Here is a 116,492-nt window from a genome sequence, read left to right on the forward strand (position 1 = left end):
TAAATAACATTAGGGGTTTTCTGATATTTATATATTTACTGATAGTAAATGCTAAAAAAATTCAAGTTCTGTTATTACAGTAATTAGGTTTCCACAGAAGACAATAAACAAGATGAGGGAAAACAGTAAATGATAACGCTCCTGAATGATTGACGTGACTTCCCCAGATACAATCCCTTCCAAATAAGTTGGGACAGGGTTTTTTTGTTTCTCTTGAGTTAGTATCGATTCTCATCTTCGCTGCTCCACATTATATCCCAACTCTGTTAGCTGCAGAGCCAAAAGGGTGAGGGGGTGAAGCTGCACTGCTTCATCCCATGTCACACAAGCCGAGGCTGTGCCAGCTGATGCTGTCTGGGCAGCTGATACCCCTTCATCTGCAATGGTAAATCTGTGCTTTCTCTCTTTGCATTAAAGCTGTGGAGAGGCAGAAATAACTGGGGCAAAGTTCTTAAGGGCAGGATCGCATAGCTTTTATTCCCTTGTTGCATAACATGTTATGTGAGATCCTCAAACACCAAGTTAAGACTTATCTTGAAATTAATGATGCAATTGCCCCATTCCATAGCAAACTGCAGGAATCACTAATTACATCTCTTAGAGGCCAAGCTATTCAGCTCACATCAAAAGAGAGGCTGGAAAAAATAATTACTGTTAACAAGTGAACTGAAACTATTATGCAGACTTCCCCAGTGTGCAGAGCTGCAAGCCATAATCTGAACGAGATGGAGGATAATAAACAGCAAATGTTGTTAGAGCACGTGGAATTTCCTGTGCCCTCTCTTAAAAATAAAAATTATTAAAAAAAATAAAAATCTGAGAGGTCAATGCAAAAATGCGCGCACAGATTTCTGCCCTAGGGTCATGACGACAAATCAGGATGCTGATAAGACACCGCTCTCTGCAGAGCCTCTTAAATTAAATTATTGCCATAAACCAGGCCAGTGAAGACCAGTTAAAGTCCCCCTTCCCTTTTCCACTCTGTCTCCTTCCAGCTGGTCCTGTCAGCTCAGATGTTGTGAAGAAAATTCTCCTCCTTCTCTGGTGAGGAGTGAATGTGTGCTGTAAAGACTGGCTTGAAATAAAACTAGGCCACCCGCCAAACTTGGATTCAGGGCTCGAAGCTGTTCTAAAATAAGCACATTTACCTTCCCCCGCATGGTGAGAGCCCATCCCATGGCTGTCTTCATCCTTTCCACCTCTCCCACGTTCTCTCTGCTCACCTCCAGTGATGCACCCCGTCCTGTACGCTGCTTCCCAAGCCTCACTGGTGCTTTCACAGAGCAGCACAGGTCCTAACACTGGCTCAGTCTTTGCACAGGGTGCTGCAAACCCACCACCTCCCACAAGAGCACATCTGTTGCTCCAGCATCACAATCTTCTGCGCCAGTGCACATGAAGCTGTCTTTCCTTCAAAGGGAAAGAGGCCTTCAATTATCCTGAATTAAAGCCTGCACATCAGCAGTTGCTTGACAGGATGCAGGACTGGGCAAGGTGGCACATGGCAAGGTCCTTATAAGCACACAGTCACAGCAGTCATTGGAGTATTTATTCCTGAAGCTGGTTCTAACTGTAAGCCTAAGTCTTGGTCTTTTGTTTCATCAATGGGGACACTGCAATCACTGTTTGGAATAAGAAGAGATTTTTTTGACATTTCAGGTTGTTAATTTGCTTTGAGGCATCTGAGCCCTTTTGAGATTCAGGGAGAGATTTCAGTAGAGTATCTTTCAGGGATTCAATAAATATCCTTGTTGTTTTTAGACACCACCAAAGACAGAATGTGGGGCCAGCTGAGCTGTCAATCAGACTTTCTGTAGCAACTGCTATCATCTTAAAAGAAAAAAAAAAAAAGAACCCAAAAGCTGAGTTGGAAACACTTTTAATTTACAGAGGGGAATAGAGAAAACATTTTAGGTGAGGGATGTTGCAGAATGGGAGAGAGCTGGAACAGTAAAGCAGAACTGAAACCTCACCTGCCATACTTTATGAGACAGTGAGAGAAAATAGCAGTGAGTTATATTGGTAGCAAGGTGACCCAAAGTGCTTTCATGGTTGAACTCACAACTTGTACAAAATAGTCATGGTTTAGGGCCTGTGAGCCAGAAATAAATTTAAACCTTGTATTTTTTACACTGCCAGCAGTACTCCTTTCCCTCTTCTGTATTTTCCTGTCCTTGCCGAGTGTGACACTTAGAGCCTGTGATCTCCGGGACTGTTAGAGAAGCAGGTGTGATGATAGCTTTAGTCTATTTATATCTACTCAAAATGTACCTCAACCTTGAAAATTCTCTCAGGTTCTTTTCTCTCTTTTTCAAACAATGTCGTTGTTGTGGATGGCAACATACCCAGTTGGGAATCACTTACATGATGAAATACAGCTTATGGAACTTCACATGGATACAAAACCAATCAGGCAATGGAGACAGATCTAGAGGTACCTGGTCAAGTGGAATCAAGCTGTGAACAGCAAGGGCAATAGCCATCATAGAGCACCACATGAGTCAGCACTGCCAAGAGTTTCTAAGGCAACAACTTAGAGGTGGGCTTCAGAAAGGCTTGAGTATTACAGCCTCATTACTTTCCTCGTGAGCCTCTCCCATGATTCAGTCGGGAGCTATCCCTTCCCTTGAATTCAGTCCACTTTCTTCAGCATTCCCAGACATCCCGTAACTCTTCCAGGTTCATTTCCTTTGGTTTCTTTACTTCAAATACTTCACACAGCACCTCTGGGCATCTTAGCAGCACCTGTATATAGGTTTACTGACTAAGTTCAGACCACTCTGGCTCCTTCGTCTTTCTTCCTCTGTTTTTGCTACCTTGCCCTCCTTAGCGGAGATGCAAACATGCTAAAATACAAAGTACTGCTCACTATGCTCTGGGGATTCCTCAGCACCACAACCTGAGAGCAACCCAGAGAGCACCCTCAAACACCCCCATCAGCCCAACTCTGGGCTGCACCCCATATCTGGGAGGTGTGAAGCTCTGATCTCAGGCTGAGAAGTGCTCGTAACTTCTCTAATTGTCTGTGAAATGTCTATGCCTTGCCCCCTGTAGATGCCCCCAAGCATTCATCCAACTACCGAAAAACAGCAGTTGTCCATTCTGCCATTTGGCTGCAGCGAAGAAAAGTGAAATAGGAACTCAAGGAAACAAGTGATGCATTGTAAGACTTACAATAAAAATTAGCAGCAAGCAGCACATGTGGGAGCCCTGCAAGCAGCTGATATAAATGCCTCCCTCCCACTGGCAGCTCCCCCACAGTGGGGGGACTCAAGGGTAGCCGGCTGTTAGTTTAGCAGACAGGGCCACCAGTAATGTAGGTGCAGACTGGCACCGGGCCCTCCACCTTTACATTTAACGTGGGTATGGGGAACCCCAGCAGAGTACACCATACATCCAATGCCACTCATGCAAGATTTACAGAATAGGATAACACATACTTGTTCAGAAAGCAGAGAATGGCCAATAACGCTGATCAGTAAGGGAGGAATGAGAGAAGTTCTTCACGGTAAATGATATCTAGCACTCCTGTTTCTAATCAGTCTCCATAGCACATCTTTCCCATATCTCACAGGAACCATACATCAAAGACAGCAGAAAAGATGAAACCACAGTTTTTGCTTTTCAGAAACTGGGTCAGGCTGAACATTGTCTTCTTGGCACAATGATTTTTTTTTTAATAATAAACACTGACCACTTAATCAAGGCAAGTCCTTTTAATCTGTACAAAGAAGTCATACCTTACCTTCAGTCTTCTGCATAAGAAACTTAAGCTTATTTGAGCTATTTGTGTTCTTTATTGCACAGCAATTATCCTGCTGTGAAGGGATGGACTTAATGCCCAAACAGGTAATTTCTATTGTTAATTTCTTTGCCTATATCTCAGGAGGGTGCATGCTAAAAATTCTTTTTAATAAAAAGAGCTTTCTTAACCTAGTGCACATAATTACACCACCGGTATAGCACAGATACGTTCTACTTTTTTAGTAAATGACTCATGATTTTGCCTGCCTTGCTTTTCAGATGCTGAATGTGATCCATCTTGTAGGGATCTGATTCTTACTAAGTTTCAAGCACGGCTTTTGAATATGTGGTCCCTTCAACGTGTTATAAACTATCTAAACTAAAAGCACCATAAAACTAGTTGATTGAAAATTTCATCTGCAATTACAGTATCTTTCTATACTGTAGCTGAGGTCGCGGGGAACTTTCTTCAACAAAGGCACTTGGCTGCACAAGTGTCCTGACAAGAGCCATTCATTAAGTTTAGATGGCAGAGGACAAGCAGAAAATGGTGGAATCAACAGAAAATATGGGCTCATGTCTGATCGTTTATTGCCATGTGTAAATTAATTTGTAGCCTAAGCGAGAATCTGACAAAGCTGACCTAAGGACAGAATGAGGATTGCAAATCATAACCTTGGGGTTTTTTTCCCCAGCTCTAACTGTACAGCATTAGACAAGACAGTGACTCACAGCCTTATGTGTAGTTCAGGCGACCATATGTCTCAGATAGAGACTTTCCACTCCGAAATTTTGCCTGGGCAGAATGAGAGGATCTTTCATATTTGCCTATGATTTCTGGGCAGCTGGCATTATTTCTCACTAGCTCCGACCAGACCAGGCTATTGTACATCTGGAAAGCTGGGATATTTCTTCAGAGCACCGGTAGATCAGACATACAGTGCTTGACCTACAGAACGAACAGATGAACATGTGGACGGTTTAGTGCATGTGCTCATAAACCCTACCCTTCTCAAGAGCATCATCTGATTAGCACATGTGTACACACTCAGTAGAGTGCAACATATCCTAGAAGCATTAAATACTCTATACGGCTCATTGCAACCAGCTGAGTCTCACAATTTACAGAGCGTCGCATGAGTTAATTTAACAAATCCAATACACAGCCAGTAAAATTTTCTGAGCAGATTAAAAAGTTGGTTCCCAGTGACTAATCATGCCAATGCTCACCTACCAGCGCATTAACTGGAAACTGTAGCATGACAAATACGAAAAAGGAATGACACATACAGTATTTCCACGAGGAGTTCTTGAAACTGTCAAGATGTGCAAATTTTTTCACAAATATTTGAATAAAGAGTAGAGAGATCTTTTCCCTGTCAGTAAGTCAAATTCAAGTCCTTTATCTACAAGTGTATTTTTGGTGATTTCAGGGCAAAGATAACATTTCCTTATATAGCTGCACCAGAATGATGCTTTCAATGACTTCTGAAGACTGCGAATTTCTGTCTCCTGAGAGTGCATATGAATCTGTGATCTGCACAGCACTTGAATTAAGGTCTTCCTGAACCTGGCTGAGACATTGTGGACATTACCAACAGAGAGTGCTGATCAGACACCATATAAAAAGATGGAAAATCCAGACCATCCTCTTTTAAAATCACCTTGTCGCAGCGCAGGAGAGAGAGCTTTGCATGGAGAGATGCCATGCCAAGTTAATGACAAGCGTCTGCTCAGACACCTGCTGTCCTAAACAACTTGACATGCTGTGAGCATCGAGCAGTCCTGGGGCGAAGCCGGGCAGGAGAAGGCTGATGGCTGGCTGGGGAGGCAAACGGCAGCCACGGGGCAGCCACGGGGCAGTGGATGGGTCCTACCAGGGGAGGCCGGGTAGCAATTGAGTGCCTCACTGGCCCTCTTCCCTGTGAGCTCTGCCAGCATCAGGCAGCTTTAAATCTCCTCTCAACCAGTACGTAGCCCTCCCCTGCTGATCCCATTTACTTTTTGGGCTGGCTCCCAGCACCTAGCAGCCGTGAGAGGTTGCCAGAGTTTTGTGATGCTGCTCCCACTCCCCCGGGAGGCGCTGGGAGCCGGAGGAAGGTGGGGTGAGGAGCAGAGCTCGGCCTCTTTGGCATACAGCAATAAAACTGCGGGGTTGGCAGGGACGGGAAGCATGTCACCATAAGAGGAGTAAAGAAAGATTTTTCATTTCTCATTTCCACTTTGTTTCTGATCACTTGCTCTGTTGCAGGCTCAAGTGCCAGTGCGTACTTCAGCACAGAAAATGGGAGGCTGAGACGGAGCCTGATCTCACTCGTTGCTAAGAGAGTAACCTAATTTGCAGCAGATGGTGTTTATTGTTACTTCCCATCTGCATGAGGATTAAGAATTCTTCTCAGAAAAAAAACAATTCAGCCTGACAGCGTCCTGGTAGGAAGGGGCAAAATTAATTTCAATCAAATACAGCTTTTCTCATGAAAGACAGTTTTTTTCTGAACCTTTGGGTAAGCTTAACTTAAATAGAGTTTAGGATTTTTTTAAAAAAATAATATCACTCTAAGTTTCCAGCCGTGCAGTCATTTTTTAAAATGTGGAGGAATGGAGTCAAGCAAAGGTTAAGCACATTGCCTCTGATCAAAAAGGTACTTAATGTCAGAGCCAAGATTAAAGTTTCAGCTCTCCAAGGTCTTAGACCAGGATGCAGTCCCCCAAAGGAACTGACAGCACATCTTGTAAGCATCTGTCCTTGGCCCAAGCACTGATAAGAGGGAGCTATGGGTATGCTGTCTATGAATGATCAGTCCCTTCAAAATGCAGATGTCTTACATTTGGCTGCCATTGACCGATGTTGCATGTCTTTTTGTTCATATTAAGAAAGTACATTTTTGTTTTATTGGTATAATCCATCTGAAGTCATAAGAGTTATACCAATGTGACCAGTACATTGTGCCTCATGATAGTCTGCCTGGGTTTTTTTTGTGTCCCATACCATAAAATTCACACCTTGCATATACCACTGCCACTATCACTTGCAGTTGTGCCTGGGCTTTAATGGGCACACAAACACTAACATGACTACAACTTAGAAACAGGGATGAAAATGGAAACGGAAGGAATTGACAGTGGACAAAGCAAAAAAAAAAATAGTATTCAAAACAGAGATAGCAAAAGAACAAAGAATGAAATGATAATTTGATCAAATAAGTGTTCATTTATAAGGGCAACTTGCTTTAACATGTGGGCCTGTCCTCAGACAGCAGTGATTATACCGTATTTATAGGGTACCTTTACTTCTGCTCTCTGTATGCTTGGTTATAGACTCATTTTTTTGACCGGCATGCCCTCTTTTCCTTCCTGCAGTTTATGTTCTAGAAGAACAAGCAGAATCTGTCTATTTTTCTGGCATTTCTAGAAATCAGGGAGCCCCTGGCAGACGGCTGGTGGTGCACAAGCAGATTGACCGAGTATATCAGGAAATTCATGGCATTCCCAGCAATGGGAATGCATTTGTGGCTAGTGGACCTGACCAAAACACCTGCAGTAGACAGCCATCCCTTGCATGGTGGCTGCACAGTTGATCTGTACATTCACAGCAAATCTGAAGCAGCTGGAGTATGTCTGATATCTGGCATATGTGCTACATAAATAGAAATTTCTCTCTAGGATTTCTCGAACAGGCATCTGGAAGCCCTACATACATCTGTAGCAGGTGTGCTAGTGGTTGCTAATTTAATGCAAAAATCACGGCAGCATTAAGTCACTTGGCATGTTGTCTTGAGGCTTGCAGTGCAAAAGGCACAGCAGCAGTGGCACTTACACAGTGACGTTGGTCTGAAGGTGCTTTGCCATCTTAAAGTACATTTATTAAAATCCTCAGATGTGTATTTTTCCTCTTAACGCTTTTATACAATAATGGTACATCTGAGCCTTGTTCATTTTTTCCTCTCTTGAGGTGTTATTAGGTGGAATCTGTGTGTGTGAGTGTACACTTAGGTGCAATATCCATTATACATACACCACAACTCACACTTACATTTTCCTATGTGGAGTTTCTATTCCAGCTTGGTTATGTTCATGTGTCTTAACAGAGCTCTACAAGAAACCTTTGTGGGCTTTGTTCCCCAGAGTCTTATAGCAGAAGATCAGTATGCTACCTAAGAAGTCACCAAGTTCAATACAACTTGGTGATCCCAACCAGATCCGTGCTTACTGCACACTGATACAATTTGCTCCCATTTCACATAGAAATGCTTCTTCTCCAAACCTCGTGCTCTTTAAGTTGTTTTTTTTACCACCTGGAAAAAGTGCACAGATTTCTGTGTTTCTGTAAACCATTACTGACATCCAGTGGCTACCAGGACAAATGCTAAAAATGCATAACCCCTATTGTCAAGGGACACCTAAACTTCTTCCACCTCTTTCTCTAACAGATAGCTATTAGAAAAGGGGAAAGGTGAAAAATTTGTGTTTCCTGGCTTTTCCACAGCATGTTCTTATCGTGGATATGGAACAGCTCGTTCTGGGCATCATCTCAAAGCATGTGGAGGAAAAGAACGCTATTGGAAGAAGTCAACATCGATTCACCAAGGGGAAATCATGTCTGACTAATCTGATAGCCTTCTATGATGGCATGACTGGATGGATAGATGAGGGGAGGGGGGTGGATGTGGTCTACCTTGACTTCAGCAAGGCTTTTGATGCTGTCTCCCACAGCATCCTCATAGGGAAGCTTAGGAAGTGTGGGTTGGATGAATGGACAGTGGGGTGGATTGAAAACTGGCTGAAAGACAGAGCTCAGAGGGTTGTGATTAGGGGCACAGAGTCTACCTGGAGGTCAGTGACAAGTGGTGTTCCCCAGGGGTCAGTACTGGGCCCAGTCCTGTTCAATAAATTCATCAATGACCTGGAGGAGGGGATAGAGTGCACACTCAGCAAGTTTGCTGATGGTACAAAACTGGCAGGGGTGGCTGACGCACCAGAAGGCTGTGCCACCATACAGAGAGACCTGGACAGGCTGGAGAGTTGAGCAGAGAGAAACCTTATGAAATTCAACAAGGGCAAGTGTAGGGTGCTGCACCTGGGGAGGAATAACCCCACACACCGATACAGGTTGGGGGCTGACCTGCTGGAGAGCAGCTCTGTGGAAAGACACCTGGTAGTCCTGCTGCACAACAGGATGACCACGAGCCAGCAATGTGCCCTCGTGGCCAAAAAGGCCAATGGCATCCTGGGATGCATCAAGAAGAGTGCGGCAAGCAGGTTGAGGGAGGTCATCCTCCCTCTCTACTCTGCCTCGGTGAGGCCTCATCTGGAGTACTGTGTCCAGGTCTGGGCTCCCCGGTTCATGAAGGACAGGGAACTGCTGGAGAGGGTAAAAGAAAGGCCAACCAAGATGATTAGGGGACTGGAACACCTCTCTTATGAAGAAAGGCTGAGGGATTTGGGTCTTTTTAGTCTGGAGAAGAGAAGACTGGGGGGGATCTTATCAACACTTATAAATACTTAAAGGGTGGGTGTCAGGGGGATGGGGCCAGGCTCTTTTCAGTGGTGCCCAGCAACATGACAAGAGGTAACGGGCACAACTCGAACATAAGAAGTTCCATCTAAACATGAGGAGGAACTTCTTTACTTTGAGGGTGGCAGAGCACTGGCACAGGCTGCCCAGAGAGGTGGTGGAGTCTCTGTCTCTGGAGACATTCAAAACCTGCCTGGACGCGTTCCTGTGCAACCTGCTCTAGGTGACCCTGCTCTGGCAGGGGGGTTGGACTAGATGATCTCCAGAGGTACCTTCAACCCCTATCATTCTGTGTGATTCTGTGATTCTGTGATTTGATCAAACCTCACTGAATTTGCAACATACAGTTGATATTTTTCCTCTGTGGTCACTGTAAGAAACTATAGAGCTCCCTTAGGAAACCAAGTGGCTGAAACCATGCCATCTCCAAACAAAACACAGATACAGATCACAATGCAAAACAAACAACCAAACAAACATGTGAAACCACTGAGAAATATAAAACAGATACACACGAGGGTTTCACTAGGTAGTCTTTCAGGGAAGAATGTGCCTGACAGAGTGAGACAAGCTGAAAAACAATACATAATGAAAGAAAACCAACAGAAAATCAACAGCAGTGATCTTCTGGATAGCCATAGCATCACAGAACCACAGAACTAAAGAATGGTTTGGGTCAGAAGGGACCTTTAAAGATCATCTAGTCCAACTCCCCTTCCATGAGCAGGGACATCTTCCACTAGATCAGGTTGCTCAGAGTCCCATCTAACCTGGTCTTGAACATTTCCAGGGATGGGGCATCCACAACTTCACTGAGTAAGCTGTTCCAGTGTCTCACCACCCTCACTGTAAAAATTTTCTTATATCCAATCTAAATCAACCCTCTTTCAGTTTAAAACCATTGCCCCTTGTCCTGTCACTATAGGAGTCTCTCTCCATCTTTCTTATAAGCCCCCTTTACATACTGAAAGGCTGCAATAAGGTCTCCCTGGAGGCCTCTCTTCTCCAGGCTAAAAAACCCCAACTTGCAGCCTTTCTTCATCAGAGAGGTGTTCCAGCCTTCTGACCATTGCCATGGCCCTCCTCAGGGATACTGTAATCCTGATGAAAAGCTTAACATGCACATTTGGATCTCCAAACAAATACACTGTGCTGTTGTTCTAATTCTCTTGTCTTAAAGAAGGTAAGCTTTTGTACTTGGTTGTAATAAAAACGTTATCAAAGAAATAAACAACTCTACCATCTGCTTCCTTTCCTGATGGAAATATGTTGACAGACCCTGAATTCTGGGTAAGGGTATGCTGAATCAACCATAGGCAGTCATCTCCATTTCAGTTTTGCTACTTTTGTGCTGCCTGCGATATCACTGAACTCCAACTAGTCAGCTGAGAAGTCAACAACCCAGAAGAAATTTTCAGATGAACTCAAACAATTAAGTCTCACTTTGAGAGCTTTCCTCACTCACTGCCATTGTGAGCATGTCATGATGGTGGAGGAGAAGGTGGAAGTCCATAGCCTTTTTTTTGGTTATGATTTGGGGCACTGGGGTAGGATGTCGTAAGTTAAGCAGCACCTTTATGCTATGATTTGTTTGGGCATGGCAACTCAAGCATGAGAGAGCTGAAGCTTCCTCCTTCCCTGCCTCCCCTCCTGCCTCCCTCCCTTTTCATCCTTCTGTACTCAACATATTTGATGTAAAGTATCAGTCTCTACTTAACACATCAGGGAAAGGGGATGATTCTGCAATGTTTTAACATGATATAGGTTCAAAACATGTTTTAAGCTGGTCCATTTTCATACTGCAGTTCTACATTTTACATACATTCACTACAGATCTTATAGCACGTATCACAGAATCATGGAATCATAGAGCAGCCCAGCTTGGAAAGAACCTCCAAAGATCCTCTGGTCCAGCCTTTCATAGGAAAGGGAGCCTAGATGAGATTATCTAGCACCCTTTTCAATTACATCTTGAAAATCTCCAATGATGAGGACTCCACCACGTCCCTGACGAGGTTGTTCCAGTGAATGATTGTTCCTACTGTAAAAAAATTCTTTCTTATGTCAAGATGTATGTTTATTTATATCATGCATATAAATAATATTTTAATATAATCAAAAAGCAATGGCATTACTGCATTTTATAGTTAGCTTTCAAGACCCACCAATCGAGGAATTTGCAAACAACTTCTTTACCTTGTTCATTGAGGACCAAGGCTTTTTAGGATTATTTACACCTTTGGAGTTAGGCTCATATTGCGGTGACTGTTATCACAGAAATCAGCAGCATTCACTCATTGACTTGGTGTTCAGGACTGCAATTCTTTTACCTTTATTCATGTAAGCAATTCCATTCCCAAAAGAAAACAAAATAAAGGCACTCAGTCAGATGCCAATATTAGGAAAAAAACCTTTTCTGCCGTGAACTTCTATTTATTAATTGGTGTTCATTGTTTTTAACATCTACTGAAAGCAGCTAACACAGAACTTTTCTTCCACAATTTTGCCAGACGACCAAGTGATACATTGATGGGGATATCATTTCAGGAAGGCAAGATACTAAAAATAATTAATCATCACTGGCACGTTAGTTTGTCTAATACTATCTACATTTCCTGAAGGTTCTTGGTACCCGGAGTGTCTACGAAAAACTAATTCTAGTATCTCTGTCCCTGCATGCTGCACACTGTTACGCTTTTCTCCTTTATCATAAATTGTACATGATGCCCTGAGCTTTTTAAAATAATAAAACCAGAGAGAAATCTTCAGAATGTGGTGGGAGGTAAACCTAGCTGCTTTCCTTCACAATTTAACTGATATATACTGGAATGGAAGTATTTCCAAGATAGTGGATTAGTCATTGGCAGCCTTCAGGAAAATGATGATACAATTATACTAAACATCATTTGTCATATCATTACGCATCCCTTGAAATGTTCTTTATTTGAGAATCAGAAGAGGTGCTGGAATCTTTAAAATTCAGCACCCACATGACAGCTAAATGTAGCTCTTCTACTCTCTGGCACTTACATCATCCTTATTCAAATAATAGCAATACTGAGACAGACTTTTCGATGCTCTCTCTTCGTTCACCTAATGGGTCCATTAATGATATGTTATCCAAAACCCGCAGATTAAATAGTGATTACAGTTTTCACAAGAAATTATTAAGTGTCATGTCTTCATGGCTGGGAAAGGATGATGGGAAAAAGAGTTTAAAACTGCATTTTCTAAGCCTGGAAATCTTGGAATGACAGTGACGAGAGTCAGGAAAGGAAAGGGATGAAGGGGCTTGCAATAGAAATGAACTAAGTAATCCTAGCACAAAAATAATGGAAGTAAAGAGAGCTTTGTATGACTCTGCAATGGCTAATTCCCTCTCTGCTTTGCTAGTCTCTTCTGTCTTGGAGAAACTTTACTTTGTGCACCACTGCCCCAGGTGAAGATGGCTGTTCAGGGACAGAGAATGGAAACAACCCATGAGCCCTAACTCTGCTTTTACTATTAACTTACTGAAATTGTTACATTGCAGTTTCCATTGGCAAATTACTAAACTCTACAAACTTCATATTTAATTTACAATACCGATAAATACGAAGAGTGTAAAGAGCTCATCAATAAACAAATTCAAGTGGAAGCATACTTCTTATTTCCTCAAGGAACTTCAAAATAAGAGCTGTGTAAACAAAAACATAAATGGCAACAGCAGGTCTTTTTAGAGCAAGATTTCTCTTAGCTAACAGTAGGTGTAACTCCTTTGTTAAGGAGTTAACATTAAAAACTGGTTAGAATTTTAATTTCAAGCATCCAGCTCATTAAATTAAAGACACCGAAGCAGTAACGCGGCTTTGTTCCCGTACCAGAATGTAGACATTGAAATATCACAACGTAAGAAAACCTTTTTGATCTGATACATATAGCTATCGCAAAAAAATGTCAGTGTGGATTTATGTGGTGGGTGTATCTTTTCTGCTCTCTAGCTGACAACACATGACAGCTATAAACCATGCCTGCCAACATCTGAGATCTCTGAGATGGTTGGACACCATGAAATACGTCAGTCTTCAAAAGCCTTCCAAAGGGACAGCGTGAAAGCAAGTAGGAGTAATTAGCACGCAAGCCAGCAGCTGCACGTGCCCACCATGGTCATCACTGAACTGTTCGGCTCTTCATAATTCCAATAACTCAGGGAATTCCTAACGAACTCACGTGCCAGCCGTGAATCAATGGCACAAATCACTGCTGGTTAAAGGCCATCCAGGCTCTGCGGAGGTGCTGCCGGAGTTAGGCAGGATGTGCACATTGGCCTTGCCAAAACCCTGGCTGCCCAGGAGGTCTGAGGGTCGCCAGCCCAGCGTATCACCCCACGTCCATCGGGCCCGGGGAGTCTTTTCCACCCTTGTCAGCGGAGCTACAGTGGATGCGCCCTGATAACTGCTTGGTAAGGCGCTGGGCTTGCTCCTCGTTTGAGCTCACTGAGACACAATTAAATCCATAAAACGTACGTGTGAGGAATGAGATTGTTCACTGTCTTCCATCCTGAGGCAGTAAACAGAAATGCAAGTGACAGCAGGGAGGCTTTTTAGATCTAAATTTGTCTTCACTAAGCCATAAGTGACCTTGAACAAAAGATTTTGAAGGAAGCAAGACCCTAACAGAAGACTCTGCTGGAAAGCAGAAGGATGGAGGAGGTAAATCATGCTCTGACTCGGCTCCTGTTACTCAGGACCACGTGGGCACAAACTGCAATACATGTAAACATAAGGAAAAGCTTGTTCTGCTGTTAAGAGTGGTCAGCCCCTGGCACAGCTTGCCTAGAGAGGCTGCAGGGCCTCCACCCCCAGCGATACCCAGCCCCTGAGGGTATGTGGCTCTGGGCCACCAGCTCTGGGTGACCCCACTCATGGCTGGGAGGGGGCTGCACTGTACCATCCCCTGGAGCCCACTCCCACCTCCACAGCCATGGGTCTCCATGGTTTCTGCCACGGCCCTGATGGCTGGTCCCCACGGCTTCACATGATCAGGTCAGTTTTATGCACTGGGGGCCTGCCATGGGGCACCAGGCACCCACTTCAGCAGCACAGCCCGGCTCCCCTGACTTCACAGGGCGGCAGGAACCAGGGAACTTCCTCGGAAGAGACTGGGTTGCCCGGCTTTAAAGCCCCACACGTCAGCACGCACACACCCCTGCTACCACCCCGCCATTTTGATATCCCTGCCGGGTCCCCCCCCGCCGCCCGTTGAGGCCTGCAGGGCCTCTCGGAGCCCTCCAGGGGGCGCTGCGGCAGCGGCGGCGGCGGCGGGCGGCGGCGGGGTCTCTCTTGCCGCAGGCCCCGCCCCGTCCCGCCGGTGCCGTGCTGGCGGAGGGGGCGTTGCTGTGGCAGCGGCGGGGCCTGTCGCCGCCTTGGGCCTGCCGGGCCGGGGCCGGTCATGGAGGGGAAGAAGATGAACCTGCCGCGGGGCCCCGAGAACCTCTGCTTTGACAAGGACGAGTTCATGAAGGTGGGTGGGGGCAGGCGGGCTGCGGAAGCGCGCCGTGGGCCCGGGGGTGCCCCGGCGGGCCTCCTGAGGCGGGGGGTGGCGGGTTCCCGGGGGGCAGTGAGAGGGGCCTGGAGCCTTGGCCGGGATCTTTTAGCTCCGCCACGGCTCTTTCCCCGGCCTGAAGGCCCCGGAAGAGCGGTGAGTGTGTCAGCGAACGGGGGATCCGGGCCGTTTGCAAAGCCCGGTGGCTCTCACCTCCGCGGCTGCTTCGAGGCAGGGGTTATGTCTGAGTCTAGCGAGACTGAAACGGAGCCTGAGCGGCCGAGCACGGGAGGCTGCCCCAGGTTTGGAACCGGGTGATTCGAGCGCCTCTGTCCCGGGCCCTGGCCGGGCGCCGCGGCTCCTCCCCGCCTGGGGCAGACGCCGGTCGTGCCTCCTCCAAATCGCCCTCTGCCTGTCTTGAAGCCAAGTTGCGGATAGACTGGCAACCAGCATTCAGGCCTCATTGCTTTGGGAGCTTAAAGTAGTTCTTAATAATGTATTTCGACTTCTGATTGGGGTTTTTTGTTTGTTTGGTTGGTTTTTTTAAGTGTATGCAGGGAATATACAATCTTGTATTTTGGAGAGCTAGTCTTCTGCTATTCTGACCCATAGCATTGTGTGCTTTTGCGATTAAAGACCAAGACCATAGCCCTTTTTGCCCCTGAGTACTTCAGTTTAGTCAGTTTACTGGCATATGGAATACATTTTGGGGGTGAGGTGTGTTCCTGGTTTGAAGTTTTATACTTACGTCCTGCTCTCTTTCCTGTTTCATTTTCAGCCGGATTTTGATGTTGATCACTTTGTATCAGACTGCAGGAAGCGTGTGCAGTTGGAGGAGCTCAGAGAGGACCTGGAGCTCTATTACAAACTCCTTAAAACTGCCATGGTAGAACTTATAAATAAGGACTATGCAGATTTTGTTAATCTCTCAACAAATCTAGTAAGTCTTATTAAGTTGTACGATATAGTTCAAACTTAACATGTTTTAATGTGATTTTTATTTTTCATGTGGAAAGTATGTGGCTTGTGATTTGATGTTATTAGATTTAAGACACTTTAAACTGACTCCTTGCACTGAGAGAAACTGAAAGACCATTACTGTAGAATATAGCTACTGTACAAAATTGCTAATAAATGTTTTAGATATATGCTTTTTGTCGTAAAAAAATCAATTCATTAGGAAGTTAGATTCGAGGCAAACTTTTTTTAAAAACTTCTAGTAGTTGTAAAATTGAAGGAAATAAATCATTAACATTGAATAGCAAAGATACAAATAAGGCCATTCTGAGGGGTTCTTTTAGGAATCTTTAAATCTACTGTACAGTCAATATATCTTAAAAAACCAAGCCACTTGATTGAAAATTTTAATCACTTTCTTATTAAAATGTCTTGTTCACTGTGTATTCTGCTCTTTTACTCAAGTTCATCTAGGTTCCAATTATATAGGTTCAAATAGTGAGATTTAACATTTTATTGGAAGAAAAACTTCCATAGGTCAAAGTTTTCTTTCATTTTTGGCTTTGTGTGACAAGCAATCTGATATCTGTATCCCTGTATTTGAGGTAACGTATTTTTGCATTGCACTTAAAACTGGAGACTATTAAAGGGAGGTGTCATTTCTCATTTCTCTTTTAGTATCTTTAAAATGGTAGGCTTTGTCAGTAATTCACATATAAACTTATCAAAAAAGTCATAAATGTTTTTATGGTAATTTCTTTAGGTTGGCATGGACAAAGCCCTCAATCAGCTTTCAGTACCCTTGGGACAGTTAAGGGAAGAAGTTATGGTATGCTCAAAACAATCATTATACACAGCTTGGTAAAATTCAGCTCAGTTTCATATGATATAGGATATCTTTTATTCATGTTAATAATTATTATGATAAATTATTACTGTGATAAATTTCTCTTTGAAAGCTGACTTCTTACAGCAGTAGTAGGAGAGTTTTCAAGCAGTTGTAGCAATAAATTTACATTTTCTGTCATGCTTTTTAACGAAGAGATAAAGGATTTCTTCACTGTGATAAATGAACGGACTCTTGCAAGACAAGTATAAGGTGAAATATTGAAGTGGTTTAATATTTGAATAACTTAAATAAGGTAGTAAATAAATCAGATGCAATGCAGTCCTGCTAAGGACTTTTTTGCTCAGTCCTGTGGTTTAACCATAAAAGATCACCCTTTTGAAGGTTGGTCTTACTCTGACTCTTCCACAATGAGTTGGTATTTAGTGGAGGGCAGTTTTTGTTCATCTTGGCAGCTAATTCAGAGGGTTGTTTGCTGCATAAATGTGCCTTCAGAATATCTTAGCCTTTGCCTAAGGTGCCTTGATGCCTATGCTTAGAAAATATGTTCCCAGTTAGCATAGAGAAATATTTATTATGTGAAAAATGCTACTTAAATCTGATTTATAACTTCAGTAACAAGACAAAATCACATTGATTATATTGTTTATTTCTGGGTGAAAGGTGGTTTGTTCGCTGTAAGGTACTAAAAGAACACTTCCGGTTGCAAAAATGATACTTGTGGTGACAGTACTTTAGGAACAGGTTATACTTTAGGTGATTTAGTCTTATTTCTGTTTTTTTCACTTAGAGGGTAGTTGAGGTACTACAGCTTTTATTTGTCCTGTATTCTTATTAATCTGCCTCCGTTTTAAGATTAGATTTTTGAATTAAGGTTTTTTCAAACCTTAAGTGGAAAGCCAGCTTTTCATACTGACTTTTTTTCTCTCAGAGTCTTAAGTCATGTGTCAGTGAAGGAATTCAAGCAGTAGACGACCGAATGACTAAACAGGAAGATATAAGAAGAAAAAAGGTATAACAGACAAACTATTACCTTGAAAAGATCCTCATTAGGACAACTTTTGGCTTTGCCATTAACCCGCAGAAAATGAAATTTTGAAAGTTTTAGGCTGTGTAGATTCACACGGTGCAGGATTTTGTGCTTGTAAAAATAATGATTGAAGTATTGGTTGACGGACTTCATTTTTACAGTGTCTAGTTGATCATAAATCTTTATTTTACTTTATTTGCCAAAAACATCTTGGTTTGGTTTGGAAGGCTTTTTTAATTACAGTTACTCATGTTTCTGCTTGTAGTAGTATATAAACTTGCTTATTATGAATGTAATTGAAATGCAGCAGTTTAATTTCCTCTATGAGGGGGAGGATCTATAACATTTGTCTTTGTGCTTAACTTGGTAAAAATAGGATAAGAACAGCTGTTCTACATCTGTGACAAACATCGTTTGTGGGGTTTTATGGACTTATGTGAGCAGTGCTTCAACTTCAACTGAGACATGACTCAAGTATTAAGGTGGAGAGACAGAATTTAACACCAGCAAAAAAAAAAAAAAAAAAAGAAGAAAACATCCAAAATATCTTCAGGGTTGTTAGGTAATGTAAATAGGGATTGGGGTCAGTCATGAAAAATCTTTCTTTAATTACAGATGTGTGTCCTGAGACTTATTCATGTTATTCAGTCTGTTGAGAAAATTGAGAAGATCCTACATTCCCAAGGCTCTAAAGAATTGTCCTCGTTAGAGGGAAACAGGTAAAAAATATGTAAATGTTTGGGATTTTTTTGTAGTTGATGGGACTAACTTAATTTTGAGGTATTGATGTACATGAATTTACAAATATTAGGCTATATCTTTAGAAACATAACTCTGATGGAATAAGTGACTGTTATTTTAGTATTTTCCCGGATTTAGTCTTCTGCAAACTGGTCGTTCACTGGTAACTCAGTTCTGAATTACTCCAAAGTTCTGAATTACTTGTAGCGTTTTCAGTAAGTGTGTGTGTTTTGAAGTTTACATGCAATATTTTAATTTTTTTTTCTTGGAAGTCACAATCCTGTTGTGTCTGAAGTACTCTCTACAGTACAGTTTGTTTCAATGTCATTTGGAAGTAAAACGGGAAATAGCTTTTCCTTTTTTCCCTGCATATGGATAACTGAAAGGGCTGCTGCAAGAATAGTCTGAGGCAGGCAAGCCACACATGTAATACTGCTTGTAGAAGGAAAGTTTGTGACAAATTCCAGTCAGACTCACAAGTTTTGTTTTTTAACAACTTCATGGAAAGTGTCTTCTCCCTCTGTCTTTGCTGAGGGATGGAAGATGTCTTTCAGCCAGTTTTGGAACTGAGGTACCAGCTATGTGCTTGAAACAATTGACTGGGGTGCAAGGGCAAATTACGCTGGAGGAAAAAGACAATTTCATGAACCTGTTTGAACGTGAGACTCTCTATTCAGTGCACTGGATCACATTGTAACGAGTTGGAGGTGGTAGACAGAAGAATAAGTTGATACCCAGAGGGAGAAAGCATATGCAAATGTTTTCAGTCAGGGTGAGGCACTTTACTCTCTTGTTTCTAAACGTGATTCTGCACTTGAGTGGCTGAAAACTTGGCTAATTATGTAGACCTGAGAAGTGTAGGACTGTCTCTGTAGAGATAGCTGTCATTAGTTTTACCACATGACAGAAACGGGAAATAAGAAACAGATCTGGATGGTGAAGGGCACTTACTGCAGTATGAACCGTAAGGCTGCCTGTTCATGTGACAATATGCAGCACTACCATATAGAAAACGGTGCCTCAGCTTCTACTTTACCCACTTCACGCCTTAGTAGCTCCAAAACAACTCTAATCAGGTATTCTGTTCCAGATTAATACTACAGATTGCAGTAATTGTAGTAATAATTCCAAATATTAGGTTAAACCACAAAAATTGGGTGAGAGCATTGTCTGTCTGCTGCAGATGAAACTGAGTTGGTTTGAAAGGATCTAACTGTGTTCTCATTTTGTATGATCTTTCTTCTAGTCCACTTTTAACTGGACAGGTTTTAGAGAGAATTGCCACAGAATTTAATCAACTACAATTTCATGCAGTACAAAGCAAAGGAATGCCCCTTTTGGACAAAGTGAGACCAGTAAGTATTGGATGATAGCCAGCTTAACGCTTGTAGGATCAAGCAAAACCGATATAATTGGAAGACAAATGCCCGTTTCCACAGAGTTTTATTGAATTAATTTATGGGGGGAAAATGAGTTTCAAGAGGTCATTTTTATCAGTTGATTAGAAGTATTGCTTCATCTGAAGGTGTATGCTTTGTTTGCTAACTTCTTTAGGATAAATTATTTAGAATAAGAGTAGGAAAATACGACAGACATTTTTGTCAGCCTGATATATCTTGCAGTTTGTCTGCTTGCTGATTTGAGGCCTAGTTTCAGAGATCTACGTTGGTTTTGTTAGCTGCAGTGTAGAGACCAGAATATAAATGGAATGTGCCTGCAAAGTGGCTGGCTTGAATATATTTGACTTCGGGTTTTGGTGACGTTTGCTGCCTAACTGTGGCTGTTCAGGCTGATAGGCTAATCTCCTTAATATCCTGTTTGTAGTAACTGCCTAGTGTAAAAGATGAACTTTTTTTTTCTTCTTTGGAGAGAGGGAACAAATGAACACTGGTGCTTAAAGGTAGATAGTATGAATAATGTGAGTATGGAGATGGGGTAATGCTTTAAGCTGACTGTTGTGGAGCTGACACTCTTGATGGTTTTTGAGCTAGCGAGGTAGTTCATAGTTCCATTTTTTCACTATGTATGTCTATTGGCAATAAAAACATGTTTGAGCTCAAGACTTCCATGGTACCGTGTTGATTCATGGGCAGTTAACTCAGTGGCCAGAACAGTCTTGTAATCAAACATGGATAACAACTGGGTAGTATTTATGATGGGAGGACCTTTGTTACTTTGTCATGTGGTTCCTTAAAGATACTTGCCAGGGCTTCTGTCCTGTATCTGTTGTTGCAAAGGGCCATCACATCATAGTTTTCATGACTAGTCAGCAATTGGGTTACGGGCTTTGCATGTTCAGAACAAATTATCTATTTAAAGAATAATTTCAGGATGAATGGACACAATATAGCATGCTAAAGGCTAGTGAAAAAGTTTGACTCATTAAATTGGTAGTTCAGCTGTGATTAATGCGTGTTGCTGAACTTGCTTCAAATATAGGGTTGTAAGGGACCATCTTGGACCATCTGCAGGTAGTGTAGCAATGAGCTGGATCTAGTGGAAGAGATGTTGCAGATGAGGAAAAATGGTTAGCAAATGGGGGAAATATGTTACTGAAGCAATAGCATGTTTTGTTTTTGTTTTTTTTTTCTCCCCAATGTCACTCAATGTCTTTGGTTTGCAGTAATTTGACAAGTAGTGCTGGGAGCACAATGTCGTTTTGGTTTTTGACAGTGGAGGGGTGAATGCCACAGTTGTCATCGGGCGTGACTTATTGTGAAGCTTTTGTGTATTATCACACATAGTGGTTCAGTTGAACAAGGAACAATTATTGAGCTATTTATTGAGCATAAAGGGGACCTTAGATAAGTTACCACATAACCTACAACATATACAGGAAAGTAATTGCCTTTCAACCTTATTATAGTAAATACTGTGTTAAATAGGATCAGTAACCTATTAAGCTTGTGTTAATGTTCATTTAATGCTGACAGTTAACCAAAACTTGAGCACCTTTCAAATGAAAATGAAAAACTGAATTAGGTATATCTGGAAAAGTTTCATTCAGCAGCAATGGCAAGGCTTTGCTTTTGTTTTTTTTATTACTGTATTTTGTTTCTCTTCATAGCGTATAGCTGGGATAACAGCTATGTTGCAGCAGTCTCTAGAAGGGCTACTCTTGGAAGGCCTTCAAACTTCAAATGTTGACATAATACGTCATTGTCTTCGCACTTACGCAACAATTGACAAAACACGAGATGCAGAGGCATTAGTTGGTCAAGTGCTTGTAAAACCTTATATAGATGAGGTAAGATAAAAATCAAGAATCCTAAGAAAATGAGTTGATATGCAGATGTGCTTATTTTTTCCTGTTAACCTCCAGCTTTCTTTAGCAGCTTCAAAATGCCTTTGTGGAGAGAGTGGGAGAACTGAGCCCCGACAATTGTTGCTTTTATTTAAGAAAAAAGGGTGGAGGAATTCTCTTATCCGTCTGTCACCAATTTCAGGTTACATCTAGTGGGAATTCTTTTTCTCACCTACATTTTTCTTGGGGTGAGGAATCCAAAAAACAAACCTTAAGCCTAGCATATTACTGGAGTAAAATCCAAAATTTTCTGGACCAGGGTGCATCTCTAGGAATTGGATCAGATCTGGGGTTTGCATTTCTTCATGGCTGGCTCAGTAGCAGGCCAATGCAGCAAATACAGTTCTTGGTGCAATGTCCTTTTGTTCCCATTGTATGAAGAAGCAGTTTCTGTAGTTCCCATCTGTATCAGGACATTAGAAGGAGCGGGAAGGAACGTTTGTTGGGGAAGCACTTGCTGTTGTCTGGTAAGAAAAATGTGCCAGATGGCCAGTTTCTCAATTCATGAGGAACTGATTTTAGTAGGCCATCAGCTTACAGTAACAAGTTGGACCAATCACAAAGTACTGATTGGATTTTCTGAAATTAGGGGCCTTTCTGCTAATTCTCTTGACTGTGCAACTTTTGCTACTACCTGTAAAATAATTTCTCACCTTTTTGTAGCACTGTTTGTTCTTACCACTTCTTCTGGCCTGAACAGTTGGCGACTAGTCTACGTTACTTTTTTTTTTTTTCTTTTTGTTGTGGTTGATGATAATGTAATTCTTCCAAAAAACCCCTCAGACAGTAAGCTGTCACGGTAGTGTAGCAGTCAGAAAGTCAGTCAGTTGTGCTCAATTTTTTTTGTGTGTCAGCACACCTGCAGTTGCCACTAAAAACATTTTTAAATGCCTAGAATTATATTATGGTAACTCTAGTTGCAAGCTTCAAGTAAAATTCTAAAAATTCATTTTAAGATATTTGCTAGACTGCTGTGTTTTAAATGGTTGATAAAACAGGTTTGTTACCTTTTTAATGACTGTGCTGAAATGATGTTGCTGTAATACCAAGACTTCTTTTGACCCTTTTCATCAATATGTTGGGAATTATGTCCTGGTTAGATAATAATTCCGTATCATTTCAGAAGATACTTGTTCCCTACTGAGATCTGAATAAGTGCCCTTTTAGAATATAATTACTAGTGCTGACTGACTGCCCTGTTGCAGGAAGTTTCCCTGGCTTTCACTGGGTTGTCAGAGTGTTTCATAAATGCGTTAAATTCACTGTCGTTGAAGAAGTTGTTAAATTGGGCCAGCGCCAGGGCTATAAAGTTGTTGTTCCAAAACTAGTAGTATGAGTCTTTCAGCAGTATTAGTTTTCCTGCTCGTGTGGGGAGGGAAAAATGTGAAGTGTAAGAGCTGCCTTGGTGATTGCAAATATGGACTTGCTTGAATTTATGTATGTCAATAGAAAGCGGTGTAGAGCTTCCCCTCATTGTTGCCTCTGTAATGCATAGCGCTTTTCAGTGGCTTTGAGTTCCAAGTTATGCTATTGCTGTTATCTTTCCCTTTTCTGTCAAGATGTTCTTTTACTGCCATTACTCTTTAAATTGAGATATTTAATAACATTCTCTTTGCTCAGTAAACCATGAGAGGCATGTTATAATGTGAGGTACTCTTTTCTGCTTTCAGGATATTTAAAACAGTTTGTTCTCCACTGGTATTTTACAAAAAAAAAATGAGACCACTTATAGTATACAGCTAACGCTTAATATTATTAAGATCTATAAAAGCAATGTGAAGATTGTTTCTAAAAGTATTGAATATGTTTCTGTAGGTAATAATACACTTGCTTTTTCTTACACTGATGTGCCTTGCTGAACATAAATGTAAAAGTGACCTTAATGTATTTGCTTCCTTTTTCCATTTAGTGGCTGTTTGCCACAGTGTTCCCAACGAAGGCAAGTTAATCTGTATAACTTTTGCTGAAGGAGTTGTCCTTCTAAATCAATATAGGGAAATCACCTTTTTTTTTTTCTTTTTTTTTCACTCAGTAATGTCTTCAGCAACCAAGAGACGGAATTTTTACCTTTTCCTTCCCTGTGAAAGAATAGTATGTCTAATAACACCTGAGCTGTACGTCATTGTCAGTAGGATGTTTTCTGCTGTTGGAAACGAAACATTTAAAATTATTCTGGTTTTACTTTGCGTGCATACAGATTTACAAAGCAAAACCAGCTCCTAGCTTTTTGGATGGGAGGGGGAGTTGAACAGTGGTGGCCTCTGCCCTTAAGGACAGACTTCCTTTGGATGCTTGCTCATGCTCTCCATTTTCTCTCTTTCCCTACTTCTGTACCATTCTGCTTCTTTATGTAGTAAGAGGTAAAAGTGTTCAGACAGGTGGAAGGATACCAAGAACTATAAGCTATTTTTCTTTTCCTAGTGGAAGGATACCAAGAAATATAAGCTGTTTTTCTTTTCCTGTATTGTCCAACTACTGTCTGCCCTCTCTGGAGCAGAGATTATTCCGTTTTACTGGATACGAGGTACAGCCCTGACAGACTGCTTTGCCAGCTGTGTTAAAAGCTTAGCATTGTCAGAGAAGATTCTTGGCTATTGGCTTACCTGCATTTGGGATTGGACCAACAAGCTTTAAATTTAGAAGAAATTTTTGACTTTATTCTGAGGTTTGATTAGCTTTTGCCAGTCACCTGTTTAACTTCACAGACTGCTTCAAGGGGCAGTGATGTGTGTAGTGGGTGGAAAGCAAGACATGGTGGCTAACATTTAAAAGGAAGGAGCTCATTCCCATTCTTTTAGCCAATCTTGCCAGTTAGAGTGCTGCATTAAAGTAAGTAATAATTCAAGCTGGCGAGTGGAAACTAGAATATAAAAAAGTAATATAGTGACTATCCCAATATTTGGGGTTATAGTGTTAGGAGTTTTGAATGAGTAGACTGTGAGTCTTGTATTACAGTATTTCATATTCACTTTTCTGACATTTAACATTGAATTTTTCCTGGCAGGTGATTGTGGAACAGTACGTTCAATCTCATCCTAATGGCCTTCAAGCTATGTACAATAGACTATTGGAGTTTGTTCCTCATCACTGCCGTCTCTTGCGTGAAGTCACAGGAGGAGCTATTTCAAGGTAGATCTCTTGGGGGTTTCTTTTGTTTTCACTAAAGTTACAACAAGTATCATATGCTTTCGAAATGCTTTGCATAAATAGCTTCTATGCGCAAACGACTTACTGGCCTTTCCTCACGATTCACAGTCAAGTGTGATTTCTCTTCTGTCTCTATGTTTTTTCAAAACAAAACCGTGAACAAACTTTCTTGCTGCTGCAGCCCAGACCTTCAGAGAAGGGAAGGAGAATACTTTAATCCATGAAACGTGATCGTACACCTCATCCAAGGAGAAGGGCATAATAAAGCTATTTAAAAATATTAAGTTCAAAAAGTCGGGTTGTTTAGTGTACATCAGAAAAGCGGGGATGATCCCCAGAGGTTTGACTGATTTATTGCACGTACTGGAACTACAGATTTAATTGATTTGTGTAGTGCTTCCACTGTCGTCTCCAAAAGTGCTTAATTCCTTATGCAATTAAATTGCCTGTTTTGAAGTTTAAATAATTCAGCTCTACTGAATTGTATCCATTTATTCATCTGTTTGCAGGCTGGTTAATATAGTAGGCTGCTGTAATTAGCAAAACTATGGATGTAGCCCCTAGGGACTGCAGAATTACTTTTCTAATTAGTCATCCATTGCTGAGCTTTTTATGGATCCTAAGTTTTACTAACATTTCAATTCTTTTAATCCCTCAGCAAGTTTTAATCTTTCTTCTTAATAATGGAATGTTTCTACTTTGTACTGTGGTGTACTGAACTGGAATTAAATGCTTGTATCTCTTCTGCTCTCAATTCATAAATTTTCATAATCAAGGTAGCTTTTAATCTTTTGCTTCGAAGAACAATATCATGTATAAATACAGTTTGGAACAATTATGAAAAAGTTTTGCTTCTTTCCATTGCATTAGTCACATTACTCCTACTTGGTACCTCTTTGGAGTTCTAAAACTTGAAATATACAAGTAAGAATAGGAGTTCTCAGCTGAAATGTACTTATTTTCCAGAACACACTTGCAAAATATGTAACTGATGAAATTTTAAAACACTTTGAGAGTTATAAAAAGTACCTTGCATTGGATGAGACTGTGGGATCAAATATGAAACCTGGAAGGAATAATTAATTAATACCTATGTAAAAAAACCAAAACTGAATTGTGTTTTGTGTAGTGCAGTGCATGTCTTTTTAGTTATCCCTGCCCCCAAATAGAAGCCTGGTGGTAAAATATAACCATGGAATAATTGCAATTTTATTTCAGTGAAAAAGCAGATATTGTTCCTGGATATGATTTCTTAGTGAATTCAGTGTGGCCAGAAATAGTATGCGGTTTAGAAGAGAAGTTGCCATCACTGTTTAACCCTGGAAACCCAGATGTGTTTCATGAGGTAATTAATTTTAATTTTTTTCATTTGTGATTCCTTTGACACACACAAGAATCCTATGAGTCATGTTCTCTAGCTTTTTTCCTGCTGCTTTGGTACAAATTCATGTTGTTGCATGGCTCGGAAGAGGAGGTTATCTCAAATTACTTGATTTAATTTTCATAGTAATTAATTCTCCCCTCAAGTTTGTCAGGAAAGCTCATACAGAAGTTATTGGAAGCCATTTAGTCATATGAATTTCGGCTTAATATTTGTTTTAGGAGTAGATGTTCTTTCTTAGTTGTAGAATTGTGACATAAATGAAGGCAGGAGCAGACAACTCCAGCGTTCACCCAAGACTGGGACTTCTGTATAGGAAGAGCTGTCATGTTAATTCAATATCTGGGTTACGATGTGCCCTATAGTATGGGAAGGTTAAAAAACATTTCTTTGTTTCACTTGTTTGTTTTAGCTTTTGCTCTCTTTCAGTACTGCAGATTATGTTGTGATTAGAAACACAACTAAAAGAAATAAAAATATTTGGAGGCGGTGTGATAAGGTTTAGAACATGAAAGAAGCATTTTCTCTGATACCGCGATCAATTATGAAGCAAGCTTATGTTATAAAATGAATTTAAGGTACTAGTCACTCTTGTATTTTCATCATTGGCAGTGCTGTTCTGCATCTGAAAGATCACCTCTTACTAATGTTGAAACAGATTTCTTAGTATGAAGATTGGCTCTGGCAGTACTTTATTAGTATGTCACAAATAGAAAATACAAGCTTTCTGCTTTTTTTTCATGTCCTGTCTGTCTTGTATTTTACCATGATTGCTGATAATGTATCGTGGATTTTTTTTTTTCCTTGCCACCTGACTTATGATTAGTGTGAAACCTTTTATTTTCAAGATGGAGATGGCAGGCAGTGATAATTGTCTGAAGGAACGCATAGTAGGCAGATCAGGACAAATAACTTGGGGAAATGTTGTATTGCTGATGGAGGTTTGTAAGGCAAATGATTCTTCCTGTGTTCATGCAAAACTGCTTTTGCTAAATACTTATATTTTTCTTGGAATTTAAGATCTCTTTCATACAGAGACATTGAATAACTGAAGGCAGGCAGGCATGACAGTGAATGTTTGCAGGGCTGGCTCTGAATAAGAGGCAAATGAAATGGATGTTGAAGAAAGCTGTGGTAATGCCATGCAAGTGACACTACTGGGTGTTCCCCCTTCCCTGTGAGAATACTTAGTTTACCATAAAGTTTCAGTCACTCTTCAAGCTTTCACCTAATGCTCCGCATACGGCCAATTGTGAGCCATGCTGGGCTTTTGTGTCTGCGCTGCTGGTTTTACACAAGAATGTATTTTATCTTCGGAAGAGCTGGGTTTGCTGTTTTAAATGAATTATTTTTTTTTAAAGCCTGTCATCTTATATTAAGCTGATATCGACCAACAGTGACATTGTGTTTATTTAAAAAAAACAAAAACAAACCCATAAAAACCTAACACCCCACCATGGCTTTCAACTAAATCATGTATTAAGCCTAAAGTACTTTCAGGCTGCTTTTGGCTACTTAAGCGACTCAGAGTCTAAATCATTAAAATATTTTATCTAAAAATCAATATAAAGTTGAAATGACAAGTGTAAAAATGCTATTATGTACACCTAAAGACAAATAGGGGTACTTCTGAATTAAGGGGGGGACCCTTTAAAATTGTTTCTGTACTGCTGATAATCCAAGTAATGCAATACGGATTTTAGACAGTAATCTTCTGTCTCCATTTTCGAGGTTGATAAAAATCCAGAAAAGTCTTTTTCTCCAGGTTTATTTGCATATGTATATGTTTCATGCTGAAAAGTTTCAATATGCAATATTATCTGTGAGGAGGTTGTTAGATGTAGAGGAGGGGAATGGAAAAATATTTTTTAAAATCCTGGAAAAATCAGACTGGCAGTGTTAAGCATGTATGTTAAAATAACTATTTACTTGTGCAGAGTTGTTTGGTTCGTTGATTTTTTTTTTTTTTTTCCAGTTCTCATGCCCTTATTTCTGAGCCAGATTTGTAGATTTACAGGCATTTGAAAAGAGTACTTTTTTTATCCCTAAACATTCGAGACTGTTTCGATTCCTCTGTTTGAAAATTGCTCCATTTTGTTTCCCACTTTAGCTTCTCCTAAATAACTTTGTGCAGTCAACAATCCAATCCTAGAAGTTAAAATGGAAACCAATGCTACAGTTAGTTCCCTCTCTTGGATGTAATGTTATCAATAATTAGATAACTATCTCTTGATTTGTCTTCTATGTTGAAAGTGGTAGGTCTTTTCAGAGTGTTTGGTTTTTATCTCTGACTAATACTTAAGGTAGCAGAGCATTAATGGCTTGTTTGCCCTTTTACAGTGCTGGGTTTATTATCTCAGAAAGGAGGCCAGAAAGAACCACTGTTGTGGATTCTGGATTTAACTCCCATACCTTTAATGGTTCCATTGTGTTGTAGATACACCCACTTTGGGAGAAAAGTAGTTACCTAAAAGCTTTTGTGTGCAATTTCCAGAATGCGATCTTGACATACTGAAGCTACCAGGTCACAAGAAAAATATGCAGTAACTACACCTTTAACAGAAAGTTATGAACTTGCTGTGATATGCAACACAAAAGCATGCGCATGTCATAGAATAGTTTGGATTGGAAGGGGCTATTAAAAGTCTTCTACTCCAACCCCTCTGCAGTGAGCAGGGACTTCATCAACTAGATTGGGTTGCTCTGAGCCCCGTCCAACCTGACTTGGAATGTTTCCGGGGATGGGGCACCTACCACCTCTCTGGGCAACCTGTGCCAGTTCTTCACCACCCTCATTGTAAATAATTTCTGCCTTATATCTAGTCTAAATCTACCCTCTTTTAGTTTAAAGCCATTACCACTTGTCCTATTGCAACATGCCCTGCTAAAAAGTTTGTCCCCATCTTTCTTACAAGCCCCCTTTAAGTACTGAAAGGCTGCAATGAGGTCTTGCCGGAGCCTTCTCTTCTCCAGGCTGAGCAACCCCAACTCTCTCAGCCTGTCCTCATTGGAGAGGTGCTCCAACCCTTTGATCATTTTTGTGGCCCTCCTTTGGACTCACTCCAGCAGGTTCATGTCTTTTCTGTACTGAGGGCTCCAGAGGTGGATGCAGTACTTCAGGTGGGGTCTCAAGAGAGCAGAATAGAGGGGCAGAGTCACCTCCCTCCACCTGCTGGCCATGCTTCTTTTGATGCAGCCCAGGATAAGGTTGGCTTTCTGGATTGTGAGCACAACTTGCCAGCTCGTGTCCAGCTTTTCATCCATTGGTACCCCCAAGTCAGCCCTTCTCGGCAGGGCTGCTCACAATCCCTTCTCCCCCAGCCTGTATTGATAATAGGGGTTGCCCTGGCTGAAGTGCAGAACCTTGCACTTGGCCTTATTGAATCTCATGAGGTTCACATGGGCCCACTTCTCGAGCATGTCCAGGTTCCTCTGGATGGCATCCTGGTCCCTCGGGTGTGTCAACCACACCACTCGGCTTGGTGTTGTCTGCAAACTTGCTGAGGGTGCACTCGATCCCACTGTCTGTGGTGTTGATGAAGATATTAAACAGTGCTGGTCCCAATACCAACCCCTGAGGGACACAACTTGTCACTGATCTCCATCTGGACATTGAGCTGTTGTCCCTCTTGATGTGACCATCCGACCAATTACTCATCCACTGAACAGTCCGCCCATCAAATCCATACCTTTCCAATTTAGAGAGAAGGATGTTGTGGAGGACCATGTCAAAGGCCTTACAGGGGCCTTTGACTTGCCCTTGGTGAAGCCATGCCGGCTGTCTCAAATCACCTCCCAGCGTGTGTCCTGTGGTTGCAGGAGAGTTTCTGAGAGCAGAACCTGTAAGCAGCAACTCAGGGGCTTCTGAGAATGTCTTACAGTTCGGAAGACGCAACATTGCATCACTCACATGGTGCTCTGGATTGTGGTAAAAGCCTTGCCGCTACAGCCCTGCTGCTGCTCTTACTGCAACGAAGTCAGAAGCACTGAGAGATTCAGTCAGGCTTATTTCATTAATTCAGCAGTGGCTTAGTGAGCATGTGTGATAGGTTTTATGGCTGTTTTTCTAATTTTTTTTAATAGAAGAAACTTGCACATAACCCAAACTGGTTTTCGTTGCAGAGAGGTAGATTTTAACTGTAGCTGTATTTTGATTTTAAATTGATTTACATAACCTTTGTGTTCTGTTAGCAATGTCTGTTTTGTGTGAAATAACATTTTTATGCACTGTTTTGCTTCTGGTTTTTGCTTAAGTGTTTGGATTTCTGCTTCGTGTATGATTTAATTTCATTATTTTTGGGGTGCTAATAAGTTACTGTTGAGAGTAAGCCCACAGTGCATTTGAGGATTAGTGTAATTTCTCTTTGCTTGCAACTGTCTTAATACTACTTGTAAATATCTTATTAGAAGTATACACTGGATAAATGTAGTTTATCCAAAATTGTTTAAAGTTCTTCTGCAAATATTCAGTATTTGCAAAGCATATTTTTAGGGAAACAGTTCTAGAAATTCCTATAATACAGGTCCTATATAATAGAAAAAAAATGTTATTCTCATGTGTGTTTGATTATGTGTACTTCTGGGTTTTGTTCCTGGTTATTTATATTTGTTGAATCCCTTTATCTCCTGCAACTGAGACTGTTCTTCGTACTGTGCAGCATTGTTGTTCCACCCCAGTGATTCAGCTCAGAAATGCTGATGCATCTCTATAATGAATTCTTCTTGTTCAGGGTACTTGGACAATTTTATGCTTTTTGAAGTGTCCTGCAGTAGCTTTTCTTATCATAGACTAACACCTACTAGTTAATTGGTTTTGGTTTCACTGCAATCCAGAATTTTAGCCTTGTATAATCAAGTGTTGGAGGTCAGTGTCAGCCCATTCTGAACCTCAAACTTAACTGTACTGTGATACGAGAGTTCTGCTGCATGGGTGGTGGCCTTCCTTGTTTGCTGGGACCCTGTGCATGATAAGAATGCTCATTTTCTTTCTGCAGAAGTACACTACTAGTATGGATTTTGTACGGAAATTTGAACGTCAGTGTGGCTCCCAGGCCAGCGTGAAACGGTTAAGATCTCATCCCTCTTACCAAAGCTTTAACAACAAATGGAATTTGCCCGTATATTTTCAAATACGGTTAGTATGCATTTTGTGGTTCACTCTTACAAAAGTAGAGTTCAATCACAGCAAGATGGCTTAGGGTCAGATCCCCTCATTGTTCAAAATTTCACTTGTCAATAAATCATAGTAGAAGTCAAACTAAGACTTTAATTAGTAAGTCAAGTAACTGTTTTATATGTCTTTCAACAATTTAGCAAAATCACAGCCAGCTGCTCTTCAATATGTACGGTGTTGTTATGCTGAACTTGATACGCTACTGATAAGACTTTCAGGAAGAGATCTAGATAAGTCTTGAAATCTTGTTTCAAATTCTTTTTCGCCAGTGTCCCTGGAACTAAACTGTATGTTGAAGGATGCTACTTGTGCAAATCCTGAGGAATACTTCCTATGAGGGAAGAAGTCTTCTTAGAAATACAGAATTAAAGGACTTGACAATTTGTAGCTTTTCAAGATCTAGCCATGTTTCTGACATACTTTTTGTCTCACAGGATGTACTCTGTGAAGTGCTGGGTCTCAACATTGCCTTCCCAAAGATTGGCCTACTGTTCCCTTTTCCTGAGGAGTGACGTAATAAGTTTTAGCTTATTTTTCCAGCAGGTCTGATGTACCTGTAGTATTACCTTTTACAGATCTTGCAGCTAGGAGAGAGCCAAGAAACCCAGCAAAGCCCTGTTTTAATTCTAGTAATGCTAGGATTTTAATGAAAGGAATGAAATAGAAGGTAAAACCATATTTTTAGAAAGTGAAGTCTACACATCTGATTCTAGGGCTGGATAGCAAGCCTCCTTGCTTGGAGCAAGCTATCAGACAAGAAAGAGAACCGTTGATGAAGTCTGCTATGACCTAAGTGTGCTGTGTGTGATCTCTCTTGGCACAAAACCTCCTGAGCACCAAAAAAAAAAAAAAAGTAGAGTGCAGAATTTCCAAAAAAAAGAGGAGAGAGAAATTGATGTTTATTTTTAATGTGGATCACTTCAGTGGCCTTTTTTTCATGGCATGATTCTATAACTGGCAATAACACTACAACCATAGCCACATTTGTACAATTTCTTTAATTCAGGATAAATCTACATTGCTGTTGAAAAATTCCATCTAGGAATCTTAGGAGTGCTGGAGCTAATATAAGTGATAGGAGCAGGGGTCTGGGAGAAAGGTCTTTGAGTTTTTGCTTGCACAACTGTTCCTGTAGCTGTGTAGTGAACCAATACGAGGATGTTACCCTGGGCAAAAAAAGGTCGACTCTCAACTCCAATCAATTTCTCCAAACCACTTAACTGTACAAATATTCCTGCTGGCCCAAGGGAAAGGGCAGGAGTACAGTAGCAGTGCTGAGTGCATGGACTTAAAGTGTCCATGGAACTGTAGACATTATAAACCTTTTAACAGATGGATATCGTTAATAGGTCTCTGAGTCTGCCCCTTTTGTTTGAAAGTGCAACTTTTCTAATAAGTGACCACTTGATCAAACTTTGATGCTCTTGCTCATAAAATTGAAATGGAGCTTCAGCATATTCTTTTTGTTCCAAAATGTTCTTTTCCATTAGGTATTTTGAGCTCTGATTAAAAAAACTTTAAAAAAAATCATTTTCCTGTAATCCAAGATTACTGTATATCTAAACAGTGCACTATTTCAACAAATGATTGGATGACGGCAGCTGCTTCATCTTTCCTCATGTTATTCCTATATATTGGAATAATCTGATAACTTTTGGAAGTGCCCATGAATTCTTTAGTGCACAACTGTGAAAATAATACATCATATTCGTTATATATATCAGGGAAGCTTTTTTTTTTAATGTATGTTAATATCCTAAAGTCACAGGGACATTTTATTGAAGTATTATCTCACACTATGGCATTTATAATTGAGATTGGTGTTTTTTTTCTTTTTTCAATTACAGAAATTGTCCAGAACAATCACCCCTCACTAGAGCCTTTACACATGATCCTTTGAGGAACAGGTGGATGTACAGGCACTTTTTCTGCCGCAGTGCTGGCACAAGCAGCGCCAGTAACTCCCTTGCCATTCAAACTGTAGTGAGCCCCACATTGGGGAAATTTTTTTCCTATGTAAGAAACATTCATCAAGAATCATGCCACTGTTAAAAATCTGATTCCATTCTCTAATCCTTTTCACTATAATATAAGACTTAAAAGACAGTGCTGTGTTGGTGGAAGTGCTGCATAGACAGGAATGAGAGTTTGAAGCCATCTCACAAATATTTCTAAAATATGTTTAGTTGCTAAAGATGCATCTAGTCCATTAGGAGTTTGAACAAGAAAAGCTAGGTGGACCCCTGTTCTGATCTGGAAATGATAGTTAAGAGGCTTTAAGAGAAGCCCTACAGGTTTGTAATTGGTAAGTTTGATAGAAAGACTTACAGAGCTACTATGATGGACATAAAAGCAAGAAAGGGGAAGCCAATGACAGTAAAACTTTCTATAGGGGAGCTAAAAATGATAGCTTTGTTTCAGCATTTAGAGGGAAAACCTGATTAAAGAATAATTTTCTGCAGCTCTTGCTTTATAATTCTTAGATGAGGGAAATGCTATGTTGTTTTAAATATGGAAAAGTACAAGAGGTATTAATAGTAACTTTGCTGTTATACCTGTCACACCTTTTTGAAGGGTGAATTTTTAAAAAAGGGAGTCAAGGTATCCTGTGAGGAACTATTGATTTTTATCAGGTACAGAATTGTTTGCAGAACCTTATGCCACTGTTCATTGACGATATCACATGACATATCTGAAGGTCGGCTAAAGCAAGTATGAGACAATGGGTTCACTTTTAGTTTAAAAACAGTAACAAAAAACTTCACTCCTCAAAAGAGCTGAGGAGTTGGCACTCTGTGAGCTATCATTTTGATAATGTTTGAAACCATGACTTTAATAATTTTCCCGAGTATAAGCCTATAAAATGTCAAAGGTTCTCTTTCGAGTGATTGAATGTTGGTCTGGTTTATATCCCGATTTATGTTGGGCAGAAATAACCCCATGTTTAAAATCTGTGTATGTGCATTGATAGCACATTGAAATAATATTGAAATAAACATTGAAAAAATGTTCAGGCATCAATTTAAGCAATTGTTGAATTGTAATATTCAAAACTTTTCTGTCTCTCAGATTCAGAGAAATAGCAGGGGCCTTGGAAGAAGCACTTTCAGATACACTAGAGGAAGCACCAGGTAAACTTTTATTGCAAAAAATAACTTCTCTGTTGTGAAGGAATCAGTGGTATAAGTGGTTACTGTTTGTCTACTGACTGTTTAGTCACATGTATCCCAAGGGTTCACATGAGCTTTCTGTTTTCTGATTGACTGATTAAACAGTAGAATACATTTTTCTAGAGAAGGCAATATGAGAGTACTGGTCAGTGATCACTTTACATACTAAAAACACCCCTTTTGGCAGCAGCCATTAATATCTTTGTGGAACTATTCCCTCAGTGCAAGAAAGAACTAAATTGGTATTTGGCGTCCTCGAAGTGACAACCTCCATTGTTGCTATGCTGTGTTATTGGGGCATGTTTTTCTTAATTGTTATAGGGCTATGTAAAGGTGAAAAATGGCAGCAATTAGGCTTGCCATGGTTTATGGTGTTGGTGTCTGGTCCAAAAACATGTATTGATTTAGGAGCAGATGAGGAGGTGTGCACCAAGAAGGATTAAAGTGGAAGGGGAAAACCTGGTATATTCATTAGAAGTATATTGTAAGCAGAAAAACTTGACTTCAGTTAGCAAATACTTACAAAGAAGGCAGCTAAGAGCAACATAAATATATGCGTCTCTGTGTGTGCATATATACACACATCCTCTCTGAAGAGAGCAAGGAGAAAAAATCCTTATGGAGACAAAATGCATAAATCCTGCCACTTCATGGTGTTTGCCTGGAACTTGCAGACGTGTTCCTTAGCTCTCAAATTGTATGCTATAAAATGTTTGTGCATGAACTGCTTTAAAAGTCTTTGGTTTAAATATGGATATTCCTACAGTGTTTTAAATAAATATTTCTAGCAGATATCTTGGGTATAACTGTGAATGCAGTAGTAGTTTAACGGCTGGCAAGCATGTCTAATATAACTTCTTTGTAAGACAGCCAAAAATTACCCTGAAAATGTTACCTCCTGAAGTGGATTATTTGGCCAAGCTATTCCTGCCTTTGTTGCAGGCAAATTCTCATTTGTTGCTTTTGCCTGCACAGCTACAGCAAGACTTAGTGGAATTTGAAATCTGAAGCAATGAGGAGCTAATATTTTAAGAGTTTGCTTTAGACAATGCTTAATAAATCCTCTTTGCTATCTTTGTGATTGTGTCTCTTTGGAAGACTTTATTTAAAAAAAAACAAACGCCTAGGGTAATACAATTACACTGATGTTACATCTTTTGAAAATGTGCTTCAACTTGACCTTTGTTTTCTGATTGTTTCTAGCTGGCAGCTCATACTGTCTTTTGGCCACTCACATGGTCTGGATGAGTCTTCTGAAGTGCTGGTCAGATCAAATGTTTTTACCGTTATTAGCACACCGTCTGTGGAAACTTAGTCTGCAAATTTTGGCACGCTACTCTGTGTTCATTGGTGAGGTAAGAGAACAATGTGCTTATGGTTTTGGTGATGGGGTATGTCCATCACTAAGAGACCTTTTGAAACAATGTACGTGACCTCTTTTTAAGCACTTTTTTTCTGAACCTAACATTCTTGAATAAGAACACTTTCAACCCGTTCATGAGCTTAAAGTATCACTGCAAAATATGTTACTAACCACAAAGACCGGTGCTGCTGTGGTATTACTGTCTGATGGTTGCCAAGGCTGTAGTCCTGTATATGTTTAACGCTGCCTCAGCCACTGAAAAAAGTAGTCACAATCTCTTGGGTTTGTCCTGTTTGTGATTACTACTCATTGATACAGTGGACGAGGTTGTGAAACTGAGCCAGGTGAAAACTAACCATGCAAAAAAAAAAAAAGGGGGATGAGTTAATCTGGATCAGTTGCTCAGTGTTGAGAGTGTAAAACTGGAAGTTTTATGGGCAACTGACTCAACACTAACGATTCTCTGCTTCTGAGCAGGAGAGGTTGTGCTTTGCTCTTCTACTCCCTGCTCCCAGCCATACAAGTTTCCCCGTTTCCTGTGTCACAGAAAGACAGCATGATGGAATAATTGGGATTTAAAGGGACTTCTGGAGGTTATCTGGTCCAAATTCCTGTTCAAGACAGAAAGGTTGTGCAGAGCCTTTTCAAGTTATATTTTGAGTATATCCAAAGCTGGCAATTTAACACCTCTCTGGGAACCCTGTTCCAATGACTGACCCCTTTTTTTCATATTTGTTCAGAGTTTCCCTTGCTACACCATGTCTGTTGCCTCTTACTCTGTCACTGTACCTCAAGGAAAGTCTGATTCCACGTTCCCTATACATGCCCCTTAGGTAGTTGAAGACAGCAGTAAGATCTCCCTATATCCTTCTCCTAAGACTGAATGACTCGGTTCTCTCAGCTAAAGTGGCTCATGAGAAGTACTGATAAGTACCAGGGTTAAAACAGAGCAGTTGAGTGAAGCCCGTGCCTGACAGCAGAGGGCATGAGGAGGTGGGAGAAAGGGGTTGTTTGACAGCAGTCAGTGGTTATCATTTTTGTATTCCAGCGTATGAAAATAAACTGTGTTTCTGCAAAGCAGATAATGATCAAATTTTTGGTTTTGCACATTCCTCCAGTGCAGTAGTTCATTTGAATGCCACACAGACGAAAATTGCTGCAGGACTGGACTGCCCTCTTCCATAGTGACAAATTTGTTCAAAATCATCCAACTCCTTAGTGCACCAAAACCTTTTAAAAAATATCTTTTTCGATTTAATTTAGGAATGCTAATATTCCTTTTAAGCGTGGCATTCTGCTGCTGAAAACTTGCAAATCCTTTGTGTACTGATTCTGTTTGTCCAACTTTAACTGCCTTCACTATTGCTAAGGTTCACATCTCAATTTGATGTTTCAGGTTTCTGTGAGGCCCATTTCCTGTGAGAATATGAAGGAAAGCAAAAAATCGGTGCCAGTTGGTAGAAAGGAATCTTCTGTAAGCCTCAGCCCTGGTGAGGACCAAGGGAACGGGTCTTCTCCAGAAAGTCAGACATTGCCTTCTATATCTAGTACTCAGTTGGTATATGTCGCTGCAGATCTGGACAAACTCCAGGATCAGGTTTGTGCTTGTGACTTTACTTATGAAAGAGTGTATGTGCCAATATTGTTTGGCGTCTTGTTAAGGACATTAAATTGTTTAAAACAATGTTCCGTAAGCTGGGTTTTTATCTTAAATGCTAAAACTGGAGTAGTCTGATACAGAAAATATCACGTGAAATAAATGGTCTACTCTAGGCTTATTTGGAGTGGCAGATTACAGAGAAACCACTTCAGGTGTTTAAACTCTTTTTATCAGTAACTGCTGGACTTAACCCCTAAAATAATATGTTTTTGCCCATTTTTGGTGCAAAGTGTTGCTGTCCCAGAGTCTTACCTTTGCTAGTAAAATCTTAGTTGCAGCTTGGAGTGTGGTGCAATATTCAGATTTAATATTATGTTCTCTTGTACATGTTTACTGGTTTTAGTTTTTGAGGTTGAAAGAAGGTTTTATCATCATGATTATACTTTACTAATGATCTAGAGTCTTGAAAAGAGATGTGTGGTTTTCTTTCAGTGGGGATGACTTTTGTGTATTTTTAGTCAATAAGGCTGAAATTTGTGAAGTTGTAAATTGCATCTGGGTTGATAATATTTTTTTTAATGTTAAATTATTTCCTCTGAGGACAATAGTAAGGTATGGGACTTAACGCATAGGCCTTAAATCCTGTGAATATTGTGTTCTTCTAGTACCGGTTTCCTATAAATGCAGTAAAAAAGTAGAAAAGATTGAAGGTGTCTTTTGATGCACTGAAAACATACAGAATGTAGGAAGAGTAATTAAAATATGTTTATAACACGACTGTATCTCTTCTGGGTTTTGGTGTTGGTTTTTTTTTTTCAGATCCCTGACATCTTAGAAATGATTAAACCAAAACTTGAAATGATCGGCTTCAAGAATGTATCTTGTCTTGCAGGTAAAGCTGAAAGGCTGAATTCAGTCCCTTTCCCCTTTCTTCCAAATCCCCTCTGCCAACTAAACTAAATCAGCTTTTACACACAGTTTCATGATTTACAATGAAAAAATTGAAAATATGAATGCTTTTATTACTTAATTAAGCCGCTTGAGGTTTAGATTGTTAAATAGAAACTATCTTGAACAGAAATGATGACTCTGGAAAACGTTTGATTAAAACTGAGTGAGTCTGAAGTGCCTTGGGCTTTTTCGGGGTGGTTTCTTTTTCTTTTTTTTTCTTGGTGGGTTTTTTTTTTCCCTGAGTAACTTGTCATTGTCCATAATTAGGATGCTTTTCCAGTAAGTGGGGGACCTTAGACTAGAAGATTCGTATCATATCTTTAAATACCTACTTGTAAAGGAAATGGGGGAAGAAGTAAAGAGAGGCTTTCCATTATCCAATTGAAACTAAAATATTTTTCTGAAAAGATTTTTCTCTATATGGCCAGATGAATCGTGTAAGGAGGAGAGTTATCAAAGTTTCATAGTTAAATACCTTAACTTCAGAGAATAGAAGTAGTGAGCATTTTAGCCTCCTTTTTTTTCCCATTGTGTGCGTTCTTTTGTTGGGTTTTTTTGTTTTTTTTTTTTTTTTTAATCTGATCATCCTTTATGTGAGACATGGAGTCTGATTTTAATTTAGTAATTAAAGCCAGGCATGTAGTAGCTGGGTGAGTGAACTAGTGTCTGTCTTCAAGTATAGTCAGAAGTTCTGTGCTGTGAATTCCACTTAAATCTCTAAATCAGGATTATTGGTGGATGTCTAAGTCCATTAGAGAGGTAGCAGCTTGTGGACATCACCCACTCAATAGGTGGTTTATTGTCAATCACAGCTTTGAGTTGCGCGTGTTCCAGTCACTCCATAGGGAATTTAGGTACTGTGAGAAAGAATTTCGCAACTACAGCTTCCTTGGTAGGTCAGAGCCTTTTGATTCAAGCCCCTTGCTACATTGGTAATACTGAAAAAAATGGATAATGTTACTTTACCCCTTTTTTCTTTCCTTCCCTCCACCTTTTTTTCTGGCTGAGGAATGGTTGGCCTTACAGGACATGTTTTCTAAATGGCTGGCGTCTATTTTTAGTAAGCATCCTGTATTTAATATCGGCATCCCTGTAGAATAGCGAGTGAGATTGGCGTGATGGAGGAGGGGATGTCACATAATTTATGTTGTGTGATTGGGCAGGGTAGCTCAGTTTAAACTTTAGCATTTCTACTTCAATAGGAGCCTTGGAAGACTCAAAGACTTCTTTATCAGCCTGCATCCCTACCTTGAATAACAGGATTATCCAGGATCTCAGTGAGTCCTCCTTCGCTTACCTGAAAAGTGCACTGGAAGTTCCAAGATTGTATAGGAGAACCAATAAGGTCAGTGCTGGTTGCAGACAAAAAAATAAATCTCAGAAAGGCCTATCCTAAGAATGTTAACCAGGCAGTACGTTTATGAGTTCTTCGGGCCTGTCCATATCTGCTTGACAGTCAAGAGCTCTTGAGATAATTTACTGATCTACCGTTTACTTTATTGAAAAGGAAAAAAAAATTCTATTTTCAAAATTTTACATACGGTAACAAGGATGAGGGCACAGCGCTGAGATAGAAGGAAGGGCAAGGAATAGAACTGTTGATGTACAAAAGAAAAAAGGTTAATGAGAATAAAGGTGTTTCACTTGCGTTGTAGCATATACTGTAAGACGCAGTGCTGCTGAGTGGCAGGCTGCTTCTGGGGGGGGGTGACACTTCTGCCTGCTATGTCAAGAAACTCTCCTCTCAGTGAGCTAGCTGTTTGGATTTGATTGAAGAAGTATCTTGCACAGAAGGAGCAAGGTGAGAATGACTAAAAAGAGTTGAGAAACTAATAACAAATAATGGTGAAATATGGTATCAAAAATGATTGTCCGATCTTCGCTTGTTCTACCACTGTGACTTGCCTTTGCCAGTCTGCACAGTCATGTTGGTAGTTAGCTTAGTATCATTCAGGCAACAGAAAAAAACTTGGGTGACGGGGACCACTGACTACTACATCCTTGTGTAATTGGAACACAGAAGGCAGTCTGAAATGGGCAAGGCCCATTGCTTGTGGGGTGTTTTCGGTTGGTGGCAGGGGGAGGGTTGCCTTGGCTCACCAAAATCAGAAACGCTTTCCTGGCTATCAGGAGGAAACTGTGCTGCCACCAGCAGTGCTGTACTTTTTTCAGTGGCTAAATGGAAAAATTTAGAGCTATTGAGTCTACTTTTTTGAAGGATATTAAGTTTTCTTTGGGTGGTAAACATTTAGGGTCAACTGGAAGAGAATTGCTCCGAAGGGAGTAGTTTATTACTGCAGTTTATTATTAGGGTTTCTCATTTAAGGACATACTTAATTAGAAATTGTTTTTAGAAAGAAGAAACAATCTCAAGGCTAAGAAATTCATCTATGTAGGGACTGGATTGTTCTGTCTTTAACACAGAATATTTTTACTTAAAGGAAAGAGTAGAACAATGTATGAAGTCCAGGGAGAGTGAAAAATACAACAACTCTACACTGCTTAGCTCAGTTACCTGAAGGCAAACTTTGCATAGTGATTTAGTGGACTGCCATCATCTCTCAGTTTTCTGTGGGATCTTTAAGCAGATGGTGGGCTAACTGTGCCAAAACAGAGACTTAGGACCTGGCCATCTTCAGTTCAGTCAAGTTGCTAGCTTGAGCTCTGTATTCCGTGAGTGTGACTGCATTGCTTTCTTGGCCATCAATCTAACTGGCTTTACGTGGTGCAAAGCCTGAATTTATAAACAGGAGCAAGATGACTTGGGTAGAGAAGATACATTATTACAGTCATGTTAAGTTTTGGCAACTTTATTTTTACTATGTTCTAATACGTTGATTTTTTTCAGCAGAATTCAGAATTTGGCTCGAGGATAGTCTTTGCAGGAATTGGTTGTGCAAAGACACTTTCGCTTGGCCAAGTTTTAAGATTTGGAACTCTAAGAGGTTAATGAGGTATTTCAGGTGTCAGGGATTTGCGTACCCTAGATATGTTCTGTTGCTTTGCGATGTATGACGTTCACCCAAGCTCTGTGTGGATTGTCCCTGGACAGACGAAGCATTCTGTGATCAAAACTAGCTGAGAAGATGATAATGAGGGAATATTAGTTATCCCAAAAGTATTCTTCTGGCAAATATACTGAGGGAGGAGGATGGTATAAGAACAGAAGGAACAATGTCTTCAGTTTAGTGAAGTATAGTACAAAATAGTAGGTATTTTAACAAAGATATAATAGGCTGTTGTGGACACTGAGTCTGCTCAGCTTTCTCCAAAATCATTGTGAGCAGAAAGTGTATTCGGGATCATGCCCTGATATCAAAAAGCTTTGGTCATTTTGAACCTTGTTCTATATTATATCACATTTATAACACTACTGAATGATTTTGTGATGGTGTCTTTCCAATGTGTCTTTCCAAACCTCTTCATTGGTATGTATTTTTTTTAGGTAGAGGCTTAGCATTTTATATATCTGCTATAATTCGGTGTTGATGTTTTCAGTAAGTAAATTACTGGTTCTTTTTCCTCACCTTGTTTCTCTGTCATCTACCAGGAGGTGCCAACTAAAGCTTCACCTTATGTCGACAGTGCTCTTAAGCCCTTCTACCGACTGCAGAACGAATACAAAGATATATTGAAACAGCCCATGATTCATCAATGGTTGGAAGGTGCCCTCTCTGAAAGCACACAGAAGTAAGGGAACCATACAGAATGTTCTTTGCATTAATTAAAAATTCCAGTGTCCATTGAATGGGCACAAGAAAAAAAAAAACAGAACACTATGAATTAACACAACTGTAAAGAAAACAAGAATACATCCCACTTTTGGTAGGGTCTGTTTCTTCAGATTTACACTGCTGTTGTGTATTCAGCAGATGAAAAGCCTGGCAGGGAATCCAGAGACCTGACTTCTGCTCAGATCTGTGCAAACCATGTCATTGTGGACAGGGCATTTGAAAAATTGTTTAGCTCTAGTAATGCAACAGTGAACTAAAAACTTGCATTTTGTCTCAGAATTGACGTAAACCTTAACCTCATGTTATTTTCAGTGAATAATGGCCAAATTTTCAAGAAACCTGGGTTCTATTATCCTCTGACTCTTTTAATGTATGTAATGATTAACCAACCTTAGTGCTTTAAAAAAAACACCACCTTGGATTCTTTTAGCTCTTGAAGAGCTAACTGTTATCAGTTTAATAAGGCAGTTAAAAAGCAATGCTTTCTTTAATAGATTTTCTGCTTCCTATTTAGCGTCTTGAAGACTTCTTGAGCATGAATATCCATCAGCATTAAGTTCCATAACAGACTTTGTTTCAGTCCGTTTGTCTAGCTGTATTTTAAATTCATACTGTTGTGGGATGTTGCATTCTATTAGTTCAACCAGTTAAACTGTAACATGAGAAAGCAATACTTGCTTTTGTTTGGAAGTTCTGTCAAATAATTTCACGGGATACACCCTGTTTCTTGCACTATGGATAATTTATTCCGTGTGTCAGCTGTAATTTTATATATCTCTGTAATCTTGCTTCACGCTAAAGAGTTCCTGTAGCCTATTTTGATGTTTCCTTTTCCCATCTCTATAGCTGCTTTTTGCTGGTTTTCTTTGTCCTTTCTGGTCATAGGTGGTATGATCAGAAGAGTCCATACAGGTTACAGTGCGATGCTGGTGATTTCTGTCTGTCCTTACATGGTTTTCCTAATAATTCTTAGCATATTGTCTTGTTTGTTGAGTGCTGCTGAGCATTGGACTGATGGTTTCTGAGAATTAGCCCTGTAATACTGAGGCTTTAAACTGTAGTCAGAACATGAGTTCTTTCCTGCCCTTCGCCTCCTTATCCCTCTCTGCTGCTCCACTTCTGGCACCTCTGGGGTACTCATTAGTGTCCAGTGCATCTGCACCACTTTACAGTCGCTTTTTCGGTTATTCAGAATAAACTTAAAACTATAAGACAGTTTTGACACTCAAATATTCACTAACTGTCCTTAAATATTTTGGACAGAGCTAAGCATAGATTGGTCTGGATTCCACTGGTCGCTTCCATTTTGCACAAAAACAGCTTATTCAAGCTTGGTCTCTCTTCTTTTAGCCAGTTACTAGTCCATAAAAAGCAGCTTACTCTTAACTCATAGCAGTTCTGTTTGTTTAAGTAACATCGCTGAAGGACTCCAGAGATTGCTGGAATGTCAAGTTGCATGCTTGTAGACCTAAAATATCTTAGAGTGGGTTCTTGTCTGTCCGTCTGTCTACCTCTCTGTGTCTACTAAGCCTTGCTTTTAAAGCTTGAGTAAATCTGGTGATGCCACACAAAGTAAGTAGCTGTTCAGTAGTTCCTTGGATCCATTCAGAGTTTTTTTTTTTTTCTTTCCAAAAAAAAGAGTTTCTCACTTTCCGTGTCAGTGTTACCAAACCCGACTTAAGTGCTAGGTTAAACACAGTGATAACGGTTAAACACAGGAGTAAGTTTGGCAGGTTCTTTTGTTAATTCCTTAAATCTTTCTGTTGCATTCTGTTTTCATGACTTGTTGTTACTATTTTTATCAGTTTGTTTTAAAATACTGTATCCTCACTGAACAAGAGAAGAGACAAAGAAACTGAATTTCTTAAATGAAGTAATCTTGTAGTTTCTTTGCTGAGAATGCAGAGACAAGTAATTAATTTAATTTCCTGCTGTGACAGTATCTTCTTGCATGCAAAATAAAAAAAAAAAAACAGAAAAGAGCATAAACTCTGGTTAAAAGTCACTGAGGACTAAACTTGCTTAATGGCAGATGAACTTCTAAGTACAGCAGAAGTGGGAAGTCTTCACAAGTGAGTGGGACTGGGAAATACCAAGATATGAAAAGAATGCACAGTTGACTTTTACTGGTATATTTTTATGTTTTGTAGAATGGTATCTTGAAACAGTTTCCATGGCACTGGCAAGCACTCTTTCTGAAGCCATTCCTATCTAATTATCCCTTAAGAAAGCTTGCCTGCTTTCTGTTGCCTTGCTGTTTAAAAGTAAGCATCAGGAAGATTCTTTCAACTTCCCTAATTCTTACAGCATTAGTTTGATCACTGTCATAGAGAGGCTCTTTGAAAGTTACAGGTTTTAGCAAATTGTAGAACATAGCTCAATCTGGTCACTTTTTTGGTGGATCCTCTAATTTCCCTTTGTTCCTCTATTTTCTTCTCTTAGCTATTCTTAACAAAACTCACAGTCCTGGGCATCTGGTAGTTAATTTATATGATATTAAGCCCTTCCCATTTAGGCATGGGATTTCAGTCCATACGGCTTTCTGAAATTTTCCTGATTAGTTGATTTGTTACCTTGTTTGATTCTATGGTTTCTTTAATGTGGATGCCAGTATGTGGGAAGCAATGTTTTATTCCATCTGTGCCATTTCTAACTTAGCATTAGTGTTCTTGTGATGTTTCCTGCCAACTTCCTGAGAGTCCTGTTTAGACCAGTTTCTTCATTTTAGAAATAGGCATTTCACTGGTGGGCACTTGCATGCTTTCATATACACATACTCTTCTAATAATGTATTTTTTGGTCTGTCAGGCTGTTATTCTTTTCCCGTTTATAAAAGGAGTTCTACTTTGTGCTCTATTGGTTGTAAATAGAGGCTAACTCAGATTGTTTGAAATGGAGTAATTGCATTCCTTGGTCTCAATTACTGAATTTAAACATCTTGAACAGGTCCAAAATGTTGTGGTAAGAAGGAGGCTTCAATCCTGAATGGCAATCTTCAGATTGACCTCTAGAAATTATGATAGAAATGCTGATTAATTGATAATGATGGAAACACAAGTAGCTTCCTGACAAGGAAAACCACTCCTCCCAGCACTGTTCAGCATTTTTCTCTGTGCCAGTGATGTACTGATATATGAAGTAGGCTTCTCTGTAAAACTGTAATTTTTTTTCTTTCTCATTAATCTTCCTTAATTTAGGTATTATGAAACTGTATCTGATGTGCTAAGTTCTGTTAAGAAAATGGAAGAGAGCCTAAAAAGACTGAAGCAAGCCAGAAGAAATGTAACTTCAAACCCTGTTGGTACAAATGGGGGCATGAGTGATGATAATAAAATCCGACTGCAGCTGGCCCTAGATGTTGAGTATTTTGGAGAACAAGTAAGTTATGAGAACAAGTTTGTTTACTATTATTACTGGTTTTGGAAGGGAGTGAGATAGAGGAGGAAAGGTGAAATTTGACTTTTTTTCTTGGTTTTGAAAGCTTTGTTGATGTGGTTCTGGTTTTTGGAGGTTTTGCTTTGTTCTTTCACATCTGCGTAATGGAGGTGACTTGAGACCTTGGTCATTGCAGATACCACTCGAGCAGCTAGAAACGCTTGTTTTGCTGTCCATTCTAATACAAATGCAAAACGTGTATTTTGTATTACTCAGATTTCAAGTACTGCTTAGTGCTTAGACGCACAAAGACGAAACACTGTGTGGACAGATCGAAGGGCAGGGACCTTCCTTAGCTCTGATGGGAACATCTTTATGGCCCTGCTTTTGTTTGCCTTCTCTGGATATTTCCATCGTTGACTTACTGCATTATTCAAGGGTCTGTTCCCAAGAGCTTTGAAGATGTTAGCCTTATTTGTTGTACCGTGTAGCTTTGAGTTCCTTTCAGTGCCAAATACGAAACCTTAAATAACAAAACAAATAAAAGAAAATATTCCAGGAAATGCGTGCAGTAGCTACATCAAATTGTATAAGCATACTGTTTTGACTCATTTATTTCTGAAAATTATATATAGAAATAAACAAACTTCCAAGTGCAAGTCCATCTCATTAGTTTCCAAGCAGTTTCATCAGTCTTGTTTAGGAGCAGGTGCTGTTGATGCAGGTAGATAAAGTCTACCTTTGTGTGAGCAGATGTTTTTCTCATATCTGAGACTTATGACAAAGGAAGAAGATTTGGGTGGAAGTATGGAAGTCTTACTAACAAAAGCTATTATTTGGCAGTTTTGGGCTGGGGTTGCGCTTTTGTTCTTTTATTCCTATTATGTGCAGTAACATCACTGCAGTGTGATTTTAAGTTGAACTGGGATAGATTATTCATAATCATTTAGGAGCTGGTTTGGTACACGTGAACATGACAAAGAGTTTGAGCAGCAAACACCTTTTCAGAATCATTTCATTATGGTTTTATTTAGATCCAGATTTTTCTTTTTCAGTGCACTCTTAGTTTTCTCATGGCCATATTTTTCTAATTGACAGAGCAATAGATTTCCTGGGTAAGAAATGACTCGTAGCAACCTCTCTATTTGTAGAGTTGTTTTCATCCCTCTGGAAGTTCGAGACTAGAACCATAGGCTCTTGCAGCCTATTGAAATGCTTTCATCATCATTCTCTTGGCTGTTCTTGGATTGTATTCATGTTTATCTTTAAAGTTTTGCCCAGAAACCTCATTTGGGGTTTGAAAAAATTTCAGTTGAAATCAATGCATTAAAAATAAACTTACAGCCAAGTTTCTCTTTCTGACTGTTTCTTTGGAAAACTTCCAGCTGGCTTTAGTTACAAGTTGCCTAGAAGATGGTTAAATATTTTTCTGGAAGACAAACCATTAATTGGAAAGACTTAACCGAGCAAAGTTGGATACAGAGGTTTTTTTTTTTTTGTAGTGTGCACTATATGCAGTTGTGGTTTTGTGCTGCACGTCAATGCAGGACAAAACGTATGCTTTGCTAAATGTTTTAGGTAGAATGATCAATGAGTTTTTGATGTTTTAAAGAAAATTGATGTTTCTTCTGTGTCTTTTTAGATACGAAAGATGGGACTGGAAACAAGCAGCATAAAAAGCTTTTCAGCCCTTACAGAGCTGGTTCTAACTGCCAAGGATCAGGCTACAGCAGAGCAATCCTAGATATTTTTGAAAGCATGTGATTGAAGATAAACAATGTCCCTAAAAGACAGACAGAGAATTTAACTCTTCTTTATTTTACCAAACAAGTAGCAATGAAGTGCTTCCTGATGTATCTCAAGCAACAAATCAGCGCATCTTCTGTCAAGATAGACTTGTTTCATCAAAAGACTGAGAATTTACCATCGTTTTCCATTATATGGAAAGTAATCAAAAGTTCTAAAATTTCTATTATAGAATAAAAGTGGAAAATGTTTTTTTTTATTTTTGTTGTACCTCTTAAAATGTAGAAGAATGAACTTATATGATGAAAATAATATGTAATAAATTGTCTTCCTAACTTTTGATATCCTGTATGTTTTTGAATCAAATGTATTCATTGACGGCTGTCAAAAGCTTTCCGATGGGACTTTATTCCAGGTCTTCTGGAATAAAGAAAGTGCTCACAGGAATAGGAATCCATTATTTCTTGTTACTGCTTTGCACTTCCCTACTTTCCCTCATCATGGGATATGGTTTGTTTGGGTTTTGAATGTTTTCATTTTATTGATTTGGTTTTTTTCACGGACCTTGTTGGTGAGAAGTGCTGCATAAAAAAGCTCTTAAAGTACTTTAAATTTCAAGAATAATTCCTAGTATCAGTATCTAACTTACTGGCTGTTACATTCATGCCACCTGTTTTCTTTCAGACTAAAACTTAATTCACTAAGCTAGAATTTATTCAAAGTTAGCATATTTCCGGTTTGTATTATATTGTTTATTAGAATTCAGGGGAAGATTGTGCCTGAGTACTCGTAGAATTCTTGCAACTTCAAACCTAGTTACTTCAGTACAAAGTGCATCTTTACATAGCAGGAAATTTGAGAGTGTTATTAGGGTTTTAAATGGTAGAAGGATTAACAAAGAGCTCTCTTGAGCCTAGAGTGATTTGCCTATTGACATGTCTCTCTTATATGTGAGGGACAGGTAACGCAGTCTGGGGACAGCAGGAGGTGAATTTGAGGCTTTCAAATGAGGGAATGTCTTGTGTGAGTGAAGGAAGGTTTTGTGGTTTGTTTTTGTGTTGTTTTTTTTTTTACCCTGTGAAAATTTAACACTAGAATTCTAGTTCATGTTTATTAATTAAAAATACACATTTATTCCTAAAGTATTTAGAGAGTTTGGGTCTTAGAGGGAGAGACGGAGATGATGCAGGTCTTCCAAGTACTTAGAGACATGGAGTTCGTAGCACATAGCTGTTATGTAGCACTGAAGTTGTAGTGAACAAACCTTTCACAGCACTGAGGTGGGTCTTTTCTCACTTTTAGAGAATTGACTGTGTTTCAGTTGAGAAGACACAACTATGTGATCACTGCGCTTTTGAAGCAGTTAGGCTAAGTGATTATTATGACGTTTCTAAATTTTATGAAGGAGGTAGGGGGTAAGTGCTATGTCTTAAAATTATGTTGGTGGTTCTTGGATTCAGTCTGAGTAATGAAGAGAAGCATTTGGCTCTTCTAATTTGCTTAGCATCTCTCTGTTCATGGCAACACGTACAATTGAGACAGCATCCAAATTTATTGCTGAAGAAAAATAGCAAAGTGAACCAACTTGCTGGATGTCAGATCCATTTGTCTCATTCAGTGACGGGGAGATCCTCAGCCAGCCAAGGGCTGAGGGACACACTGCTGAATGAACATAACTCTTACTGTTATGAACATGAAGTCTGTGGTCTGTATTATATTTTTACAGGCTTCTAATTGATGAACCTGGAAAACTTGGTCTCCCTGCACCTCTGCATTTGCTTTTCTTAAGAGTTAGGAGTACAGATGTCTTGCTACCACTAGCTGCTGTTGTTTTCAACATTTTCTTATTATAAAATGAATGTGTAAGTTGTAATACAAGACTGAGATTGTAGTATTGTAAATGCATTGTGCAACTTCTTATTTTGGAAGGTATAGCTCTATAAATTTAAATTTCTGTAACATCTGTCACAAAAGTAGCACATTCTGAGATCTGTGCGTACCAGCTTTGTTTGTATCCCCTAAAAGCAAGGAGAAGGATGCTATCTATGTACCAAACCAAAAGGGCATGAAAAGGTTACTTGCCCTTTTGTCACGTGGGATTTCCCACACCTCCCTGCAGTAACACCACATCCTGCTTGTCATCGTCAGCTTGCTGAGTATACAGGCTGAATTCTCTTCTCTTCCATTGAAGACCAGCTTTAATTTCAGGGCAGGAAATAACATTGTATAGCAAATCAGAATTATTGAATGGTCCTATGATTGCTGTAAATGTCTATATCACTGGTTTTATGTCAGTTCCCCATCTTTGATTTTTGTTCACTTGAATAGCATTTAATTTTCTTTCAGGGGAATGCGACATTAGTTAAAAACTTCTGTGGTAACCCTGTTGAAAGAAACAAGAGGTGTGAATTGGCTTTGTCTTTGGTGAAATGAATTTTAGCCTTTTCAAACACTGTGGATCAGTCAGGAGGAGAGGATCAACCATATGAGTAAGTGTGTTCTGATAGTGATGTCTTCTGCTGCTAATTCTCTTTCTTCTGTTCCTCAGAATACTATTTTTTTAAGTGCACTTCACTTCATGACAGTAATGCAGATTTTGTGCCTTTTTCTTCTTCTAGGATTTCTAGAAAACTTGCTATGCCTTTCTAAGGCTGGAAGGAATTTAGCTGGAAGAGGTTTTGTATAATAGCATTGGGGAGGGAAAGAGTGGTGGCATGTTTTCCTCTAAAATGGTAATTAGATTCTTAAGTTTGTGGGTATACCAGAAGTGGAACAGACTGTTTTAACCTCGTCACCTCAAGATAACTAGCAATATGTGTATTTGGCTGGACTACTCAATGTTGAGGAATATTTACTCCGCTTTTTCCATCAGCAGTTGTATTTTCATGCTTGAACTAGAGGGATGAGGAAGCAAACTGCCTAGATTTTTAAATTATTTTTTTTTTTAAGCTTATCAGCATAAGTGTCAGCTATGCTCAGGGATAAACTGGGTTGTTTTGATGAAGCTTAAAAAGTCTGTCCTTGTCTTTGCTTTCTTTCTCCAAATCTCCCATCTGTTAGAGCATGATTTGAGGTGCTTCGTTGGTGCGGCTGAGCTGTGGACTGCAGCTGAGAGCTCAGCGTGTGAATGATGCTTAGGATGCTTGGAATGGGCATCACTCGGTGCCTGGCAGGGGAATTTGGTGGAACCGGAGGAGACCACTAGATGAGAGTGAGGAAAATACCATAAAAATTTTAGATGTAAAATTGATGTCAGAAAAAAGTTTCAGGCGTATGTATTGTTGGGGAAGCAGAGAAATTTAGTTGGGGGGGTTGGGGTGGGTTTTTTGTTTTGTTTTTTACCATTTAAATATGTAAGAGAATGGTACACGTGCAATTAACTTATCTTTTTGGTACTGTAGCACTTGCTCCAGCACCTCTCTCTTCCCAGTTCCTTGCTCTGGCCAGTATACTTTTAGTTCCATATCTTGGCCCTTTCTTCCTTCCTTTTCTTCTCCAGGGTGTCAGTGGAGCGGTGCTCTCCACCACAAAGTTTCTTTTCTGAAAAGTGTTTGGTTTGTGGGTGGTAGGGTTTGTTTCTTTGTTTTTCTGCCTGTAATCACTGTACAGGGTAGTGAGCCTTCCAACAGCAGGCAGCCCCCACCGGTGAATAATGGCATTTTGTCCCAGAACTTACTGGCAGGGTGGCCAGGGGCTCCCCTTTGTTATCCTCCATCTTCATCATGGAAATGGAGCATTTTGTGATCTGAAATTTTGTTTGTGGCTGATGCTACCTTTTGACTTTAATGAGGAAACAGGGTAACTTTTAAATTAGTATGAACACTTGGAAGCTGCTTCTTTCGTGCTTACAGCTGTATCATTGGCTGTATTGCATGATAATTTGCAATTTACTGTCTTAAAAAGCATAAATCTGACTTGGAGCAAATTTCAGAAGCCAGAACAAGGGATGTAGTGATGGACATAAAACCAGCTGAACTGTGGCAAAGCAACTTGGAAGTGGGTTTATTTGCATCTTTCCGTCTCTGCGTATTTGTAGTTAATTGCTTCTGTATATATGATAAACATAACTATATTTAGATGTTAGAGCATCTGGAATACATACAGTATAATCAGATAAATACATGGATGCTATATCATAGCACTTGAAAGCTTAGTGTTCTCAAGAGTGAGTTGTGTTACTTATTAGTCTTTTCCGTTAAGCTAGAAGGATCCATCGTGTATCTCCATGAGCGACAGCAAGCCACTGGCATTAATGGGTTTGGATTGGATGAACATTTGGGCCATTGTGGATGACAAGGAGCTACCATGCTCTGGAGGATGCATCTGGCATCATGTACCAAAGAGGTTTGCAGTTATTTTCTAAACGCCATCGGTGCTAAAGACAAATCTAGAGATGACAGATGGAATATCCTTGTTCCACTGAGAGGCTTTCCTTAGTACCAAGACTTCATTCCCAATTCCTCACTTCCCAATTCAAGAGTCGTCTAATAATCTGTTTTTCCAGTTTAATGTTTCAAACCTTTATGACTCTGTTAAGAGTTGGATTGGACCACTGAAACGTTTTTATTCACGTGTACCAGCCCATCCATCTTTTATACTAATACAGATTGCTGCCATTAATGCTATTGTTTAAGAAGAGATGGTTTGGATACGTTAAAGTTTACAGATCTGTGCTGCTCTAACAGTACTGTTCTTTGTCACTATAAGGCTGTAATAAATGCCTCTAGGGTTAGAAAGTAATCCAAGGAATAGAATTGTATTGGAATAGCAGGCCTTCCCCCCCCCCTAAAAAAGTTGGAGATAATTCTGTCAGGCGATCACAATTTATCCATTGCATCCATTAATGCTACCAAACTCTATTTTTAGCTTTTCCATAGAGTTAAGAAATGAATGTATCCATCTGGGCTGCAGAAAGAAGAAACTTCCTCTAAATGTGTTTTTGCTTCCAAGGCAAAAAATCTTGTCTCAGTGGGACAAACGAAGCCTGCCCGTGCTGCTGGCAGCATTTTAAAGGAAAATGTTGCTGATGAAGCTAGAAATCTCTGTGGATAACTGTAAAACTTCCACTGTAACATAAAAGGGGGTCTCTCTTACAAAACTGACCAAACTAAAAAAATTAAAGTGACCTCTTAAGGAATGAAGAGGTCTTTTTCTATTCTTTTCCATAATATATGCTGCTTGTGCTTGTAAAACTATTTTTTTTTTTTTTTTAAGTCAATGCCCTGCTGGCTACTACTTTGTCCTCACTGCATCAAAAAAGGGAGCTGGGGGCAGAAGGGGAGAGACAAAGTAGGAATAAAGAAAGAAGAGAAGCTGGAGGAAGAGTTTGAGTCATCTCACGTGAAATAGATGAAGTGGGATGAAATATTGCAATGTTTTAGCTTTCAAAAAGCTGTATTTCAAACACTACCTGCTTCATCTCAAAGCTAAGTAGAGTGCTCAAAAAGATCATAAAAACAGCTGATGAGTAAGAAAAAGGTGATGGGAAATGTGCGTCATTCCCCTCCCTGCCCATCCCCCGTGGCTGCGTTTAAACCCCCTGCAGTGGGTTTGTAACTCTGCCAAGGAAAAGCATTGCCCTTGACTTCTCTTCAAAGACAGCAAAGAGGAATGGCTTGTTCAGTGTTACTTCCAGGAACACCAAATCTTCCTTCTGTGCTGCGGGGTCTTCCGGCTGATCTGTTCCATCACCGGTCAGTTTGAAAAAGGCTTTATTTATTACCTGTAAGGCAAAACATACGAGTAAATCCAGAGTCATCAGAGCATTAGAGTGGAGAGATGAATGAGGGTTTAAATGCACATGAAGTAATCAGTAACTTAGATCAGCTGTAAGCAGCACAGGACAGCCTCCATGGATGTTTAAAAAGACCTTGGAGTACTTGTTCCATAACCTGTGAAAAAGCTCTACAACTGCTTGGATGCTTGGGCTGTATGAAATCCTGGTACCCTGGCAGCCCCTGACAGAACTTCCAAGGTAGGATACCTTCCAAATATAAAATTAAATAAAAGTAAAGGCACTCGAATTATACTTCTGGAACATAGTTTGCCTTCTTTTTATGAAAGACAGCCCTCTCTTTCAAGCTTTTGCTTCTTCCCCTGGGGAATTGGATGCTGGTGCCTGTCTTGACGTGCTGCGTGCACCTCTGCATTTGTCATTTCTGGGAGTAGTCCCAGAATGATGGCGGATTATCCCCGACAGCCCAGTAGCTGCGGCCTCTACTACTTGCTCCAGCTGTGGTGCCTGGAGGTGTTTGAGCTGGAGGTGGTAACGAATGCAGTCTTAATTTGTACTCGGAGTACCCAGCATGCTCAGGCCTTAAATTTCACCTGTGTTGCACGTTATGTTTGCTGCAGTGAATAGTTTAAAGCAAACTGATGGGTTAATCTAAAAAGTATTCACTATCTTTCAGTCATCTGGAAAGTCTCCTACTAGCATGTGTCCCACATAGCTCTGACTGGCTTGCTCTATGTAAATTTATACAGTTAAAGAGGATGAAACTGAGCAGGAGGCATTTTTTTTTTTTTAATGCCAGTGATGTGTACTGTACCTTTCCAACTGTTAGATTGGTGTCGCTTATTTTACTGAGATCTGCCCCCTTCCCCAGCAGTGCTGGCAGTTCCATATCTGCAAGAAGCTCCTGTAGATCGGAGCTGCCTTCTATTCTTAACTCCGGCAGCGTCAATTTAATTTCTCTGTGGAAAAGAGAGAGAGAGAGAGAGAGGGATGAGTGCGTGCAGGCTCTCACCTGTGAAAGCATGGTGTTTGGGCAGTCCTGGGGAAACGGGCGTGTGAAAACAGCCTCAAGAAGTGCTCAGAATGTGGGCACAGACAGCTACCAAGGGCCCATGGGCATCATGTTACTGTTTCCATGTGGGAAGTCACCCTAAATCTGCCCCGGGTGTGCTGTTAAACCCCAGATCATCCCAGTTCATGGATCCTGTGTTGTCAGCTATGGAAAGGCACTTTGCTTGTTTCCTTGGAATACCCCCAGATACAAAGCCGATCCCGCTGAAGTTGAGCTCCCTCGGAGCGAGGTTCCCTGGGTTTGTGGGTGTTCCTCTCTGTGCTTGGTGTTAAACCCTCCCTGGCAGGATCCGACCCGGTGCCTGTGCAGTGCACCCCGTCTCGTCGTCCCTACCTTGGAGACAGCTGCTGAAGCCAGGCCGAGGACTGCAATGGCAGCTGGGACTCCACATGCTCCAGGTCGCTGCCGTTGATGGGCTGCAGCAGCACCAGCAGCGCCGTCTTGCTGATGGGGACTTCCACCACAGAAAAAGTCCCGCTGGCATCAGTTTTGTACTTGAACGTCCCCGTGACTGACAACATGGGGACCAAGACCTTTGTGCTTGAATCCACATGGAACTCCTGAGGCTCTTTGAGCCGGGAGGCTTGCTTAAGGTTCACTGAAAAACAGATTGAGAAAGAAGAAATTGATTCTTCTTTCTTCACTCCTCCCCTCTGCCCCTTAGCTGGTACGTATGTTTGTTTAAAAGCACCACGCTGTACAATAGACAAGGGCTGCGTGTATAAAATTGCGTTTAGCTGCTGTAACCATATGTATCCTGCCTTTAATATGCCTACCGGCAGCATCAGGCAGAGGCCGACGCAGGCTCACAGCACAGGGACCACGACCACCAGGACTGTGGCCAAAGCTGCCACGTGTCTGCTGGCTTTGTGGCCTTTCCTGGGCACAGCGTTTCTGCTGGCTTGGTTGCCTGCTTCCTCACAGGCTGCCATGTGGCTCCCGGTCGGCTTGTAGGCTTGTGTGGAGGGTCTGCTTGGATTTCCTCTCCATCCCCTGGGCAGCTGTGATGGCACATCTGGGAGCACATCCATCAGGACCAGCCCTTGCCGCAGGAGGGCTCTCAGGCAGCCAGGTGGGCTCAGGAGAGGGAAGGCAGCGCAAGCTGGGGCTGAGGGCTCACCCTCGGCCACCTTAGGACCCAAAGCAATGGGGAAGGTAGCGAGCATGACACTGAAGTGTTGATTGAGCCAAGGGGGTTAAAAAGGAACATGCCTGAACACTTGCTCAACCTTAATATAAATGTCTTACCCAGTTCACAAGTTTGGGAAGCCTTGCTCTCGCCTCCCGCTGCGTCTGTGCAGCTTTGCCTTTCAACATCTTATCTGCTCACTGCCACAGAGATCAGTCCTGCTGCCCAGTTAGGCAGATAATCCTGTTGGCATTAAAGAAACTACAGCCATCAGCGAGAAGGGCAAAGATCAGAAATCTCAAAATTGCTATTTGGTGGAATTAGGGAATAACAGATGTGTACATTGTGGTATCTCCTTGCGTTGAAGTAATTAATACTGGTATAAAATAGGAGCTGGTCTAGCTGTACTGTTAACTAGTCAATCCTCCAATAAATCCAGACAACATATTTAATAACATATTTAATATGTAGTAAGTGATTTTGCATAGGGACGCCTGCCGCTCAAATGACCTTGCATAAAAAGAGCACGTAGCCACTTTCACTTGCTATAACTTCACCAAAAAGAAGCAGCAGGTAGGAGATGTGAAAGGCGTAAGAAAAACAAAGAATAAGGAAGTAGCGTTGGTCCTCTTTTTTTCTTATTTTACAAGAGCAAGGAGAAAGGAGTCGCTTTCATGTGATCTGTATAACCTGCAGAAATTTTTCTCACAGCATAGCAAAAGTCAAGGCTGTAACAGTTAAATAAAAGGAAAAAAAAATAGTTGAGCATTCAGATAGCTAGATGTGTCAACATGGGATAGTAATTGTTTTTAAACAGTCTTGGGAAAGATATTGCAAAATTTCAAAGCTCTGCTATTGACTTTGGGACTGAGTCCATTAATATTGTGCCAGTCTGGAACCACAACAAATCGGCTCCCTGTGGCCTTCTGCTGGTTGAGGGTCCGGACATTTGTGCCCTCAAATGTGTCACTAAGTGTGCATTCCCCTGAAAGCACTCTAAAAGATATTAGTAGTCTTAATACGGCTATCTGTTTCTTACAGCGTTTTTTTTGGACATGGGAGAGATGCATTTACAATGTATTTAAGAAACCCAGCTTTTTGCCTTGGAGACCTGGAATGTAAAATGAAGAAAACTGCAGATGAACTCCCTTCTATAGAAGGCGACAGCTGACAGGTTGGAAGAATTGGTTTCTTACAGTGAGATCTCTCGTATAAGGACACAGAAGCTGTGGGATTGGGCAACCTTTCGGCAACTACAGCAGAGCAGGGAAGAAACCTGTGTCTACAATGTAGGGAAGATAACTGATGTGAAACAGGCTGTCAATCACGGAGCGAAGACGGAGCCTGGGCGAGTAAAAGAGCGCTCTGCAGGGCTGATTTGGGACTACAAGAAAGAACGGCTGGGCCTCTTTGCTTCAGGTGATGATCTCCATGTTCTGTAGTACAGGCTTTATGCCAGCCTGACAAGTTTAATGAGAGGGTGACTTTCTGTGGAAAGCTATGACTTTTTACTTTAAAAAAAAAACCAAAACAAAAAACCCAAAAAACCCAAACCAAAAAAAAAAAAACCAAAAAAACCCCAGCAAAAACCATCCTACCAAATTTCTAGTTAAAACTGAAGTTGTTGAGGGGTCTCTGTACAAAAGTGAGTTTAAATAGGAGAAGGTCAGGGTACTTGAGATTGTGCAGTCCCACGGTGCTATTTTCATTCACTAGTTTGTCATTATTTTGCAACTTCAGGAAAAAAAAAAAAGTCTCTCAGTAGAATTTGCAGCTGATGTTCTGCACTGGATTCTAAATGGCAGTCCCTGCTCGGCAGCAAGTCTATAAATGTGAAAACAACTGTGTGCACGCAAACAACAGTTGAGACCACTGGAACATTTAGTTGTTGTTTTGTATGGATTTCTGTCATTTTATCAATCCTGTGGCTGTTGATAGCATCTCAGGAGAATATATAATGTGTTTCACACCAAAAAAAATGTAGTTTTTCCTTTCTGTAGCTATAGGGACAGACATGGAACGTGACAGCATCGGCTGTCATGATTGACCCTCCGCAACCAAATGGCAAAGCAAGTGCTGAAGTCATCTCCTATGTTTATTAGAAGAGAGTTGCTTATCTAGTTCATTTGTTCCTGAGCCAATTTTCTCCATCCCATGTGTGGAGACCGCATCATCTCGAGTTCACCCTTTTGAGAGAGTGGAGGTAGTAGAGTGGCCCAGTGACTCAGACCTGCAAGCATGTCTTCCTAAGCTAATAAAATTACAAGTTTCCAATATAGAAGAAGAAGAAATTGTTCTGCTAAAGGAAAACTCTGCTCTTGTGGCCATGCCCAAGTCCGCAACACGAGAATTATTTTTGCAGTATTGTCTCTATGCTAGACCTTACACCAAAGAGAAAACTGCTCACAGCTCCCTGAGGAGTTGGTATCAGTCAATGACAGCATCCGTGAAAGGAAAAGAAAACCTGATATCCAGTTTACAGGTGGTGGGAAGATGAAGGCACAAAAGCATTTCAAGAGGACCAGAGCTCCACCTTTATCAGCAGAGGCCCGTTTAGAAACTTAGCGCTCACTGCAAGTTTTCTGAAATACAGTCGCTGGTAGGCAAGCTGTCTTAAAGCATGCTGTCTCTGGTATTCTGTAGCAAGGATGTTGAAAAGCAGCTACAGTCAGAAGAGGAGGCTCAGCTGTGGTACAGGGGGATTTCTGGGACGGCAGCATGGAATGACCCTAGCTAAATAAGGGATTGCCTTAATTCTTCTAGTTTTGTATATGCTCCCTGCTTCCATAACTGGTAGCTTGTTTGGTTGCTTCCTGAGCTAGAAGTTGCCTCCAGATTTCTGTGTTTAATAGCCACTAGAGGGGTCACGTCTATTATATTTTTTAGCCTTTCTTGAAACCGTACCTCTGGCCTGTTACCCCCACCTCCCCTGTGGAAATACAGGTCCTGGGGAAAGGTATTTTTCTGGCTTGCTTTAAACCTACTTCCTGATTGTTTTTGCTGGAGGCCGCTCGTGACTTTTAGTTCTTTTGCAGTCAGAAATGCTGCGTAATCCTCTCTTATTCCCCTTCCCACACCTTTCCTAATCCTCAGCTTCCTGGACAAGGAAAACTTCTTGGAGGCCATCTCCTTCCACCTCCTCCCCGTTGCCCTTTCTGGCTTGTGGCAGAGTGCAGGCAGGACCCCCAGCACAGTGGTGGGGAGCAGGGCACTGTACGTGGAGCAGCGGTTCAGCCTTTCATCTGAGCCCTTCCCTTTCGCCACTGGCCAGGTATGACCTTGCTTCCTCGCCGGGAGCAGGGCCACTGCCCATCCTCCACTCAGCCTGTCCCCAAAATGAGCAGTGCTCCCTCATACCTGCTAAGCGGACATCCACTGCAAACAGCAGGTCGGCGGATGGATCGATGTCTGTCAGTAAGCACTTGCTTCGGCCCTCGCTTTTGGCCTCCACGAAGGCGTTTATTTGCTTTGCGGCCTCGCTTGGGTTTGTAAAGTCAACAGCTCGGGCGTAGAGAGCATCAGTGGAGGGGAGCAAGTCCTGCACGAACAGCTGGGACAGAGGTACGCCGGGGGCAGAGAAGAGGCAGAGCGTCTTGGAAAAGAGCAGCTCCTCGTCCCTGCTCTTGATGAGGCTCTCGATCATCCTCAGGCTGGAGAGAACTTTGTGTCCGTCCACCCTGGAGGTGCAGTCAGGGTCTCCGGAGGGGGGAACAAATCCCAGCAACCCCTGCAAATCGACTGCTGTCTGGTTTGAGGCGCCCAGGTAGAAAGACACCAGGGAGCCATAAAGACTTGTTGGGGAAAGGAGCACGTTTTGGCCCCGTCGCGCTTCCCGCAGCTCGCTGTAAAACCGCACGCCCAGGACATACACAAAGTCCTTCAAGTAGCTCAGCTTCTGCCTCCCCCGGCCACTCAGGCTCGGGGCTTCCAGCTTGTCCCTGTCCTTCAGGTCATCTTCATAGGCAGGTGTGGTTTGGGACTCGATGGAGACAGGGAGAAAAGTTTTCTTTCCCTCCTGGACCAGGCTTTCCAGCTCCTCACAGGTGCTCTTGTTGAAAGAAAACAAATTGAAAGGGTGGACATAGACCCGGTCAGAAGTCACTGCAGTGAGGCACGCCAACAAACAGAGAAGATCTGCTACCAGGTTCATGTTGAAAAATTGTTTCCACGGTGTCTGCTGAAAGAAAAAGTGGGGAGGAAATAAGACTGATCAACCTGCTGTAAACACCAGTTCTCTCACTCGCAGAGTGAGGTGCTAGTGCTGTGTTGGAGTTACAAAGGCAGGAATTCCGGTATGTGGTGCTGGCTGGTCTGCCTCTGCCCCCTGAAAAGCTCAGGGTGAGACGGCCACCAGTTTCAATGGCAGCAGGTGGGGAAATTCTAAGCACAGATTTGACTCCATTACCCGCTGCAGTGCCCTAACGCCTTAGCACGGGAAGCAATGTGGTTGTGCATACTGTCTAGTCAGGCTTGCAAACTAGCGTGTGCTAGTTCTGGCAAAATGTTATAATCACGCAATATATTGTTCCCGGGAGCTGGTCAGAGATGCCTCTGCAAACTGCTGCACTAAATCTTGCTGACATGTGCAGGGGGTAAGCGATTTGCCTGCTGTTATGCGGGAAGTGGGTTTGGAAACCAGGTCTCTTCAGGTCCGAGCACTGCACGATCCCGCTTTGTGTGTCTAGTCAGCATAATACTTGGCACTAGCAGAGCGTTTTGTGTTTTCATAGCCCAGTGCAAACATTCATTCTAGCTTCTAGGCAAACACGCTCAAGGCTTCCTTATACAAATGTGCTAATGCTGAAACCATTTTCATAGCACCTTCTTTATCTGAATACAGAGTTAGGAGGAGTAAGCTGAGTTTTACTCTACTATGCTGGCAGTCTTCTCCTGCGGTAAAAGACCACCTGCTGCTCTTGTTTTTCTTGACGAGAAGTAGAGAATTTTACTGGAGTTGGATGTCACTGGTGTTCTGGTACAAAGGATCTGGTGAATACTGGGAATGAGACAGTCACAGGCACATATAAACACACATACATACACACACACGTGTGTGCGAACACACTGACAAATTTTGCATTTTTATAATTTCCTATAGCCAATTTTTTGATACCTAATAAGCTCTGCTGTACCTTCCCTGGATTTCTAGTATATGACACTGACTTTGTGTATTTGAAATCCAAATGCATTGGAAATTATGCATCTATAACAGTTATCATTGGCCAAAACCCTGTTATTCAGAGCTGTATTTTTATTCTACTAGTCATTTCTTGTTTATTGTGGCTCTGTTCACCCTCTGTTGCACTTTCTAAGCTCTGCAGAGCTCACTGAATGGGCAAAATGCTAACAGTCCTGCCAGTAACCAAGCTCTGCTCTCTGTCTTCTTTCTCCAGGATTTTTTGAGTCGCGCTGGGCCTGTCAGCTGTTATCAGTCTGGTAGCCTGAGCCTTTTGAAGAGGACGCGGTGCGATGTCTGTGTCAGCAACACTTTAATTTACACAGGGTACAAGTGTCTGGGTTTAAATTCAAGACCTGTCACCTTCCCAGTCTGATTTACAATGTATAACCATATTCACTTCACTGAGGGATCCCCAAGTGTTTCAAGCCTAATAATACTCCAGTTTGCAGTATCACCGCTCTCCTGCAAATACAACAACTGAGGTGCGCAGATGCTTGGTAATTAGACGTACCTTGCTGATTACATATGCCCGTTAAGGTGCCCATCTACATTCCCAGGCTGTAGGCTCCTATCTAACAGCTTGGTTTGCAAATGGAGTTCCTGCTGTTGTGATGGCCCCCTGGGAAGTCTGAGCGTCTTCCTAGCAGGTGCCCGTGGTCCGGGCCTAAAACTATTTGTTCCCATGCAGGGGAGGACTTATAGCCCTGTGCCTTGATCCAAGGATTGCTCTTCCCCAGTAACTCCCACCCCATCCTCTAAATTAGTGTGTAGGCAGTGGCAGTCGGTGCTGCTGTCCCCTCTGCTCCCTGACACGTCTTCGCCTCCCCAGCCCCATTGGCAGCAAGTGACACGCAGCACTGCAGGTCGTCTTCATTCCTTATGAGCAGTTAAAAAATTATCTTGGGAGATGTCTTCCCAACTTCATCTTCACAGTTAGCCCAGCTACTGTGCTACTGCATTTCCAGTCTAGCCTGCGTTTTCCACAAAGCGACGGCTCAGAAAAACCATACCAAAAAGCCACGAATTAGACGCACTACCCTTCCCATCCTGTTCTTTTCAACATACAATTCTTTTGTAGCATTTCTTAATCCTTCCTGTAGCAGCAGGGAGGATGACTCTCTGCCACCTGGTCAGGCTGTGCCGTTAGGCACCGCTGGTGGCCGGTGGTTACTTCTCTACGGCTGCCAGAGCCATCACGTCAGCTCTTTTCTCATGAGCAGAAGCAAGAGGAGCAGTTCTCTCTGACAGCACTTACGCTAAGCTCGATCTGCGGAAAGCAAGGGCGGTTTATTTCCCTAAAGAAGTCAGTCCAGAGCCTTTCAGAAGAGCGTGAAAACCTGAGTTGAGAAACTGGCATTCAAAGCAAATCCAGGAAGTGTGCTTACTCGCCTCCGTCCTGGTGTGTGCCGCCCCTCTGGTGCTGTCCCCCCACCTTGGGCAGGCTCCTCCGACACCTCGTCCCCCTGGAGCGGTACGTCGTGATTGCTGGTGGATTTATGCCCTTTCCACGGGAGGGCCCTTTCTACATATCTGCAGTGGCATTGCGCAAAGCTACTTTACATCACAGGTCGGCGGGGAGCGGGGAGGCGCTGAAACCTGACAGCTAACCCTGTCCGGCTAGCTCAGGCCGGACAGGACTCGATGAAACCTGAGCACGGCTTAACACCGGCTGCAGAGAAAGTTCTAGGGACGGATACACAACCTTTACCCAGGCCCCGCACATCTGCATAGCCTGCAGTTACACATTTGCCAAGACAGACACGGGCGTTTTACTACGCAGAAGAACCGATTATAGGAGCTGAAAATAACTCGGCTCATTTTGTGCCAGACTCAAAGAAATGCAGATTTCTTTGTTCCTGTATTTGTTGTACAGTCAGACCAGACTTTGTTTCTTCTTGGATAAATTGCCTTTAATCTCTGCCTTGCAGTTTGGGTACCCATCAGTGAGTGGGACGTGTATGCTACTGCAGAGTAAAATGATTAAACTCTCATTTTTTACCCTTTTTTTTTCCCCTCTTGACCTAACCAGAAGATCAAAAGTTTGTTCTTTTTCCTCTTTAAAACAAAATGTGTTGAAAAGGAGAGGGTGAAAGTGAGATGGATTAGGTTGCCAGAGACAGATCACTGAGATGTCATACCTCCCAGTCTTAGCTTTCCAAGAACTATTTGGCAAAGGGGGTGGATTTGGACACCTTTTTGCTACTTTTCTACTACTACTGAAATGATCCTCCAGTTTGGCATGCCCCTTCTTTCTCTTTAAGCAAATAAACAATGAATCAAACTGGGGATGGTGCACTTGGGTTAGACTGGGCCTTGCTCAGTGCCCCTGTGACAGTTAGTAATTAAAATCCCATGGCTATAATGGGAGTAGGGCTGATTTTAACGTCCATGTCCTGATTTTAGAGGGCCAGTCAGGCATGGTTTGTACTGCGGTGCCCAGTTACATGTTGGCTTCAAGGAGAGAGCAGAGAGAACGGGATGTTTTCAGTGCACCTGGGCAGCTGGAGCTGCTGGAGGTGAAGATGGAGGTAGGGACAGCCGCATCCTGCCGGCCCAAGCGCTGTGTGCCGGGTGTCTAACGCCGAAGGGAGGGGAAATTTCTGTCTCTGCAGCCCTGCTTTTCATTTAAACAATCTGATTACCTTAGCTGTTATAAACCTTATGTGTTTACTGTGGGCAATAAACACTGGAAGGGGAAATCACATAACCCAAAGACACCGTATTTTTTTTTCCTTACATCATTGTGCCTATATGCATGATTTAGAAACGCTGCTCTAGCACCCGAGAGTGTTGTTGTTTGGGTATCTCCTGCATCCAGCTCCTCCGTGGTCCATGACAAAGTCATCCTGCAGCTCCTGGTGTTCTCCTTTAGCTCTGGGCACCAGCCCCGAGGCGGGCATCCCTGGCCGCAGGGGATGCTGCCCTGCAAAATGGGGGGAGCAGAAGGCAGCTGAACGCTAACTCCGGTGTGCTGCTCTGGTGGCTCTGTCACATAAGAGAAGTTCAGTGTTCAGTTGAAATTTCTCAGGGGTTTCTGCCAGGTCAACCTTTAGGGCTTTTTTAGCGTTCATGCACTCAGTTCTTTTTTTTTTCTGTTGACAAAAACTTGTCAGTATCTTTGGGGAGCACAGGAGCCTGTCTTTTTTTTTTTTCCTCCCAACTCAATCAATAAAGTCAATTAATTAAAATACCCAGCTTTCTGCAGAAAAAAAGTTTCACCAGAAAGTGTTCAATGACCCGCTTTCAACACAGTGCTAGTCCTGCTTCAGACCACTGGGAATTTGTCTGGCCTCGGTAATGAGGGAGAACCTTTGATTTCAGCTTATTTTCATACTCTACTACAAAGCTCGGACACAAAACCTCCCTAATTTGCCAGTCACGTAGGCTCACTCAATTAATATTCCCCTATTAAGATGCATCATGCACTATCGCACTTCTTAGATCTTTGTCTTTTATCTTTCCACAGTTTCTACAAACGGAGCAGCTTTCAGACTATGAAGAACATAGACTGCTACACCTGGAACATATTTTATCCTAGTCAGACTTAATTACAGTTAGTTTTTGCTTTACTACTGAGCCTTTTTTAAGCAAGAGTGCACAATGATTATTCCAATTACTATATGTGGACCCTTTTGTCGGGCTTTTTTTTTTGTTGGGTTGCTGTGATTTTAGGTACAAGCATGTACTTAAGGACAGAGCTTTGGCTTCAGAAAGAAGAGAGACTATCCTGCCCTTCAGCTCCAGTGTCCGAGGATTTGGTGCCCCAAAGAAAGCTGTGCCAGAAAACCTGCGTCAGGCCAAACTTGGGCAAAAAGCTTTCCAGCAACTAGGAACCGAAGAAGGTCAAAGCAAGGCTGTTCCTAAAGGCATCCCCTGTGTAAAGCAAGCCCAGGGCCCACGCACGTTTCCTAATGAATCTCACCCTGCAACAGCTGCAGTAAAGGTACAAAGAAACACAGACCTCTCAAACCTGCTCTTCAGTGAAGAGGTTCATGCTCTCCTTTTGCCCCGCTCTTCCCGATTTTGGAGGGGCACTCAGCTCCCCTTTTTATACCCGCTCTTGCATAAGAGGAGCCCTCCCTCCTCCCCCCCACTGCCCTCATTTCTCTTCAAAACCTGCCTGTGTTTTTCCTGCTTGTTATTCATGGTCGCTGCTGAGAGGGAGCGAAGAGGGGTGGAAAAACACTGGTGCTGTGGTCACGGGTTCCCTTGCAGCCCTGCTTCTCATCTCTTTCGCCCGATTGAGGTCTCCGTTGAGAAGTGCTAACATGGAAGTGCTCCCCTGCCCCGTGAAAATTTCCCAGTGGTGGTGCTGCTAGTGCTATTTCATGTAAATACCATCAAACAGGCTTCGGAAATTTTAACCCTGGCAGAGGAACACTAACGCTACAGCTGGCAGTGAGTAATTCAGTCTTGAAAGGGAAAATGATTCTGTCCAAGCGAGAATTTCGATTGATCAGCCAGGCGGCTATTCTTTTGCTGAAGAACATCACGTCTCCATGTTGTCAAAAAGTGTTTTCATTGATCCAGATCATTCTGGGAAAGGCTGTATAAAATTCAGCACTTTTTGCGGAGACAATAGTAAATATTTTATTCTGTTTTGTTCGGTTTGCTTTCCAGCCTTCCCAAATTTTGCTCTGAGATCTGAACTCAAAGGGGCCAGATGCACTCCTGTGACGACGTTCTTGTCTTCTGCAAGGTTACGGTGGGAGTTGTGAAGGAGGGATAATAAATTATTCTGGTCACAGCCTCAGATCACAGACCTTCACGTGGGCCCTTCCTAAGCTGAGTTGCAGTGTCTGACCTACATAGATTATGAATTAATATATGGCTAACTCAGACACAATAGCATGTACATGGTCATATATCATTCATTACCAGCAACCAGTGGTATGGGGAGTATAAACACAAAACGATGAAGGCGAACAGAAAGTCCTGAGTCACTGTTTTGTAACGATGCCAGAATCAGCATGTTCGCAGTAAAACTATCAGGCAGCAAACGTAAATGAAAGGAAGGACCCTTTCACGTATATAAGCTGCAGGAGGCACTGCCATAGGATGCTACAGAGACCGAAAGTCTTTGCTGGTACAAAAAGAGACTAAATGAAATCATAGAGGGCATGGCCATCGGAGGTGGCAGAACATGATAGCCCAGGTGCGATTGCTAACTCAGGAAATCCCCGGATAGCTGGCTGTCTGAATTTTAGCTGGATCCACGTAACAGCTCTCGTGCTCCTCTCTAAGGGCTTGTCTTCATCTTGTGATAGAAACAGAGATGTCTGAGCTGAGGCCAGTTTATGCTGGCTCATCTTGCAGCACAGATTGGAAATACTCTTTCAGTAGAGCTATGCCAGTGAAACGTCACAACCAGCAAACCCAACCCTCAGCCCCACCATTGCTGGGCTGTGCTCCTGTGCACAGGGCTTTCGGGAACCCACTGCTATCTCTTCAAAGTCAACATAAGCCCTGGAAAATACGAACAATTTTCAAAAACTGTGGGTAGGCTCTTAATATTAGTTACCCACTTTTCAGGCTTTTTCCCTCTTAACCAGGGGACGTGTACTAACCAGTGGCAGAGTTACTACGCTGGGGTCTGAAATGTGTCTCTGTCTCCTGCCAGGTCTTTGGGGTCTGTTCTGACTTCAGTTACACACAAAGTACTTGGTGACTTTTTCCAGAGTAAATAAGTAGGGAAGAAGGGGGACAGCTCTGGCAATGGGTCAGGCAGGTTTCTATGCATTAGTAAACCAATTTTCCCCCCATTCTGTGAGAACTGTGGCAAGCTGCCATGGGCCTGATTTTGTTTATTTTTACTGCCTCTGGTTGGGAAACGCTGTGCAAAGTAACTTTCTTTAAACTGTTTTAATGAAACATTGATAACTAATATCTTATCAGCCCCAGGGCTCAGTACTGGGGCCTTTTCTGTTCAATATCTTTATAAATGATCTGGACGAGGGGATCGAGTGCGCCCTCAGGAAGTTTACAGACAACACCAAGTTGGGTGGGAGTGTTGATCTGCTTGAGGATAGGAAGGCTCTACAGAGGGATCTGGAGGCTGGATCAATGGGCCAAGGCCAATGGTATGAGGTTCATCAAGGCCAAGTGCCAGGTCCCGCACTTGGGTCACAACAACCCCATGCAACACTACAGGCTTGGGAAAGAGTGGCTGGAGAGCTGCTCGGCGGAAAAGCACCAGAGCGTGTTGGTCAACAGCTAGCTGAATATGAGCCAGCAGTGTGCCCAGGTGGCCAAGAAGGTCAACATCATCCTGGCTTGTATCAGGAATAGTGTGGCCAGCAAGACTAGGGAAGTGATCATCCCCCTGTACTCAGCCCTGGTGAGGCTGCACCTCGAGTACTGTGTTCAGTTTTGTGCCCCTCACCAAAAGACAGACATTGAGGTGCTGGAGCATGTCCAAAGAAGAGCGATTAAGCTGGTGAAGCGTCTAGAGTACAAGTTTTATGAGGAGCAGCTGAGGGAACTGGGGTTGTTCAGCCTGGAGAAAAGGAGGCTGAGGGGAGACCTTATCGCTCTCTACAACTACCTGAAAGGAGGTTGTAGCGAGGTGGAGGTTGGTCTCTTCTCCCAAGCGACAAGTGGTAGGACAAGAGGAAACAGCCTCAAGTTACGCCAGGGGAGGTTTAGGATGGATATTAGGAAAAATTTCTGCACCGAAACGGTTGTCAAGCACTGGGAACAGTCTGCCCAGGGAAGTGGTGGAATCGCCGTTTCTGGAGGTATTTAAAAGGTGGGTGGACGTGGCACTTAGGCACACGATTTAGTGGTGGACTTGGTAGTGTTAGGTTGATGGTTGGACTTGATGATCTTAAAGGTCTTTTCCAACCTAAATGATTCTATGAGTTGATGATTCTATGATTCTATGAATAGGTTTGCATGTGATTTTTCCCATGTTTTCTGTGTACACCTGCCCTCTGCCCTTGTTGGCTGGAACCAATTTTCTGTGAAAGCAGCTGGTGAGCACAGGGGATGTACTCAACTTGCCCAATTTTTTGTGTAAAGAGGATTGCAAAAATGCTTTTCAATAATAGCATTCAAAGTACAGATGATGAAAGACAGAGATTATCCCACTTCTGCTGTAGGTTCTCACAGCAAGGAGCAATAGAAAAATCGGTAACTTGTCTGCTACAAACCCCAAGGACAATGTGTGCCACCCCTGTGCTGGGGTGGAGGGACACAGTGTGCCAGCCTGGATGATACCAAAACGCACATGGTGAGTAGGTGGCCGAATAGCTGACTCAGGTAGCTGGGGCCTCCCCAAAAGTGCACGTGTGGCACAATGTTTCCTTCTCACAGGAGGAGAGGTGCCCTGGCTGTGCCGGCTGCCCCAGCAGCCACCACCCTGTCAGTGCCACAAACCCTCCATGATGGAAGACGGAGCATCACCGTCTCCATGTCTCTTTCTGCTTCTCAAGGGACGATTTCCTTGAGGGAGGTCTGTGCGCTGATGAACCCCTCTCTGTGGAGGTCTTCTAATGATTTAATTCCCTAATGAGCTTATAATAACTAGCACATGTTGTTCCAGCTTATAATTACGTTTGGTTTGTCATGGCTTCTGGTTGCAGGACTTGAGTGTAGAGATTGCTTTGAATTTTTGTAACCTGTTTTGTTCCTCTCCCAGTGAAAGGTGCAGTTTTTAATAGAGTTTTAGGAATGATCCATGCACAGCCTGCACATGCACCCACAGGCACGACCATGTGCGTGCTGTGTGTGTGGGCAAAGGGAACTTCCTGCCCTGAGGATCTCAAAATGCTTTGCAGTGTAACAGTTATATTGGTGATCTGTAATTGATTTCGGATCCTTCCTTATAGCAGATGCTGTGCCTGTGAGGAGTGAAAGGCAATCCTGGACCAAAGGAGCCAGAACAGAGCAAGCCTGTCCAAAGAGGTAAAGTGGACACAAAGAGGTGTTGTAATTCAGTTCAGGCTGGTAACGTCTCAAGGACAAGCATCCAGGTTTCTTGATGCCCAGCCCAGTGTGTTACCTATGTGATCACACTGTATCTGCATCCCTCAGGTGAGAGCTGCAAGGCAGAGGAGCACGGACGGCAGTGCCTGCACAGCGGGATGCCTGCCTCAAAGAGCTGGAGTCAGCTTTGTTATCACAGCTGGTATGCTTTTTATGATGCTCTCCTGCCAAACGCCTTTGTATTAGGGAGGGATTTTGCACTGTCCCAACATTTCACAGCTGGGTCAGCCACTGAAGTCTTCAGGCTGTTCCCCAAGATGAGTGAGGGAAGCAGCCGGGTCACTGCTGGCTGGGAGATGCCACAATATTCAGTTCCGAAAGGCTCCACCACCAAACATTCAGCTGCCCTCAGTATTGGAAGGTTGCTGCATAAAGCTGAGTGAAGGTTTACTCCCTGGGGATTTTCTAAGTGAGACCTTGGGAGGCTAATTCTTGCTGGCGCTACTGGGATTTTGAAACTCTTGTTGCACTTTTTGGTCCCAACCCAAATTGTTCCCAGGGCACCATGCAGGGTAATTGTTTTCTCCTAGCCTGGAAATTCAAAGCAGAGCCATAGAAAGACTTTTGGAAGCCAGGATACCCCTGTTCCCTGCGCAAACTCAGGTTCCCCTTCGCCTTGTCTCCAGCCTCCCTCAAGCCACCTCCACCCCTCCTTCCGCTCCTCTGCCCGCAGCTTCTTGCCCTGGGCGTGCAAAGAGTTGCAAGGAGCAGGACTCTGCTATTTTGGCTGATATTCCATGTTCTTCTGAGAAGACTGTCTGTGGTGGTCTCCTGCCTCAGTTGAGGAGTGGTTTTAATCATATACAGTTTATGCAGTTCATTAGTGAGAAACAGACCTGCTCCTTCCCCCCTGTGGGGTTAGGGGACTCCAATTTTCCAGAGTCGTAGCCACTGAAAGGCAGCTCCCACACAGCCAGCCAGCTACAGAGGCAAAACTGCAACTTTCTTGGGCCAGCAGCAGAAATTTTCACCGCTTCAAACCTGTAGTATAAAAAAGGGCACCTTTTATAGTCACCTGAGATAAGGGGGTGGCTTTCAGGTTTGCTTTAATTTGAGGGGTGCACAACAGACGAAAGCAAAATTGTTGGCCACATTGGACTTCCTCCTGCTTTCAGATCCTGCTAGAAAGATGGAAAGGTAGAAAGCAGAGAGAGGGAGACTGAGCCAGGCAGCACTATTTCAAGGCTGCCTGGGTTTCTAGAGCCTCGCAGGGTCTCTCTCCCTGGGGCTGCGGTGCAGACCCATCACCTCCTCCAGGACCAGCTCCAGCCGCGCCATGCAGAAGTGGAAACCGACTTCCCACATCAGCACCGATGTGCAACTATTCACACGTCTAAAGTCTGAAAAAGCAGGTGAACGTGGTGAAGACAGGCAGTAATCCAGGCGGTTGTAGAACAGCAGGGATGGTGGCAGATCCCACTCCTTAGCCGAAGCTGCCTCCGTGCGGAGTGCCTCCGCATCGCCGCTCCCTGCGCGGCAGGGGCTGTGCTGAACACTCGCCGTCACGGGCTGCAGTGCCAGTAACATTTGGAAATGTTATTACCTTAGTACACTTTGTTAAACCAATAATTCTGAAAGCAAGAAGAGGGGAAAGTTAAATTTATACCCAGTGGTGTTTTTTTTTTTTTTTACAGGAAATAATGGAGGAGCTTGTAATTGAAGTTTCTGGGGTTTCAATAAGTGGCAAAAATCATTCTTTTTGCAGATCAGAATTTCCTGCTCTTTTGTTTTTACTGGATGATTTTTAAGCAAAGGTTTAAATGTTTGCTGCCATTTTGGGTTCATTTTATTTTTACTTTGCTTTATTTTTCCACTTTTTCAATGTTAAGTGTAAAAACATGAAATAGCAGTTTAGCTTAATGCTTAAGGGATAAGGGTGAGGAGCTGTAAATTCAGCCCAGGATATTCTTAGTGAGAAAATAATTAAGATTGCCTCCCGGTCAGGATGCTGAAACACACCCTGATGAAAGCCTCTGGAAACCATAAGCTCCCCAAAAAATGATCAGTGGGCGCTCTTCCAGCTATTCTCCCAGGAGAAGCTGAGCTCCTGTAGGGATTGCATCTGACTCAGAGGGTTGAAGAAATCCTACAACTTGGCTCCTCTCCCATACTGCCACTTGGTGTTTCACAGTCTAAAGAAAAAAACAAAAAAAACAAAAAAAAACAACAAAAAATAATCTTTAAAGACCTTTTTTGTTTGTAAAATGGCCCCTCCTCCAAAGTAATGAGTTAGTGCAGTGGTGTATGCTTAGCTCTAACAAAAGCCTGGAACAACAGCTCAGACAGCCATGCCTGTTTGTCTGAGCAAAGCACTTAGATGACTGTCTAATGATAATATTTCAGCTGCCAGGACAGATAATGTTGTCATTACTTACCAAAGCACACAAAAAGACATGTTTCGTATTTCTTTCTGGGTGTACAAAAGGGGGGGCTAGCCCATTGGGTGATGTTGGGCAGTAAAAGGACAGGCAGTGCAGAGCTGCCTCCTGGCCCTGGCGTGCCGTGAGCATCGGGGTAACCTGGACAAGGTGGGCTATGGTGGGGGAACTGCCCTGGGAGGTCACCCCGACTCAGGGTGACAGCTCAGCACCCACCTCCATATGGCCCCCTGCGGCCCGGCTGGCCCATGTCAGTATTTCATAGCTGGGCAAGGCAGCGATGGCACCACCTGCAGGTGGTGTGGGCACACATCAGTCCTAAAACCACATTTGGGACTGACACTTCTTTAGGAGGGGGACCTTTTGCTATTTATTACACAGCACAGTGAAAGCAGCCAGGCTGTGGCCTCTGGCTTCTCACAACTGGGCAAAATGATAATGAACATTCACTGTAATTTTAGGATCCTCTTCTGAATGAGATTTTGATGTCCTGCAATTCCTCCAAGATATTTATTTTTTTTTCTTCAGTCAGCTCAGGGCAGGATTTTCAAAGGGCACTTCTTAAAACCCCTCCCCTTGCTTTTCAGTACACTTTTCCTCAGCCCTTGCTCTCCACTGTTTTTCTCTAGGCTGTCCACGACATTTTGTAGGGCAGTCCAGTCCTCAGGCCTGGCTTGCAGTCCCTGCACAACCCCTAAAGCTCCGCATGACCTTTCTCACCTCCCCTCCCTCCGCCTCACTTCTGCCTTTGGAAATGAGGGAGAAAAGGATGCCCCAGCCCCTCCGTAGCGAACACTGGAAATGCCAGAGAAAATGTGTATTACCTTACTGCTGGAAGCTGAAGGAAAAGTCCTTAAAAAGCCAGACCCATGCTGGGCTCAATTTCTGCTGTTGTGAGAGCAATATAACATCTCCCCAGTTAGCAAAGACGTGTACAGGAACATGTGCAAACCCTGCCAGGCTGCAAGCCACCAGGCAAAAGTCCATGCTCTGCATTGAGCCAAAGTAATGGAAAGTATAAGAAACAGGATGGTTTCATGTGACCGTGGCTGTGGCATTTGGATTCAAATCAATGCAAGGTTCAGAGGGTGCCAAGCAGTATGAAATGAGACTAATCTCAGAGACCGAACAAAGATGTTTTATATAACTTCTACAAATTCAGAGGAGGAAGGAAGGACAGAGAGCTGCTGAGCTTCACAGACAGTACCTCAGTCCGCATAATAAGATCCACCCCTAAATCTTTGCAAATATAAAGGAGCTATAAAGGGACCAAGACAAAACCAGTTATGTCCTTCAAACCCTTGGACAAAGAGCACAAAATGAAATCATCTAGCCTAAAGCAGTCCCTTAGATAAGGTCAGATGACACTGAAGGGGCTTAGCTAGCAGGCAACAAGCACTGGAGAACGTGGGATCATCATGGCAAAGGCTATAGTTATACCGATGACAGAGCATGAGGTTTAATGACAACAAGGTTATGAAAGACTTAATCAGGTTGCTGTCGTTTGAATAACCAGCTCTAAATCCTGAATGACCAGGGTCCACCTGATGCTGATGGGGAAGAAATTACATAAGTGAGACTCAGAAAAGCACATGCCACATGCTGAACAGTGGGGGCTGAAAGTCAGAGCTGTAGCATGATGCTAAGCAGGAGGCCAAGGAGAAGTGGAAATCATAGTTTCCTACATCAGGCCTTTTGGGTTCCCTTTATGTCACCCACTCCGTGAGCTACAGCTAAAGAGAGAGAGACTAAGAGTCCCCCTTAGATAAAACACAGTTAAAACCACAAAAAACCTAATCAGACTGTCTGCCTTCTTGATGAAAACGAGAAGATCCAAGGAAGTCTGTCCTGATAGCATTGATGATAGAAAACGAAATGACAGAAATTACTCTGCTCCCGTTCCTATCAGCAATAAGTGTGCCTGAGGCTCTGCTCTCGGCAGAGGATGCTCGCCCTCCACCAGAGCACTTCTTCAGTGCAAGACCCACCTGGACCCCTCTGTGGATGTAGTGGGATGAGCAGGAGTGGGATAGGCAGGAGGGCAACGCCTGCGGGCAGCTTCAATCGCACTGGTGTGCACACCCTCTGTGTGCTTTGGAGCCATGGCTGAAGGTAACAGATAAAACTCATGGTGTTTCAGGAACAGGTATTTAAGGATGGTGCCTGGAAGAAAACGGTGTTCAGCTTTAACATACATTGCCACCCTGTGCATCACTCGTGCTGCTATGCTGTCACCTTGAAATCTTGCCTGGTGATGTGGCTCGTAAAGAGATCTCTGCAGACTGCAGGAGCCTAATGACTTCCAGAGGTGTCCTGTTGGGAATTAATTGCATTCGACCTGACATCTGTCTCTTGGCTGGCAAGGCCTTCACACCCTGGCAGGCACTCACTTTGCAGACCAAGGACAGATCTGCCCTGTAGCCCCTGTTGGGAGAGAGCTGGTGGGCTGGAAAACCTGCTGTTCCTGAGACAGTGTAATCGTGGAAGAAGGACTGTATTACTCAGGGCTGTCTTGTATTGTTTTAATGTCACAATATGTCCGTTGCATCAGTGTGCCAAATGAAAATGTACACAGCCTTGTGTCACAGCCTCTTATCGTCTGTGTTCACCTACTGTCCAGGGAGTGTTAAAACCTTGGGAGCATGTCTGAGGAGCAAAGCCGTTCTAGGTCAGTGGTTCAAATCCTGCCTGCCGCTCTCCTGAGACAGTAGCAACATGGTGTTGGTGTCTGTCCATAACGGAGTATCACAAGAGATGTGTTTCGCTTTCCTCTCACCTGCAACAGTCTCTGAGTATCCACTGACAGCACCAAGTGGTAGCAATAACAGTCATTTTAGGGGAGAAATGCACTTCTCACTGCTTTCAAAAAGTGATTTCATGGTAAAAGAGGAAAACTGCTTGAAGTCCCTTTCTTTGTAAAACACTTGAGTGAGGGAGGTATGTAAGTGATACATATATCTGTATGTTTCTGACCTTCCAGAGAGCCTCGGGATGAGCCCATCATTCTTAACGTGTGACTAGCAAAGTGTTGTATTTTATGAGAACTGAGACATTTTATTGCCATTTTCTGCTCATTCCTCTTTTTTCCACCTGCCCTCCCCAGGCATCACCTCTCCTGGGCACTTTCACCCACGTTCGACACCAAGGCTGAGATCTCAGAGATGCGAAGTTTCCCCGCAGTGTCATGACATGAAGCAGCAGGGTGAGGAGAGGGAAAGGCTGTCCCTGTCCTCTGGGAGAAGGACTGCAGTGTGAAAACATCCCTTATTACACGTCAGAGTGTTCACAAAAGAGAGAAACTCCATGAATTCCCCCACAGCAGAACAAGCACCCATAGAGCTCATCCCACAGTATGGAACTGAACTCTGAAAAGCAGAAATTCCTTGAAGCGATATATGGTCAGTCTCCTTGGGCCATACCAGGTGCGGAGGCCACATGTCCAGGAGGCTGAACGTCTCCTTCCCCAGTCAGCACGTGAGTCTGGTGTGTGAGGATGTGCCTTGGCCCACAGAGAGGTGGTGTGGATAAAGTGCATTCCTGGTTTTGCTGCTGGCTGAATGTGGGACATCGGGTACTTCATGTCCCCAGGCTTGTGTTGGCACTTAAATGCCCTTTGCATCCTTTAGCTTCTCGGGTGGGATCCATCTCACTTGACTGTACACATTTAATAGCTGGGCATCTACCCTAAGTTAGTCCATGAGGGTCTGCCTACAGGCAAATAAAAGGCACAGCCATCTCCAAAGGACTCTTATGGATGAGGACATGATGAATCACTTTCTGGAGGTGCTGATCTTCTACACTGACTGTGGAAAAAGCTGAGGTGAGTTGCTTGGACTCTCCTCTGCAGACCTAAATTTCAGTCAAATGACGGCCACATTTGTAGCACCAGGCCTGCCTCTTCTCACACGTTTGGACAGCATCCATACATTTGGACAATGGGAACTTGGTCTCAGCAGGGAGCCAGCAGACATCAACAATGGATGCAATTATAGGGAATAAACATGGGAATATATGCTCTGAAAAAGAAAGGTTTCCTCACAGCACTCTGTGAAAAATAGCAGAACAGAAAGGAACTAATTCTGTTTCACCTAATTGCTCTCCATAAATCATGTCTTGGCAGCAAGCTCGCCCAGTCCACCAAAGGGCCAATTAAAGCAAAGGGAGGCTGAGCGCTGTTTCTACTCAGGGCTATGTTTTGTGTTATAGGAACTGCAATTTATCCAAGAGGGTGTCATCTCTTGCCTTTCCAAGCACAGAGGAATATCTGTGCCTGTCTGGCTCTGAGCCTTGCCATTATTCTTTCAGAGCATCCACGGCGCATTGACTGGTGTCCTCTCCAGCACAGTGTTTTACTGTCCAATGTGAGATAGGATGTTGTACATAAAAGCCAGGTAGCAGAAGCAGCACAGTGTCCGATGAACAAGGCCATGAAACCTGGAAATCAACAGCAAGTAGGTATGCATTTCATTTTAAAATCCCACGTTACAGTGCAAACAGAACTCCTTCAATGCATAGTCTATTAAAATCCCCCCCCAGGGTAGCGTGTTCTGACACTTTGCCTGGGTTTTCCCTGCTGCTCAGTACACATAGAATCATAGAATCATCTAGGTTGGAAAAGACCTTTAAAATCATCAAGTCCAACCATCAACCTAACATTGCTAAAACCACCACTAACACCACGTCTACCCATCTTTTAAATGCCTCCAGGGATGGTGATTCCACCACTTCCCTGGGCAGCCTGTTCCAGTGCTTGACAATCCTTTCAGTGAAGAAATTTTTCCTAATATCCATCCTAAACCTCCCCTGGCGCAACTTGAGGCTGTTTCCTCTTGTTCTACCGCTTGTAACTTGGGAGAAGAGACAGACGCCCACCTCGCTACAACCTCCGTTTGGGCAGTTGTAGAGAGCGATAAGGTCTCCCCTCAGCCTCCTTTCCTCCAGGCTAAACAACCCCAGTTCCCTCAGCCACTTCTCACTTGTTCTCCAGACCCCTCATCGGCTTCATTGTCCTTCTCTGGACTTGCTCCACAATCTTGATGTCTTGTGGTGTGGGGTGTAAGAGACAGGCTGTAAATTCCCCAAAAAGGGGAAGAAGGCCATCCAAGCCTTCAATGGAATGCCTCAAACACTCACAAGGAAATAAATAATGCAGGCCTGACATTCAAAGAGCTGATAAGACTCACAGGCACTGGAAAAGCAGTGGGAGGACTGTGTCTTGTGAAGACAAGATAGTTCTGCCACTTGTGTGGTGAGCTTGCTAGTTCTCACTTCTCGACGCCATTGTGTCCAATAAGTGACCTTTTCTTCATTACCCACAAAATGCATATGAAAGCGCACACCTTGCATATGCTAATGAAGATTATAGAGATCATGCTAAACATATATGACTATGGCACTTGTCTCTCCACCCAAATCATGCTACACGTCACCTGGGAGAAGGGAGAAACCTGAGACGAGGCTGTCCTTGGCAAGGGGGGTGGACCGTGCTAATTCGGCAAACATAAAAGGGGAAAATAAGTCCCCCTAGAGAGGTAACAAAGAAGGGGAACAAAGAAGGGGAACAAAGAAGAGGAACAAAGAAGAGGAACAAAGAAGATCGTGCCTGGGAAGATTTTTCCCAAGAAAGAAGACAATACCTGGGAAGATTTTTTCCAAGAAAGGAGAATATTATGCCTGGGAAGATTCCCTGAAAAAGATGCCGGAACTAGGACCGGTGATCTCTTTATCTCTGTCTTTTTCCTCTATCTTTTCCTTTCTCTATTGCTCAGTTTCTCTTTTCTCTTAGAATTGTTAAATAACGGTTAACGTTGTTAAGTAACGACCTCAAGTACCACTTGCCATAAGTTGTCCTATACCTGTTGGTACGTAACACAATGCATACCTCACTTTGCCATAATTTGCCATGTGCCTAACCAATTATCGTGGACTTGCTAAGACCTATACTAACCATTTTGGGAAACTAATAAATGTTTGTATATGGACCTTGAGATTTATCTCACCTTAGTCCGCCCTGTTGGGGATTTACAAATCTGAGTTGCTTACCCCTATTCTTTCCTGAGAGTGGGACGTGACAAGGGGCCCAAAACTGAACACAGTGTTTGAGTTGTCAGTGCATATCCTGGTCCGAGCCCTCCCCACCATCTAGCACCACCCCAAACCTGGGGCCATCCCTCCTGCACACACCCAGCCCTTGACCCAAAACCAGCCCCACACTGGCAGAGCGTCCCTGGCCATGGCCACCTCTGGGCTCTGCTGTCCATCCTGAAGGCATCAAGACCTGCCCGCCGAGACAGCCCCGCCACCGGCCGTGCCAGGCTGCTCTCCCACCTGTGAGAAACAGTGGTTACACCCCGCCATGTGGCTCTGGTTTCTCTCTGGGGGCTTGCCACCGTAGCACGATGCAGGGCCCTGGCTGGCTGCTGGGCACCTTGAAGTCATCCCCAGCCCAGCGGCAACCTCCTGCCTGGCCCGTGCCTGCCAGGGAGGGACGCCAGGCCCTGCACACACCCTTCCCACGGGGCGGGCATGGCTGCTCTGCCCCGGGGGAGGAGGACAGGGCACCGCCTGGCCGCTCCCGCAGCCGGCATGGCCGGGGCCGGCCACTTTCCTTCCCTGTTTGCTTTCAGGGTGTTTGCCTCTGCCGCTGTTGGGAGCAGCCAGGAGGTCGATCTCACCCTGCAGTTCCAGGAGGCGCGACGGAGGAGGGCTGGAGGACGCCACTGCCTCCCCCATACCACACTTCTTTCCTCCCCCTTTTCCTTCACAAGGCGCTAGAGGTATTTTTGCTCCCTCTTCCTTTTCCCCCTCTTCCCCCCCTACCTTCTGCCTCCCAGCGCCTGCTAAGCTTCGTCTCCCCGGTATTTCTCTGAGGGAGGGAGCCATGCCCTACCTGCACCAAGACTCGAAGCCGAGGCCGCCCGCACTGCCTGGGGCCGCGCGTCCCACCATCAGCTCAGGGAAGACCTACGAGGAGCTGAAGCAGGATTGCCTGCGCAGGGGCGTCTTGTTCGAGGACCCCGACTTCCCCGCCTGCAACTCCTCTCTCTTCTTCAGTGAAAAGCCGCCTGTTCCCTTCGTCTGGAAGAGGCCTGGGGTGAGTGTGCTGCTGGGCGGAGGAGGGTGGGCCCTTTCACTCCTTTCATCCTGCCAGAAGTCAGACGTTGCCGTGTGTTGGGACCACACCAAACGCGTGGAGTGATCAGGGAGATGCGGAGGCAAAGTGCAGGGGGAAGCTCTTCTCACCTCAGGGGCAGCAGCACAGGGTCGGCATGTCACCCACAAAGAGCTCAAGCTGTGGGACGAGAGGGTTTGGAAGGCTTCACCCCATTTTTTAGATGTAGCTGGTTGTAATAGCCACGCTTTATGCATGTGTATTTATGTACATGCATAAACAGCTTGCAATCAGCCTTCTCTCTCATTATTACCAAACAAAAGCAATGTGAAGATGAAAACAAGATAAAATGCATTATGATGATTTTCTAACTATGTAAAAATCAAGTGTCATTAATGTGGTAAATTCATTAACTAAGGTTAAAAAAACTCTAAAAATTCAAACATTTTCACTTTTAGAGTATGAGACTTTTACACTTTACTTGCTCTCTTGCATCGTGAAACACAGAGATTACAAATACATGCCATGGTTACTGAGCCATTCAGCAGTAGCCAAGGGCTTGATGAGTATCTCTTAATGCATCTTGCATAACAATCATTAATAACACAGCAAGAGCCTGAAGCTTCACTGGTCACATGCTCTCGGATCACAAATCGAACATCACTCCAGGTTTCTTCTCCCCGCTTAACTGTAACTAATAACCACAGAAAATTTGTGGCTACATTTCATTTCTTTGCTGATGACTGACGTTTATACTATTTTTCTTCATAGTCTGAAAGCTTCTCCCTTAGTAGAAAACTTTCCTTTGGCGACACTGATACCAAGGGAGAAAAAGAACAAAATAAGCTTAAAGAAGGGTTTAAGTTTCGGCTTAACTTAATCCACAATGATAGTCATTCAAATGCCTCAGCATCTGGCCGTTAACACGGTTACACTACAGACCAGAATTAAAGCTATTACTCCTGGATAAGTTTCATCTGTGGAAAAATAGGAGTTCCCAACACATGGTAAGTGCAGCTCCTGCACTTACCTGCCTTGCCTATCTGTGTCCCAAAAGCCAGGTGGGCTGTGGGGTGGCCCCTCCAGCACAGTACGGGACTGTGGGGCTGAGCTGCTTTTGGTGTGGTGACTCTGGACTGCTGTGTGACATCAAAAATGCAAGTACCTGCAACACTAAATCAGAAAGAATGATTTTCCTTTAGCCAGCCATTAGGTGCTAATTTGTCTCTTTTTTTTCCATTTGGGCCTTCACAAAAGTTAAACTTTGCTATAAAACGTCACCAGGAGCAGCTGAGAGCTTGTGTGTCCTTGTGTGCGGTACCCGGGGACAGCAGAGGGTGGTCTGTCTGTTGTAGTTGTCACTTTCTTCTTCAGGATCTTTGTACACTGAACTGGAAACATTTCCAGGATGAGTAAGTTACCTGAAACAGTATCTGCCTTTATGCTCCAATTCCCACCATGCAAAAAAGTGAACATTTGTGAGCCGCACAGAGAGAAATAAAGCTCAGAGGAGCCTGAGAGGATGTATAAGGGCAGGGTTTTAGTTATGCTCTTCTCTGGCTCCTCAGCATTTGAGCTATATCAGTTTCACCTCTATTATCCCCCAGGAACAGCAGCAAAATAGAGGCACTGTAACACCATTTCAAGTTAACACGTCTTACTTTGCAAGTGGGATATAGGCCTGGAGCCAGGTTAGTCGCCACAGCTCAGCTAGCGAAGCCGTGGTGCTGGAGAGGGTAAGCACAAGAGCACAGCCTCTCCCTAGGGTATTTGTGTTCAAACTGCTTTTCACGGTGACTGGTTTTTACTGCCTCTCCTACAAGTATTTTACAGTAGCTTGAATTAAGCGTAGCACAATACACGCAGGAGATTGCAGGGCCAAATAATGTTAGTCTTCAGATTTACACCCTGTTAGAGTTAACCTTTAGTAATGAGAGTAGAGAAGGCTCTCTCATTATCTTGACATGCATATACCTGCATGTATACACGTTTGTATGCAGCGTGAAGACCCTCAGCTAGCCCTAATCTGTAAATCTCCACCTGCAATCAGTGAGCTACATGGCTCTGCACCAGCTGAATATCTCATTTTCTACATAAATCTTAAGTGCTCTAAGATTCAGAAAGATATTTCATGATTTCTTGTAGCAGTCCCTTTTCATTACAAATTAAGTCTTTGGAAATATACCTTATGAAAATTTTAGAACAATCTGAAGAATAGAAGTCCCTCTCCTCTCCTCTCCTCTCCTCTCCTCTCCTCTCCTCTCCTTTTCCCTTCCCTTCCCTTCCCTTCCCTTCCCTTCCCTTCCCTTCCCTTCCCTTCCCTTCCCTTCCCTTCCCTTCCCTTCCATTTTTTCCTTCCCTTTTCCATTTTCCCTTTTCCCTTCTTAATTTATGTCTACATTCAACTTCTGGGATAAATTCAACAGTTCAGTGTCTAGGAAAGTTAGACATATAGGTTGAAGAACGAAAAAAAAAAAAAAAACGCCAAAAAGGAAAGACAAATGAGTCTATGGTCTACAGGAGGAAGTAAGAAGGAAATTCTCCTAATATGAACAGCCACTGGCAACCAGTATTACAGGTACTGTATGCTGGAACTGCGCAGAGAAATGTAATCACAGAAACAACTAACTGGCCTCACCCTCAGCCTTTCTTAGGCCTCCATGTACCCCCTTCACCAATGCGAGACGGAGGCGCAGGGGATGCAATTTGTTTTCCTTTGAGTCTAAAGAAACACAGGTTTGATGTAGCATCAGGAGAGTCATGGATCACCTTGTTTCATCTCTCTGAGGATTGCATGTCCCTACTTCTAAGCAATATCCTTGTGCAGGCGAATCCTTGAATTACTGTATGCTCTGTGTGAATGCATGATTCACCTGTGGGTTTTGTCCTTTAACATCCTGAAAGGCCTGATACACATTATTATACCATCCAGCCTGAAAATCCCTTTAAAATTAATATTTTTGCAACACCCTCTCAAAAACTGCAGAGTGTGTTTTTCTTTTGTGTAGCGGAGAATGTGGCACAGGTCCAGTCAAAATACTTTCAATTCCTTTTTATTGATTTTTTTTTATTATTATTGGGTTCGTTTGCTTTAGACATAGGAGATTGAAAATATCTTTCTATATGTCAGTTGTAGATCTGTGTAATACGCAATGAGCCATGAATATAATGTTCAGACCCATGTCAGCAGAAAGGTTTTTTATCTCATCCCTTGCTAACAAACAGAGTTTCTTGGTAACAGCTAAATACAGATCTCGCCGCAAGAATTATGTTCCCCAGGAGCAATGATGATAAAACAAGGCATGTTATTAAAACTCATCTACATTATCAGCTGTTGTTATATTTATGTCTAAAGGCAATGAGCTGCATTTTTTATTGTTCACGTCCAGTCCCCATAAGACTGAGTGTATTTAACAAGCAGGTGGGCCAGGTAAGGAGGAGCTGTTCTTTGATTTCCTTTTGCTCCACACACCAGGGACACGACATGATGCAGTATCTCCTCCCCAGAGCACCTGTGGCTGAGGCACATCCTGGCCATCACCTCCTCCCCGGCAAAGGCAAACAAAAAATATGTAAACCAGCTTCCTCCTGAATATCGCCTCTGCAGGGTCAGCTTCACAGGAGCAGTGCTGGTTCACAGGGGACCATGTCCTGGCTCCAGTGGTGGCGAGCAGCCAGATGCTTCACCAATAAGTGCAGAAAGCTGAACAAAATTACCAATACCCTGCCCTGATGGCCTCAAAAAATGCAGTGTTATGAACCAAAAGCAACTCAGTTTCCTTCTAGGCAAATGCAGGGGTTAAATGACTGAATGTGTTCTTCTATTCCCGCCCCCCCTCCTCAGCTTTTTTCTTTATGGAATCTTATGCCAGTCAGGCAGGGGGTCTGCTTCATGCCATAGGGTCTGCAGTAACATATCAGGGCAGACTGATTAACTACAGGCATATTCCTCCACTAATATATTAGATACCCTCCTCCTCCCTTTTCTAGTCAGTTCAATCACTTAAATTCAATTTACAGTTCATGGGAAAGGGGAGAAAAGAGGAGAATTCCTGCAACATTTATTGGTTTACCACTGTATTTTTTTTCTAACCAGCTGTGGAACTAGTAATTGAACTAAAACAATCAAATGAATGCTTGAGAATGCTACCATGAGCACCAGTCCCTCTGAGCACACAAGGGTGGGTAGTGTTCCCTCCTCCTAAAAACTAACTTGGTAAAACAAACAAGGCTGGAATCTACCTTTGTTGTTTGCTCATTTGAGGAGGAAATGGACTCATGGTTGTCAGACACTGCATGTACCGGGTATTACCTGCAGATAAACAAAGCCCTTAATAGTGCACTTAAAGGTAAATTGCCAGTTTTAGTTTTTCCAGCCATTGTGGAGAAAAAAACACCAACCAAACAACCAAAAAAACTTTATCCAGGGTTGTATCCTAACACTGAGATTCTAGACCAGGAGGTGCTATGATATATTAACAATTGCCTACAGACGAATAAAGGACGTCAGCCTTTAATCGTCAGCCAACTAATTATGAAAAAAATGAGAATAGTTGGTTCTTTAATCGCTCTACATTATAATTAATTAGCAAAGATTCCCCATCTAGTTTTTTGTGGTGGCTACACTGCTGCAGGCTAATACAGCTGATGTGACACACACAGTGCTGCACATCTGGGCTCAGAGTGGTGGTGGTATTTTCCTGGCATGGTCTAAGTCATTTTTGTGTCTCTCTCCCACTCTCTCAGGACATTGTCAAAGACCCCAAGTTTATCCTTGGAGGAGCCACGAGAACTGACATTTGCCAAGGGGATCTTGGTGAGTGATTCCCCCTGGGTGGACGCATTCATGCCTACACCCCATGAGGAGCAGCAGGAATATCCTCACACATGAGGGGATGTTGTCCCTCCTGAACTGGAAGGAGCAGTGAAGCTGGAGGTACTGCCCATGCTCACCTTGCCCACAGACACCTCTTTGGTAGCACCCTCCCATCTGTGCCAGGGGCTATCCTGGTACAGTTGGATTCAAAGTCAGGGCGGGATCTCCACGCGAGGGTACTGTGAGCGCAAGGGAGCCTTTTGTCCACCAGCACCTCCAGACTGCAGCACAGTCTCTGCCCTGGCTGGGCAGGGACATGCTGCCTGGGGACACACGGATTTGGATTTCAGGAGCAGTGACAGCTAACTGCCATAACATGTCCTCTGGCCTCTACGCCACCTTCTCCTCCTGAAGGGAAGAAAATTAGGGTTTTTTCCCCCTTCTCAATTCACAGGTGACTGCTGGCTATTAGCAGCCATAGCTTCTCTCACACTGAATGAAAAAACGCTAGCAAGAGTGGTGCCACTGGATCAAAATTTTGGGCCAGATTATGCTGGAATATTTCACTTCCAGGTAAGATGAACATCTGGTATTAGCATGAACACATTTCTGAGCAGTTGGTCACTACATGTCATGGTCTATTTTGCGGTGGGGTTGTTGGTTATCATGGAAGAGACATTGAAAAAACAGGGATTGCTGAGCTTACAGTGTTGTTCGTGTTTTGAGGAACAACCTAGAGGGCTATGTCAGCCTCCCGCAGGCACACACATTGTCACTTCTGCTCTGTCAAGAGATATATGGCTTTAGAAATCATTTCACATTTTCCTGGGCATAAAAAAACTACTTAGGATATAAGGCCTTAAAGGAGTTGGACTGAAATTTGTGATACGTGTGTGTCTTAAAGGTGTCTTGGATCATGTGGTGACCACTTGTGTAGCTACATTTTCCAGTCAAGGAGCCACAGTACAGCTCTACACTTTTCCAGTAGTGACATTTCCAGAGTGACATTTTCCAGACAAGGAGCTACAGTACAGCTCTACATTTTCAGTCTTAGTCTTTTCTTAACATAGATTACCTTTCCTTCAGAGCAGTCTGTCATGGTATAGTGGGAATGAACGATACACCTACGACTTCTAATCGAGCCTAGGATTGCCACTAACTTACAATTAGAAGTGCTGGGACAACAGAGTCCTGCACTCAGGAAATTACGTGCTGTCAGCAAACTCATGCCCTACCCTTTCTAAATAGTTTTGGCAGCACAACGAGTGGCTGGAGGTTGTGATTGATGACCGATTACCCACCTTCAAAGGCCGTTTGGTTTTCCTGCACTCAGCTGAACACAATGAATTTTGGAGTGCCTTACTAGAGAAAGCCTACGCCAAGTAAGTCACACTGTGCATACATGATTCGCTATTTGTACATACATTATTCACAATTTGTACATACATTATTCACGACTCAAGTGAATGGCTTCTATCCGGTATTTTTTAGTGGTGGTGGTGGGCTTTTTTGCATTTGCTGCTGCCATGATCTAAAGATGTTATGTCTATCTCTTGTGAGCTGGCCCAGCTTCCAGCACACCACTAGATACAGCCCTCGCTCATACCAAAGCCTGAATCCTGCCATTTATGTCTCTGCTGAGACCTCGTTTGATGGTTCTGGCTAACTCTGTATTTTTAAATGATTTAGCAGGTAGCAAGCCACTGACACACAGGTATATTCAGTCCTTGCCAGCCTGACAACTGGCATTAAAGAAAGAAAAGCCCCAGGCTTTAAGGATGTGGAGAAATGAATGACTTCTTAAAAACGCAATAAGAAGGAAAGCAGAATGATCCCAATACCCCTCCCATATATCCTGGGTACATTCTGGGGTACTTCTTTTGGCTTCAGTGCCATTGCTGCAATTTTACACCCGCGTGAGAAAGCTCTCAAACACAGGTATCTATCTTCAAAGTTTTGAAAGCATGTCTCACGGTCAGCATGTGTTTTCCAGGCTGAACGGCAGCTACGAGGCTCTGAAAGGAGGCAGTACAATAGAAGCCATGGAGGATTTCACTGGGGGTGTAGGAGAAATGTATGAGGTTAAAAAGGCTCCTGAAAATTTCTATGAAATCCTAGAGAAAGCTCTGAAAAGACGCTCAATGGTGGGCTGCTCTATTGATGTAAGTAAGAAATGGGGTCTGAATTTCTCAGTTTAGTTTTGTGGTTTCTGTGTTAAAAAAATACTTTTTAAAGGTAGATTAAATTAATGACAAGTAGACGGATATGCACTTAACTCTGCAAATAATAGCTGTGAACTGATAGATATGTAATATTAATGTAGTCCTTAGTACAGTTCTTTAAAAGAAAATAAACATATTCATCACTTTTCAACAGGTGATGACCACTATATGACATGAGTATGAGCAGTCAGTGAGCGTGAACTTTATTTCCCGACTTATTTTGTCACTTAACATTAAAATCGGCCATAGCTTTTTGAGGACTTACTGGTTCTAGACACTACAAAATTGGGTTTTTTTCAGCCCTGAATTCCATATCAACACCTTAGGGGACTCAAGACAATTTTCAGGATCAGTTTGTTTGTTTGTTTGTAAACAGGGGGTTTAAGGTATGTAAGGTTTATCCCTCCAGAGACTGAAACCTCCACCCACGTCTCCTTGACTTTCTGGCAAAAAATGCCTGAGCTGCTCTACAGCAATAGCCCCATTCTCATTCTGTTCCTTGCTCATTGTGCTCAGTGGAAAAGGTGGTTTGGAAACAAATGTATGCCAAGTTTCTCCACCAGAATGAGCAGCTGGAGAAAAAGTTTTCAGAGCAAATGAAAAATCCCACCAAGCACAAAATGTTTCATTTCAGACAGTTGTAAAAAAGGCAAAAGAAGTGCCCAGGCTGGGGTAGAAGGAAGGAGGCTTTCATTTGCCCTCTGCCCGAGAGCCTCATTGTTGAACATTTGGCTGGGCTGAGAAAGACCTGTTGTCTCAGACCCATTGCCAGCCTGACTGAAAGCAAGGCTTTTCCGCAAGCTCTCTTTTACTCAAGACTGTGCCCTCAACTTTAGGGTTCATTTTTTTCTGATTTTAGTTTCCCTTTCTCTCCTGATGAAGCTTTGCTGCTTGCAAAGACTAATAAAGTATTCATTGAACTAGAGAGAGTGTCTGATACTCAGCTGGCTGATGGAACCCTTCACTGCCATCACTACTCCATCAATGTCTTTTTACAAGAAATGAGACCATATTAACACCTGATCTCAATCTGAGAACACCTTTTCCCATACCTTAAACTGACACAAACTACATCTGAATGGGAGTTTAGATTGAGATCCTGGAAATGTAAATAGTATTGATACAAAATCACAGTGGTAGAGAAGGCATTTCAGTCGGGAATCACCTTATTTTCCCTCTGGGTGAAAAATGCTAAAATAAAAATAAAAATAAAAATCCTTTCCTCAAAGGGCACCATTGCACCTTCACTGTTGCATCAAGCAGAAAAACAAGTTTCCTGTTCGTAGTATTCGTTAGCCACTGACTTCCCACCTGAGGCTTGGAAGGGACCAGGTGGCACCACTTGCGGTCTCATGTCGAAGAGAGAGATTCACATCTTTTTCCCATATTTCAGACCAGCAGTGCTGCCGAGTCAGAAGCCAAAACCCGCTTTGGCCTTATAAAGGGCCATGCTTACTCCGTGACTGGCATCGATGAGGTATGTTCAGCAGCGCGGCGTAAGGAAAGACCTGGGGAAAAGATAAGGGAGTGTCCCCCGTCCTCAGGTGATGAGGGGAGTTATCCTGACAAAATTATCCAAATTTCCATCCATCTTTCCCTCCCACATCTCCTGTAGCGGTCTGTACCTTTTACCCAGCTGTCCCAGCCTTTGCACACTGGAGACCTGCTTCCTAGCTACTGACACTTGGTATTTTCTCTATTTCCTTTTTCCCCAGGTGAGCTATCGGGGGATGCAAGTGCAGCTCATCAGGATAAGGAACCCCTGGGGACAGGTCGAGTGGAACGGCCCTTGGAGTGACAAGTGCGTGAGCTGTCCCATACACCGGTCTCACAAAGGCCAAATCCCAGCTGCTGCTCCACAGCTAGCCTTCTGCAGCCCCAGCTATTCCACAGAAAATTAAATCAAGGGTTTACACATGCTTAACAGTATTACTGCCATATTACATGTCACCCTCAGTATTTTCAAAGCTACTCAATCAAGGGGACCCTGTCAAGGCTGTTTAGCCCCCAAAATCTAGCATTAGGAAAAATCATGCATTAATATAAATAAGCTAAGTTAATTTTAAGACGCTCCCGATTGGAAAAATTATAGATTTGGGGTGATATTTTAATTTATTTTTCTGCAAGCCTGTTGTTGTAGTACTTGTATCACAACATCCATACTTTGTCCCACTGGAGATAATCTGAAAACGGTTATTGTATTTCCCCCTCTAAGTACCTACAACAGTATTGGTCTGAAAACCAGTCTGGTTTTACTACCAAAGGAAATGGAAGGGCAAAAGAAAAAAAATTAAATAGTAAAAAATAATGCTACTTTCCTCCCCAAAATACACTTTTAAATATATCTTTGCACATATGCATGGCTTCATTTTTGTTTCACTTTTTTCTACCAAAATTAATTGCCACATACTTATAGTTAAGCTTGGGTTTGTTTTCTTGCAGCTCTCCAGAGTGGTGTTCAGTCAGTCCATCGGAGCAGAAACGCCTATCTCAGGCAGCGCTGGATGATGGAGAGTTCTGGTAAGGCTCAGGATTTTAAAGTGTGTGGCTCTACTCAGAAATCAAGGCACAAGTGGACAAAACAATTGACAAAGGAGAAGTCTCTGAGTGATGAAATGCTCAGTTTCCTCTTAGGGGACTGCTGGTAGAACACTCACTTGGTTTTCTCTGTGTTTCATGTGTGCACATGTCTATTTTAATAACAAAACCTTTTTTAAAGTCAGCTTAGTTAATGGCATTAGCATATTTCAAATTCTGTGTATCTGCCATGAATGTAACACCCTTTAAATCCTTACCATGAACAAAGGCAGGCTCTACAGAAGGGAGCGTTGTATTGCACTGTATCACTCATGAAATGCCTTCAGGGTTGATGCTGGGCATACACTGGAAAGGAAGGAAGTCCTAAGAAGCAATAGTACTTGTTACAGAAAGTAAAAGAACACCAAGATATGTGTGAAATGGTGGAAAGGTTTAAGAAAAGATGAAATGAAATAGAAAAAAAAAAAAGTGATGTAAATTGCTTTAAAAGTGTGTTCTTCATGCCAAATTCACAATCTCAGACAGAACAGATGGCTGACTTGCACACTATCCCCCCCCCCATATCAACCATCCTGTGCACTACTGACAATGTCTGATCACATTTTCTAGGGCCAGATGCTCATCTCTTTTACACAGAGGTAAGTCTAGAGGGGTATGTAGTGGAGCTATTCCAGATTTTTCCTGCAAGTTGAACCGAAGTTCACCTTTAGGCCTGAAAAGTGATTTGAAATAGACAATGCAGCACGTTAAGTCAGATTAAATAATTTATCCCAAACTTTAATAGCTCTGGATGGAAGTAGGTCCAGTGACTGATCCATTACTTAAGTATTTTTACATGGGATATTTTGAGTTATTTTGCTATTGATATTGCAACTGCAGTAGGCCATTTCCAGTTTTTCCAAAAAGCTTTTGTGTTTCGACTTTTTTTGTCTGTTTTTGACCTGGCTACATCTGGAGATTAAGGTGTGAATGAAAAACAGGAGGCAAAGATGTTACCTGGAACCTAAGTAACTCCAGCAAGTCTCTCGGTACAGGGCATGACTTAAAGCCTGACTGGGTAATGAAGGTACAAACAGGCATCAAACAAGCAATGAAATTCATCAAAAAGTCATCTGTCCAACAGAGCTAAGCTGATAGTTAAGTAAATCCTCAGAAGGCCAATAAATATTAATGAGGTTTAACATACCCAGAGAAATGTTGGCTTTCCTCATCCAGCATCTCAGCCATTCAGAGCAGAAACAAAACCCATTGGAACTGAAACTTTTGCTGAAGGGGTTAAATGGACAAAAATCATATGCAGAAGATGAGAAATGCTTCCAAAACCAGTCGGGAAAGTTTGATACCAGGTAAACCCTCCACCCAGTCCATCAGACTTTTCCTAATGCCTTTTGACTCGTGTGTATTTCTCTAAGGAGTGTTTGCCCCTTTGCCCCCTCTAAGCCGCACCTTGATGGTTTCACCATCAGGCTTCACATACAGACTTTTCATGAGCAATGAATATGATCTATCCCTAAAGACATTAAAATGGCCAGGTGAGGAAAGAGTTGAACATAGATGCTTCTCTCCAGCTTTCACTTTGCTCCTTCTGTGGTCCTTGCTGATGCAGTTTAGCTGAGGAGATGGAGACTGAGCTATATTGAGCAGCTGAGGACTTTCAGCCGGTCTGTTCACCACTCCTGGTGGTGATTTGACTTGTTTCCCTGGAAAGCTGGGGTAATCTTTATGAGGTGCTTTGAAACCTGCTGCTAGAAAAAATGTGTAGCAAAGTAATTAGGTCCTCAAGAGTTCAAAACATGTTCTCCATGGTATGCATTATCTGCAGGCTTAGCAAATAACATAAGGTGCAATGGGGCTCTTCTTCTTGTGGTCAAGGTTTCTACTGAAGTAGACTTAATAGGAAGTTTTACCGTCAGTGAGCTTTTTGTACATCATTTCTTAATCTGTCTGGAAGCTGAAAGGGAGTCCAGGAAACCTACTATGCACTCATGAACATCTTCTGTAGCTGTGCTGCAGGTTTTGGACCCAGCTTATTCCATGTGCTGACTGCACACAGAGCAATGGTCATTTCTCCTACACGGGCTTATTTCTGTTAAATAAAAAAGAAGAGAAAGAAGAATTATACCTGTTAATTCTCATGTATTGTGTCACATTTCATCCTAGGTGGAACAGGAAGGCTAAGAGAAAGGATAGTGCAGGGTACGAAATTAGGTCAAAAAATGATGGAACTTTTAAAGTAAGATAAGAGTCATATTATCAGAGTGTCTTCAGTCAATGCAAAAAGGCAGCATAGCTGTAGAGGACTCCATGGGATAAGACAGCCAAGGTGGAAAACATGGTCTGATAAGAAATTTTGTCCCTTTTGTTCTTTGGATTTGTGAGGACTGAAGAAAACCTTTATGGTAACATGCTGAGGGCCTGCTGACCTCATAAAATACCCTAAAGGTATTTTGGCTACATATTAGCAGTTAAGATCAGTCTGGTCCAGGGCAGACAAGATGATGCTTCTACTAGGTGTGAAGATGTCCTGCTGTTGACTAAAAAATCAGCTTCTCACTCACCCTGGTTCCTTCCCTCCTAAAATCAGAGGGTCAGAGTCTTCTCCTGCCTTCACCCGTGCAAACCCAGGACAGCCCTAGGGCAGTCAGAACAGGTCTTTTACCTCTCAGGAGCCAAACTGATCTATACAGTGCAACTTCTTAATCTGCTTTGCAGCATGTTTCCAAAGAGCCTAGAACTGCGTAGTGTGGCCAGGAAACTGAGCCACTTAGAGACAGATTTTGCTATGCTGTCCCTGCTTTAGTGTACTGAGCATCAAAGTGAGAATTAGCAGTGCCTAGGGCTAGCAATACATAAAGAGGACAGAGCTCAGGGAAGCAAACCCTGCTGTTTCTTCCCACACTAAAACCAAGTTGTAAAATGGCCCATAGCAAGTGTAAATTAACACCACCACAGACATGTATTTCTTATGCAGCAGAAAAATGGAGCTACCTGTGTCCAGTGATCTACAATAAGGGCTAGCTGCATCTGCCACTGCCGCAGATAAACATGTGGTCTCGGAGAGCTTTTCCTCTCCTGCTACTCCATTTTGTTATTACGTGTCAGCCACTGGAGGAAAAAGATATAGAAATTCGCATTAGGGAGGAGAGAGCAATTCAGGGCAGAGGATACATCTGGATGCTAAATTGCCCTGAGGAAGGCCTAATACCTCTCCCCCTTTACAGGGGGAGGTTCAGCCTACTGAGGCTACCCTCAGTCTTAGGGCATATGGACCTTCTTGCAGTGCCCACCAGGCAAACTCTTGTCTGTTAGGAGAGCTTCCCTGCTCTGCTCCCTTTGCCCAGGGCTACACGCCATGCCCAAATGTGTGCTTGACTCCAGCTGTCCCTTCTTTTGGCTGTCCTGAACACCAGGCTCCTTGGCCAGCAGGTCTGTTGATATCTTTTTGCCCTTTTACTTGCTAGATAAAATTGCATGGGTTATCTGCTTCTCAGCATGCTGAGCAGGCTAGGTTCAGCCAGCCCAGCAACTCAAAAACATCCCTATTGTGGCATTTAGTTCCTTTTTCCCATGGTCACATATATGTGTTCACCTTGGGCATAAAATAGATACAGCGCAATCTACATGACACAGTAGCAGGCAGCAGTGTTCAGGCCACCTTCAAGGGCAGGCTGGAACTGCTACACAAGTCCAAACACACCTTTTGTCCTTCATGTTTGGTGTATGATTTTGCTAGGATAAGATCCCAGGCACCCATAGAGGAGGGGAGGGTGAGCAACTTGAGCCTAGGCACCTTAGCAGAAGCCCAAATGTGACTTTAACTGCAGTGCAGACAGGCTAGTCATACCATGGCTTGGCTAATCCACCCCCATGTTTCCCCTGTAGTGCTGTCATGCAGCTGGCATTGAATACAGCTGATTTGTAGGCAGACTTGGCTCCTGCACAGATGCCTGCCATCCTTTGCTTGGCTCTCCAGCAATATAGATGCAGACATTAAGGCCAGGATGATGTTGGTGAAATACCTCTTTCTACAGTAGGTTTTGTGCCAGTTTTACTTCTTTTCATCTTATGCTTAGCTGTAATTGAATAAAATCAATGGAGTTATAGTGTAAAAAGAAAGGTGTGAGAGCTGTCAGAATCAGGCGCAGACGATAGGGTTGTCTGTGTTTTACACCACAGTGAATATGAGCTAGCTTCTTCCTTGAGTAAGAGCTAGCTTATTCCTGGGTGTACATTGGCGTATCTCCACAGTTGCTGAAACTATTAAGATCTACACAAGCTGGTCATCTGGCCCTGGGACACTGGGGAGTAAGTACTTCTGCTGAGTATCCTTCACTGAAGTGAATGGCAGTCTGTTCCTTCCCATGTCTTTTGCTCAGGATGAAATTTGACGACTTCAGAGTGCATTTTGATAAGGTTGAGATCTGTAACCTGACTCCAGATGCCCTGGAAGACACCACTGCCCACAAGTGGGAGGTGACCATCCACCAGGGAAGCTGGGTCCGGGGATCCACTGCAGGAGGATGCAGAAATTTTCTAGGTAAATAGATACTGCTTTGAAAATGAGCAGCAGTCACTTAAATCCCTACCCACCTTCAACCACCTCTCCTGTTACCCAGAATTGTGGGTGCAGACCAGGCCAGCTGAGTCTCAGCTCACAGGAACCAGCCAAAGGGACAAATGTTCATATGGTCCCACTTGAGACTTAGCAATAAAAGACCTGCTTTCTCTGCTCTCAAGTTTGTTGGATCTGATTTGCCTCTCATTTACATTTGCATGAGCAGGACTAGCTCCAAATAAGTCACTTAAAACTGCAGCAGTACGTGTAAAATGAGACAAAAATCCAGCTCAGCCAGCATGTTTATGTGGCTCTGAAGCAGCGTCATGGATCTGAACTGCATTACTCCAGACTGGCACCAGCACTGTGGGATCATTGTAGCTATGTACTTTTAACAAAATCCCATCTGACAACTTTATTTAAACCATGGTAACTTAATAAAATATCAGGCCTGAAGCCTTTTCTACACCTAGTTCCATGAAGGGCTTTGGGATTTGGCTTGTTTTCTGCAGAGCTTAATGGAAAGAAGCATGACAGCTAATGGAAAAACTAAATTTGAGCAAAACCTCAGCTTAATTGTCCTTTTTGTCTTCTTTTTCTTTAGTAGTAGTAGTGGTGGTATTATTATTCTGAGGCAAGAAATTCTCTGGTATTCTTTACATTGGCAGAGACTTTCTGGACAAATCCACAAATCAAGCTGCATTTGACAGAGAAAGACGATGGGCAAGATGAGTGCACATTCATAGCAGCACTGATGCAAAAGGATCGCCGTAAACTCAAGAAGCTTGGCGCTGAAATGCTAACCATCGGCTACTCTATTTATGAGGTACTCTATTGCTTTTACAGTGCAGTAGCTGCGCTATCACTATTAACATCTTTCTCTGGGTTTGTAACCCTGCCAGTCATCATGTATTTTTAGGGCCCTTGCTCCTAAAATAATCTTCTCAGTTACATCAACACCCACAGAGTATTTTAACTTGGTTGGGTTGGAGCCCTCTCAGAGGAGGATTTAGTAGTCCCTACGGGGCCATGGGTTGCCAGGATAGACTCCTTGGCCCCATGATTCTTTCATCCCCTGCCTGGCTCCCAGAGAGGGAATGTTGCTTCTTTTGAGACTCTTGGGGCTCATGACACACAGGGGTGTCTGTCCTGAGTAAGGTTGGGACTGACAAATCTGTTGTCACTGCTCTGTGACACTGTGCCTGGGATGGTGGTATTCAATGGCAGGGAATGTTTAAGCGGGAAAGCAATGTCCCAGTGTCCTCTTAGACTGCCTTCTGGGTGGGAAAGGACCATTGGTAATGGGACCTCCCTAGCTGGGAGCTAGGTTGCTGCAAGCATCCGAGTGAGGGGATGAGATTCAGGGTCATGGCCATGGGACAGTCTTGTGCCAGGCAAAGTTTGACTCCGTGATTGGGAAGGGGGCAAGGATGGCCCCCATGACACCATGGCCAGTTCAGCACTGCCTTCATTTCCACCCCTAGAGCCCTGGAAGAGATGGACACTTGGGCAAAGACTTCTTCAGATACCACCCCTCCAAGGCCAGGAGCAAAACCTACATAAATTTAAGGGAAGTATCCAACCGCTTCAAGCTGCCGCCGGGTGATTACATTCTTGTTCCAACCACATTTGAGCCCCACCAAGAGGCAGATTTCTGCCTGAGGATTTTCTCCGAGAAGAAGGCCATCACTGAGTAAGTCAGCAGTAAGTCCCAGGGCCCCCACCGCTTGCCCACATGTGGAGCCAGTGGCTCCCTTGGGAGGGTCTGGCTGCTGGGTGCCCAGCCCTATGGCAGAGCCCTAGCATGGGAAGCTCCTGATGTTTTTTTTGCATCTGACCATTTTTGCTAAACGTGACTTTTTTTTGGAGAGGAGTTTAGGAGGTGTGGAAACAGGGCTTGCTATGGTGCTTGCTCTGGAAGCTTGGCAAAGAAGAGTTACTATTCAGAAATCTGTGAATACAGCAGTGTTTGTTTGCTCTCAAAGTTTGTCCAAATTAAAATTTTATATTTAAAAAGGAGTATTGAGGAAAAAGTGTGTGCACAATGAATAAAGAATGAGATTAATTCTTTAGTAGAGAGCATGAAGAGCTGTGCTCTCCCTGAGTCCTGCTTAGAGTCTGTTTTAAGGGCTTACACCAAAATTTGAACAGTGCAAAAATGTGATTGTCTGATGAATTTTACCTAAACCTAACATATTCAGTAAAAAATGCAGTTTTATCATTTACTTCTGGAAAACGTAATGAGCAAGCTTCCACCCCAAGCAGATGTTGAATATTTTCAGATACTGAATAAGGTGTTTTTTTTCTCCAGGGATCTAGATGAAAACGTTGCCATTGATCTCCCTGAGGTAAGTCTACAGAGTTAAAATAGCAAGAGAATAGCTCAGCAAAAGTCAGCACACACTGCTTTTACTGTCTTTGGCTAAAACACGTTCATTTCCCAGGAATGTTACACAATTGCCAGCTTTGTGTTTGTGACAGAAACAGCCAGTTCTGCTGAATATGGTAAAAGAGCTGTAAAAACTGAAATCGTAATTGTTATGCTTCTGCATCATCTTCAAGGCAGTCAGCGTCAGCCAGCACCGAAGGTGGGGATCAACCACCACAGGTGTGCTGAAAGCACACCCGTTAACATCAAGGAGGCACATGGCTGTTCACATCTTTTAAAATTCTATTCATTGTTTTAAAAAAAAGAGGCGAGAGAATGTCCACAGACCCACATTCATTTTTCATACAAATATCTTTTATTTTACTTATCAATATCTGCAGGGCTTGGTAGGGAATGCTTGATACACATGTGTGCCTACTGAAATGATTAAATTCTTTTTGTTTCTGAATGGCCTGGTTTGCCTGCTGAGCACTAATTGCAGCTGAGTCTGAGTCAGCTCCTGTTTAAGTGTATCACTGCAAGTAAGCCGTTGATTGTGGTGTGCCTTCCCATGGAAACAAGTTAAGCCAAGATCGCATGTGTGCCTCTTTAGTAAAACTCTCCTCCAAGGACCAGTTAAGTGTGTCTCCATTTCTGGAATCTCAGGACCATGTCCAGTAGCTAAGTAAATCTGTTCACCTGTCCCACTATCATTAAGGGACTGCATCCAAACTTGAGCAGAAGGAAGTGAGGAACATACAGTCAAAAATGTGTAAGTGGCCAAGCAGCGTCACCTGGGCCACTCGGGTGACAGTACACTAAATAGCACCCATGTTGTATCTTCTGTAGGCAGAGAAAACAAAGCCCAATTCTTTGCTTCCTGTGCTGTGCTCTTGCCTCCCTTTTCCCCATTTTTTGGCCCGAGAACTGCTCTCTGTTCACATGGTCACCTCAACTACAGCAGTGGCTCTACACTATTGCATCTCTCTGCTCATCACTGTAGACTGAAGCCTGTGACTGCGCTGAGGCACTCAGCTAGCAGCTGGCTGAAGGTGTTTCCAGGCTCAGGATGGCTCTGGGTAATGTGCCAAATTGCAGCCACCCCTGGCTGGTGCTCTCAAGAGGGGCGAGAGGTCTCTGGATGATGCTACTGGAAAGAGCTCAGTAGCGCTGTGGTTGTTCAAGGACTGGGTAAGCAGAGTGGTGCAGGCGTGGAATGAGAGAAGCAGTGTTTTCCAGGATGGATACCCTTGGTTTTGAGACAGCCAAGGCAATGGTGCGCTACGCAATTGCCCAGGTGAAGGAAATTAGAGGCTGAGACTCCCCTTGGGCAGCTAGATGGTTGGGAGGCCTCAGGTCTAGCAATGTTCAGGAGCATGGATACACTTATTTTAAGATGAACTATGGTATCCTGATGCACAGAGGGACCATGTGCAGGAGAAATGTCAAGCTTTACAATTCCTATAATGACTTATGTGGTTGATGTTGCAGCCTCCAAACCCAACCCCAAGCCCACAAGAAACTGAAGAAGAAAAACAGTTCCGGGCACTGTTTGAGCAGATTTCAGGAGAGGTGAGTGCAAACCCCTTGTGGGCCATAGCAAGATGTAGAAAGAGGGGAGACACTTCTGATCCCACCCAGGCACAGGTGAAACAAAAATTATGTATTTTGATAGGAGTATGCTTAGTTGTAGTGTGTTGTTTGGGCACCAGATGTCACCATGCCTTATGTCTAGATAGACAAGGGTGCAGTCCCCGGTGAGCAAGCAGGAGGACCAAAGCCAGAACTTAAGCTCAGAGGGAGCCTACATGGCTCAGTGTCCAGCTGCAGTTTGTTTTTCTTTGAATCAATGGTTCCTGCTTGAGATCTCCTTCAGGCAGCCTTACGCACAGCAGCACTCCTGTACTTTGCGAGCCCTTTAGTTTATAGCCTTTTCTGGGTTTTGTATGGTACTCTTTTCCTGAGTTGCAATAAATTACAGATGGGTGATGTTTGTGTTTTCTGAGGTTTTTGGTATGTCTGATTACAGAAACATTCAATTAACAGATGGGGCAATTTTTTTTTTTTTTTTTTTTACTTTAGGACATGGAGATAGCTGCAGAAGAACTTGAATACATTCTGAATGCTGTATTAAAAAAAAGTAAGTGCTGATAAACTCAAAGTTAAGGGCTATAAAGAACTTTATAAAAGCTGCCATTAAATTCACTTACAGATAGAAAAATAAAGCCTGTGTTATGACTCCTGCCTGGTGTCCTACAGCCAGCCAGGGCAGAGCCAGGAAAACATCTGGTCCATGATCTAACCCCAAGCTTGTCCTGCCTCCAGCACAATCCACGTCAGCTCAGCGAGACCAGGTCTCCATTGCACTACTGCTCTGCTATGGAGAGACAGGCACTGGGCTGGGACTTGTAAGACCTGGACATAGTTCTTGACTGCTACAGGCCCTTTTTACAATGGGGAACCTGTTGCTCTCTGAACCTCATCTCCTGATTTATGGAACAAGGATAGTGTTTCCTGTCATGTCTTTAGTAAATACCTCCTCTGTCTAGACTGTGATTTCTCTATATTCTTAATCTCCCAGTGCACAGGTCCTCCCACAATGAGAACTAGGAGCCAGCTGTCTCTGCTTAGGAAATCCTACTTTCTACTTTCAGTTTATAAAAGGCAGATTTGCCCAATGACTTCTTTCTTATTATTGTCCTTTTTCAGCAAAGAACATCAAATTCAAGAACTTAAGTCTCATTTCATGCCGAAATATAATTTCTCTTATGGATGTATCCTTTCGAATAATTGCTTGTGTGGCTAAATGAATACTGAATATAATTGTCTGTAGCATTACCTGTCATGGATATCAGAGATGGATGTGGTAATGTCACAGCAGAACACTACCCAAATCAAAAAGTTACGTGAAAGTTGTATCCTGATTTTTATTTTAGAAATTTAGGGTTAGGAGCTTCAAGACAGCCTACTTTCTACTGCAGGTTTAGAAGGAGATGCTTTAGTGCTGAGCACCTGTAAAAGTAAAATTCAAATGACTTCTGTATAGAACAGTGCCTTTTTCAAGCTGTGGTTTATTTGAAAAAGGCCTAGAAGAGATAACTCAAGAAAAGTCTGTTGTCTGGAGGGTTAAATTCACCAGCCAGAGTTGTGCGTGCAAGTTATGGGTCAGAAATTAAGGATCAGCAGAGCATTGAAAATTACTGACATCAAAGCTGTGGGTTTTTTGACAACCAGATCAAAAGCAGGAAAATCTGGTCTTTCAGCTAGATCCTGGAACTCCAGGAAGCAGACATGTGGGCGAGAGTTTTCTGTCCAAATTTAGGCATTTGTGGTGTAGGTGGCTACATCTAAGCTAGCTTTCTAGACTTCCTTTGTAGATAGTGAAGAGGATGGGGTAATTATGCTTGTTCTGCACCTAACTGTGAGAGATGCTAAATGACTGCTCAGACATTAAGTGAGATGAATCACAGTCCTGGTACTTCCCCACCAGATTTGTCCTTTGCAATGTTCCAGTGCCTGTTGAGTTTGCTTAGCATGGCTTCTCCTCAGGTAGAGCTCTTTTTTGCAGGGTGCTTTCCTGATAGACAATTTTGTTACACGTGAGACAAAACAGACACAGTCCTGACAAAGCAAGTATCTAACATTTGTTTTATGTCTCGCTTGTTTGGCTAAGAAGTTCTTGTCTTTTGCTTTTGTTGCTCCAGTCCACGACAGAGGTAAAACAAACATTTCTCGAACATTTCTAACAGAAAACCAAAACAGGCAAAACTTTGTTCTATTAAAGCTACATCCATAACATTAAAATTTGGTGCGGATCAGTCACCACGCATACGCAATGAGAAACAGGGGACCAGCCCTACGTTTCCTCCCTTGAAAACCAAGCTTCAGTAGGGAGCTGGTCCATGTTCACATCTAATCCTTACATGGTATTGGGACAGAGCCAGGGTCTGCACTTGACCCAGGAGCATGGCAGCAGTCCTAGGTTTACTATTTAGGATATAACTAAATAGTTTCCATGATTTGCAATGCTTCCAAGCAAATCTCTGCATACTTTTGAATAAATGGGGAGACATCTCTTCATCTGCTTTGGAAGCACAATGAACGCAGACACGATCATCACACTCTGGACATGGTATTTGGAGCACAATGGAGGAGCAAAATGACTTGAATTCAAACCCGAGTCAACGCTGGCAGAGTCCCCTCTGTGTCATATGCCACCAAATTCCCTAGCTACAGTCACCATGCAGTGGCACAGAGGGGGAGCAAGTTCTACACAACCCCAGGAAGAATAACCTGGCTGGGTAAAAAGACAGACTTTTTGCAGGAGTGGTAAAGTCCCTGAGATCTGTGGGTGCCCTCAATAATGTCACCAGTGTAGGTGCTTAAATAACATCAGGCATTAGCTAGACAGGTTTTGAGCTTTGTGAATGCTCGCTGAGCTTGTGTCCAACTGAGCAAGTAAGACAAGTAAGATGTAAAGGGGAAGGGGAATGGATGGTTGGAAAGGGAACGGGCCCGTTCCTTATTTAGCATTTCGGAGCAAGTGCCCCATCCTGCAAGTGAGTTGTGCTTGGACGACCTCAGCAACTCAGTATTAAGACCCTCATACTTCAGGCAGAGGGAAGGCCAAGCAGATCTAATCGTTGCCCCTCAGAGCTGCTATAGAGGCATTTTTTTCAGACCATAAGGACTAGATTTTGCCAGCCTCGCCCCACAACTCCCATTAGTTTCAGGTTGAGCCATTTCAACAGACCCTGGTCTAGATAAAAATTCTGAATAGCACATTGGTTGACTAACTCCTTTGAGTACAGTAGCAATTTGTTTTAATCAGGTCATCTAATTCTCTGAATCATTTATATCCCATTTACATCCAAAGCTGTTCTTGCCTTAGAACAATCTGTCTTTCTTTCTCCCATGGAGCCTGCATTGCTTAGCTGTGTTTTTATATCACATAATGTTCCCCAAGTGTCACAGCAACAGCCATGACTGTAACTGCTCGAGCTGCACCTCAGGAGAAATCCCAGTATCGGTTTCAGCAGCACCATAGGTTTTCCAGGCAACATAATATTTTCTGCTTAAAGGAACAGCACAGATAAATACAGACAGAATTTGGACCTTCATGTAACAAATCCTTTTCCTTAATTCAGATTACCAGACCAGTGGCAATGGGAAACTGGAATTTAATGAGTTCAAAGTTTTCTGGGAAAAAATGAAGAAATGGATAGTAGGTGACATTATTCATTGTATTTGTTTCTCCATTTCATTAGCTATTTCCTGCATAGTTTATTATGTATGTGCAGACAAAAACGGAGACAGGAGCGTTTACAAGCCACAAATTTTAACTCAAAACAAATGTTTTAAAAGTACGGGGGCTTGTTTTGGATGGTCAAAGACATTCTTAGCTTTCCATGATGCTAAACCATAATGGTTTTTCTGCAAATAACAGAGATTTTCGTAAGCAAATCAACTGTGTTTGGGATAAAGAATGCAATGGGCACTAATAAGGAAGCCAATCAAAATGAAACTTAAGGAGTTTCCATTACCGCTGTTGTATGGCAGAAGAAAGTGATGATTCATGACTAGTAGGAAACAATCATTTCCTAAGTCACTGCATTTCCATTATTGATCTCTCAGGAGTCAACTGTACTGAAGTCTGGGAAAGTGTTGATTCTAATTTTAAACACATTTCCCTGCCATTGTATATGGCAGTAAGAATAAGCAGGCTTGCATAATCAGAATATTCAGACTGGATATTCAAATAAAGACATCATAATTGTTTCCTCATGGTCATTAATAGTTTTTTCTGAATTCATTCTTCACCCAAGAATTCCAAATATGCAGTTCTCTGTTTCTTGTCTATCCCATCAGAAATGGCAAACGCTTTTTCTGGGTATTAATGCCATATAGCTCTTTCAACAAAAGATGCATTGTTTTTTAACAAGGGGTTTTGAGAAATCCCTGTATCCTGTAGGAAGATTTCTACAAATATCTGATGGAAAATTTTAATCTGAATGTGACAACAATTCTAAATAACTCGTATTCCAAGGGAGAATTGTGTTTGTCATCTCATTAAAAGGAATGAATTTAACTGCAGCTTAATAATTATTTAATATTTAGGTCAAAATTCAAACTGTTTGCACCAGTTCTCTTGGTTTTACCATGAATGTGAATGCTTAGATCTTTTATACCTAGTAAGTGACAATCCCAACGTCATGTTAAATAATTTGCCTCTAGCCTTCAGGACTATGGAGAAAAACATAAAAAAAAGATTAAAAGCATGCCTCCGTTAAGAGTTAAAAGACAAATAAAAATACATCCTTCCCAGATAAAACCACTTTTTAAAAAATCATGGAATTTTTTATGAAGAGCAGCTCTCTATTTTTGAATGCTTGGGTTTGGCAGTACTTATTTAAGTTTCACAACAAACTATTCATATGACAATGAAAACTGGGTCCCAGATTTGCTCCTCTGTTACAAAATCAGACTGGATCTAGACCAAAGTCTTATCAGCTCTCTTAAACATTTATGCTACACAGTTAGAGATAAACCTTGCTTTTCTATGCCATATCTGGGCTGCCTTTCAGATGCAAATACTGAACTTTCCATGTGCTCCTTTCATAACAGAGTATCTTTCTTCAGTTTGACTTTGATAAATCTGGCTCCATGTCCTCCTATGAGCTTCGCAGTGCTCTTAAAGCTGCAGGTAAGACAAGCACTACATTTTATCTGGGAAACCTGTCAGGCAGATTGGCTGTGGGTGAAGAGGTCTGCAACTAATTGTGCAGGCTGAGTTCCCCTGAACAGGGAGGAGGACTAAACCCCAGAGAGGACCCGAGGACCTAGAGGGGCCATTGAGTGGACTAGTTTTGCCCCATGTATCCCCAACCCTGCAAGACAGTCAGTCAGAGCAATCTTTACATTTTTGTTCAACTCTGTTAAACTCAATAGGGCTGCACATGTTAAGGTTAGACCCAGAAACAAACCACTTCAGAGTCCATCTCCACTCCAGGGTTAGAGGAACAATGAGTAAGCTGTTTGTAATGAAAAGCAGACAGTGCATTTGTACTTCATAAAAAATTATTTTTATTAAAATACCTAGTTTTGCAGAAATCCCTCCAAATTTCAAGGAGGAAGAATGGTCCCGCAAACATCAAAAAGTGCATGGACTAGAACTGCAATGACTGCAAAATTCCTTGTTCAGAGTATGTTATTCATTGCAAGCTTAAAGAACTTCATGGTCAGATCGCATTCTGGATGAAGGTGTGCCATAGAGTATCTTCCCATTAACTGGTTTTCAAGATTAGTTAGTAGAGATTGGCAGATATCCTCCCTGGCCTACAAGGTTGCTCACTTTTCCTTTCTGCATGTGTCTTTGGGAAGGATACCAACTCAACAACTACTTGCTGCAACTGATTGTCCTCCGATACTCTGACGAACAGTTACAGATTGAATTTGATGATTTTCTGAACTGCTTAGTTCGCTTAGAGAATGCAAGTCGTGAGTATCTTCTTCCTCTGGAATTTCTTCCCCTTTGAAAAAAAAAAAAGTTCCACTTTTTGCTGCCACTGAGCATATTGCACAGTATCTGAGATCAAGTGTGTACATTGAATGGCTAACAGAAAAGAGCTGTGTTTAGCATTTGCTTTTAGGATGGCTTTTCTCCTGTAAAGTGAAAAATGTTCTGCTGCTAATGGAAAATTTCCCCATGTGAATAGAGGCTGCTTCATAAACTCTGCAGCAACATAGAAGGCATGTGAAGAATGCTGGCAAAGTCTGTGTTACAGGCTTTCTTGTGGCTCGCCCATGAGCTTAATTTGGGATCACAGAATTTCAAGTTTCAAATATTGCTTGTGCCTCATGCAAAGAGATACTTGGCATACACTTGGGGGCAGGTATCTCCTCTACCTTTTACATAACCTGTCCACTTTTGGCTAAAGATAAGGTTCCCTGTACCTTGAGGCACCCTAGGTATCAGTTCATTTGTGCACAAGATCTCTCTTGTTTCAGAGCAGAAGTAGTAGAGATAGGTAAAATTGCTGGATACATGCTGAAGTTGTTATTAGTGTGGTTCCAAATTCAAATCAAACACAGCTCACTCTATAAGAAGAAAAATCAACTTTCTTGAGTGATAATTTTTGTTTTATTCTCTTTGCTTCCTGGTTCAACCTGTGGTAATAGAAGTATTAAACTACTGAGACAGAAAAGTTAAATAAGACACATAAAGAAATGCAAATTGCTTGGCTTTATTTTGGAGAATCATCCAAATCCCACTGTTGAGCACATCCAGGACACCCGCTTCCATTCAAGTCCTGAAGGGAGACTTCCACAAAGGCCTTAAGTCAATGAGACATTTCCTCTTGCAAGGACTTTGTTTTGTCAGCTCAGCTACCACCCCCAAGCAACCCTAAGTGATGGGCCTTTACACCAGGCCCTCCCTCTCCTTGGCATGGCCACCCTTCGTTGTGGGTTGGGGAGCTGATGTATGAATATGAATGAGGTGTATTTATAGCGCCAGTGTCCTGTTTTTCATTTCAGGAGTATTCCAAGCACTGAGTGTGACAAACCAGGTCTTCATTAACCTGAATATAGCCGAGGTATGAGCACAGCTTCATAAACACTGACAAAATGATGGGGCTTCTCTAGAGCTTTGTCCTCTTGTAAAAACCAGAGTATTTCTGCATAACACTTCAGGTGACACTCATGTCCGTGAGAGCGCAGGGGGCGTGCCATAGATTTCAGCGGGTCTGGGATTTTAAAGTGCATGCACTGATTGCATCGCCTCTGTGCTATTTCCTTCATTGATTGCCCTGTGGCATATTAACAGCTTCCCATCACTCTTTCTAGATTTTCTGCTTTTTCCTTCCTTGGGTGCCAACTTGCAATGGGGGAAGGGGGCAGCAGACTGTGACGGGGCGTCTTTCATGCTCCCTGAATCCCCCAGGAGTTCATATCAGCCTCTCCTATGGGTGTCCATCCTCTGCTTCTTGCACTGCTCAGAACAGGCTTGTTATCTTCTTGTGCTCTCTTTGCCTCCCTGTTGCACACATGGGCTGTTTCTCATTTTACACAAACCCAAAGCTTCCTGGAGCAAGGCACAATGAATTCCCTGGCACAACAAACATAGGAGCCCCTTTGGACTCCTGGGATGCAAGTAAAATCCTTGCCATTATCGGCATCTAGTGGTTGAAGAGCTCTGCCTCCTTCCTTCCAAACACAGAAATAAATGCTGGCTGAGGTCACTCCTTAGTGACAGGACGTAAAATCCTAGTGAGCAAAGGTCCTCTTCCCTGCGTGTGGTCAATTCAGAGCAGGCACTGCTTTTGAACATCTCTTTTTCATTTGGGGAAACAGAGGGGGAGGGAGAAGGGCCTGAAATAATTTATTTTGAAGTTGATCTTTCTTCCAATATTAGTTCATCAACCTGGCAATGAACATCTGAAGAAGTTTGACTTGGATGCCGGGAGTTTCTTGCGACATTGCTGCTGAGACTTCTGCCCCAACAGCTGAGGTCCCCTTCGCATGCAGACTTTACCAGGAGCTTTCGCATGGAGGAGCACACATGCTGCCCACCCTTTCTGGTCTCCAGCCCTGTTGTGGTTTTGAGTTCAACATTCAGCTCATGTATTGGTTTTATTTTTGGTAAAGCCTGATACTGGATTTGTTACTGTAAGAGGCATTTGAATGGGGCACACATGTCTCAAGCAGACTGAAACTGATGTCCCTGAGTGACCACAGGCTTTTATGAAATAGGATTGTATTTAGTTTCAGCACAGCAGAGAATACAGTGATTAAAAGTCTTTATTGGTCCTTGGCTACAGACTACTGTAAGGTGCTTTTGAAAATATAAGGTTGAGTAAAAAACTTTGTTCGGTTCGGAATTTATTTCCAGGTATGCTGTGCAGCTACATAACAAGTCTCCTGCCATAGACACATGAGCTGCAGTCTGATGGACTGCAATCAAAAGAAGGCTAGGGACTGTAGTATGAAAGTTCATCCTTGAATATTTATGACACAGGTCCCTGCTCCAGGCTTCCTTTGAAGGACGCTTAAGCTAAGGTCTGACATGCATCAAAGATTTAATTTAGAGAAAAATTGTTGCATCTCACCTTCCCTTAGTCCTTCCTCTGCTACCAACAAAGTTTCTCTGTTACACGCTTTGCTCTGTGGCCAAAGCATGTCTCACAAGCCAGACTCAGCAGAGTTGCACACAACTTCCCTTCATCTTCAGAGAAACACGTGGCCTCTGAGACAGTGAGCTCTTGTGTAGGGCCATTTTTCCCCAGGCGGTCTGAGATTGTGTCCCACACCAACCATGCTCCAGAAGAGCAATTATAGTCATTTTATATGAATTAAATGTAACCATTGGTAAGGCCCTGATCTCTGAAGCTATTGCTATTTCGCATCTGTGATTTACATAGTATTATTCATGTGGCGTGGGTAGCCAGTGCTGACTTAAAAAATAACTGTAATAGCAGCCAGGGACTTAAGAGGTCTTCATAGTATTTTTTTCCATGATTATATTCATAACTTATGTCTATTTTATAATGAATCAACTGCCTGGATTGGTTTTCTAAAACCTTTCTTACAGCAGAACAGATGGCCCTAGAATAGCCATGCATTCCCTACTGTCCAGGATCACTGAAACAGTCAGGGTTTTGTTTTCTCTAGATTCACCTAATGAGCACCTCTGGAAGGAAAATGAAGCTGCAGTAAAGGTGAAGGGCAAAAGATGAAAAAACACAGGCATCATGATGTTTAAAATACTTACCTTCTTTTTTTTCCTAACAATTATAATCTTGTAACTATTCAGAAAATGCTCTGGAGCTAACTGGCAGCTGAGCAAAAGCTAATGGTTGCGGTATTCGATTAACTGAGGTACCCAGCCCCACGAGGTGTATTGATTTTCAGATGTGCTGATTGTATGCCCTTTTGAGAGCACTGGAGGCAGCTGTCTAAATTTGAGAAAGTTTGGATTAAAATCTAGACCGTTCCATAAACATTCGTCCACATACTTGAAACAAAATCACAGATCCTTAACTGGTTCATTGTGCAAGCTTGGATGTGGATACAAGTTTGTTGTAATATATTTGCTTTCTGTAGCAATCTTCACAAGCTATGCAGAAGAAAAGAGATGTCTTAATGCCTGGCATCTCCAGTGTAGCTTTCTGTTCCTCTGCACAGAGCTGGGAAAGTTTTGGAGGAATCAGGATTGATATAAGAAAGTGATATACATAATGGGGTGGGAACAATGGGGCAGAGGTAAAAATCTCCTCTGTATTTAAAAGAAAATTCAGGCGTTTAAGAAAAAAAACTCCCTGAGGTGTTTTCTGCCCACTCGGAACCGTTTCCTGCTGACTGTGTCACTAGGAATTTGAAAACTAACATCTGAGTCCTTTACAAATCAAGCCACTTTCCCGGCCAGCCAGCCCGCTGCAGCGAGCCAAGTCCCCGTTCTACTGTGGGCTTTACACAACACCCGTAGCCACAGCAGAGGTGCCCGTAAGGGCAGTTAAGGACAAGAAAACCTGCACATACAACTGGGCTGGCCCGTGGCCACCCAGAGTCTGTTGCAGCACAGTCCCTGTCTCACCACATTGGCTATAAGGACGTTACGGGTGCCTGTGCTGAAAGCCTTATAAAATCAAGGTGAAGAACAGCAACTGCTCCCCCTTCTCCTACGCGTTAGACCTTTTTCTTTCTGCATTGGAGTAAGGCCCACCTTCAAAAGGGAAAGGTAATCTAAGAAATAAGTGCACGTGAAGATGGAGGATTATATAATCCCCAGTAAGAGGTTTTTTGGGGTCTGCTATTATACTGCTCGTATGAGTGACTGAGTGGGCGAGTGAGAGACGTTTGTGTGACTTCACAGCCCCATCCAAATACGATAGTCCTTATCAGTGCTGCACCCACCCGGTGCTTGACCATGAGGGCAACTCAGCGCCCAGAAGCAGGGGTCTGGGCTTGCTGGTCTTCTTTTCTTTCAATCAAACGTCTTGAATTTAAAGCTAGACCTTGCTGCCTTCTCTGACAGGAGACGTAGATATGTTTGGCTCCGTACCATTACAGGAGCTATGGCAAATCACTTACAATGCTCTGAAAGCCATGTGAGTGGTACGTTCCCTAATGCGGTACACACAGACCTTGTTAGCAAGAACTGGCTCATGCTGGGAGCTCTGCCTGTCTGCTAATAGCAACATTAATGGGGAACATGAGAAGCATTTTTCATAATTGTGCTACTGGAAAAAAACTAAAAATCACTTAGCTACAGGATGGCAATCTAAGCGTGCTCTCCCACTCCCCCACAGAGCCAAAAATCCCTCTCTAAAACCTGCTGCTAAAGCCCCAGGGCAGAATTTAGCAGGTGCTGACTGCTGTCCCTGGCCCACGTCGCTCCTCTGTTCCCCTGTTCCCTTTAGGCAGCCTCAGCTCCCCAAGATTTTGGGCAGTGCACAGCACATTTCTGAGTTTAAAGGAATGACATTAACTCAAGGTGCGAGCCTTTAGAAAGGGTATTTATTTGGAATTTGTCCCAAACTCATCCACCTCCACCACCTGACCAATTTCTGATGGTAGATTTGGCAATGGCATTTTCCTGTCTTGAAGAAGGTTACCTGCCCAACCTGTTGCTGAGGCCACGAGGGATATAGCGAGTGAAAACTACCATGAAGAACTGCCATAAAAATGCAAAGGAAAAAAAAATAGTGACATTTCATTTTGCCATTTCTCTGTCCAAACAGAGATAGAAACTGTCCAGAAATGTTTTGGGCACAGGTGTAGGCAGAAGCATCCCCTGTTTCTCCAAAAAGCTCCCAGGGAGTGGGTCAGCAATGCTGAGTCTTCAGCAGTGATACCTGCCTCAGAAAATCCCATTTTTTCCACGGGCCTATTTTAACTCCCACTAGGGTTTTTGCTGTCCCCCAAACACATAAAAATATGTCAGCGCAGGGGGTTGTATGAGGTACTGGGGGCTTGGGAAAGAAAAAAAAGTGAAGTCTAGCCATTCTGCTGCAGGCAAAGCCTCCATATTGTGGTGCCGTGGCGCCAGGCAGAAGAGACGTGAGAAGTGATGTTGCAGTTCACCCCACTTATAAGAGTTGTGGTTGCTTCCAGCCATGAAAATCAAATATTTGTGAATAGATACTGAGTTATCTAAATCATTTTCATTTCAACTCCATCATCTCCTTGCTTCTCCCCCTCCTCCCCCCTGAAATATTTGAGTCTTTGTGCTTTTTGACTTGTGGCAGCATATGTTTTGGAAGCACATCAGAGTGCTGAGGGCAGTTTATAATGTTCCCAGTAAGGCTGGAACTTCAATATTTTTAAAATGAATTACAAATACTTGCTGATTGAGGTAAACACACAAGCTGTCAGCGATTGCCAACAACAATCTTTTGCACGTCAGCCACTTATAAGGGCAAGTGTGTTATAAGCTGCTCTCCTAAAAACTCTAATTAATTTTCATCCCTTGCCCTTTGCATGGCCCTTCAAAGGAAGTCAGCTCCACTGAGCAGGGTTTGGCCTCCTGGGTAGCCTGGATGCCTCTTTGAGCATTATCCACAGAGGCAGAGGAGTCAAACAGGGCAAGGATGGCAGCAGGCACTAGTCACATGCCTGTTCTCCTTCTGGCCCAAAGACTATATCACCATAACCCTTCATTGCCATTTTTTCTTTGTTTTTATTTAAAATGTCCTGAACCAAATTAAGACAGCGTATTTAAACCCGTCTCCCCCAAATCCACAGTCAGGAATGGCGAATATTTTCATTTTCAGGTACTTTGTGAGAATGCTCCAAATGTACTTTTTTTCCTGGTCTTCCAGAGAGGAAAAAGCATTTATCCACTCAGATCCAACAAGGCGTCGTGATGAAGAGTGTACATGTTTCATCTGCCCCGGGGGAGAGCTGCCCACATGCCTTGCCTGCAGTGCAGCATTTGCCATGGGTAAGGGCCAAATTCCCTCGCGTCTTTGGGACAGCCCACCGGTGTGGCCAGGGACAGGGACGGGAGGTCCCCCCATGAGTGCCGTGTGGCCACCTCGCCTGGCAGACAGCCTCCCCAGGGACACGGCCCAGCCCCTGCCCTGGCAAAGAGGGCACTGCCAGCATATTGTGACAATTTTATCCAGTTGCTAAGCAGCTGGGGCCCGGGGACACAAATACAGTGCAAACAAACTGCCCCGAGGGAAAACGGCTGTGCTGTTTTGGGAGGGCATTCGCCACTTCGGACCCCATGTCTTCCTCTCCCCTCCTCAACCCGGTGCTCACGGTTTCGTGGGGCAGTGACAGGGCCAGTCCTTGGACCTGAGCGAGGATGTTTGCTCCAGGGGCTTCAGCAGCCAGGGTCCAAGTGGAGCTCTCCCTTCTGCCCAAGGGGGTGGCAGCCCTTGGCTGCCTGCTGAAGGCTGAGGGCACTGACGCGGCTCCTCCAGCCCCTCCAGCTGCAGCCGTGCCTGTGCAGGGCAGCATTAAGGACGGCTGAGGGCAGAGACCGAGGCTGTGCCCAACTCTCCTGCCCAGCGCTCAGGGCGCCCACTGCTGGGATGCAGTTTCTGCTTCTCTCGATGGTGAAGTGTTTCATGGCAGGTATTTTCCTTGTCTGACCAGCAGGACCAGCAAATCTTACTTTTCAATACTTACGTAGTCTCCCCACCATCCCTGACCTCTCAAAGAACTACTTTGTTTCAGTGCTAAGCAGAGAAGCTCCAGCACAGAGAGCTGAGAAAACCCCTACCGCCACACCATGATGTCTCATATCTCAGTGGATAGAGCAGAAACAGGAGATCTGGGGTCAAAACCCTTGGGCAATTCAAATAATATTGACCTTTCTCCAGCCGCCTCTAGTTGTTGGACACTTGGCCTTTCTGCATCAGTTTAATACCTAAATCAGAGGCTGTCAGCCGTACAGGAATTAATCTGCAGGACCATTAGAAAGATGCAACCTTTCCACGCAGCATGCAAGAGTGGGATGTGCCATACCTCAGCAGGCCATTTTAGGATACAATACCGTGTAGCAAACCCATTTATTGTATAAAAGGGCACCAACACAAGTCTTCAGGGATGCAGCCACATTGCACTACGGCCTTCTTGGTCACCCAGCAGCAGGCTGCCAGATGCGCATCTCAGCATCTGCTTGAAAACAGATTATCTGGTGCCACAGAGAATGGAATTATCATGACTGATCCTATTCATTTCCTAGAGGACATGCCAAATGACCAAAATAGAAATGGGTTCAGCAATTAATAGGGTAGCTCTCAGTCACTGTCACCGTATGTTGATATGATGATGGCTGGTTTACGTATTTACCTGATAAATAGCTTACGGAAAGTTTTAGCAGAGTACAGGTCAAGGAGAGTAGACACAAAACTTGAGGGGCTGTCGTACAGAAACTGCCATCCTCACAGACTTCTTCTCCAGCATGAAAGCATGCATAAATATTTCTCCTGTTTCAGGGAGGGTTTCTTCATGTCACTGGGGAGAGAGGAGCGGATGAGTCGCAATCAGCTGCAGCCTCAGCTCAGCTTTCTGCCTCACCAGGCTGAGTTGAAGAGCGTCTGAATTTATTCCTAAAAAAACACGTCATATATGCTATATTTTCTTGAACTGGGGTAGGAAAACTTTTGAGCACAAGAAACAGAGGTTGAGAAGTATCTTTATGAAGGTGCCACAACCACAGTGACCCAAGCTGTGTCCTGTGCTGAAGCCAGGAGCTCTGGGACATCTTTAGTACTGCCACCATGAGGGCTGTTTCAGTTTCTGATCCTTTTAATAAGTCCAACTTTCTCTGCAGCTCATGGGTAATACCTTTCCAGCAGAACCCATGGTGCTTTTTTAGAGAGATGTTATTCCTTCCCGAGGCAGGAAATGTCAAGCTTGTCAAAGCACTTTTCTGAGCCAACAAGAGCTACAGTAGAAAAATTTTGATTGAAAACAGGTGCAGAACTGGCTGGTGGGCTGAAAAAGAGTCATGGTGCAGTTTGCATAACCCCTGGGGGAAAGACATGTCCTCAGTGTGAGGAAAAGAAAATGAGGGCTGGGTTGAGTGGGACACGGAGAGCCTGCAAACAGCAGGGGAGCGATGGCCCACAAACATTTAATTGCAAGTCTGGTTTAACTGGGTGACGATCCAGTTTGCCTAGCCCACTAGGGAGCAAATGTGCAGCTCCCTTCTGCCAGGGTGATGAAAGCGTGCCAGCCATGAACAGCCGCAATGGTCACAGGTTTAAGCCTTGGAACCAGAAGCAATGGCTCCATCCCCACCCCGAAGGGCCTGAGGAGAAGAGACCTGTTTGTCAGGGGGGCTGAGAGTCCCACAGAGTCCATTGATGGCGAGGAATGATGGACAGGGCAAGTCCCTCTGGGAAAAGGAGGTCATTTGTATGCGGTTTCTGGGGATGGGACGCTTGTCTCCTTTATATTAGCCTATAAAGACCTCCAGTAAAACCAGTTAGCCTGTTTAGTCAAACACCTATAGACGGCATTGGGAAGAAACTTTCCCAACTGTGTATAAATTTTGCATTCAGGAATGCAAACTGACCCACTGACCTCATGCTCTTCCAGGCATATCATCCAACTTCTGCATTGCCTAAAGCCAGATGCCTCTTTGGAAGTAAAAAAAAACCTCTCATGGTGTCAAAGCCCATTTTGAAGAGCCGCATGCTCACAGCAGCTTTCCTGCCGGGATGCAGCCACCTTGCACCCCAGACACCCTCGAGAGGATGGATTGAGGGGCTGTGCAGGCAGCAGCCGGACCCTTCTGCTGTGGGTGGATGCAGGGGTGGACCCACAACACCCACAGCAGAGGGACAATACACCTGTGTAAGGCAAATGTGGCCCCGTCCTCATTTCCCTCCATAGACCACAGCAAATTTCTCCAGCAAGGTGCTATTATCATGCAACATCTGGGACCGAAGACAGCCCAGCAGGCACCAGACAAAGTCCTTCTGCCTGGTTACGGCAGAGAGGCATGGCCCGTGATCTGGGCTCACTGAAAAGATGATCTGTGCCTCATGCAGGTTGGAAATCACTCCACTGCTGCTCAAAATTTGAATAAGAAAGGTGTCTTCCTTGCTGGCAGCCTTCACAGTTGGGCTGTCAGTGCCACAGAATTTCATCTTCTCCAGAAGCCTCTGAGAAAGTGAGAGTTGCCAGCTTTTTTACTGGAAGTTTCAGCTTTTATGATTACAGAGAATATCTGGAAAGTAGCATTTGAGCAGGCCTTAAAGGTTCAGAAACCAGAATAAAAATAAAGATCAACCCCAATTTACTATTTTTTGAAGTCTAAACCATGTTGATAATTTTAGTGGCCCTAACTCATGGCTCGTGAATGCTTTGATGTGTCGTTACTGCTCCTGACATGAAATAACCCTATGCTGCCTTTGTTTACAGGCAGGGATTTCCTTCCCTAATAAATGATTGAAAGCGTTTGGACAATTAAGTCTCCAGAGTTGTTAATTTAGTAGTTTCCCTGATCACTAACAACGAGCTCTTGGAAAACATTAACGCCAAACCACCGCAAGAGTGGGAATTAGTGGTTTAAAGACTTTTGAAGACCTAACATTAGTTTTCCAATGCTGCATTTTTTAACTAAGCGGTACTCCTTTTCTCCCTGGAGCCTCTTTGCTCTTTGGCATCGCTCAGATACACAAACAAGGGAAGGAGACATGGAAAACCACTGCTTCAGAAGCATATTGATACATATAGTGTTAGGTGCATATACTTTATATAAAATATGTAATGTAAATAGTGATTTTTTTCTATATACAGGTATTTTATATACGTGTAGGACAGCTTGTGCACAAGGCTTCAGTAACAACCCCCAGCAGTGAGGCAGCTGGTCCCTTATAGGTACTGACAGCCACCTATTTGTTCACCATGCATGGATTATCCAGTTTGACAACTAACTGGGGAAGGGTGCCAAAGCCCCAGGCCTGCTCTGCACAGACAATTGCCTGTAGTCACAGACCCGTCTCTGCCCCAAGGCGAAAATTCAGTCTCTCCTGTTACTCAGTAAAACGTCGGGCTTGAAAAGCCAACAAAAATATCCCCGGGGTTTCACGGACCCCTGAAGGGAAAGACGTAGCACGTATGTGTGTGCCCAAGTGGGGAACCCGGCCGTGGTGGCTCTAAGAGCCCACTGTGGCCAGTGCCTGTGGCGAGAGGGGAACCGGCCGTTATGGGTGCTCTCCATCAACAAACCCCGTCATACCAAAGGCCCTATCAAACTCGCATCACTTGTTTCGCCCCTAAATGAGAGTCAGCCTTCAAAACTCTAAATATTGGCCAAGTGGCTGGGCCAAGCAGGCTATAGCGAACACAGAACTCCCAGAAAAATGCCTTTTTTTTTTTTTTTTTTTTGCAGTCAGTCCCTTTGCTGTGTAGGTTGGTGAAGCCTCTACGCTGTGGCTGGTCTTCCTGAAACAAGGAACCAGCTGTCCCTGGTGTCCATCTGCAGACCTGAAGGATGCTCTGCACCCTGCAGGTATTTGCTGCTTATTGCCGTGCTTTTATCTCTCATCCTGCATATACATCGTGCACAGGATTTATTCTGATACAAATTTGCATTAGACACCAAAACAAAAATATCCCAGGTGTTTTTGCCTCTTTTTGGTGTCTCTCTTAATTCCCAGTCCCTGCAAGCCTTGGACACCCTGGGTAACTGCATGCTGAAGTCAGATGCCTTCAGCTTCAGTCGAAATCAGGTTTATACACTTAGCCTTTCCCACCTGAAAGCCAGCTTTAGGCCAAGCAGTATTGATTTAGACAATTTACCAAGATATGCTGCAGCTCAAGAGGGCTTTCGGTGCTCCTGAGGATAAAATTGGATGTGCCAGCTGCGTTTTGGCATTGGTGGTGCATGGTGGCCGCCTCCGGTCCAGCTGGCCCTGCTGGCTGTCGCACCAGGGTGAGATGCTTGGCAGAGGGGTGACTCCAGGAGCCCCTGACCCACAGGGGCCAGCCCTGCAGATCATCTGGAAAGCTACAAAACTGACCTTCAGTGGGACATCTTCACTGGAGATGCCTCATGCCGTCTCCAGGCACGGGGCAGGAAATTCAGCTCTCCCTCTGCCAGCCATCAGCAGGAGCAGGGGTGGAAGGCCAGGTCTGCCTTCCCCTGGAAACACAGTGAGATGCTGTTTTCCCGGTGCAGGATTTTGGGGCGGTAGTCACCAGATGGGAGCAGGGTGCACAGAAATAGCAGGGAGAGAGGCTCCCTGTCACTGCCCTTGCTGAGAGCTGGGAAGTCCTCCTCCAGAAAGGGCCACCGCATACGCACAGCCAGGATGTGTCCTGCCCTCCACTGATCCCGTTGCCATGATGTGCGAGTGTCCTGAAACACCCGTGGGCCATAGAAAGCTCCTTTTCAGGTGTGTTTGGCAACTGAGAAAGCTTTTTCTGTTCATCAGTGTATTTTGAATTTAAGTTTCTCCATAAACTGTACAGAGAATGACTTGCCCCAGCAAACGCTTGCTTTTATAGTGTACCAGTGGGTGCCAACTCTGCAGGACACCTCGGTGGGGGAAATGCTTTTGCATTGCTGGTGGTGAACTGGCCGGCTCTGATTTCATACCAGGGCAGTGTCCCCATGCAGGTCCCAGCACGAAGCCTATCAAAGTGTGGGGACATTTTCTCCACTGCTAGCCCCATGCTTTCGGCTGGTGCTCACAAAGACATCCGTGCCACCACCTCAGGTGCCTTACAAAGGTCTATTTCTTGCACGTCCCACCATGAGGCTGCTTCCAAGAGGCTTCAGTTGACACTTTTTGCAGTCTTTTCAGGAGGTTAAAATGATGCTTTGAGCTGCATGCTGGCACTCGGCCTGCGGTGAGCGTCGCCATTTGACTCCAGGATCAGAGCCTCCTGCTTCCACTGGAAGTCCCAGGACACGAGTCTCGATGTACCTTCTGTTATCAACAGAATATCCGAAGGATTTCGGTGCAGAAAACCTCTTTGGAATAACTTCAATGCTGGAACAAAATGTTGTCCTGTAATGAAAAAATTTGGAAGTTCGTTCATTGGGCTACAGCTCGTATGGTAAACTGAGAAAGGGGGCGTCCTCTTTGGCTCGTCACAATGAAGACCTGTGGGCTGTGAGTAATTTGGGAAAGGCAATACTGCTGTCACTAGTCCCACGTGGTCTTTGCCACAGTGACTTGCAACCACTTTTGCCAAGATGTTTTCATATTCTATTTCTATATTTTCATTTTCTATTTCATATGTAAAAAACGAATTCACAGCCTGCCGTGGCCTTTACCTATCTGGCCCTCAAAAGATAACAGCAAATGTCAACGCTATGGTCATCACACTCGCATGTGCTCTGCACGCACAGGGCCAGCATCCCCGCAGGAACACCTGCAAGGGCATCTCGAGGTGAAGCGAGGGATCTGCAGCCATGCCGAGTTTGCTCCTCAGGCAAAGACCTGAGCAGAGGTATCCCGCAGCAATGCCCCGATCACGGCAGCTCCCATCCCAGGTCACCCCTTCGGTGCTGGAGCAGGAGGAGGTGCATTGAGATGGAAGCCCAGCCCCGCAGCCAAAAGGGACAGCAAAGAGCTGGGCGGTGCCACAGTCTGCTCTGGAAACAATGTGATGACAGACAGAGCTGGTCCCGACCCTCAGAGTTTTGCCAAAAGGAGAAACACTGGCAGATTGTCAGTGTTTCGATCGCTGTTATCAAGAGCGCGCGCTTCTAAGCCCCGATATCTTGAATTTAAAAATATACATATAGGTGTGTTTGCATCCTGGTGACACTTGGTGTCCTTCAGGACTGTGAATGTCCCTTCCCTACAACCACCACGGATTCCGAGTCCTGCTGTCTCCTGCAATGACCGAGCACGGAAAGAAAACACGTGTTACACAAAAATGGATCAGTTGTAGGTAAGGGCTTTTGAACTGAGCACATTTCGCAGGTAGCTGGTTGCCAGTGTTGAAGTCAAAAGTGATTTTAAACGTGGCAGAAATAACTCAAACCCTATGAATTTTTAAACAGCAGAACACTGGATCACGTAAAAATCTTCCAGTGCACCTCTCCAGTAACAACTTGTTTATGTGCCACATGCTCCTCCTCTCTCTTCCATCGGGTTATAATTACTCTGTTTACAATGCTATGTGTGCCGAATGCACTTGCACCCCTTGCCTGCTCCTCTCGAGTCAATCTGGCAGCTCACACACGGTTCTCCCCCCTCTCAGGAACGTCGCTGCCCTCACCGGGGCTGGTGCGCAGCCCCTCGGCCCATCACCAGCGGCTCAGCTGAGCAGAGCAGGGATTTGAGCTGCATCACCTGTGTGCCAGGAGGATGCTGGAGACGCTGGGTTCTACCTTGCTTTTGCTGCCTTTTTGAAAAATTTAAACTGTGAAATACCTTAGCCTCAACTTAAGGCAATGGGAAGTTCTGAAATGCCCTTTTGTGGGGCAGGAACCTGGTTTGGTCCCCCACCGGTGGCTGTGCCCAACCCCCCTCTCTCCAGGGTGGGTGAGGGTGTGTGGTGGGTATGGTGCTGGCCTGCAGGCTGAGACACCGCCGGTGCTGGCAACCACCTCTCCCAGCAGCAGGGGGGCCACCGCCAAATGCAGCTCCCCCAGAGCCCGTGCGTTTCGGCTGGGAGCTGGTCAAGCTGGGCTGCGAGTCCTAGGAGCACCCGGGAAGCCAGAGCTCTGGTCCATCGTCGTCTGTGGGCTGGTTGGGTTCCAGAGACAGGGATAAGCGTCAGTGGGGACACGACGGATGGGAGCTGCTGGCTGCGTGTGGCAGCACACGCCGAGCAGCAGCCGCTCCAGAGTCTCCCTGTGATGGATGTAGCGGAGAAACTGCTTCTGAAACGCTGGGTGCAACGTGTCCCACAACAACATTGCTTTTAATTGGAAGGTTAATAATTTCTACCCTAAGTATTTCTACTGCCTGGCCAAAAACGGTATCTAAAATTAGCTTCCCCAGATAAAGACATTTTTGTCATATTTGATACATTCCTACCCAAACACTGAAAGCCAGCTGTTTGGGCTAGGTTACGGAGACAAATCTGTTTATAACTATACTGTTAGCCCTGGAATTAATAGCTTTTTTATCTGTCTACATCCTATGCTCATTTTTTCCATACTCAGAGAGTGCCAG

General features: G+C 43.3%; 3 protein-coding genes and 1 long non-coding RNA gene across 13 annotated transcripts; 3 read left to right on the plus strand and 1 right to left on the minus strand.

The window, feature by feature from the left end:
- Window positions 1-14,586: 14,586 nt before the first annotated feature.
- Window positions 14,587-49,125, plus strand: COG2 (component of oligomeric golgi complex 2). Of its 5 annotated transcripts, XM_054194876.1 has the most exons (18): window positions 14,589-14,761; window positions 15,561-15,722; window positions 16,503-16,568; window positions 17,518-17,598; window positions 18,232-18,335; window positions 19,604-19,712; window positions 21,425-21,604; window positions 24,666-24,790; window positions 26,027-26,153; window positions 31,184-31,323; window positions 34,432-34,493; window positions 35,736-35,887; window positions 37,292-37,492; window positions 38,315-38,387; window positions 39,649-39,791; window positions 41,997-42,136; window positions 45,378-45,558; window positions 47,198-49,122. In XM_054194876.1, the coding sequence occupies exons 1-18, from the start codon at window positions 14,690-14,692 to the stop codon at window positions 47,297-47,299; spliced, it is 2,220 nt and encodes a 739-aa protein (XP_054050851.1). In that variant the 5' UTR covers window positions 14,589-14,689; the 3' UTR covers window positions 47,300-49,122. The 5 variants fall into 5 exon arrangements, with proteins under 5 accessions (XP_054050855.1, XP_054050854.1, XP_054050852.1 ...); XM_054194879.1 differs by lacking the exon at window positions 21,425-21,604 and having other exon boundaries at window positions 14,588-14,761; window positions 47,198-49,125; XM_054194877.1 differs by lacking the exon at window positions 16,503-16,568 and having other exon boundaries at window positions 14,588-14,761; window positions 47,198-49,124.
- A 1,945-nt stretch (window positions 49,126-51,070) lies between these two features.
- AGT (angiotensinogen) lies at window positions 51,071-61,970 on the minus strand. 5 transcript variants are annotated; one of them, XM_054194885.1, is made up of 5 exons: window positions 61,801-61,970; window positions 58,594-59,410; window positions 54,441-54,705; window positions 53,850-53,994; window positions 51,071-53,023 (listed from the first exon to the last, which is right to left on the minus strand). In XM_054194885.1, exons 2-5 carry the CDS (start codon window positions 59,384-59,386, stop codon window positions 52,832-52,834), a joined length of 1,395 nt encoding a protein of 464 aa, XP_054050860.1. In that variant the 5' UTR covers window positions 59,387-59,410; window positions 61,801-61,970; the 3' UTR covers window positions 51,071-52,831. The 5 variants fall into 5 exon arrangements, with proteins under 5 accessions (XP_054050860.1, XP_054050861.1, XP_054050859.1 ...); XM_054194886.1 differs by having other exon boundaries at window positions 58,594-59,413; window positions 61,848-61,927; XM_054194884.1 differs by having other exon boundaries at window positions 51,083-53,023; window positions 58,594-59,413; window positions 61,805-61,970.
- A 5,545-nt stretch (window positions 61,971-67,515) lies between these two features.
- Window positions 67,516-69,984, plus strand: LOC128907957 (uncharacterized). 2 transcript variants are annotated; one of them, XR_008465803.1, is made up of 4 exons: window positions 67,516-67,646; window positions 68,248-68,320; window positions 68,450-68,543; window positions 69,641-69,984. It is a non-coding gene; the product is annotated as an uncharacterized LOC128907957 (long non-coding RNA). The 2 variants fall into 2 exon arrangements; XR_008465802.1 differs by having other exon boundaries at window positions 67,530-67,646; window positions 68,245-68,320.
- Window positions 69,985-77,189: 7,205 nt separating this feature from the next.
- Window positions 77,190-104,156, plus strand: CAPN9 (calpain 9). Its single transcript, XM_054195164.1, has 21 exons — window positions 77,190-77,555; window positions 77,650-77,872; window positions 82,637-82,706; window positions 83,161-83,279; window positions 83,955-84,088; window positions 84,700-84,868; window positions 86,322-86,405; window positions 86,644-86,729; window positions 87,371-87,448; window positions 91,843-92,003; window positions 92,690-92,847; window positions 93,506-93,714; window positions 94,333-94,369; window positions 95,881-95,961; window positions 96,472-96,529; window positions 97,099-97,163; window positions 99,545-99,613; window positions 101,014-101,092; window positions 101,770-101,886; window positions 102,925-102,983; window positions 103,802-104,156. The coding sequence occupies exons 2-21, from the start codon at window positions 77,660-77,662 to the stop codon at window positions 103,826-103,828; spliced, it is 2,073 nt and encodes a 690-aa protein (XP_054051139.1). The 5' UTR covers window positions 77,190-77,555; window positions 77,650-77,659; the 3' UTR covers window positions 103,829-104,156.
- The last annotated feature ends 12,336 nt before the right edge of the window (window positions 104,157-116,492 follow it).

Source organism: Rissa tridactyla, chromosome 3 (assembly GCF_028500815.1).
Source record: "Rissa tridactyla isolate bRisTri1 chromosome 3, bRisTri1.patW.cur.20221130, whole genome shotgun sequence".
In the NCBI taxonomy this organism is placed as follows: Eukaryota; Metazoa; Chordata; class Aves; order Charadriiformes; family Laridae; genus Rissa; species Rissa tridactyla.

Bases quoted from the DNA above. Each gene is read 5' to 3' on its own strand.
- AGT (XM_054194885.1), bottom strand. From the start codon at position 59,386: ATGAACCTGGTAGCAGATCTTCTCTGTTTGTTGGCGTGCCTCACTGCA. The intron at 54,706-58,593 runs GTATGAGGGAGC...TCTGTTTTTCAG, and splicing joins AGTGGATGTCCGCTTAGCAG to TGAACCTTAAGCAAGCCTCC. The intron at 53,995-54,440 runs GTAGGGACGACG...TCTTTTCCACAG, and splicing joins CTTCAGCAGCTGTCTCCAAG to AGAAATTAAATTGACGCTGC.
- COG2 (XM_054194876.1), top strand. From the start codon at position 14,690: ATGGAGGGGAAGAAGATGAACCTGCCGCGGGGCCCCGAGAACCTCTGC. The intron at 26,154-31,183 runs GTAATTAATTTT...TTCTTTCTGCAG, and splicing joins ACCCAGATGTGTTTCATGAG to AAGTACACTACTAGTATGGA. The intron at 39,792-41,996 runs GTCAGTGCTGGT...GTCATCTACCAG, and splicing joins TGTATAGGAGAACCAATAAG to GAGGTGCCAACTAAAGCTTC.
- CAPN9 (XM_054195164.1), top strand. From the start codon at position 77,660: ATGCCCTACCTGCACCAAGACTCGAAGCCGAGGCCGCCCGCACTGCCT. The intron at 86,730-87,370 runs GTGCGTGAGCTG...GTTTTCTTGCAG, and splicing joins AACGGCCCTTGGAGTGACAA to CTCTCCAGAGTGGTGTTCAG. The intron at 99,614-101,013 runs GTAGGTGACATT...CTTTCATAACAG, and splicing joins AAAAAATGAAGAAATGGATA to AGTATCTTTCTTCAGTTTGA.